The sequence below is a fragment of the Phyllobates terribilis genome, unplaced genomic scaffold (genome assembly GCF_046119375.1).
Source record: "Phyllobates terribilis strain yellow unplaced genomic scaffold, ASM4611937v1 Scaffold_1__5_contigs__length_1240528914, whole genome shotgun sequence".
NCBI lineage: Eukaryota > Metazoa > Chordata > Amphibia > Anura > Dendrobatidae > Phyllobates > Phyllobates terribilis.
Window position 1 is genome coordinate 533,660,596 of NW_027362761.1, and position 144,179 is coordinate 533,804,774.

General features: G+C 46.5%; 1 protein-coding gene across 1 annotated transcript; it reads left to right on the top strand.

Annotated features, from left to right (window-relative positions):
• The first annotated feature begins 50,249 nt into the window (after nt 1-50,249).
• On the top strand, nt 50,250-103,196 carry LOC141268486 (granzyme A-like). The gene is made up of 5 exons (XM_073680329.1): nt 50,250-50,465; nt 84,296-84,446; nt 86,707-86,851; nt 98,375-98,635; nt 102,925-103,196. Exons 1-5 carry the CDS (start codon nt 50,411-50,413, stop codon nt 103,087-103,089), a joined length of 777 nt encoding a protein of 258 aa, XP_073536430.1. The 5' UTR covers nt 50,250-50,410; the 3' UTR covers nt 103,090-103,196.
• Nucleotides 103,197-144,179: the final 40,983 nt, after the last annotated feature.

Genomic DNA, 144,179 nt, shown 5'->3' on the forward strand with positions numbered 1-144,179 from the left:
CTTACAAGAGCCATATGTGGCACCCCAGGGGTCTGGTCACCACAGTAATAGAGATATTACGTCGGAGAGCAAGTGGGAGGTTTCCTGGTCAGGATCCCTTAAACATGCAACATCCTCCTGCCCCAGTCCTGGGAGGGGAGAATTCTGCCCTTATAAACTGGATCTGGGGCGGGGTTGAGTGAGTCAGAGAACAGTCAGAGTCAGAGTGAGAGCAAGGGAAAGTAACAGCAAGGAGCTCTGTAGGAGCTAGGAGCTAAAGACCAGGGGCTGGAAGCTGAGCAGAGCTCGCCCTGGCAGAAGACAATAGGAACCGGACACAGGAGTCCGAAGCTGTGAGGACTTATATATCCAGCAGCAGAAACCAGCCGGCAGGGGATTTCAGGTCCTCTGGCCATAGAAGCCCGGAGGCTCAGTCACAAGCAAGGGACCAGCACCGCCGTCGTGGAGCGGAGGCTAACAGAAGGCCCCAAGTCACAAGCCATACGGGTGAGCACTACACGGTACACTCAGGGACGTGGGCTACTTCTACCCGCTTACAGCAAGGTAGCCAGGAAGAGTGCAGACAGACGGGGAGGCCTACAACTCCACCTGGCCAGGGGAACTCCTGCTTGCTCACAGACTGACCAGGCCTCTTATGCTAGCCAGTACTCCCGGGAGGGTCTACCTTATAATCATCAGTAAAGACCCTGAACTGCACTGCAAAGACTCTGAGTCGTTCCTGCTGCGCTCGTGCACCATCACCCCCATCATCCACACTCACTGCCCTGAGGCTATACTCCTCCCGAGGGGAGTTATCCCATTCTATGCTGCGCACACAACACCAGCCTCAGCGGTCTGCCTCGCAGCGGTGGTACTCCCTGACCGCAATCCACGGGTGGCGCAGTCGGACAATTAACCTCAAAACCTAAGAAAGACTGCCACTGGTTTGACCAGCCTGAGCCACGGGACCGGGTCACCGCCACGGAGACTACAGACGCCAGAGACCCGGCACCGGGTATCCCACACACGTGTACACACGGCCCAGGGGGCGCGTCACATGCAGTACAGCATATTACAAACATAAGTCCCATTATTGGGGAGTGGGTGTCCCATAGTATTTGCTTATGCCTTGCAAGCAAAAGCTGCCAAAAATTAGGACGGAGCAACTTGCAATGCCCCTTACAAGAGCCATGCAGTACAGCATATTACAAACATAAGTCCCATTATTGGGGAGTGGGTCTCCCATAGTATTTGCTTATGCTTTCCCAGCAAAAGCTGCCAAAAATTATGACGGAGCAACTTGCAATGCCCCTTACAAGAGCCATGCAGTACAGCATATTACAAACATAAGTCCCATTATTGGGGAGTGGGTCTCCCATAGTATTTGCTTATGCTTTCCCAGCAAAAGCTGCCAAAAATTAGGACGGAGCAACTTGCAATGCCCCTTACAAGAGCCATGCAGTACAGCATATTACAAACATAAGTCCCATTATTGGGGAGTGGGTGTCCCATGGTATTTGCTTATGCTTTCCCAGCAAAAGCTGCCAAAAATTAGGACGGAGGAACTTGCAATGCTGGCACCCTGGTGGTATAGTGGTGGTGGAGGCTGAGGATAAGGAGAAGAAGATTAAACAGCCGAAACGAGGAAGCGTATACCCATGTGTGGGTGTGAAGCGGTGCATGTGAATACACCTCACACAGTAGATTTGACTTTATGTTACTTTGCTGTCATTTGGTGGTGATGAGAAGTCTGGCCCAATCCAGCCCTTGTTCATTTTGATAAGGGTCAGCTTGTCAGCATTGTCAGTTGACAGGCGAGTGCGCTTATCAGTTATAATTCCCCCAGCGGCACTAAAAACACGCTCCGATAACACGCTAGCGGCAGGGCAGGCCAGGACCTCCAAGGCGTACAGAGCGAGTTCATTCCAAGTGTCCAGCTTGGATACCCAATAATTAAAAGGCACAGAGGAATCACGGAGGACGCTGGTACGATCGGCAAGGTACTCCCTCACCATCTTTTGAAACTTTCCACTCCTTGTGAGAGTACCCCGCACCTCAGGGCCTGTAAGCTGGGCGGGTGTCAGAAAACTGTCCCAGAACGTTGACAGTGTTCCCCTGCCTCTGCTGGATTGGAGTTGCATCTCTCTCGCCTGTACGCCTTGGTTGGGCAACGAACTGTGACCTCTGCCGCTAGCGTGTTCAGATGGGAATTTTTTTAAGAGTTCTACAGCAAGGGCCTTCTGGTATTGCCCCATTTTTGTAGACCTCTCCACTTCAGGAATAAGAGAGTGAAAGTTCTCCTTGTAGCGGGGGTCTACAAGTGTCACCAACCAGTAATGACTGTCACCCAACATTTTGACAACGCGAGGGTCACGGTTAAGGCAGCGTAACATAAAGTCAGCCATGCGTGCCAGACTGGTAACGGGCAAGATTTCCGTGTCCTCACCAAGATGACGACTGACCATGCTCTCCTCCTCCTCCTCCTCTTCCTCCTCCCCCCTGTCCTCAGGCCACCCACGCTGAACCGACGGTATGACACTTGTACAGGTACTACCGTCTACAACGCATGATAGCAGCTCCTGTTCTTCCTCCTCCTCCTCCTCTCCCTCATTGTCCCCCAATGCACGTGGGATGAGATGAGGCTGGGCTGTGTGCAATCGCCCGCTACGGCTTCTTGATCCATCTCATCATACTCTGGCTGCAATGCCTCCTCTTTAATTCTCTGCAGAGAGCGTTGCAAAAGACAGACAAGTGGGATGCTGACACTAATGATGGCGTCATCGCCACTCACCATCTTGGTGGCCTCCTCAAAGTTTGTCAGGATGGTACATATGTCAGATATCCAGGTCCACTCCTGAGGTCTTATGTGTGGAGTCTGACCTGAATATCGACGGCCTTGTTGCAGCTGGTACTCCACAACTGCTCTCTTCTGCTCACAAATCCTTTGCAACATGTGGAGGGTAGAGTTCCAACGTGTGGGGACATCACACACCAGTCGGTGTGCCGGAAGCTGCAAACGCTGCTGCAACACAGCAAGGGCGGCGGAAGCTGTAGCCGACTTGCGAAAATGAGCTGACAGGCGGTGTACTTTCACGAGCAGATCTGGCAACTCGGCGTACGATTTAAGAAACCGCTGAACCACGAGGTTAAGCACATGAGCCAGGCATGGTACGTGTGTGATCTCACCTCGCATCAGAGCCGCCACCAGGTTACGGCCATTGTCACACACGACCATGCCGGGATGTAGGTTCAGCGGTCTCAGCCACAGATCTGCCTGCTCTTTCACAGCTGTCCACAACTCACAAGCAGTGTGAGGTTTATCACCTAAGCTTATAAGTTTCAGCACAGCCTGTTGCCGCATGGCGGAGGCAGTACAGCAATGCTTCGAGCTTGTAACTGATGTGGTGATATCTGAGATGGAGGCTGAACATGAGGAGGAGGAGGAGGATGCGCAGGAGCTGTACACTGTGGGGGCAACTCTGACTGACATAGGGCCCGCAATCCTCGGTGTGGGGAGGATGTGTTCCGTCCCAAGGTCCGACTGGGTCCCGGCTTCCACTATGTTTACCCAGTGTGCCGTCAGAGAGATGTACTGTCCCTGGCCACAAGCACTTGTCCACGTGTCCGTTGTCAGGTGGACTCTCCCAGTAACTGCGTTGTTGAGGGCACGGCAGATGCTTTGGGACACGTGCTTGTGTAGTGCAGGGATGGCACACCGGGCAAAATAGTGTCGGCTGGGGACCGAGTACCGAGGGACGGCCACCGCCATAAGATTGCGGAAGGATTCCGTCTCCACCAGCCTAAGAGGCAGCATTTCCAATGCAAGCAGTCGTGAAATGTGCAAATTTAGGACTGTGGCCTGTGGGGCGTTAGCTGCGAATTTCCGCTTTCGTTCAAAGGTCTGGGATATGGACAATTGAACGCTGCGGTGGGACGTGGACATGGACGTTGATGCTGTTTCTTGAGAAACTGCCATAACAAGTGAAGACTGAGAGGAGGGGGCATCTTTACATGCAGTATGGACAGGGGATTGCCTTGCACACACAACAGGGGGTTCTATTGCACGCACAACAGTGGAAGAAGCAGTGGTGACACCCGCTGACACTGGTCGTGGACCCTGGGTTTCGCCCCACAAAGTCGGGTGCTTTGCTGCCATGTGCCTGATCATGCTGGTGGTGGTCAGGCTGGTAGTTTTGTCACCCCTGCTGATGCTGGCATGGCAGGTGGAACATATGGCCTTTTTGGGGTTATCAGCAGAGTCTTTAAAAAAATTCCAGACTCTTGAAGACCTACCGCTTGTACTGGCAACGTCCCTCGTGTTGGTGTTACAGGGAACGATTGCCTGCCTTCTGTCTGCGGCCACCACACTGCTTTTTCCTGCCTATTGGGGTACTCTGCCTCCCTCCCCCTGTGTGCTGCTGGCCTCACTCTGCATGTCCTCCTTCCACGTTGGGTCAGTTACTAGATCATCCACCACCTCCTCCTCTTCCACTTGCGCACCACGATCCTCCTCCTCACTTCCTGGCAATTGTGTCATCGTCCACCTCTTGTGACAGATTGCCAACGTCGACTTCCTGTGGCCGTGGCTGTTCAAATATTTGGGCATCGCAACATGGGTCTCCTCTTCCACCACTTCAAGCGTATCAGGCGAGGGGCCCAAATATGGAAATGGACCAGTGAACAGCTCTTCAGAGTGTCCAAGTGTGGGATCACTTGCTGTCTGACGACACTCGGCATGGTGGGAGGAAGGAGCATCAGGGTGAGGAGGAGTATGCGGTCGAGACTCACGGCTACTAAGAGTTGACCGTGTGGAAGACAGACCGGAGGTGGTGGTGCCCAGGTAACTGGAAGTATTGTCTGCTATCCAATTAATAACCTGTTCACACTGATCAGTTCTCAATACTGGTGTTGTTCTGTGCTTCCCTAGTAATTCGGTCAAGAAGTGGGAGCGAGAAGATGTGGCTGTTGGTTGTGGCACATTTTCACCTTGGCCACGGCCCCGTCCTCTGCACGAACCATCACCAGAACGTCCACTTCCACGTCCCTTGCCACGCGCCTTGCCCATTGTAAATTAAGTAAAATAGCTTACACTTGCACTATCAATGGAAAAAGGGTAATAAAGAGTAGATTAGAACCGTGGAAGAGGAAAACCACAGTTATTGTTTACTGGGGTATACCACACTTTTTTAAATAGAGATATTTGTGGCTGAACAGTGAGCGACACACTCAAACTGCTTTTTTTTTAGATACCAAAGGCCCAAAACTGGATAGTACAGCGATTTGACCCGTAGAACTGCGAAACCACACTGGGATGTCGGGCCTACACAAGACTATTTTCAACAGATATATTTTTGTGTCACAACAGTCAGGAGACACTACTGTTTTTCTTTACGGAAAAAACTACCAAAACCTGAATAATAGAGATTCTTTACCGTGGGATGGCAAAACCACAGTTATTGTTTACTGGGGTATACCACACTTTTTTAAATAGAGATATTTGCGGCTGAACAGTGAGCGACACACTCAAACTGCTTTTTTTTTTAGATACCAAAGGCCCAAAACTGGATAGTACAGCGATTTGACCCGTGGAACTGCGAAACCACACTGGGATGTCGGGCCTACACAAGACTATTTTCAACAGATATATTTTTGTGTCACAACAGTCAGGAGATACTACTGTTTTTCTTTACGGAAAAAACTACCAAAAGCTGAATAATAGAGATTTTTTTACCGTGGGATGGCAAAACCACAGTTATTGTTTACTGGGGTATACCACACTTTTTTAAATAGAGATATTTGCGGCTGAACAGTGAGCGACACACTCAAACTGTTTTTTTTAGATACAAATGGCCCAAAAGTGGATAATACAGAGGTTTGAACCGTGAAACTGCAAAGCCACACTTGTATTTCTCGGGCCTACACCAGACTATTTTCAACAAATATATTTGTGTCCGAACAATCAGGAGACACTATTTATTTTTTACGGCAAAAAATGCCAAAAGCAGGATAATAGAGATGTTTTACCGTGGAACAGCAAAACCACAGTTATAATTTACTGGTGTATACCAGACTTTTTTGAATATATATATATTTGCGGCTGAACAGTGAGCGACACACTCAAACTGTTTTTTTTAGATACAAATGGCCCATAGACCTGCAAAACCACACTTCTATTTCTCTGGCCTACACCAGACTATTTTCAACAGATATATTTATGTCTGAAAAATCAGAGGCACACTTTTTTTTTTGGGGGGGGGGGGGGCACCAAAAGGTTAATAAGATGGGTATTTGTACATTGTGAAGGAGGAAAAAAAAAGAGGATTTAGATTAACAAAAAGGATTTTTCCTGACCCCCGGGACCTGGAGCTAAGTCCAGCAATTTCAGCAACAGGAGCAGCACACAGGACTGTAATGCAGCGTTTGCTGGTATAACCACTGCGTCTCCTATACAGCCTGCCTGCCTGCCTGCCTGATATACCTGGGATGGATATTAGTCCTGAGAAGGACTGTTTGTTTGATCTGGCAGCCTTTACAGACCCTACACTAACTATTTTGCAGGATATATCTCTCCCTAAATCAGCAGCGCTGTCCCTACACTGTCTGATCCGGAGCGACTGTGTCCAAGATGGCGGCGCCCGGTTTTAAATACTCGAGGTGACGCTGTGCGGCCAGCCAATCACTGTAATGCCCACAAACAACATGGCTACGGCATTACAGTGACTGGCTGGCAATCCCTGCATGTTCATTGGCTCTGTAAAGAGCGCCAAACATGCAGGGCGGAGACCCGAGCTCCAGCCCGAGTAACCCGGAAATGCTCGGTGCTCGCCGAACATCCCGAGTAGCGTGATGCTCGGGCGAGTACCGAGCAGTGTCGAGCATGTTCGCTCAACACTACAGAGGATCCATGTGCGGAGCAACTGCACAGCGCCACCTAGGGGGAGTATATGTTGGATGGGGGAGGAAGGAGGTTAATGAGGCCTCAGGCCAGATCTGTCAGGCAATATAGCCACCGGCTTTAGGGAGAGGGGATAGAGATCACCACTCTCTCCTCTGTGCCTGCACAGCACCCCATCCCCCACCTCCTGTAATGTTACAGACAGCTCAGTAGTCGTGACGGGGAGGGTGAGCTGGGCTGACAGGGTGTACAAGCCGCGCTCCTACTGCTGATTTCCAAGGTCAGGAATCCCCCACTGCTGCCACTGGATAAATGCTGATGAAGAGAATAAGTATGTATATGTCATGTCCCAGTATAATGTGTGTAGGTATATGTATATATGGTCATGTGTATATAGGTAATGTATTTGTATAATGTGCTAACAGATTATGTCTCTGTATAATGTGTTTATGTGTAGGTCATGTGTCCGTACAATGTGTATATGTATAATGTGTAGGTCATGTGTCCGTACAATGTGTATATGTATAATGTGTAGGTCATGTGTCCATACAATGTGTATATGTATAATGTGTAGGTCATGTGTCCGTATAATGTGTATATGTATAATGTGTAGGTCATGTGTCCGTATAATGTGTATATGTATAATGTGTAGGTCATGTGTCCATACAATGTGTATATGTATAATGTGTAGGTCATGTGTCCGTATAATGTGTATATGTATAATGTGTAGGTCATGTGTCCGTACAATGCGTATATGTATAATGTATAGGTCATGTGTCCGTAAAATGTGTATATGTATAATGTGTAGGTCATGTGTCCGTACAATGTGTATATGTATAATGTGTAGGTCATGTGTCCGTATAATGTGTATATGTATAATGTGTAGGTCATGTGTCCGTACAATGCGTATATGTATAATGTATAGGTCATGTGTCCGTAAAATGTGTATATGTATAATGTGTAGGTCATGTGTCCGTACAATGTGTATATGTATAATGTGTAGGTCATGTGTCCGTATAATGTGTAGGTCATGTGTCCGTACAATGTGTATATGTATAATGTGTAGGTCATGTGTCCGTATAATGTGTATATGTATAATGTGTAGGTCATGTGTCCGTACAATGTGTATATGTATAATGTATAGGTCATGTGTCCGTATAATGTGTATATGTATAATGTGTAGGTCATGTGTCCGTACAATGTGTATATGTATAATGTGTAGGTCATGTGTCCGTACAATGTGTATATGTATAATGTGTAGGTCATGTGTCCATACAATGTGTATATGTATAATGTGTAGGTCATATGTCCGTACAATGTGTATATGTATAATGTGTAGGTCATATGTCCGTATAATGTGTATATGTATAATGTGTAGGTCATGTGTCCGTACAATGTGTATATGTATAATGTGTAGGTCATGTGTCCGTATAATGTGTATATGTATAATGTGTAGGTCATGTGTCCGTACAATGTGTATATGTATAATGTGTAGGTCATATGTCCGTATAATGTGTATATGTATAATGTGTAGGTAATGTGTCCGTACAATGTGTATATGTATAATGTGTAGGTCATGTGTCCGTATAATGTGTATATGTATAATGTGTAGGTCATGTGTCCGTATAATGTGTATATGTATAATGTGCAGGTCATGTGTCCGTACAATGTGTATATGTATAATGTGTAGGTCATATGTCCGTACAATGTGTATATGTATAATGTGTAGGTCATGTGTCCGTATAATGTGTATATGTATAATGTGTAGGTCATGTGTCCATACAATGTGTATATGTATAATGTGTAGGTCATATGTCCGTACAATGTGTATATGTATAATGTGTAGGTCATATGTCCGTATAATGTGTATATGTATAATGTGTAGGTCATGTGTCCGTACAATGTGTATATGTATAATGTGTAGGTCATATGTCCGTATAATGTGTATATGTATAATGTGTAGGTCATGTGTCCGTATAATGTGTATATGTATAATGTGTAGGTCATGTGTCCGTACAATGTGTATATGTATAATGTGTAGGTCATGTGTCTGTACAATGTGTATATGTATAATGTGTAGGTAATGTGTCCGTACAATGTGTATATGTATAATGTGTAGGTCATGTGTCCTTATGATGTGTATATGTATAATGTGTAGGTCATGTGTCCTTATGATGTGTATATGTATAATGTGTAGGTCATGTGTCCGTACAATGTGTATATGTATAATGTGTAGGTAATGTGTCCGTACAATGTGTATATGTATAATGTGTAGGTCATGTGTCCTTATGATGTGTATATGTATAATTTCTCTGCGGTATCTGTGCATCATGAATCATGGAATGTGCTTAAGGGGCGCACTGAGACTCTTTCGCCCGGGGCCCACAAAAAATTGGAGCCGGGCCTGCCTATATGCCTTCAATCTAAAACTATCCCTCCTCCAACAACTATACCTACATTGAATGCAAGTAACAGCAGTTTTACTAGAGTATGTAGCCCTAAAAAAAACTTTTCTTTTAATGGTGCAGCAGCGGTATACAAGTACTACAATAGCAATATTAACCCCTTTACCCCCGAAGGTTGTTTGCACAATAACGACCAGGCCAATTTTTACAATTCTAACCAGTGTCAATTTATGAGGTAATAACTCTGGAACTCTTCAACGGATCCCACTGATTCTGAGACTGTTTTTTCGATTATATTTGATAGAACTTGCGTTTATTTGTAAAAAAATCAGAAATTTGGAGAACATTTTGAAAATTTCACAATTTTAATTTTCATGCCCTTAAATCAGAGAGATACTGTACGTCACACAAAATAGTTAATTAATAACATTTTCCACATGTCTACTTTACATCAGTACAATTTTGGAACCAAATGTATTTTTTGTTAGGAAGGTATAAGGGTTAAAAATTGAGCAGCGATTTCTCATTTTTCCAACAAAATTTACAAAACCTTAGAACCACATCACATTTGAAGTGACTTTGAGGGGCCTTTATGACAGAAAATACCCAAAAAGTGACACCATTCTAAAAACTGCACCACTCAAGGTGCTCAAAACCACATTCAAGAAGTTTATTAACCCTTCAGGTGCTTCACAGGAATTTTTGGAATGTGGAAGAAAAAAATGAACATTTAACTTTTTTCACAAAAATGTTACTATAGATGCAATTTTTTTTTTATTTTCACTAAAGTAACAGGAGAAATTGGACGACAAAATTCGCAATTTCTCCTGAGCACGCCAGTACCCCATGCGTGGGGGAAAACCACTGTTTGGGTGCACGGCAGGGCTTGGAAGGGAAGGAGCACCATTTGAGTTTTTGAATGTAAAATTTGCTTGAATAATTAGCAGACACCATGTTGCGTTTGGAGAGTCACTGATGTGCCTAAACAGTGGAAACCCCCCACAAGTGACACCATTTTGAAAACTACACCCCTCAAAGATTTTATCAACGGGTATAGTGAGCATTTTGAACCCAGAGGTACGACACAGAATTTGATAACATTAGGTCATCATATTGAATACTGTATGTTGTCATTAGTCTTGAGCGCAACCCCACATGTTTTACGGTTGTTAGACACCCCAAAAAAAACATGCGGGGATTGTTCGTGTATGGCAGGCAATCCCCGCATGTGTTTTTTTGGCTGTATAACAGCCGCAAAACATGTGGGGTGGGAACTTAAGCATGTAACTTGAGCACCCGCGATACTGGGTGTACATCCGAGCACCCGATGCAAGCTAAAGTAGCGAGCACCCCCCGTTCAACCCTAGTCGCCATATCGTCATCGTTCTTTTTTCTTTACTTTTGAAAAAATCCCAACCCCAACAAAACCCTAACACAACCCTAACCCTAACACAATCCTAACCCAACCCTAATACAACCCTAATACAACTCTAACCCTAATCCTAACAGTAACCATAATCCTAAACCTAACACAACCCTAATCTTAACCCTAACCCAACCCTAATCCTAACCCTACCACAACCCTAACCCTAATCCGAGGGATCCATTCACTATAAGGAGGCAACAGAGTTACTCTGGATTACGTCTGGCCTCTGTTTAGCGATGTCCTTTTTTTCAGAGGTTCACAAAACTGTGGCTAACAGCACTTTTATGCACGCCTAATAAAAAGACAGATGACAGGCCAGACGGCATCCACGGTGCCTCCATCTGCCTCATTACAGGGAATCTTTCGCCGGGGGTTCCATCTGAATCATGTATTTCAGAGATTTACTCGGAAACCCCGGTGTAAGCGCTCAGAGCAGAGCGCAGGACTATTATGAGCCAAGCCATACTGCGATCTTTGGGAGGCAGAGTGAACAAATCAGCAGCAGGTGAAGAATTGGTTTTATTTATTTTTTACGCCGTTCCTCATGCAGTGTAAGTGATTAGATGACTTTATTCTTCGGGTCGGTGCGATTACAGCGAAACCAGATTTATATTGGGTTTTTATGTTTGGCTGCTGTCACACACTAAAACGCTTTTTTTTGCAAAGACTAGATTTTGTATCGCCATATTTTGAGAACTATACTTTTTCCATATTTCGGCTGACGGAGTCATGTGAGGGCTTGTTTTTTGACGAGTTGACATTTTTATTAGTACCATTTTTGGGCAAGTGACACTTTTTTGATCGCTTTCTATTCTTTTTTCTATTCTATTTCTATTTTTTGGAGGCAGAATAAACAAAAACCAACAATTCAGGAATTTTTTTTTTTTTTATGCCATTTCACGTGTGGTAAAATTGATAAGGCAGCTTTATTCTTCAAGTCAGTACGTTTACAGCGGTATCACATTTATATTTTTTTTATGTTTTAGCGCTGTTACTAGTGATGAGATAGCACTAAAATGCTCAGGTGCTCGAGGCTCAGGTCGAGCACATTGGAATACTCCGGTGCTTGACCTGAGCAACAAGCCCAATGTAAGCCTATGGGAAACTCGAGCATTTTTCAGGCGGCTCCCCCCGGTGGTCTGCAGAGGGCCTAAAAATTGCCCAAATCGAAGGGAACAGTGCACAAATGACATGGGAACAGCAAGGGGAAGACACCTGGAAGCAATTCTGACTCCCAGGTCACTGCTGTCAACAACGTTGTCAGAGGTATTACGTCACTTTTACGGACTCACAATAAAACATACAAAAACGAAATCTAATGGATTTTACTGGGAAAAATGTTAAGGAACATCCTTTCATGGGTAATGACTTGTATATAAGGCAAAATAGATAACCAAAACCAAAAACACTCCTCCACACCTTGGGCTATGTTCACACATAGCGTTTTTTATGCGTTTTTTCACTTTTGCATTGCTTTCAATAAGCAATGTCAATTTCGTGACAAATGCATTTACAAGGAAATGTAATTTTAACATTTTACAACCTTATCTGGCCATGTGGTGTGTGAAATATCATCAGACACATCGTGTTTCATTTATGAAGGAGGGACTCTGAAAGTCACAAAGCCTATTTTTATAGGGCCATCAGGCTGCCTTTACTATTCCTAAAGGGCCAGCAGTCGGCCCTCACTATTCTTAGAGAGTCATCAGCCGGCTATATTTTATTGCTCCCATTACTAAAGAGTGGGTCTCCTATACTGCTATTGCATATGCAGTGAGTGGCAGGGCTGCCCAAAAATTGGACGCACCCCAATACCACTTTGAAAATTTGGATGCACCCCAATACCCCTTTGAAGAGACTTAGAGGAGGGCCTCCTGAAAACAATGTTCCCATTATTAGGAAGTAGGTCTCCCATTGTGTTTGCCTATGCAGTGAATGCAAGGGTTGCCAAAAATTTGGAGGCACTCCAATGCCCCTTGGAAGAGACGTGGAGGTCAGAGGGCCTCCTGAAATCAATGTTTCCATTATTAGGAAGTGGGTCTCCCATTGTGTTTGCCTATGCAGTGAATGCAAGGGCTGCCAAAAATTGGGAGGCACTCCAATGCCCTTTGGAAGAGACGTGGAGGAGGGCCTCATAAAAAATGTTCCCATTAGAAAGAAGCAGGCCTCCTATACTTGTAATGCCCATGCACTAAGTGTATGGGCTGACAAACATTTACCCCTGGGGGGTATACATGAACATACTGTATAAAAAAATGTTTTTACGGGCATCATAAACACCCTTTAAAAAAATTATGTGGGTGTTGCATCATGGACGACGGTCACCCTGGTGATATGGTGGTGGAGGATGAGGAGAAGGAGGAGGACAAGAGCAAATAGCCAAAATCAGGAAGTGTATACCCATGTGTGGGTGTGAAAAGGTACATGGGAATACACCTCCCAAAAAATGACACTGGATTTGAGTTTATGTTACGCTGCTATCATTTGGTGGTATTGAGAAGTCTGGCCCAATCCAGCACTTGTTCATTTACATAAGAGTCAGCCTGTCAGCATTTTCAGTTGCCAGGCGGATGCGCTTATCAGTTATAATTCCACCAGTGGCACTAAAAACCTGCTCTGATAAAGGCATAGAGAGACAGTTCATTTCACGTATCCAGCTTGGATACCCAATAATTATAAGGCACAGAGGAATCACGGAAGAAGTTGGTACGGTCAGCAAGGTACTCCCTCAGCATCTTCCCAAACTTTGCACTCCTTGTGAGAGTACCCGGCGCCTCAGGGCTTGTGCATTGGGAGGGGCTGAGAAAACTCTCCCAGAACTTTGACAGTGTTCCCCTGCCTCTGCTGGATTGAAGTTATGTCTCTCTCGCCTGTACTCCTTGGTTGTCCAAGGAAGTGTGACCTCTGCCACCAGTGTTTTCAGATGGGAATTTTTTTAATAGTTACCCAACAAGGGCCTTCTGGTACAGCCCCATTTTTGTAGACCTGTCCGCCTAAGGAATAAGAGATATAAAGTTGTCCTTGTAGCGTGGGTCTAGAAGTGTCACCAACCAGTAATAACTGTCACCCAAAATTTTGAGAACGCGAGGGTCATGGGAAAGGCAGCATAACATAAACTCGGCCATGCGTGCCAGACTACTAACAGGCAAGACTGCTGTGTCCTCACCAAGAGGATGACTGACCATGCTCTCCTCCTCCTCCTCTCTGTCCTCTGGCCATCCACGCTGAACAGACGGTATGACAGCTGTGCAGGTAGTACCGTCTATAGCGCATGAAACTAGCTCCTGTTCTTCCTCCTCCTCCAATTCCTCATTGTCACCCAATCCACGTTGGGATGAGATGAGGCTGGGCTGTGTAATTACCCTGTATGGCTGTTTGCTCCATCTCATCGTGCACCGCCTGCAATGCATCCTCTTTGATTGTAAGCAGAGAGCATTTCAGTAGACAGATAAGCAGGATGGTGACGCTAATTCTGGCGTCATCACCACTCACCATCTTGGTGGAGTCATCAAAGTTTTGGAGGATGGTACATATGTCTGACATCCATGTCCACTCCTGAGGTCTTATGTGTGGAGTCTGAACTGAATACCGATGGCCTTGTTGATGCTTGTACTCAACAACTGCCCTCTTCAGCTCACAACTCCTTCCCAACATCTGCAGTGTAGAGTTCCAACGCGTTGGGACATCACACACCAGTCTGTGAGCCGGAAGCTGCAAACGCTGCTGAAACACGGCAAGGGCGGCGGAAGCTGTAGGTGACTTTCTAAAATGGGCACACAGGCGGCGTACTTTAACAAGCAGATTCGGCGACTCCAGGTAGGATTTGAGAAACCGCTGAACCACGAGGTTAACCCTAGAACGCATGACCATAAAAATCTACATTTTCACATACCTGGGGCCTTTGAGGCCCGTGTGCAAATAACATGGAATAACTCAAACAAAAATGACAAACAACTATATACCTGAGGAATACCTAGAGTTTCAAAATTCTAACTAAAGTAATCTTGCAGAAAATAGAAAACAATTAACAGGGTGGGCCTGCGAGGCCCCAGGTATGCGTTCTAGGGTTAAGAACATGGGCCAGGCATGGTACGTGTGTGAGCTCGCCTTACCTCAGAGCCGCCACCAGGTTCCGGCCATTGTCACACGCGACCATGCCTGGCTGTAGGTTCAGCGGTGTGAGACACAGATCTGCCTGCTCTTTCAGAGCTGTCCACAGCTCTTCTGCATTGGTTTGTCACCTAAGCATATTAGCTTCAGCACAGCCTGTTGCCGCTTGGCCGAGGCAGTGCTGCAGTGCTTCCAGCTTGTGACTGATGTGGTCATTTCGGAGATGGAGGCTGAAGAGGAGGAGGAGGCTGAGGAGGATGAGGTGCAGAAGCTGTAGACCATGGTGGCAACCCTGATTGACCTAGGGCCCGTAATCCTTGGCGTCGGGAGGATGTGTTCCGTCCCAAGGTCCGATTGGGTCCAGGCTTCCACTATATTAACCCAGTGTGCCGTCAGCGAGATGTACCATCCCTGCCCACAAGCACTTGTCCACATGTCCGTGGTTAGGTGGACTTTCCCGGTAACTGCATTGTTGAGGGCACGGCTAATGTTTTGGGACACGTGCTTGTGTAATGCGGGGACGGCACACCAGAAGAAATAGTGGCGGCTGGGTACCGAGTACCGAGGGACGGCCACCGCCATCAGGATGCGGAATGCTTCCGTCTCCACGTGCCTAAAAGACAACATTTCGAAAGCAAGCAGTTGTGAAATGTGAGAATTCAGTAGTGTGGCCTGTGGGGCGTTGGCTGCGCATTTGCACTTGCGTTCCAAGGACTGGTGTATGGACAACTGAACGCTGCGCTGGGACAAGGACGTGGATGTGCTTCCTGATGCTGCTACTTGAGAGTGTGCAATGACAGGTGCAGGGCAGGAGGCATCTTCGCATGTACCATGGACAGGGGATTGGCTTGCATGCACAACAGCGGAAGAAGCAATGTTGCCACCCACAGACACTGTTCCTGGACCCTGGGGTTCGGCCCACAAAGTTGGGTGCTTTGCAGCCATGTGCCTGATCATGCTGATTGTGGTCAGGCTGCTAGTTTTGCCACCCCTGCTGATGCTGGCTTGGCAGGTGGTGTAAATGGCCTTTTTGGGGTTATCGGCAGAGTCTTTAAAAAACAACCAGACTCGGGAAGACCTAACAGTTGTACTGGCAATTTCTTTTGCCTTGGTGTTACGGGGAATGGTTGCCTGCCTTCTGTCTGCTGCCACCACACTGCTTCTTCCTGCCTGTTGTCTGCCTCCCTTCCCCTGTGTGTTGATGTCCTCACTCTGCATGTCCTCCTGCCAGGTTGGGTCAGTTACTATATCATCCATCACCTCGTCTTCCACTTCCACACCCTGGTCCTCCTCCTGACTTTCTGGAAATTGTATCTCATCATCATCCACCTCTTGTGACACTTTCCCACCGTCGCCTTCGTGTGACCGTGGCTGCTCAAATATTTGGGCATCGCTTCATGCGATCTCCTCTTGCCTCACTTCAAGTGGACCGGGCGAGAGACCCGAATCTATAAATGGAAAAGTGAACAGCTCTTCAGAGTGTCCAAGTGTGGGATCATTTGTCTCTGGGCACTCAGCATGGTAGGAGGAAAGAGGATCGGGGTGAGGAATATGCGGTCCAGACTCACAGCTACTGAGACTTGACCGTGTGGAAGACAGGGTGGTGATGGTGGCTAAGTGACTGGAAGCATTATCTGCTATCCAACAACAACCTTTTGACACTGCTCTGGGTTCAATAGTGGTGTGCTGCGGTCCCCTAGGAATTGGGACTGGAAGGTTGGGCGAGAAGATGTGGGTGTTTGTTGTGGCACAATTTCAGCTTGCCCACTGCCTTGGCCTCGGCCTCTGCATGCACCATCACCATCATGTCCAGTTCCCCTTCCCTTGCCACGTGCCTTGCCCATTTTAAATGGAGGACAATATCTTACACGCTCACTACAAATGGCTGAATTTGGAGCGAACTTATATGTGATCCGTGTGATGGAGAAACCACAGTTTTAAATGCCTGGCCTGTAGGTAACTATTTTGAACAGCAATCTGGTGTCAATCGCTTCACTGACACACTGAAACAAATTTTTAATGGAGGTCAGAAATGGTAGTATTTTCTGAAAACGTATATGTGATCCGTGTGACGGAGAAAACACAGTTTTAAATACCTGGGCCTGTAGGTAACTATTTTGAACAGCAATCTGGTGTCAAAAACTACGCTGACACAGTGAAAAAAAATTTGAATGGAGGCCAAAAATGGCAGTATTTTCTGAAAATGTATATGTGATCCGTGTGACGGAGAAACCACAGTTTAAAATAGCTGGATTTTTAGCGCTGTAATATGAAAAGTGACTCGCCCTCCCTGAGCAGAGGGGTACTCGGGGCCGGGCCTTGCGGATGGTGTGGGGGGAAAGCAGTCGTTTCCTCGACCCGTTCCGTGCCCAGGGCTGTCACGTAAAAAAGAGTTGGGCTAATTGGGGATGAGTGGTTATTCGACTACGCAACCTGCGGTTCCTGGTGATGGCCACCAACGCTGCGACAGTGCTCTGAGGCCGGTGTTCTGGCAGCACAGTTGGTACTACTCCCCACAGGCGGAGTAGGCCTCAGGGCAGTGGGCAGGAGGACTATGTGGAAGTATGGTGGGTGCCGGGCCGTGCAGGACTAAACAAGCGGAGGCGGTGTATGAAGTCATCCGGGTCTTTACTCACTTTAGATGAACTTTCAGCCGCAAAGCTTCTCTCTGCTACACACGGCGTACTGTGGCCACTGGGTAGGGGGTTCAGCACTTTCCAGGTAGATCAGGAGCACCTGTCGAGACCCCGCTGGTGTGTTCCTCTCCTTAGTTTGTTCTCCCACTGAGTCTTCTCCTCACTGTGTGTTGTATGAATGTGGTGTAAGGCCGGGCCCCACTGGATAAATGCAGTTTGGAGAGATACGGGTGGCGACTCTTCTCCGTCCTTATCCCCCTTGGGATCCACTGAGCCTCCGGGCTTTTCTGACTGAGACTTGAAGTGACAAAGTCAGATATCGGGGGCCGGTCACCCCTCTTGCAGCAGGAATCCCTCTGGCTAAGAATACAGGTGGCGACTCCGCTCTGTCCATATCCCCCTGGGATCTTTTTGCCTGTGGAGCCTATCTCCTCTGCTCCACTCCAAGGCTTTCTTAGAACAGGACCCTGACCGGGCAGAGACACGGGTTAACTCTGACCCACTCCTCGTCTCAAGGCCAGAGTACGAGGACCGTGTATCTTCAGCCAGCTGCAGACTCTTGCTGGACCCTGACAGAAGACCACAATCAAAGACCTTGAACTTAAGATGGCCGTAGGTTATATAGATTCTATAAGTGCTTCCTGTAAGTGTGTCCTCCACCCTCACCCACTACTTGGTTCCCCCTATCTTTGGTTCCGCCCCATCTCCTCTATCCCGTGCCGGGGCAGCACCCTGGTGCTTTTAGGCCCCCTACAGGACAGGAGTGGTGTAGTGTTGAGTGGTGAAGTGGAGTCCTGTGAGATTCTTCATCCTTACCTGGAAGAGGAGATATCACACCTCTATCTGAAGTGCAGTACCCCTGTGGCGTCTGAACCCTCAGGGGTGCCACAAAAGGACCTGGCTGTATTCTGCAGTTCCAACAAGCAAATGGCGCAGAAAAACTGTGTTCTCTGGATTGCTTTTTAAGCAAATAATGAGGATCAAGATCCCCAAAAAATTATTCCTGGCCCCTGAGACCTGGGCCTTTGTCTAGAAATATCTAACAGCAGCAGAAGGCAGAACTGGAATGGAGCCTCTTGTGCTATATGCACTGCAGTCTGCTATAAACACTGCCTGCCTGCCTATATACACTGCCTGCCTGATATCTCTGCAGATGGATTAGTCCTCAGAAGGTGATGTTAAGATGGATATGTGTAATGTACTTGTTTTCTCCCTATACTACCTAATACACAACCAAATCTCTCCCTAGCTCAGCAGCACTGTGACGAGCAAGGCGGCGCCAGGTCTGATATAGACCTGATGACGCTGTGCGGCCAGCCAATCACTGTAATGCCACAACCAGCATGGCTGCGGCATTACAATGAGTGGCAGGCAATCCCTGCATGTTGATTGGTGCTCTAAAGAGGGAACCCGAGCATCCGCCCCGCATCTCGCAAGTACTCGGTGAGCTCCGAGCATCTCGAGTACCGAGATGCTCAGGCGAGTACCGAGTACTTGTGAGTATGCTCGCTCATCACTAGCTGTTACACAATAAAAACTATTTAATAGAAAAAATATTTTTTTTTACATCGCTTAATTCTGAGAGCTATAACATTTTTATATTTTTCAGCTGATGGAGCTGTATGGCAGCTTGTTTTTTGCGGGACAAGATGACGTTTTCAACAGTACCATTTTTATTCACATTCATCTTTTTTATTGCATTTTATTCCACTTTTTTTCGGCAGTATGATGATAAAGCACCCTTCTTTGCTTTGTTTTTTGTTTTTTTTACCGTTAACTAGTGGGAAAGTTTTATAGGTCAGGTCGTTCCGGACACGGCAATACCAAATATGTGTACTATTATTGTTTTTTTGCACAATAATATTTATTTATGGGTACAAAATATATACAGTACAGACCAAAAGTTTGGACACACCTTCTCATTTAAAGATTTTTCTGTATTTTCATGACTATGAAAATTGTACATTCACACTGAAGGCATCAAAAACTATGAATTAACACATGTGGAATTATATACTTAACAAAAAAGTGTGAAACAACTAAAAATATGTCTTATATTCTAGGTTCTTCAAAGTAGCCACCTTTTGCTTTGATGGCTGCTTTGCACACTCTTGGCATTCTCTTGATGAGCTTCAAGAGGTAGTCACCGGAAAGGGTTTTCACTTCACAGGTGTGCCCTGTCAGGTTTAATAAGTGGGATTTCTTGCCTTATAAATGGGGTTGGGACCATCAGTTGTGTTGTGCAGAAGTCTGGTGGATACACAGCTGATAGTCCTACTGAATAGACTGTTAGAATTTGTATTATGGCAAGAAAAAAGCAGATATGTAAAGAAAAACGAGTGGCCATCATTACTTTAAGAAATGAAGGTCAGTCAGTGTGAAAAATTGGGAAAACTTTGAAAGTGTCCCCAAGTGCAGTTGCAAAAACCATCAAGCACTACAAAGAAACTGGCTCACATGAGGACCGCCCCAGGAAAGGAAGACCAAGAGTTACCTCTGCTACTGAGGATAAGTTTATCCGAGTCACCAGCCTCAGAAATCGCAGGTTAACAGCAGCTCAGATTAGAGACCTGGTCAAAGCCACACAGAGTTCTAGCAGCAGACACATCTCTACAACAACTGTTAAGAGGAGACTTTGTGCAGCAGGCCTTCATGGTAAAATAGCTGCTAGGAAACCACTGCTAAGGACAAGCAACAAGCAGAAGAGGCTTGTTTGGGCTAAAGAACACAAGGAATGGACATTAGACCAGTGGAAATCTGTGCTTTGATCTGATGAGTCCAAATTTGAGATCTTTGGTTCCAATCACCGTGTCTTTGTGCGACGCAGAAAAGGTGAACGGATGGACTCTACATGCTTGGTTCCCACCGTGAAGCATGGAGGAGGAGGTGTGATGGTGTGGGGGTGCTTTGCTGGTGACACTGTTGGGGATTTATTCAAAATTGAAGGCATACTGAACCAGCATGGCTACCCCAGCATCTTGCAGCGGCATGCTGTTCCATCCGTTTTGCGTTTAGTTGGACCATCATTTATTTTTCAACAGGACAATGACCCCAAACACACCTCCAGGCTGTGTATGGGCTATTTGACCAAGAAGGAGAGTGATGAGGTGCTACGCCAGATGACCTGGCCTCCAGAGTCACCAGACCTGAACCTAATCGAGATGGTTTGGGGTGAGCTGGACCGCAGAGTGAAGGCAAAAAGGCCAACAAGTGCTAAGCATCTCTGGGAACTCCTTCAAGATTGTTGGAAGACCATTTCCGGTGACTACCTCTTGAAGCTCATCAAGAGAATGCCAAGAGTGTGCAAAGCAGTCATCAAAGTAAAAGGTGGCTACTTTGAAGAACCTAGAATATAAGACATATTTTCAGTTGTTTCACACTTTTTTGTTAAGTATATAATTCCACATGTGTTAATTCATAGTTTTAATGCCTTCAGTGTGAATGTACAATTTTCATAGTCATGAAAATACAGAAAAATCTTTAAATGAGAAGGTGTGTCCAAACTTTTGGTCTGTACTGTATATATATATTTTTTATATTTTTACAACTTTTTTTTTACTTCTTTTTCACTTTTTTACTTAGTCCCACTATGGGACTTTCAGTTTCTGCAGGCTGATCGCAGTTATAAGATAGATCACTGCTATACCTTATAAACTGTCAGCCCTGCAGACACAAGTTACTTTGATCATGCACTGCCATGTTGTAATAATACGTACCTAGTCCATAAGGCACAGGGCACAGGGACGTATTATTATGTACAATGTCAGAAAGGGGATAAACCCTGCCTAAAGGGGTGGATTAAGAGTAGCAAGGGCCCCGGGCAGTTTGGAAGGCGCGCCCCCCCCCCCCGCACACACACACACACACCTGATGTATCACATGTCACATGATCCCCTGTGATAGATCATGTGATAGTTCACGTGAAATTAGTTTGGCACAATATATTAATTATAATAATTTTTTTTAGGCTGTGTGCCCACTATGCGTTTTTTAAGCGTTTCCGCAGCGGCAATTCCGCTGCTGAAACGCTTAAAAACGCTTGGTAGAAGGTCTGCCATTTCCCCAATGATAAGCCGCATGTGCTGTGAACATGCTGCGGAAATTTCTGCTGCGGGTTATCATTGCGGAAAAATCCGCAGCACTACCAATTATTTTGCGGAAGCACGGCATTTTCGCCGCCATTGACTTGATTTGGAACCCATGGAATCCGCATCACTGCATCTGTACATGCGGGATCCATGCGTTTCAATGTGCGGTCGGTACCCGGGTCTGGAGAAGAGGAGACTGTAAACCTGTAGAACCTGTAAAAAAAGAATAAAATAAAAAATAAATATTATACTTACCTTCTGATGGCCCCTGGTGTCTTTATCCAATGCGTCCTGGCTTGCCGGCAGCTCGCGATGGTCTGAAAAGGACCTGCCGTGACGTCATATAGTCATGTGACGGGTCACGCGACCGCTGACGCCGGCAGGCCATCAGAAGGTAAGTATATATTTATTTTTTATTGTTTACCATTCTTTTACGGTCACACTATATAAATCCATGCTGGTAGCCCAGATTGCCCTCATTATAATCCGCCTGCCTGCCTATATGCCTCTAATCCAAAAATATTCCTCCTCCACCAGCTATCTCTATACTGAATGCAGGTAACAGCAGTTTTACTAGTGCATTTAGCCCTGAAAAGGACTTTTCTTTTAATGGTGCAGCAGTGGTAATCCCCGCATGTTTATTGGATGTCTAACAGGTACAAAACATGCGGGGTGGGGACTCACGCATGGTGCTCAAGCGCCCACAATACTTGATCGAGTAACGAGAAACCCATCTTAGGGCACAATCAGACAGCCATATAAATCGGACCGAGATCAGAAGGCAATGCTCAGACTGACCGCGGCTCTCCCTACCCGAGCATGACAGCTGCATAGAATATGTCATACTCAGGTCGGGAGAGCCGCCAGCCAGTATGGGTATTGCGGGCTGTGAAGACCCGGGGTCTTCTGTGGGCGTAACCAGGGCCGGCGTCAGCACCCGGCGTACCCGGGCAAGTGCCGGGGCCCTGGACCATCAGAGGGGCCCACTCGCTGTTGGGGCCCGGGCTGCTCCCCTGGCATCTGTGCAGCCAGGACCGCTGGCACTGCTTGATTGCCGGCACTTTACCAGACATGGCTGCGCGCAGTGCGCTGTGCGGCTGTGTCTGGTACTAATGACACGGCAGGGGCGACACTGCCCCTTTAATTTTGCTTTTGTGCCGCCCATGTCGCGTCATTGGTAGCAGACACAGCCTCACAGCGCATCGCTATGTCTGAAGTGCCGGCAATCAAACACCGCCGGAGGTCCTGAACAGATGCGGGGGGAGCAGCCCAGGCCTCAACGGCGAGTGGGCCCCCCTGATCATCCAGGGCCCCATGTCTCTGACACGCCGGCGGCCCTGCACAGATGAGGGGGAGCAGCCTGGGCCCTGACAGTGAGTGGGCCCCTGTGATGGTCCAGAGCCCCATGTCTGTGACACGCCGGCGGCCCTGCACTGATGAGGGGGAGCAGCCCGGGCCCTGACAGTGAGTGGGCCCCTCTCTGATGGTCCAGAGCCCTATGTCTGTGACACGCCGGCGGCCCTGCACAGATGAGGGGGAGCAGCCCGGGCCCTGACAGTGAGTGGGCCCCTCTGATTGTCCAGGGCCCTATGTCTGTGACACGCCGGTGGCCCTGCACAGCCACATGGCAGAGGAGCTCGACTGGAGACAGGACCGGTGGCAGGTGAGCGAGGCTTGTTGCCAGCTTTCCCAATCCCCATATTAAAAATATTTCTAATGTATGTGTGTATGATGTAAATGTCTGTGTATGTCAGTATGTATGACTGTGTATATATATTTATGTCCGTTTTATATATGTTTTTAAGAATTTGTTTTCAAATATGTATGTATGTCTGTATGTGTATATGTTTGTGTATGTGTGTGTCTACGTATTGTATGTGCGCATATCTGTGTACCATGTGCATGTGTGTATGTGTGTGTGCGTGCATATCTGCGTACTGTGTGTGCATATCTATCTCCGTACTGTGTGTGTGCGTGCATATTTGCGTACTGTGTGTGTGCATATCTATCTGCGTACTGTGTGTGTGCGTGCATACCTGCGTACTGTGTGTGTGCGTGCATACCTGCGTACTGTGTGTGTGCGTGCATACCTGCGTACTGTGTGTGTGCGTGCATATCTGTGTACTGTGTGTGTGCGTGCATGTCTGCATATATGAAGGAAGAGGGGACAGCTTGTGTTAAAGGGGCCCACTGAGACTCTTTCGCCCGGGGCCCATGAAAACCTGGAGCCGGCCCTGGGCGTAACACTACTCAGACAACACAGGATGCGGGTAAAACAGCGTGACAATATTTTATTGAACCACAAAGCGGACAATAAACAGGTAACACAGTCAAACCCTTCCTTCTCCGCCCACCTGGGATAGAACAGCTGCGACTTTGCAGACTTCCAGGGCTGACTACCTCGACATAAACTATTTGGAATAATTTCATAAATTTTAATTTGGAGGTGAATAGTTTCTCAGCTGATATGTTGTGTAGTATATTTCTTAGTGTTTGTGGCTTCATATCTTAATCTCAGATAACGGCAACTGTCACATGTAGCAATGTGTGACAGTTGTATAAGTATTTCCCTGGAACCACACTTTGCAGTATTTATATGGGGACAGAGATTGCAATTTTGCATTTGAAAAATAAAAGTGGCCAAAGTTTTGTTGCAAGTAAATACTAACCATATTAAGCAGGTGGAATATTCTGTACGTGTCATGATGACGCTTTTTTGCTACATTTTCCTTGCAGCTACTATTATGGTCTGCGATGGTAAGTAAATACATTTTTTATCAATTGTATATAATTACTGTATCAGTGTTCTAATATATAGTATACTGTGTAGAACACTTTTCATATACTTTACATTGGAAAGAAAGTATAAGCTTTGGCTCAAATAAATGTGCATTTATTTGAATGGCAGCTATTTCATTGCATTTCACACATCCAAAATTCCAAAACAGGTGGGAGACTGTGTAGAATGTAAAGAAAACAAGGATGTGATGATTTGGAAATTTTGCTATCGCTATATTTTATTCACAACAAAGCATAGAACACAGATCAGAAGTTGAAAGTTAGACATTTTTCCATTTTATTTGAAAAAAATAACTCAGTTAAACATTTTTGATATGTCATCAATTTTTAAATGCGCTACATAACTTTGTATAAAAAGAGCATGTTAGGGAGGCAGAGTCTCTAAGATGCAAAGATGGTCAGAGGTTTAAACAACTGCATGTAATAATTGTGGAACAATTCCAGAAAAATGTTCCTCAACGTAAAATTCAAGACTTTGACTATCTCACCATCTAAAGTACATAATCATCAAAAGATTTAAAGATTGTGAGGAAATCCATGTGCAAAAGAGACAAGGCCATCAGTAAATATTGGATGCTCGTGCTCTCCGCGCCATCAGGTGGCACTGTATTAAAACAGGCATGGTAAATCACCGCATTTCAGGAAAATCAGTCATGAAAATCACTGTATGGGCTCGAAAATACTTCCATAAATCATTGTCTGTGAACACAGGTCATCATGCAATCAACAGATGCAAGTTAAATCTATGTCATGCAGAGAGGAATCCAAATATCAACACAATACAGAAACGCTGCCATCTTTCCCGGGCCAATGCAGTCCAATAAAAAATATTTGGTGCACTATGAAATTAAAAATTCAGCAAAGATCCAGGACTGTGGAGCATCAAGAATCCTACATCAGACAACGTTACTCTCCCGCAATGCCAGCAACTGGTTTCCTCTCTTCCCTGCTGTAAAAAGAAGAGAGGATGCTACACAATGGTCGACATGGCCCTCTGTACTTTCTTGAGACAAGTCGCTTCCATCAATTTCTATATAAGTTAATTTAAGCTTAGAGGTAAGTACCTTTGCGTGGGTCACATTCACTGGAATCCAATATTTTTAGGAAAACCTAATGTGTAACTGTTGTTTTATATTTTTCATAGTACATGTGAAATTAAGTATATCGTATCAGAGAAATCTGCGCCTTTCTTTTTACAAATTGATCATCCACTCTCAAAATTCTCAAGTCAGTGAAAATTCTCTCCAGTGAATACAGACTTTCCCATTACAGAGATAGGAAATGACAGTTGGTGCTCTTAAAGTTCTATGGAGAACAGTAACTATCATTTTATGAGAACTTACAGCAGAATATTTGTGTCTGCATCCATCTCTTCCTTCCCACCTCCCTTCTCCATAGAATCTTAGGAGCACCAACTGTCATTTCCTTTCTCAGTAAAGGGAAAATCTTTTTTCACTGAATACAGATTTTACTCATGAATTGTGAGTAAAAGATCAATACAGGTTGCTTTCATACCCCAAAAACTAGTCAGAGTTAGCCATTATAGAATATATGGCAGTATGTAGCTGGTTGCTACTTGTCAAGGTTCTATAACAGTACAATAATTGCCCATCAGGAGAGTGAATGAACGAGGCTCAAGGTGTTATAATTACAGTACCGTAGGCCATGTGATTAACAGATGTTGGCAGAGAGCCGAAAACCTAAAAAATTCAATATTTGTACCCCAAGTGCCATCTTCCTGTAACTAGTAAAAGTCTGTCTTTATCCTGGACTTCAAGTATGAAGGTTGTGTCTTTGTTCTGTGCACCAAGTATAATAGTCCAGTGCCCTAAATGTCAATGTGCCACCATCCTTTACTCAAAGTGTCAGCGTGTCACCATCCTTTACCCCAAGTGTTAGTATGTGATTATATTGTAACTCAAGACTGTCAATGTGTATTTAACCTGTACCCCAAGACTGTAACGGTGTCATTATCTGCATCCCAAAACTGTCAGGGTGTCATTATCTGCACCTCAAGACGGTGAGTGTGTCATTATCTGTACCCCAAGACTGTCAGGATGTCATTATCTGCATCCCCAAACTGTCAGGGTGTCATTATCTGCACCTCAAGACGGTGAGTGTGTCATTATCTGTACCCCAAGACTGTCGGTTTGTCATTATCTGTACCCCAAGACTGTCAGGATGTCATTATCTGCATCCCCAAACTGTCAGGGTGTCATTATCTGTACCCCAAGACTGTCAGGATGTCATTATCTGCACCCCAAGACTGTCAGGGTGTCATTATCTGTAACACAGGACTGTCAGTGTGTCATTATCTGTACCCCAAGACTGTCAGGGTGTCATTATCTGCACCCTGAGACTGTCAGGATGTCATGATCTGCACCTCAAGACTGTCAGGATGTCATTATCTGCATCCCCAAACTGTCAGGGTGTCATTATCTGTACCCCAAGACTGTCAGGATGTCATTATCTGCACCCCAAGACTGTCAGGGTGTCATTATCTGTAACACAGGACTGTCAGTGTGTCATTATCTGTACCCCAAGACTGTCAGGGTGTCATTATCTGCACCCTGAGACTGTCAGGATGTCATGATCTGCACCTCAAGACTGTCAGGATGTCATTATCTGCACCCCGAGACTGTCAGCGTGTCATTATCTGTACCACAAGACTGTCAGGATGTCATTATCTGCACCCCAAGACTGTCAGGGTGCCATTATCTGCACCCCGAGACTGTCAGTGTGTCATTATCTATAACACAGGACTGTCAGTGTGTCATTTTCTGCACCCTGAGACTGTCAGGATGTCATGATCTGCACCTCAAGACTGTCAGGATGTCATTATCTGCACCCCTAGACTGTCAGCGTGTCATTATTAGTGATGAGCAAGCACTAAAATGCTCGGGTACTCGTTGCTCGGGTCAAGCAAATTGGAATACTCGGGTGCTCGGCCCGAGCAACGAGCCCAATGTAAGTCTATGGGAAACTCAAGCATTTTTCTGGCGGCTCCCCCCGGCGGTCTGCAGAGGGCCTAAAAATTGCCCAAATCGATGGGAACAGTGCTCAAATGACATGGGGACAGCATGGGGAAGACCCCTGGAAGCATTTATGACTCCCAGGTCACTTCTGTCAACAACGTTGTCAGAGGCATTACGCCACTTTTACGGACACACAATAAAACATACCAAAACGAAACCAAAATGGATTTTCCTGGGGAATATGTTAAGGAACATCCTTTCCATGACATGTACAATGTATATAAAGCAAAATAAATAACCAAACACAAAAATACTCCTCCACAACTTGGCCTATGTTCACTCGTAGCGTTTTTGATGCATTTTTGCACTTTTGCATTGCTTTCAACCAAGACAAATGCATTCACCAGGAAATTTCATTTTAACATTTTACAACCTTATCTGGTCATGTGGTGTGTGACACATCATCAGACACATGCATACAGTGCTGAAAAGACATGGGAACCGCATGGGGAAGACCTCTGGAAGCATCTCTGACTCCCAGGTCACTGCCTAAAAGTGTGCCCATCATAAGTGATCCTTGGCGCATGCGAAGATGCCTCCCGCCATGCACCTGTCGTTGCCAACTTGCAACAATCACCATCCACATCCTTGTCCCACTGCAGCGTTCAGTTGTCCCTACCCCATTCCTTGGAATGCAAGCGCAAGTATGCAGGCAGCCACCCACCCACCCACAGGCTTCAATACTATACTGCCAAATTTTTGACAGCTGCTTGCACTTGAAATGTGGCCTTTTAGGCTCGTGGAGGCGGAAGCTTTTCATAACCTCATGCAGGCGGCAGCCGAGAGTCCATACTTGGTCCCCAGCCGCCACTATATTTCCCGGTATCGCCTCCGTCTTCCACAAGCACAGGTCCCACAACATTACCCGTGCCCTCCCCAGTGCACTTACTGGGAAGGACCGCCTAACCACAAACAAGTGGACAGGTGAATGTGGCCAGGGACAGTACGGAGCCAGTCCACAGCTTTTTTTGCTGACAGTTGTATTTAGCTCAGTGAAAGGACTGGCATAGAGGGAAACCCTATCTACCCTGCATGTCATTTCTCACAGGAAGTCCTGTAATGCAGCTTGTTGCAGAAGCAATGGTAGCCCGTCCAACATCAACTTGCTCTTGTCGGTGGTGCTTTGACACACACACACATCTTTCTTTGCGCATTTAATTTCTTGAATACAGAGATGAACAATGGCCTGATCTGTAATGCGGTTTGAGAAATAACATGCATGAGCTTGGCCGATCCACATTAAAAAAGCAGCTATAGAGTGTCCAGGAACCTTCCCCCAAACTTTTCTTAGCCAGGGCTGCTTTTCGGCAGGGTTGGACGGGCCCACAAGAGAACCGGAGACTCCTCCGGCGGGCTTCTCCTTCAGGAGAGTTCATAGTGCCGAGGTGAGGCCATGATGATGATAGAGGCCACCATCTGCTTAGTTTTCTGTTATTTGGAATGCAAGTGCAAGTATGCAGCCACCCACCCACCCACAGGCTGCAACACTAAACTGCCAGATTTCTGGGCAGCTTTTTGCACTTGAAATATGGCCTTTTAAGCTCGTGGAGGCGGAAGATTTTCACAACCTCATGCCGGCGGCGGCGGGGTGTCCATACTCGGTCGCCAGCCGCCACTATATTTCCCGGTATCGCCTCCGCCTTTCACAAGCACGGGTCCCACACCATTACCCGTGCCCTCTCCAGTGCACTTACTGGGAAGGACCACAAACACGTGGACAGGTGAAAGTACGGAGCCAGTCCACAACTTTTTTTGATGACAGTTGTATTTAGCTTGGTGAAAGGACTGGCATAGAGGGAAACCCTATCTACCCTGCGTGTCATTTCTCACAGGAAGTCCTGTAAAGCTGCTTTCACTTGAAATGTTTCCCTTTTAGGCTCATGGAGGCGGAAGCTCTTCACAACCACATGCCTCATGCCTCATGTCCATACTCGGTCCCCAGCCGTCACTATTTCTACCGGTGTTGTCTCCGTCTTCTACAAGCGCGGGTCCCTAAACATTACTGCTGGTACTTTTCTGTGGGAATTTGCTTGCCTCCTACCAGCCTGGAATATTTCCAGCAAACTATGGCACGACGCCATGGTATTAGCACTGCCCCCAGTACCAGTAGCGAAGCCATCCCCAATTTCCTTCTCAGGAATTTTATTTGGTAGACTGAGTGGTTGCCCAAATACATTTTCTCACAAAGGAGCTGAAGATAGAGTGGCAGTAGTTGCAAGTTTCTTCAGCCTGTTAGATATTAGAGTGTGAACGGCAGCACATTGGATCAGTGGTTATCACTGAAGACTTGCAGCACTGGGATCCTTGGTTCAAATCCCAGCAAGGACAACATCTGTAAGGACTTTGTATGTTCTCCCCGTGTTTGCATGTGTTTCCTCCTCAGTAAAAAAGCAGACATAGAGTGTCTGGGAACCTTTCCACACACTTTTTTTTAGCCAGGACTGCTTCTTGGCAGGGTTGGATGGTCCCACCAGAGAATGCTATGGTGTGCCTTGGCTTTTACCTTAGGAGAGTTCATGATAGCGCTAACTTTGCAGCTGCTATGGGGCTCTTGAGCGGGGGAGAAAGGTTAGCCCTCAGAATCAAATCCTCTGGTGGGCACAATGGTTTTCAATCTGAAACAGCTTCTCAGTGGGAGTTGTATTTCACCACAGCCATATTCTTTAGCTCAGTGAAAGGACTGGCATAGAGGGAAACCATATCTACCCCGGCTTTCATTTCTCCATCACCAGGTTCCGCCCATTGTCACACACGACCATGCCTGGCTTTATGTTCAGCGGTGAGAGCCACAGATCAGGCTGCTGTGTTACAGCTTTCAACAACTCTGCAGCGCTGGGCGGTTTGTCAATTAAGCATTAAGCATGTTATCTTCAGCATAGCCTGTTGCCGCTTGGCCAAGGCAGTGCTGCAGTGCTGTCAGCTTGTGACTGATGTGGTCATTTCGGAGATGGAGGAGGAGGTGCATGAGCTGAACAATGTGATTACATTGTTGTTTAATTGGTGATGCTGTTTTTTATATTAAAGAAAGATCCTATTGTTTTGGGGGTTTTTATGTTTTTTTTAAGACAAATGCATTCACCGGGAAATGTCATTTTAACATTTTACAACCTTATCCGGCAATGTGGTGTGTGACACATCATCACACACATCCTGTTTTATTTATGATGGAGGGACTCTGAAAGTCATAAAGCCTATTTTTATAGGGACATCAGACAGCCCTTACTATTGTTAAAAGGCCAGCAGTCGGCCCTAGCTATTGTTAGAGAGCCATCAGCCGGTTATGCTTTGTTGTTCCGATTATTAACAAGTGGGTCTCCTATACTGTTATTGCGTATCCAGTGACTGCAAGGGCTGCTAAAAATTTGGACGCAACCCAATACCCCTTTGAATAGACATAGAGGAGGGTCTCAGTAAACAAAATGTTCCCATTATAAAGGAGCGGGTCTCCTATAGTGGTAATGCCCATGCTGTGACAAGGGCTGCCAAAATTTGGGAAAAACCCCTCTAAAAATTTAAAGACACATAGAGCAGGGCCACAGTAACAAGGTACGACATGTTCCCATTAGAAAGGAGAGGGTCTGCTATACAGTTATAGGGTATGCAGTGAGTCCAACGGCTGACAATTTTAGTAAAAACCCCACTAAGAATTTAAAGACACATGGAGCAGGGCCACAGTAACAAGGTACGACATGTTCCCATTAGAAAGGAGAGTGTCTGCTATACAGTTATAGGGTATGCAGTGAGTCCAACGGTTGACCAATTTTAGTAAAAACCCCACTAAGAATTTAAAGACACATGGAGCAGGGCCACAGTAACAAGGTACAACATGTTCCCATTAGAAAGGAGAGGGTCTGCTATACAGTTGTAGGGTATGCAGTGAGTCCAACTGCTGACAATTTTAGGAAAAACCCCACTAAGAATTTAAAGACACCTGGAGCAGGGCCACAGTAACAAGTACGACATGTTCCCATTAGAAAGGAGAGGGTCTGCTATACAGTTATAGGGTATGCAGTGAGTCCAAAGGCTGACCAATTTTAGTAAAAATACCACTAAAAATTTAAAGACACATGGAGCAGGGCCACAGTAACAAGGTACGACATGTTCCCATTAGAAAGGAGAGGGTCTGCTATACAGTTATAGGGTATGCAGTGAGTCCAATGGCTGACAATTTTAGGAAAAACCCCACTAAGAATTTAAAGACACATGGAGCAGGGCCACAGTAACAAGTACGAGATGTTCCCATTAGAAAGGAGAGAGTCTGCTATACAGTTATAGGGTATGCAGTGAGTCCAACGGCTGACAATTTTAGGAAAAACCCCACTAAGAATTTAAAGACGCACGGAGCAGGGCCACAGTAACAAGGTACGACATGCAGGGCCGTAACTACAACCGGGGAAGCCGGGGCACTGCCCCGGGGCCCCAACCACCCAAGGGGCCCCAAACTGATGGTAAAAAATTGTATTTTAATACTTTAATTTCTCATAAAATACCCAGCTCCTATATTCCTGCCAGACAATGTCACCCGGAGGACAGGAGAGACTATCATTTCAATAATTTCCAGGAGCTCTGCCAGCTGTCAATGAATGGAAACCTGCACTGGCCTGGAGAGTCTCATAGCACAAGATTTGTAACAATATGTTAGTCTGGAGATCACAGAGAGTTGGCAAGGCAGGCACAGTGCACACTGACTGTAACAAACTCTCAGCATCATTGAGAGAAGACAGTCTCAGCAGACACAAATATCTCTGTGACAAACTGTGTGAAGCCCTGCTATTTAATAAACATATACAGTTATTTGAAAATTGTGCAATATTTGGAATTATTCACCTTATTAATTTTCCAAACATATTCACTGAATATTTAACTTCTAAAACTAGCATCATAAACAACAAAATCTATTAAAGGTCTAGCGGAACGTGGTGAAGCCTGTGTGTTGTATACAACAATGCGTAGCAGGCTTCACCACGTTCCGCACAACCTCTAGTGATTGAAATGTTGAGGGGCCCCACTATGAAGTTTTGCCCCGGGGCCCCGAAGTTTATTGTTACGGCACTGTCGACATGTTCCCATTAGAAAGGAGAGGGTCTGCTATACAGTTATGGGGTATGCAGTGAGTCCAACGGCTGACAATTTTAGCAAAAACCCCACTAAGAATTTAAAGACACATGGAGCAGGGCCACGGTAACAAGGTATGACATGTTCCCATTAAAAAGGAGAGGATCTGCTATACAGTTATGGGGTATGCAGTGAGTCCAACGGCTGACAATTTTAGGAAAAACCCCACTAAGAATTTAAAGACACATGAAGCAGGGCCACAGTAACAAGGTACGACATGTTCCCATTAGAAAGGAGAGGGTCTGCTATACAGTTATAGGGTATGCAGTGAGTCCAAGGGCTGACCAATTTTAGTAAAAACACCACTAAGAATTTAAAGACACACGGAGCAGGGCCACAGTAACAAGTACGACATGTTCCCATTAGAAAGGAGAGGGTCTGCAGAAAGGAGAGGGTCTGCTATGCAGTTATAGGGTGTGCAGTGAGTCCAACGGCTGACAATTTTAGGAAAAACCCCACTAAGAATTTAAAGACACATGGAGCATAGTAACAAATACGACATGTTCCCATTAGAAAGGAAAGAGTCTGCTATACACTTATAGGGTATGCAGTTGTAACACGGGCACTTTAGATGCAGCGACACAGAAACACAGAGCAGCCAATACGGGGTTAATAAACAGGGGAAGTTTATAGTAACAGGGTAAATCTCCACGCAGGGAGAATCAGGGGAAAAACAAGGGAAAAGCAGGTAAAAGTCTTTCACTGACAGTTCACAGTTTAATTGGATGTAGCCGAGTCAAACCGGTTATAATCAACAGTTTTTTTTCACTTAGCTGACTCTCGCTCCTCACAAGGCAGATGCACGCTGATGCCGGTGTTGATTTTTCAGGCGTCCCCACCCAAACAATGCTCTGCCTTCTGGCGGCAGCGGGCGGTCTCCGGTTTTACCCGCTGAGTCCCTAGTCCATAACACGGCACCTCACGTGCCCGGCTCCACCCACCCTGCGTCTCTTCTCTAGTCGGCCTGACTCCTCCGGTCAACTGCACTCGGCTCTTGCTCCCAGTCCTGGAGCTGGGAGACTGGACCCTCTCACGCTGCTCTGCTGAGCCGGATCCAGCTCCGCTTTTCCGCGCAAAACGTACTTGTCTCTTCTTCCCTCTAGCCATACCAGGAGTCCCTCTGTCACCTGACCTCCCAGCTCTCTCTCTTGACACACCCCCTGCTTCCCTGTCACATGACTCCTCTGCTTGCAGTCTGTCTTCCCCCTGCAACAAGAGGTACGGCCCCGGCAGTTCCGGATCCCTTGCTCTGAAAGTACTTACACCCCGGTCTTCCCCCTTACACAGTGAGTCCAACAGCTGACAATTTTAGGAAAGACCCCACTAAGAATTTAAAGACACACAGAGCAGGGCCACAGTAACAAGGTACGACATGTTCCCATTAGAAAGGAGATAGTCTGCTATACAGTTATAGGGTATGCAGTGAGTCCAACGGCTGACCAATTTTAGGAAAAACCCCACTACGAATTTAAAGACACACAGAGCAGGGCCACAGTAACGACAAATTCCCAATAGAAAAGAGAGAGTCTCCGATAGTGTTGGCCTATGCAGTGAATGCAAGGGTTGCCAAAAATTTGGAGGCACTTCAATGCCCCTTGGAAGAGACATGGAGGAGGGCCTCATAAAAAAATGTTCCCATTAGAAAGGAGCGGGCCTCCCATACTTGTAATGCCCATGCACTAAGTTTATGGTCTGACAAACATTTACCCCTGGGGGGTATACATGAATATACTGTATAAAAAAAATTTTTTCCAGGCATCATAAACACCCTTTAAAAAAATTATGTGGGTGTTGCATCACGGACCATGGTCACCTTGGTGATATGGTGGTGGAGGATGAGGAGAAGGAGGAGGACAAGAGCAAATAGCCAAAATCAGGAAGCGTATACCCATGTGTGGGTGTGAAAAGGTGCATGGGAATACACCTCCCAAGAAAAGACACTGTATTTGAGTTTATGTTGTGCTGCTATCATACGGTGGTGTTGAGAAGTCTGGCACAATCCAGCCCTTGTTCATTTTTATAAAAGTCAGCCTGTCAGTATTTTCAGTTGACAGGCGGATGCGCTTATCAGTTATAATTCCACCAGCGACTCTAAAAACCAGCTCTGATAAAACGCTGGCGGCAGGGCAGGCCAGGACCTCAAAGGCATAGAGAGCCAGTTCATTCCACGTATCCAGCTTGTATACCCAATAATTATAAGGCACAGAGGAATCACGGAGGACGTTGGTACGGTCGGCAAGGTACTCCCTCAGCATCTTCCCAAACTTTGCACTCCTTGTGAGAGTACCCCGCACCTCAGGGCCTGTCCGATGGGAGGGTCTGAGAAAACTCTCCCAGAACTTTGACAGTGTTCCTCTGCCTCTGCTGGATTGAAGTTGTGTCTCTCTCGCCTGTACTCCTTGGTTGTCCAACGAAGTGTGCCCTCTGCCGCCAGCGTTTTCAGATAGGAATTTTTTTAACCGCCCACTGTAGATAAACGTCCGCGCTGCCTGGGCTCTGTGCAGCGCGGACGTTTAAAAACGGTGGGTGGTCTCGCAGTGCTCAGGACCCCCAGGGTCCTGCAAGCTCTGTGAGAGCGGTGCAGAGCGTTAGCTCTGACAGGGAACATCATCGGGACCTGATTAGATCAGGTCCCAGTGATGTTAACCCTTTGCTGTCTTCTATATGCCGCGATCTATAGTGATCGCGGCATACAGAAGACAGCAGGAGGAGAGGGGGTCGTCCACTTACCTCTCCAACGACCCCTTGATTGCTTTCAGGACCTGCCATTGCTATGGCAGCTGGAGGTCACATGACCGCCTCCAGCTCTGCCATATATGGTGTCCTTCCTGTCTGGCTTCAGCCTGTAGCTGATGCCAGACAGGAGACTGTGAAACAGTCAGTGAAGATCTCATATAATGTAATACATGTCTATTACATTACATGAGATCAGGGATCAGAAAAATAAAAATTAATGTCCCATACAGGGACTAAGTAAAAATGTAAAAAAAAGTAAAAAAAAATGTTTTGAAACTGTTAAAAAAAAATACAAAATAAATAAAAATAAATAAATAAAATATTAAACCGATAAATCCATATATTTATGCAAAAATAAAAAAAGTACACATATTTGGTATTGCCGCGTCCGAAACAACCCGAGCTATAAAACTGTCACACTAATTAACTCCTTATGTGTACACCGTAATAAAAATAAATAAAAAACGGAGCAAAAAACTATGCTTTTTCCTCATATCGCCAAACAAAAAGTGGAAAAAAATGCAATCAAAAAGCAAAATGGAAATAGAAATGGTACCGCTGAAAACGTCATCTTGTTCCGCAAAAATCAAGCCGCTATACAGCTCCATCAGCCAAAAAATAAAAAAGTTATACCTCTCAGAATAAAGCAATGCAAAAAAAATATTTTTTTCTATAAAATTGTTTTATTGTGTAAAAGCACCAAAACATAAAAAAATATACAGTAAGTGTAGTATCGCTGTAAACGTACTGACCCGAAGAATAACGCTGCCTGATCACTTTTACCACACGCAGAACGGCATAAAAAAAAACCTCAAAAAACAATTCCTGAATTGTTGGTTTTTGTTAATTTTACCTCCCAAAAAACGGAATAGAAAGCGATCAAAAAATGTCACGTACCCACAAATGGTACCAATAAAAATGTCAACTCGTCCCGCAAAAAACATGCCATCACATGACTCTGTCGGCCGAAATATGGAAAAATTATAGCTCTCAAAATATGGCGATGCAAAAACTAGATTTTGCAAAAAAAAAGCGTCTCTTAGTGTGTGACAGCTGTCAGTCATAAAAACCCGATATAAATCTGGTATCTCTGTAATCGCACCGACCCGAAGAATAAAGTAATCTAATCAGTTATATCACACTAGGAACGGCGTAAAAAATAAATAAAACCAATTCTTCACCTGCTACTGATTTGTTTATTATGCCTCCCAAAGATCGCAGTATGGCTCGGCACACATTTATCCTGCGCTCTGCGCTGAGCACTTACGCCAGAGTTTCCATGTAAATCTCTGAAATATGTGATTCAGCCGGAACCCATGACGGAAGATTCCCTGTAATGAGGCAGATATAGGCCACTGTGGATGCCGTCTGGCCTGTGATCCCACGGTGTCATTTGTTTTAGGCGTGCATAAAAGTGCGGTTGGCCACAGTTTTGTGCACTTCTGAAAAAAAGGACACCGCTAAACAGAGGCCAGACGGAGTCCAGAGTAACTCTGCTGCCTCATTACAGTGAATGGATCCTGCAGGGGTTTCATCTGAATTACATCACTTGGAAATTTAGATGGAAACCCCGATGTAAGTGCTCAGCCTCGAGCGCCGGATAAATGTTACGTAAAATGTTCCCAATAAAAGCTTCAACTCAGTCCTCAAAAAAAGCTAGTCCCCACTCAGGTCCGTCATCTGTTAAAAATATAAGGGACTTCCAAGTTACTGGTAGCAGAAAGGCTCTGGAAAAGCGAAATGGCCCTTGCCCCCCAAAAGAAATTCAGAAAATTTTGTGGTCCCAAATCCAAATGCCTATTCTACAATCATTTGTTCTCCAATTGTCAAATAGCACTCCGTCCCCCCCAGATCTCGCGATATGGCTGAGCGGTACGATACAGCCACATATGGGGTATTGCCACTTTTAGAAGAAATTGTGTGACACATTTCGGCACCATTTTTACCCATTGCCCTGTGTGAAAATGTAAAATCTGAGGGTAAAACATTTTTTTGTGGTAAAAATATAATTATGCTTTTTTCACTGCCCAATGGTATAAATTTAAAAATTAAAAAATACTCACTACTTCCCTAGATGAATTCCTTGAGAGGTGTAGTTTACAAAATGGGGTCACTTGTGGGGGTTTCTGCTGTTTCGGCATGTCAGCGACTCTTCAAATGTGACATGGTGTCTGCTGCCTATCCCAGCCAACATAGCGCTCCTTTCTCTTCCGAACCCTGCCGTACACCAAAGCAGTGGTTTTCCCCCACATATGGGGTATCGGCGTGTTCAGGAGAAATTGAACAACAAATTTCATGGTGCAATTTATCCTGTTACCCTTATGATAGTACAAAATTAGGGAAAGGAAAACATTTTTTGTGGGAAAAATGTGAAAATTTTATTTTTATGGCTCAATATTATAAACTTCTGTGAAGCAGCTGGGGGTGCAAGGTGCTCACCACATATCTAGATAAGTTCCCTAAGGGGTCTAGTTTCCAAAATGGTGTCACTTGTGGGGGGTTTCCACTGTTTAGGCACATCAGGGGCTCCCCAAATGCAACATGGCGTCAGCTAATTATTCAAACAAATTTTACATTCAAAAAGTCAAATGGCGCTCCTTCCCTTCCAAGCCCTGCCGTGCGCCAAAACAGTGGTTTGCCTCCACATATGGGGTATCGGCGTGTTCAGGAGAAATTGCACAACAAATTTCATGGTGCAATTTATCCTATTACCCTTATGATAATGCAAAATTAAGGGATGAAATACGTTTTTGCGGGAAAAATGTCAAAATTTTATTTTTACAGCTGATTATTATAAACTTCTGTGAAGCACCTTGGGGTTCAAGGTGCTCACCACACATCTAGATAAGTTCCCTAAGGGGTCTAGTTTCCAAAATGGTGTCACTTGTGGGGGGTTTCCACTGTTTAGGCACATCAGGGGCTCCCCAAATGCAACATGGCGTCCGCTAATTATTCAAACAAATTTTACATTCAAAAAGTCAAATGGCGCTCCTTCCCTTCCGAGCCCTGCCGTGCGCCCAAACAGTGGTTTGCCTCCACATATGGGGTATCGGCGTGTTCAGGAGAAATTGCACAACAAATTTCATGGTGCAATTTATCCTATTACCCTTATGATAATGCAAAATTAAGGGATGAAAAACGTTTTTGCGGGAAAAATGTGAAAATTTTATTTTTACAGCTGATTATTATAAACTTCTGTGAAGCACGTTGGGGTTCAAGGTGCTCACCACACATCTAGATAAGTTCCCTAAGGGGTTTAGTTTCCAAAATGGTGTCACTTGTGGGGGGTTTCCACTGTTTAGGAACATCAGGGGCTCTCCAAACGCAACATGGCGTCTGCTAATTATTCAGACAAATTTTACATTCAAAAAGTCAAATGGCACTCCTTCCCTTCCAAACCCTACTGTGCGCCCAAACAGTGGTTTTCCCCCACATATGGGGTATCAGCGTGTTCAGGAGAAATTGCACAACAAATTTCATGGTGCAATTTATCCTATTACCATTATGATAATGGAAAATTAAGGGATGAAAAACGTTTTTGTGGGAAAAATGTGAAAATTTTATTTTTACAGCTCAATATTATAAACTTCTGTGAAGCACCTTGGGGTTCAAGGTGCTCACCACACATCTAGATATGTTCCCTAAGGGGTCTAGTTTCCAAAATGGTGTCACTTGTGGGGGGTTTCCACTGTTTAGTCACATCAGGAGCTCTGCAAACGCAACATGGTGTCTGCTAATTATTCAGACAAATTTTACATTCAAAAAGTCTAATGGCGCTCCTTCCTTTCCGAGCCCTGCCGTGCGCCCAAACAGTGGTTTTCCCTCACATATGGGGTATCAGCACGCTCAAGAGAAATTGCACAAAAAATTTTGGGGTCCATTTTTTCCTGTTACCCCTGTGAAAATAAAAAAAATTGGGTCTAAAGTAACATTTTTGTGAAAAAAGTTAAATGTTAATTTTTTTCTTCCACATTCCAGAAATTCCTGTGAAGCACCTGAAGGGTTAATAAAGTTCTTCAATGTGGTTTTGAGCACCTTGAGGGGTGCAATTTTTAGAACGGTTTCACTTTTGGGTATTTTCTGTCATAAAGACCCCTCAAAGTGACTTCAAATATGATGTGGTCCCTAAAAAAATGTTTTTGTAAATTTTGTTGGAAAAATGAGAAATCGCTGGTCAACTTTTAACCCTTATAGCTCCCTAACAAAAAAAAATTTTGGTTCCAAAATTGTGCTGATGTAAAGTAGACATGTGGGAAATGTTATTTATTAAGTATTTTGTGTGACATATCTCTCTGATTTAAGGGCATGAAAATTCAAAGTTTGAAAATTGCAAAATTTTCAAAATTTTCGCCAAATTTCCGATTTTTTCACAAATAAACGCATGTGATATCAAAGAAATTTTACCACTATCATGAAGTACAATATGTCACGAAAAAACAATCTCAGAATCAGGGGGATCCGTTGAAGCGTTCCAGAGTAATTGCTTCATAAAGTGACAGTGGTCAGAATTGAAAAAATTGGCCCGGTCACGAAGGCAAAAACAGGCTCTGGTGCGAAGTGGTTAATAGTTCCGCAACAAGGCCCTTCTGTTACAGCCCCATTTTTGTAGACCTGTCCGCCTCAGGAATAAGAGATATAAAGTTCTCCTTGTAGCGTGGGTCTAGAAGTGTCACCAACCAGTAATAACTGTCACCCAAAATTTTGAGAACGCGAGGGTCATGGGAAAGGCAGCATAACATAAACTCGGCCATGCGTGCCAGACTACTAACAGGCAAGACTGCTGTGTCCTCACCAAGAGGATGACTGACCATGCTCTCCTCCTCCTCCTCTCTGTCCTCTGGCCATCCACGCTGAACAGACGGTATGACAGCTGTGCAGGTAGTACCGTCTATAGCGCATGAAACTAGCTCCTGTTCTTCCTCCTCCTCCAATTCCTCATTGTCACCCAATCCACGTTGGGATGAGATGAGGCTGGGCTGTGTAATTACCCTGTATGGCTGTTTGCTCCATCTCATCGTGCACCGCCTGCAATGCATCCTCTTTGATTGTAAGCAGAGAGCATTTCAGTAGACAGATAAGCAGGATGGTGACGCTAATTCTGGCGTCATCACCACTCACCATCTTGGTGGAGTCATCAAAGTTTTGGAGGATGGTACATATGTCTGACATCCATGTCCACTCCTGAGGTCTTATGTGTGGAGTCTGAACTGAATACCGATGGCCTTGTTGATGCTTGTACTCAACAACTGCCCTCTTCAGCTCACAACTCCTTCCCAACATCTGCAGTGTAGAGTTACAACGCGTTGGGACATCACACACCAGTCTGTGAGCCGGAAGCTGCAAACGCTGCTGAAACACGGCAAGGGCGGCGGAAGCTGTAGGTGACTTTCTAAAATGGGCACACAGGCGGCGTACTTTAACAAGCAGATTCGGCGACTCCAGGTAGGATTTGAGAAACCGCTGAACCACGAGGTTAACCCTAGAACGCATGACCATAAAAATCTACATTTTCACATACCTGGGGCCTTTGAGGCCCGTGTGCAAATAACATGGAATAACTCAAACAAAAATGACAAACAACTATATACCTGAGGAATACCTAGAGTTTCAAAATTCTAACTAAAGTAATCTTGCAGAAAATAGAAAACAATTAACAGGGTGGGCCTGCGAGGCCCCAGGTATGCGTTCTAGGGTTAAGAACATGGGCCAGGCATGGTACGTGTGTGAGCTCGCCTTACCTCAGAGCCGCCACCAGGTTCCGGCCATTGTCACACGCGACCATGCCTGGCTGTAGGTTCAGCGGTGTGAGACACAGATCTGCCTGCTCTTTCAGAGCTGTCCACAGCTCTTCTGCATTGGTTTGTCACCTAAGCATATTAGCTTCAGCACAGCCTGTTGCCGCTTGGCCGAGGCAGTGCTGCAGTGCTTCCAGCTTGTGACTGATGTGGTCATTTCGGAGATGGAGGCTGAAGAGGAGGAGGAGGCTGAGGAGGATGAGGTGCAGAAGCTGTAGACCATGGTGGCAACCCTGATTGACCTAGGGCCCGTAATCCTTGGCGTCGGGAGGATGTGTTCCGTCCCAAGGTCCGATTGGGTCCAGGCTTCCACTATATTAACCCAGTGTGCCGTCAGCGAGATGTACCATCCCTGCCCACAAGCACTTGTCCACATGTCCGTGGTTAGGTGGACTTTCCCGGTAACTGCATTGTTGAGGGCACGGCTAATGTTTTGGGACACGTGCTTGTGTAATGCGGGGACGGCACACCAGAAGAAATAGTGGCGGCTGGGTACCGAGTACCGAGGGACGGCCACCGCCATCAGGATGCGGAATGCTTCCGTCTCCACGTGCCTAAAAGACAACATTTCGAAAGCAAGCAGTTGTGAAATGTGAGAATTCAGTAGTGTGGCCTGTGGGGCGTTGGCTGCGCATTTGCACTTGCGTTCCAAGGACTGGTGTATGGACAACTGAACGCTGCGCTGGGACAAGGACGTGGATGTGCTTCCTGATGCTGCTACTTGAGAGTGTGCAATGACAGGTGCAGGGCAGGAGGCATCTTCGCATGTACCATGGACAGGGGATTGGCTTGCATGCACAACAGCGGAAGAAGCAATGTTGCCACCCACAGACACTGTTCCTGGACCCTGGGGTTCGGCCCACAAAGTTGGGTGCTTTGCAGCCATGTGCCTGATCATGCTGATTGTGGTCAGGCTGCTAGTTTTGCCACCCCTGCTGATGCTGGCTTGGCAGGTGGTGTAAATGGCCTTTTTGGGGTTATCGGCAGAGTCTTTAAAAAACAACCAGACTCGGGAAGACCTAACAGTTGTACTGGCAATTTCTTTTGCCTTGGTGTTACGGGGAATGGTTGCCTGCCTTCTGTCTGCTGCCACCACACTGCTTCTTCCTGCCTGTTGTCTGCCTCCCTTCCCCTGTGTGTTGATGTCCTCACTCTGCATGTCCTCCTGCCAGGTTGGGTCAGTTACTATATCATCCATCACCTCGTCTTCCACTTCCACACCCTGGTCCTCCTCCTGACTTTCTGGAAATTGTATCTCATCATCATCCACCTCTTGTGACACTTTCCCACCGTCGCCTTCGTGTGACCGTGGCTGCTCAAATATTTGGGCATCGCTTCATGCGATCTCCTCTTGCCTCACTTCAAGTGGACCGGGCGAGAGACCCGAATCTATAAATGGAAAAGTGAACAGCTCTTCAGAGTGTCCAAGTGTGGGATCATTTGTCTCTGGGCACTCAGCATGGTAGGAGGAAAGAGGATCGGGGTGAGGAATATGCGGTCCAGACTCACAGCTACTGAGACTTGACCGTGTGGAAGACAGGGTGGTGATGGTGGCTAAGTGACTGGAAGCATTATCTGCTATCCAACAACAACCTTTTGACACTGCTCTGGGTTCAATAGTGGTGTGCTGCGGTCCCCTAGGAATTGGGACTGGAAGGTTGGGCGAGAAGATGTGGGTGTTTGTTGTGGCACAATTTCAGCTTGCCCACTGCCTTGGCCTCGGCCTCTGCATGCACCATCACCATCATGTCCAGTTCCCCTTCCCTTGCCACGTGCCTTGCCCATTTTAAATGGAGGACAATATCTTACACGCTCACTACAAATGGCTGAATTTGGAGCGAACTTATATGTGATCCGTGTGATGGAGAAACCACAGTTTTAAATGCCTGGCCTGTAGGTAACTATTTTGAACAGCAATCTGGTGTCAATCGCTTCACTGACACACTGAAACAAATTTTTAATGGAGGTCAGAAATGGTAGTATTTTCTGAAAACGTATATGTGATCCGTGTGACGGAGAAAACACAGTTTTAAATACCTGGGCCTGTAGGTAACTATTTTGAACAGCAATCTGGTGTCAAAAACTACGCTGACACAGTGAAAAAAAATTTGAATGGAGGCCAAAAATGGCAGTATTTTCTGAAAATGTATATGTGATCCGTGTGACGGAGAAACCACAGTTTAAAATAGCTGGATTTTTAGCGCTGTAATATGAAAAGTGACTCGCCCTCCCTGAGCAGAGGGGTACTCGGGGCCGGGCCTTGCGGATGGTGTGGGGGGAAAGCAGTCGTTTCCTCGACCCGTTCCGTGCCCAGGGCTGTCACGTAAAAAAGAGTTGGGCTAATTTGGGATGAGTGGTTATTCGACTACGCAACCTGCGGTTCCTGGTGATGGCCACCAACGCTGCGACAGTGCTCTGAGGCCGGTGTTCTGGCAGCACAGTTGGTACTACTCCCCACAGGCGGAGTAGGCCTCAGGGCAGTGGGCAGGAGGACTATGTGGAAGTATGGTGGGTGCCGGGCCGTGCAGGACTAAACAAGCGGAGGCGGTGTATGAAGTCATCCGGGTCTTTACTCACTTTAGATGAACTTTCAGCCGCAAAGCTTCTCTCTGCTACACACGGCGTACTGTGGCCACTGGGTAGGGGGTTCAGCACTTTCCAGGTAGATCAGGAGCACCTGTCGAGACCCCGCTGGTGTGTTCCTCTCCTTAGTTTGTTCTCCCACTGAGTCTTCTCCTCACTGTGTGTTGTATGAATGTGGTGTAAGGCCGGGCCCCACTGGATAAATGCAGTTTGGAGAGATACGGGTGGCGACTCTTCTCCGTCCTTATCCCCCTTGGGATCCACTGAGCCTCCGGGCTTTTCTGACTGAGACTTGAAGTGACAAAGTCAGATATCGGGGGCCGGTCACCCCTCTTGCAGCAGGAATCCCTCTGGCTAAGAATACAGGTGGCGACTCCGCTCTGTCCATATCCCCCTGGGATCTTTTTGCCTGTGGAGCCTATCTCCTCTGCTCCACTCCAAGGCTTTCTTAGAACAGGACCCTGACCGGGCAGAGACACGGGTTAACTCTGACCCACTCCTCGTCTCAAGGCCAGAGTACGAGGACCGTGTATCTTCAGCCAGCTGCAGACTCTTGCTGGACCCTGACAGAAGACCACAATCAAAGACCTTGAACTTAAGATGGCCGTAGGTTATATAGATTCTATAAGTGCTTCCTGTAAGTGTGTCCTCCACCCTCACCCACTACTTGGTTCCCCCTATCTTTGGTTCCGCCCCATCTCCTCTATCCCGTGCCGGGGCAGCACCCTGGTGCTTTTAGGCCCCCTACAGGACAGGAGTGGTGTAGTGTTGAGTGGTGAAGTGGAGTCCTGTGAGATTCTTCATCCTTACCTGGAAGAGGAGATATCACACCTCTATCTGAAGTGCAGTACCCCTGTGGCGTCTGAACCCTCAGGGGTGCCACAAAAGGACCTGGCTGTATTCTGCAGTTCCAACAAGCAAATGGCGCAGAAAAACTGTGTTCTCTGGATTGCTTTTTAAGCAAATAATGAGGATCAAGATCCCCAAAAAATTATTCCTGGCCCCTGAGACCTGGGCCTTTGTCTAGAAATATCTAACAGCAGCAGAAGGCAGAACTGGAATGGAGCCTCTTGTGCTATATGCACTGCAGTCTGCTATAAACACTGCCTGCCTGCCTATATACACTGCCTGCCTGATATCTCTGCAGATGGATTAGTCCTCAGAAGGTGATGTTAAGATGGATATGTGTAATGTACTTGTTTTCTCCCTATACTACCTAATACACAACCAAATCTCTCCCTAGCTCAGCAGCACTGTGACGAGCAAGGCGGCGCCAGGTCTGATATAGACCTGATGACGCTGTGCGGCCAGCCAATCACTGTAATGCCACAACCAGCATGGCTGCGGCATTACAATGAGTGGCAGGCAATCCCTGCATGTTGATTGGTGCTCTAAAGAGGGAACCCGAGCATCCGCCCCGCATCTCGCAAGTACTCGGTGAGCTCCGAGCATCTCGAGTACCGAGATGCTCAGGCGAGTACCGAGTACTTGTGAGTATGCTCGCTCATCACTAGCTGTTACACAATAAAAACTATTTAATAGAAAAAATATTTTTTTTTACATCGCTTAATTCTGAGAGCTATAACATTTTTATATTTTTCAGCTGATGGAGCTGTATGGCAGCTTGTTTTTTGCGGGACAAGATGACGTTTTCAACAGTACCATTTTTATTCACATTCATCTTTTTTATTGCATTTTATTCCACTTTTTTTCGGCAGTATGATGATAAAGCACCCTTCTTTGCTTTGTTTTTTGTTTTTTTTACCGTTAACTAGTGGGAAAGTTTTATAGGTCAGGTCGTTCCGGACACGGCAATACCAAATATGTGTACTATTATTGTTTTTTTGCACAATAATATTTATTTATGGGTACAAAATATATACAGTACAGACCAAAAGTTTGGACACACCTTCTCATTTAAAGATTTTTCTGTATTTTCATGACTATGAAAATTGTACATTCACACTGAAGGCATCAAAAACTATGAATTAACACATGTGGAATTATATACTTAACAAAAAAGTGTGAAACAACTAAAAATATGTCTTATATTCTAGGTTCTTCAAAGTAGCCACCTTTTGCTTTGATGGCTGCTTTGCACACTCTTGGCATTCTCTTGATGAGCTTCAAGAGGTAGTCACCGGAAAGGGTTTTCACTTCACAGGTGTGCCCTGTCAGGTTTAATAAGTGGGATTTCTTGCCTTATAAATGGGGTTGGGACCATCAGTTGTGTTGTGCAGAAGTCTGGTGGATACACAGCTGATAGTCCTACTGAATAGACTGTTAGAATTTGTATTATGGCAAGAAAAAAGCAGATATGTAAAGAAAAACGAGTGGCCATCATTACTTTAAGAAATGAAGGTCAGTCAGTGTGAAAAATTGGGAAAACTTTGAAAGTGTCCCCAAGTGCAGTTGCAAAAACCATCAAGCACTACAAAGAAACTGGCTCACATGAGGACCGCCCCAGGAAAGGAAGACCAAGAGTTACCTCTGCTACTGAGGATAAGTTTATCCGAGTCACCAGCCTCAGAAATCGCAGGTTAACAGCAGCTCAGATTAGAGACCTGGTCAAAGCCACACAGAGTTCTAGCAGCAGACACATCTCTACAACAACTGTTAAGAGGAGACTTTGTGCAGCAGGCCTTCATGGTAAAATAGCTGCTAGGAAACCACTGCTAAGGACAAGCAACAAGCAGAAGAGGCTTGTTTGGGCTAAAGAACACAAGGAATGGACATTAGACCAGTGGAAATCTGTGCTTTGATCTGATGAGTCCAAATTTGAGATCTTTGGTTCCAATCACCGTGTCTTTGTGCGACGCAGAAAAGGTGAACGGATGGACTCTACATGCTTGGTTCCCACCGTGAAGCATGGAGGAGGAGGTGTGATGGTGTGGGGGTGCTTTGCTGGTGACACTGTTGGGGATTTATTCAAAATTGAAGGCATACTGAACCAGCATGGCTACCCCAGCATCTTGCAGCGGCATGCTGTTCCATCCGTTTTGCGTTTAGTTGGACCATCATTTATTTTTCAACAGGACAATGACCCCAAACACACCTCCAGGCTGTGTATGGGCTATTTGACCAAGAAGGAGAGTGATGAGGTGCTACGCCAGATGACCTGGCCTCCAGAGTCACCAGACCTGAACCTAATCGAGATGGTTTGGGGTGAGCTGGACCGCAGAGTGAAGGCAAAAAGGCCAACAAGTGCTAAGCATCTCTGGGAACTCCTTCAAGATTGTTGGAAGACCATTTCCGGTGACTACCTCTTGAAGCTCATCAAGAGAATGCCAAGAGTGTGCAAAGCAGTCATCAAAGTAAAAGGTGGCTACTTTGAAGAACCTAGAATATAAGACATATTTTCAGTTGTTTCACACTTTTATGTTAAGTATATAATTCCACATGTGTTAATCATAGTTTTAATGCCTTCAGTGTGAATGTACAATTTTCATAGTCATGAAAATACAGAAAAATCTTTAAATGAGAAGGTGTGTCCAAACTTTTGGTCTGTACTGTATATATATATTTTTTATATTTTTACAACTTTTTTTTTACTTCTTTTTCACTTTTTTACTTAGTCCCACTATGGGACTTTCAGTTTCTGCAGGCTGATCGCAGTTATAAGATAGATCACTGCTATACCTTATAAACTGTCAGCCCTGCAGACACAAGTTACTTTGATCATGCACTGCCATGTTGTAATAATACGTACCTAGTCCATAAGGCACAGGGCACAGGGACGTATTATTATGTACAATGTCAGAAAGGGGATAAACCCTGCCTAAAGGGGTGGATTAAGAGTAGCAAGGGCCCCGGGCAGTTTGGAAGGCGCGCCCCCCCCCCCCGCACACACACACACACACCTGATGTATCACATGTCACATGATCCCCTGTGATAGATCATGTGATAGTTCACGTGAAATTAGTTTGGCACAATATATTAATTATAATAATTTTTTTTAGGCTGTGTGCCCACTATGCGTTTTTTAAGCGTTTCCGCAGCGGCAATTCCGCTGCTGAAACGCTTAAAAACGCTTGGTAGAAGGTCTGCCATTTCCCCAATGATAAGCCGCATGTGCTGTGAACATGCTGCGGAAATTTCTGCTGCGGGTTATCATTGCGGAAAAATCCGCAGCACTACCAATTATTTTGCGGAAGCACGGCATTTTCGCCGCCATTGACTTGATTTGGAACCCATGGAATCCGCATCACTGCATCTGTACATGCGGGATCCATGCGTTTCAATGTGCGGTCGGTACCCGGGTCTGGAGAAGAGGAGACTGTAAACCTGTAGAACCTGTAAAAAAAGAATAAAATAAAAAATAAATATTATACTTACCTTCTGATGGCCCCTGGTGTCTTTATCCAATGCGTCCTGGCTTGCCGGCAGCTCGCGATGGTCTGAAAAGGACCTGCCGTGACGTCATATAGTCATGTGACGGGTCACGCGACCGCTGACGCCGGCAGGCCATCAGAAGGTAAGTATATATTTATTTTTTATTGTTTACCATTCTTTTACGGTCACACTATATAAATCCATGCTGGTAGCCCAGATTGCCCTCATTATAATCCGCCTGCCTGCCTATATGCCTCTAATCCAAAAATATTCCTCCTCCACCAGCTATCTCTATACTGAATGCAGGTAACAGCAGTTTTACTAGTGCATTTAGCCCTGAAAAGGACTTTTCTTTTAATGGTGCAGCAGTGGTAATCCCCGCATGTTTATTGGATGTCTAACAGGTACAAAACATGCGGGGTGGGGACTCACGCATGGTGCTCAAGCGCCCACAATACTTGATCGAGTAACGAGAAACCCATCTTAGGGCACAATCAGACAGCCATATAAATCGGACCGAGATCAGAAGGCAATGCTCAGACTGACCGCGGCTCTCCCTACCCGAGCATGACAGCTGCATAGAATATGTCATACTCAGGTCGGGAGAGCCGCCAGCCAGTATGGGTATTGCGGGCTGTGAAGACCCGGGGTCTTCTGTGGGCGTAACCAGGGCCGGCGTCAGCACCCGGCGTACCCGGGCAAGTGCCGGGGCCCTGGACCATCAGAGGGGCCCACTCGCTGTTGGGGCCCGGGCTGCTCCCCTGGCATCTGTGCAGCCAGGACCGCTGGCACTGCTTGATTGCCGGCACTTTACCAGACATGGCTGCGCGCAGTGCGCTGTGCGGCTGTGTCTGGTACTAATGACACGGCAGGGGCGACACTGCCCCTTTAATTTTGCTTTTGTGCCGCCCATGTCGCGTCATTGGTAGCAGACACAGCCTCACAGCGCATCGCTATGTCTGAAGTGCCGGCAATCAAACACCGCCGGAGGTCCTGAACAGATGCGGGGGGAGCAGCCCAGGCCTCAACGGCGAGTGGGCCCCCCTGATCATCCAGGGCCCCATGTCTCTGACACGCCGGCGGCCCTGCACAGATGAGGGGGAGCAGCCTGGGCCCTGACAGTGAGTGGGCCCCTGTGATGGTCCAGAGCCCCATGTCTGTGACACGCCGGCGGCCCTGCACTGATGAGGGGGAGCAGCCCGGGCCCTGACAGTGAGTGGGCCCCTCTCTGATGGTCCAGAGCCCTATGTCTGTGACATGCCGGCGGCCCTGCACAGATGAGGGGGAGCAGCCCGGGCCCTGACAGTGAGTGGGCCCCTCTGATTGTCCAGGGCCCTATGTCTGTGACACGCCGGTGGCCCTGCACAGCCACATGGCAGAGGAGCTCGACTGGAGACAGGACCGGTGGCAGGTGAGCGAGGCTTGTTGCCAGCTTTCCCAATCCCCATATTAAAAATATTTCTAATGTATGTGTGTATGATGTAAATGTCTGTGTATGTCAGTATGTATGACTGTGTATATATATTTATGTCCGTTTTATATATGTTTTTAAGAATTTGTTTTCAAATATGTATGTATGTCTGTATGTGTATATGTTTGTGTATGTGTGTCTACGTATTGTATGTGCGCATATCTGTGTACCATGTGCATGTGTGTATGTGTGTGTGCGTGCATATCTGCGTACTGTGTGTGCATATCTATCTCCGTACTGTGTGTGTGCGTGCATATTTGCGTACTGTGTGTGTGCATATCTATCTGCGTACTGTGTGTGTGCGTGCATACCTGCGTACTGTGTGTGTGCGTGCATACCTGCGTACTGTGTGTGTGCGTGCATACCTGCGTACTGTGTGTGTGCGTGCATACCTGCGTACTGTGTGTGTGCGTGCATATCTGTGTACTGTGTGTGTGCGTGCATGTCTGCATATATGAAGGAAGAGGGGACAGCTTGTGTTAAAGGGGCCCACTGAGACTCTTTCGCCCGGGGCCCATGAAAACCTGGAGCCGGCCCTGGGCGTAACACTACTCAGACAACACAGGATGCGGGTAAAACAGCGTGACAATATTTTATTGAACCACAAAGCGGACAATAAACAGGTAACACAGTCAAACCCTTCCTTCTCCGCCCACCTGGGATAGAACAGCTGCGACTTTGCAGACTTCCAGGGCTGACTACCTCGACATAAACTATTTGGAATAATTTCATAAATTTTAATTTGGAGGTGAATAGTTTCTCAGCTGATATGTTGTGTAGTATATTTCTTAGTGTTTGTGGCTTCATATCTTAATCTCAGATAACGGCAACTGTCACATGTAGCAATGTGTGACAGTTGTATAAGTATTTCCCTGGAACCACACTTTGCAGTATTTATATGGGGACAGAGATTGCAATTTTGCATTTGAAAAATAAAAGTGGCCAAAGTTTTGTTGCAAGTAAATACTAACCATATTAAGCAGGTGGAATATTCTGTACGTGTCATGATGACGCTTTTTTGCTACATTTTCCTTGCAGCTACTATTATGGTCTGCGATGGTAAGTAAATACATTTTTTATCAATTGTATATAATTACTGTATCAGTGTTCTAATATATAGTATACTGTGTAGAACACTTTTCATATACTTTACATTGGAAAGAAAGTATAAGCTTTGGCTCAAATAAATGTGCATTTATTTGAATGGCAGCTATTTCATTGCATTTCACACATCCAAAATTCCAAAACAGGTGGGAGACTGTGTAGAATGTAAAGAAAACAAGGATGTGATGATTTGGAAATTTTGCTATCGCTATATTTTATTCACAACAAAGCATAGAACACAGATCAGAAGTTGAAAGTTAGACATTTTTCCATTTTATTTGAAAAAAATAACTCAGTTAAACATTTTTGATATGTCATCAATTTTTAAATGCGCTACATAACTGTGTATAAAAAGAGCATGTTAGGGAGGCAGAGTCTCTAAGATGCAAAGATGGTCAGAGGTTTAAACAACTGCATGTAATAATTGTGGAACAATTCCAGAAAAATGTTCCTCAACGTAAAATTCAAGACTTTGACTATCTCACCATCTAAAGTACATAATCATCAAAAGATTTAAAGATTGTGAGGAAATCCATGTGCAAAAGAGACAAGGCCATCAGTAAATATTGGATGCTCGTGCTCTCCGCGCCATCAGGTGGCACTGTATTAAAACAGGCATGGTAAATCACCGCATTTCAGGAAAATCAGTCATGAAAATCACTGTATGGGCTCGAAAATACTTCCATAAATCATTGTCTGTGAACACAGGTCATCATGCAATCAACAGATGCAAGTTAAATCTATGTCATGCAGAGAGGAATCCAAATATCAACACAATACAGAAACGCTGCCATCTTTCCCGGGCCAATGCAGTCCAATAAAAAATATTTGGTGCACTATGAAATTAAAAATTCAGCAAAGATCCAGGACTGTGGAGCATCAAGAATCCTACATCAGACAACGTTACTCTCCCGCAATGCCAGCAACTGGTTTCCTCTCTTCCCTGCTGTAAAAAGAAGAGAGGATGCTACACAATGGTCGACATGGCCCTCTGTACTTTCTTGAGACAAGTCGCTTCCATCAATTTCTATATAAGTTAATTTAAGCTTAGAGGTAAGTACCTTTGCGTGGGTCACATTCACTGGAATTCAATATTTTTAGGAAAACCTAATGTGTAACTGTTGTTTTATATTTTTCATAGTACATGTGAAATTAAGTATATCGTATCAGAGAAATCTGCGCCTTTCTTTTTACAAATTGATCATCCACTCTCAAAATTCTCAAGTCAGTGAAAATTCTCTCCAGTGAATACAGACTTTCCCATTACAGAGATAGGAAATGACAGTTGGTGCTCTTAAAGTTCTATGGAGAACAGTAACTATCATTTTATGAGAACTTACAGCAGAATATTTGTGTCTGCATCCATCTCTTCCTTCCCACCTCCCTTCTCCATAGAATCTTAGGAGCACCAACTGTCATTTCCTTTCTCAGTAAAGGGAAAATCTTTTTTCACTGAATACAGATTTTACTCATGAATTGTGAGTAAAAGATCAATACAGGTTGCTTTCATACCCCAAAAACTAGTCAGAGTTAGCCATTATAGAATATATGGCAGTATGTAGCTGGTTGCTACTTGTCAAGGTTCTATAACAGTACAATAATTGCCCATCAGGAGAGTGAATGAACGAGGCTCAAGGTGTTATAATTACAGTACCGTAGGCCATGTGATTAACAGATGTTGGCAGAGAGCCGAAAACCTAAAAAATTCAATATTTGTACCCCAAGTGCCATCTTCCTGTAACTAGTAAAAGTCTGTCTTTATCCTGGACTTCAAGTATGAAGGTTGTGTCTTTGTTCTGTGCACCAAGTATAATAGTCCAGTGCCCTAAATGTCAATGTGCCACCATCCTTTACTCAAAGTGTCAGCGTGTCACCATCCTTTACCCCAAGTGTTAGTATGTGATTATATTGTAACTCAAGACTGTCAATGTGTATTTAACCTGTACCCCAAGACTGTAACGGTGTCATTATCTGCATCCCAAAACTGTCAGGGTGTCATTATCTGCACCTCAAGACGGTGAGTGTGTCATTATCTGTACCCCAAGACTGTCAGGATGTCATTATCTGCATCCCCAAACTGTCAGGGTGTCATTATCTGCACCTCAAGACGGTGAGTGTGTCATTATCTGTACCCCAAGACTGTCGGTTTGTCATTATCTGTACCCCAAGACTGTCAGGATGTCATTATCTGCATCCCCAAACTGTCAGGGTGTCATTATCTGTACCCCAAGACTGTCAGGATGTCATTATCTGCACCCCAAGACTGTCAGGGTGTCATTATCTGTAACACAGGACTGTCAGTGTGTCATTATCTGTACCCCAAGACTGTCAGGGTGTCATTATCTGCACCCTGAGACTGTCAGGATGTCATGATCTGCACCTCAAGACTGTCAGGATGTCATTATCTGCATCCCCAAACTGTCAGGGTGTCATTATCTGTACCCCAAGACTGTCAGGATGTCATTATCTGCACCCCAAGACTGTCAGGGTGTCATTATCTGTAACACAGGACTGTCAGTGTGTCATTATCTGTACCCCAAGACTGTCAGGGTGTCATTATCTGCACCCTGAGACTGTCAGGATGTCATGATCTGCACCTCAAGACTGTCAGGATGTCATTATCTGCACCCCGAGACTGTCAGCGTGTCATTATCTGTACCACAAGACTGTCAGGATGTCATTATCTGCACCCCAAGACTGTCAGGGTGCCATTATCTGCACCCCGAGACTGTCAGTGTGTCATTATCTATAACACAGGACTGTCAGTGTGTCATTTTCTGCACCCTGAGACTGTCAGGATGTCATGATCTGCACCTCAAGACTGTCAGGATGTCATTATCTGCACCCCTAGACTGTCAGCGTGTCATTATTAGTGATGAGCAAGCACTAAAATGCTCGGGTACTCGTTGCTCGGGTCAAGCAAATTGGAATACTCGGGTGCTCGGCCCGAGCAACGAGCCCAATGTAAGTCTATGGGAAACTCAAGCATTTTTCTGGCGGCTCCCCCCGGCGGTCTGCAGAGGGCCTAAAAATTGCCCAAATCGATGGGAACAGTGCTCAAATGACATGGGGACAGCATGGGGAAGACCCCTGGAAGCATTTATGACTCCCAGGTCACTTCTGTCAACAACGTTGTCAGAGGCATTACGCCACTTTTACGGACACACAATAAAACATACCAAAACGAAACCAAAATGGATTTTCCTGGGGAATATGTTAAGGAACATCCTTTCCATGACATGTACAATGTATATAAAGCAAAATAAATAACCAAACACAAAAATACTCCTCCACAACTTGTCCTATGTTCACTCGTAGCGTTTTTGATGCATTTTTGCACTTTTGCATTGCTTTCAACCAAGACAAATGCATTCACCAGGAAATTTCATTTTAACATTTTACAACCTTATCTGGTCATGTGGTGTGTGACACATCATCAGACACATGCATACAGTGCTGAAAAGACATGGGAACCGCATGGGGAAGACCTCTGGAAGCATCTCTGACTCCCAGGTCACTGCCTAAAAGTGTGCCCATCATAAGTGATCCTTGGCGCATGCGAAGATGCCTCCCGCCATGCACCTGTCGTTGCCAACTTGCAACAATCACCATCCACATCCTTGTCCCACTGCAGCGTTCAGTTGTCCCTACCCCATTCCTTGGAATGCAAGCGCAAGTATGCAGGCAGCCACCCACCCACCCACAGGCTTCAATACTATACTGCCAAATTTTTGACAGCTGCTTGCACTTGAAATGTGGCCTTTTAGGCTCGTGGAGGCGGAAGCTTTTCATAACCTCATGCAGGCGGCAGCCGAGAGTCCATACTTGGTCCCCAGCCGCCACTATATTTCCCGGTATCGCCTCCGTCTTCCACAAGCACAGGTCCCACAACATTACCCGTGCCCTCCCCAGTGCACTTACTGGGAAGGACCGCCTAACCACAAACAAGTGGACAGGTGAATGTGGCCAGGGACAGTACGGAGCCAGTCCACAGCTTTTTTTGCTGACAGTTGTATTTAGCTCAGTGAAAGGACTGGCATAGAGGGAAACCCTATCTACCCTGCATGTCATTTCTCACAGGAAGTCCTGTAATGCAGCTTGTTGCAGAAGCAATGGTAGCCCGTCCAACATCAACTTGCTCTTGTCGGTGGTGCTTTGACACACACACACATCTTTCTTTGCGCATTTAATTTCTTGAATACAGAGATGAACAATGGCCTGATCTGTAATGCGGTTTGAGAAATAACATGCATGAGCTTGGCCGATCCACATTAAAAAAGCAGCTATAGAGTGTCCAGGAACCTTCCCCCAAACTTTTCTTAGCCAGGGCTGCTTTTCGGCAGGGTTGGACGGGCCCACAAGAGAACCGGAGACTCCTCCGGCGGGCTTCTCCTTCAGGAGAGTTCATAGTGCCGAGGTGAGGCCATGATGATGATAGAGGCCACCATCTGCTTAGTTTTCTGTTACTTGGAATGCAAGTGCAAGTATGCAGCCACCCACCCACCCACAGGCTGCAACACTAAACTGCCAGATTTCTGGGCAGCTTTTTGCACTTGAAATATGGCCTTTTAAGCTCGTGGAGGCGGAAGATTTTCACAACCTCATGCCGGCGGCGGCGGGGTGTCCATACTCGGTCGCCAGCCGCCACTATATTTCCCGGTATCGCCTCCGCCTTTCACAAGCACGGGTCCCACACCATTACCCGTGCCCTCTCCAGTGCACTTACTGGGAAGGACCACAAACACGTGGACAGGTGAAAGTACGGAGCCAGTCCACAACTTTTTTTGATGACAGTTGTATTTAGCTTGGTGAAAGGACTGGCATAGAGGGAAACCCTATCTACCCTGCGTGTCATTTCTCACAGGAAGTCCTGTAAAGCTGCTTTCACTTGAAATGTTTCCCTTTTAGGCTCATGGAGGCGGAAGCTCTTCACAACCACATGCCTCATGCCTCATGTCCATACTCGGTCCCCAGCCGTCACTATTTCTACCGGTGTTGTCTCCGTCTTCTACAAGCGCGGGTCCCTAAACATTACTGCTGGTACTTTTCTGTGGGAATTTGCTTGCCTCCTACCAGCCTGGAATATTTCCAGCAAACTATGGCACGACGCCATGGTATTAGCACTGCCCCCAGTACCAGTAGCGAAGCCATCCCCAATTTCCTTCTCAGGAATTTTATTTGGTAGACTGAGTGGTTGCCCAAATACATTTTCTCACAAAGGAGCTGAAGATAGAGTGGCAGTAGTTGCAAGTTTCTTCAGCCTGTTAGATATTAGAGTGTGAACGGCAGCACATTGGATCAGTGGTTATCACTGAAGACTTGCAGCACTGGGATCCTTGGTTCAAATCCCAGCAAGGACAACATCTGTAAGGACTTTGTATGTTCTCCCCGTGTTTGCATGTGTTTCCTCCTCAGTAAAAAAGCAGACATAGAGTGTCTGGGAACCTTTCCACACACTTTTTTTTAGCCAGGACTGCTTCTTGGCAGGGTTGGATGGTCCCACCAGAGAATGCTATGGTGTGCCTTGGCTTTTACCTTAGGAGAGTTCATGATAGCGCTAACTTTGCAGCTGCTATGGGGCTCTTGAGCGGGGGAGAAAGGTTAGCCCTCAGAATCAAATCCTCTGGTGGGCACAATGGTTTTCAATCTGAAACAGCTTCTCAGTGGGAGTTGTATTTCACCACAGCCATATTCTTTAGCTCAGTGAAAGGACTGGCATAGAGGGAAACCATATCTACCCCGGCTTTCATTTCTCCATCACCAGGTTCCGCCCATTGTCACACACGACCATGCCTGGCTTTATGTTCAGCGGTGAGAGCCACAGATCAGGCTGCTGTGTTACAGCTTTCAACAACTCTGCAGCGCTGGGCGGTTTGTCAATTAAGCATTAAGCATGTTATCTTCAGCATAGCCTGTTGCCGCTTGGCCAAGGCAGTGCTGCAGTGCTGTCAGCTTGTGACTGATGTGGTCATTTCGGAGATGGAGGAGGAGGTGCATGAGCTGAACAATGTGATTACATTGTTGTTTAATTGGTGATGCTGTTTTTTATATTAAAGAAAGATCCTATTGTTTTGGGGGTTTTTATGTTTTTTTTAAGACAAATGCATTCACCGGGAAATGTCATTTTAACATTTTACAACCTTATCCGGCAATGTGGTGTGTGACACATCATCACACACATCCTGTTTTATTTATGATGGAGGGACTCTGAAAGTCATAAAGCCTATTTTTATAGGGACATCAGACAGCCCTTACTATTGTTAAAAGGCCAGCAGTCGGCCCTAGCTATTGTTAGAGAGCCATCAGCCGGTTATGCTTTGTTGTTCCGATTATTAACAAGTGGGTCTCCTATACTGTTATTGCGTATCCAGTGACTGCAAGGGCTGCTAAAAATTTGGACGCAACCCAATACCCCTTTGAATAGACATAGAGGAGGGTCTCAGTAAACAAAATGTTCCCATTATAAAGGAGCGGGTCTCCTATAGTGGTAATGCCCATGCTGTGACAAGGGCTGCCAAAATTTGGGAAAAACCCCTCTAAAAATTTAAAGACACATAGAGCAGGGCCACAGTAACAAGGTACGACATGTTCCCATTAGAAAGGCGAGGGTCTGCTATACAGTTATAGGGTATGCAGTGAGTCCAACGGCTGACAATTTTAGTAAAAACCCCACTAAGAATTTAAAGACACATGGAGCAGGGCCACAGTAACAAGGTACGACATGTTCCCATTAGAAAGGAGAGTGTCTGCTATACAGTTATAGGGTATGCAGTGAGTCCAACGGTTGACCAATTTTAGTAAAAACCCCACTAAGAATTTAAAGACACATGGAGCAGGGCCACAGTAACAAGGTACAACATGTTCCCATTAGAAAGGAGAGGGTCTGCTATACAGTTGTAGGGTATGCAGTGAGTCCAACTGCTGACAATTTTAGGAAAAACCCCACTAAGAATTTAAAGACACCTGGAGCAGGGCCACAGTAACAAGTACGACATGTTCCCATTAGAAAGGAGAGGGTCTGCTATACAGTTATAGGGTATGCAGTGAGTCCAAAGGCTGACCAATTTTAGTAAAAATACCACTAAAAATTTAAAGACACATGGAGCAGGGCCACAGTAACAAGGTACGACATGTTCCCATTAGAAAGGAGAGGGTCTGCTATACAGTTATAGGGTATGCAGTGAGTCCAATGGCTGACAATTTTAGGAAAAACCCCACTAAGAATTTAAAGACACATGGAGCAGGGCCACAGTAACAAGTACGAGATGTTCCCATTAGAAAGGAGAGAGTCTGCTATACAGTTATAGGGTATGCAGTGAGTCCAACGGCTGACAATTTTAGGAAAAACCCCACTAAGAATTTAAAGACGCACGGAGCAGGGCCACAGTAACAAGGTACGACATGCAGGGCCGTAACTACAACCGGGGAAGCCGGGGCACTGCCCCGGGGCCCCAACCACCCAAGGGGCCCCAAACTGATGGTAAAAAATTGTATTTTAATACTTTAATTTCTCATAAAATACCCAGCTCCTATATTCCTGCCAGACAATGTCACCCGGAGGACAGGAGAGACTATCATTTCAATAATTTCCAGGAGCTCTGCCAGCTGTCAATGAATGGAAACCTGCACTGGCCTGGAGAGTCTCATAGCACAAGATTTGTAACAATATGTTAGTCTGGAGATCACAGAGAGTTGGCAAGGCAGGCACAGTGCACACTGACTGTAACAAACTCTCAGCATCATTGAGAGAAGACAGTCTCAGCAGACACAAATATCTCTGTGACAAACTGTGAAGCCCTGCTATTTAATAAACATATACAGTTATTTGAAAATTGTGCAATATTTGGAATTATTCACCTTATTAATTTTCCAAACATATTCACTGAATATTTAACTTCTAAAACTAGCATCATAAACAACAAAATCTATTAAAGGTCTAGCGGAACGTGGTGAAGCCTGTGTGTTGTATACAACAATGCGTAGCAGGCTTCACCACGTTCCGCACAACCTCTAGTGATTGAAATGTTGAGGGGCCCCACTATGAAGTTTTGCCCCGGGGCCCCGAAGTTTATTGTTACGGCACTGTCGACATGTTCCCATTAGAAAGGAGAGGGTCTGCTATACAGTTATGGGGTATGCAGTGAGTCCAACGGCTGACAATTTTAGCAAAAACCCCACTAAGAATTTAAAGACACATGGAGCAGGGCCACGGTAACAAGGTATGACATGTTCCCATTAAAAAGGAGAGGATCTGCTATACAGTTATGGGGTATGCAGTGAGTCCAAGGGCTGACCAATTTTAGTAAAAACACCACTAAGAATTTAAAGACACACGGAGCAGGGCCACAGTAACAAGTACGACATGTTCCCATTAGAAAGGAGAGGGTCTGCAGAAAGGAGAGGGTCTGCTATGCAGTTATAGGGTGTGCAGTGAGTCCAACGGCTGACAATTTTAGGAAAAACCCCACTAAGAATTTAAAGACACATGGAGCATAGTAACAAATACGACATGTTCCCATTAGAAAGGAAAGAGTCTGCTATACACTTATAGGGTATGCAGTTGTAACACGGGCACTTTAGATGCAGCGACACAGAAACACAGAGCAGCCAATACGGGGTTAATAAACAGGGGAAGTTTATAGTAACAGGGTAAATCTCCACGCAGGGAGAATCAGGGGAAAAACAAGGGAAAAGCAGGTAAAAGTCTTTCACTGACAGTTCACAGTTTAATTGGATGTAGCCGAGTCAAACCGGTTATAATCAACAGTTTTTTTTCACTTAGCTGACTCTCGCTCCTCACAAGGCAGATGCACGCTGATGCCGGTGTTGATTTTTCAGGCGTCCCCACCCAAACAATGCTCTGCCTTCTGGCGGCAGCGGGCGGTCTCCGGTTTTACCCGCTGAGTCCCTAGTCCATAACACGGCACCTCACGTGCCCGGCTCCACCCACCCTGCGTCTCTTCTCTAGTCGGCCTGACTCCTCCGGTCAACTGCACTCGGCTCTTGCTCCCAGTCCTGGAGCTGGGAGACTGGACCCTCTCACGCTGCTCTGCTGAGCCGGATCCAGCTCCGCTTTTCCGCGCAAAACGTACTTGTCTCTTCTTCCCTCTAGCCATACCAGGAGTCCCTCTGTCACCTGACCTCCCAGCTCTCTCTCTTGACACACCCCCTGCTTCCCTGTCACATGACTCCTCTGCTTGCAGTCTGTCTTCCCCCTGCAACAAGAGGTACGGCCCCGGCAGTTCCGGATCCCTTGCTCTGAAAGTACTTACACCCCGGTCTTCCCCCTTACACAGTGAGTCCAACAGCTGACAATTTTAGGAAAGACCCCACTAAGAATTTAAAGACACACAGAGCAGGGCCACAGTAACAAGGTACGACATGTTCCCATTAGAAAGGAGATAGTCTGCTATACAGTTATAGGGTATGCAGTGAGTCCAACGGCTGACCAATTTTAGGAAAAACCCCACTACGAATTTAAAGACACTCAGAGCAGGGCCACAGTAACGACAAATTCCCAATAGAAAAGAGAGAGTCTCCGATAGTGTTGGCCTATGCAGTGAATGCAAGGGTTGCCAAAAATTTGGAGGCACTTCAATGCCCCTTGGAAGAGACATGGAGGAGGGCCTCATAAAAAAATGTTCCCATTAGAAAGGAGCGGGCCTCCCATACTTGTAATGCCCATGCACTAAGTTTATGGTCTGACAAACATTTACCCCTGGGGGGTATACATGAATATACTGTATAAAAAATTTTTTTTCCAGGCATCATAAACACCCTTTAAAAAAATTATGTGGGTGTTGCATCACGGACCATGGTCACCTTGGTGATATGGTGGTGGAGGATGAGGAGAAGGAGGAGGACAAGAGCAAATAGCCAAAATCAGGAAGCGTATACCCATGTGTGGGTGTGAAAAGGTGCATGGGAATACACCTCCCAAGAAAAGACACTGTATTTGAGTTTATGTTGTGCTGCTATCATACGGTGGTGTTGAGAAGTCTGGCACAATCCAGCCCTTGTTCATTTTTATAAAAGTCAGCCTGTCAGTATTTTCAGTTGACAGGCGGATGCGCTTATCAGTTATAATTCCACCAGCGACTCTAAAAACCAGCTCTGATAAAACGCTGGCGGCAGGGCAGGCCAGGACCTCAAAGGCATAGAGAGCCAGTTCATTCCACGTATCCAGCTTGTATACCCAATAATTATAAGGCACAGAGGAATCACGGAGGACGTTGGTACGGTCGGCAAGGTACTCCCTCAGCATCTTCCCAAACTTTGCACTCCTTGTGAGAGTACCCCGCACCTCAGGGCCTGTCCGATGGGAGGGTCTGAGAAAACTCTCCCAGAACTTTGACAGTGTTCCTCTGCCTCTGCTGGATTGAAGTTGTGTCTCTCTCGCCTGTACTCCTTGGTTGTCCAACGAAGTGTGCCCTCTGCCGCCAGCGTTTTCAGATAGGAATTTTTTTAACCGCCCACTGTAGATAAACGTCCGCGCTGCCTGGGCTCTGTGCAGCGCGGACGTTTAAAAACGGTGGGTGGTCTCGCAGTGCTCAGGACCCCCAGGGTCCTGCAAGCTCTGTGAGAGCGGTGCAGAGCGTTAGCTCTGACAGGGAACATCATCGGGACCTGATTAGATCAGGTCCCAGTGATGTTAACCCTTTGCTGTCTTCTATATGCCGCGATCTATAGTGATCGCGGCATACAGAAGACAGCAGGAGGAGAGGGGGTCGTCCACTTACCTCTCCAACGACCCCTTGATTGCTTTCAGGACCTGCCATTGCTATGGCAGCTGGAGGTCACATGACCGCCTCCAGCTCTGCCATATATGGTGTCCTTCCTGTCTGGCTTCAGCCTGTAGCTGATGCCAGACAGGAGACTGTGAAACAGTCAGTGAAGATCTCATATAATGTAATACATGTCTATTACATTACATGAGATCAGGGATCAGAAAAATAAAAATTAATGTCCCATACAGGGACTAAGTAAAAATGTAAAAAAAAGTAAAAAAAAATGTTTTGAAACTGTTAAAAAAAAATACAAAATAAATAAAAATAAATAAATAAAATATTAAACCGATAAATCCATATATTTATGCAAAAATAAAAAAAGTACACATATTTGGTATTGCCGCGTCCGAAACAACCCGAGCTATAAAACTGTCACACTAATTAACTCCTTATGTGTACACCGTAATAAAAATAAATAAAAAACGGAGCAAAAAACTATGCTTTTTCCTCATATCGCCAAACAAAAAGTGGAAAAAAATGCAATCAAAAAGCAAAATGGAAATAGAAATGGTACCGCTGAAAACGTCATCTTGTTCCGCAAAAATCAAGCCGCTATACAGCTCCATCAGCCAAAAAATAAAAAAGTTATACCTCTCAGAATAAAGCAATGCAAAAAAAATATTTTTTTCTATAAAATTGTTTTATTGTGTAAAAGCACCAAAACATAAAAAAATATACAGTAAGTGTAGTATCGCTGTAAACGTACTGACCCGAAGAATAACGCTGCCTGATCACTTTTACCACACGCAGAACGGCATAAAAAAAAACCTCAAAAAACAATTCCTGAATTGTTGGTTTTTGTTAATTTTACCTCCCAAAAAACGGAATAGAAAGCGATCAAAAAATGTCACGTACCCACAAATGGTACCAATAAAAATGTCAACTCGTCCCGCAAAAAACATGCCATCACATGACTCTGTCGGCCGAAATATGGAAAAATTATAGCTCTCAAAATATGGCGATGCAAAAACTAGATTTTGCAAAAAAAAAGCGTCTCTTAGTGTGTGACAGCTGTCAGTCATAAAAACCCGATATAAATCTGGTATCTCTGTAATCGCACCGACCCGAAGAATAAAGTAATCTAATCAGTTATATCACACTAGGAACGGCGTAAAAAATAAATAAAACCAATTCTTCACCTGCTACTGATTTGTTTATTATGCCTCCCAAAGATCGCAGTATGGCTCGGCACACATTTATCCTGCGCTCTGCGCTGAGCACTTACGCCAGAGTTTCCATGTAAATCTCTGAAATATGTGATTCAGCCGGAACCCATGACGGAAGATTCCCTGTAATGAGGCAGATATAGGCCACTGTGGATGCCGTCTGGCCTGTGATCCCACGGTGTCATTTGTTTTAGGCGTGCATAAAAGTGCGGTTGGCCACAGTTTTGTGCACTTCTGAAAAAAAGGACACCGCTAAACAGAGGCCAGACGGAGTCCAGAGTAACTCTGCTGCCTCATTACAGTGAATGGATCCTGCAGGGGTTTCATCTGAATTACATCACTTGGAAATTTAGATGGAAACCCCGATGTAAGTGCTCAGCCTCGAGCGCCGGATAAATGTTACGTAAAATGTTCCCAATAAAAGCTTCAACTCAGTCCTCAAAAAAAGCTAGTCCCCACTCAGGTCCGTCATCTGTTAAAAATATAAGGGACTTCCAAGTTACTGGTAGCAGAAAGGCTCTGGAAAAGCGAAATGGCCCTTGCCCCCCAAAAGAAATTCAGAAAATTTTGTGGTCCCAAATCCAAATGCCTATTCTACAATCATTTGTTCTCCAATTGTCAAATAGCACTCCGTCCCCCCCAGATCTCGCGATATGGCTGAGCGGTACGATACAGCCACATATGGGGTATTGCCACTTTTAGAAGAAATTGTGTGACACATTTCGGCACCATTTTTACCCATTGCCCTGTGTGAAAATGTAAAATCTGAGGGTAAAACATTTTTTTGTGGTAAAAATATAATTATGCTTTTTTCACTGCCCAATGGTATAAATTTAAAAATTAAAAAATACTCACTACTTCCCTAGATGAATTCCTTGAGAGGTGTAGTTTACAAAATGGGGTCACTTGTGGGGGTTTCTGCTGTTTCGGCATGTCAGCGACTCTTCAAATGTGACATGGTGTCTGCTGCCTATCCCAGCCAACATAGCGCTCCTTTCTCTTCCGAACCCTGCCGTACACCAAAGCAGTGGTTTTCCCCCACATATGGGGTTTCGGCGTGTTCAGGAGAAATTGAACAACAAATTTCATGGTGCAATTTATCCTGTTACCCTTATGATAGTACAAAATTAGGGAAAGGAAAACATTTTTTGTGGGAAAAATGTGAAAATTTTATTTTTATGGCTCAATATTATAAACTTCTGTGAAGCAGCTGGGGGTGCAAGGTGCTCACCACATATCTAGATAAGTTCCCTAAGGGGTCTAGTTTCCAAAATGGTGTCACTTGTGGGGGGTTTCCACTGTTTAGGCACATCAGGGGCTCCCCAAATGCAACATGGCGTCAGCTAATTATTCAAACAAATTTTACATTCAAAAAGTCAAATGGCGCTCCTTCCCTTCCAAGCCCTGCCGTGCGCCAAAACAGTGGTTTGCCTCCACATATGGGGTATCGGCGTGTTCAGGAGAAATTGCACAACAAATTTCATGGTGCAATTTATCCTATTACCCTTATGATAATGCAAAATTAAGGGATGAAATACGTTTTTGCGGGAAAAATGTCAAAATTTTATTTTTACAGCTGATTATTATAAACTTCTGTGAAGCACCTTGGGGTTCAAGGTGCTCACCACACATCTAGATAAGTTCCCTAAGGGGTCTAGTTTCCAAAATGGTGTCACTTGTGGGGGGTTTCCACTGTTTAGGCACATCAGGGGCTCCCCAAATGCAACATGGCGTCCGCTAATTATTCAAACAAATTTTACATTCAAAAAGTCAAATGGCGCTCCTTCCCTTCCGAGCCCTGCCGTGCGCCCAAACAGTGGTTTGCCTCCACATATGGGGTATCGGCGTGTTCAGGAGAAATTGCACAACAAATTTCATGGTGCAATTTATCCTATTACCCTTATGATAATGCAAAATTAAGGGATGAAAAACGTTTTTGCGGGAAAAATGTGAAAATTTTATTTTTACAGCTGATTATTATAAACTTCTGTGAAGCACGTTGGGGTTCAAGGTGCTCACCACACATCTAGATAAGTTCCCTAAGGGGTTTAGTTTCCAAAATGGTGTCACTTGTGGGGGGTTTCCACTGTTTAGGAACATCAGGGGCTCTCCAAACGCAACATGGCGTCTGCTAATTATTCAGACAAATTTTACATTCAAAAAGTCAAATGGCACTCCTTCCCTTCCAAACCCTACTGTGCGCCCAAACAGTGGTTTTCCCCCACATATGGGGTATCAGCGTGTTCAGGAGAAATTGCACAACAAATTTCATGGTGCAATTTATCCTATTACCATTATGATAATGGAAAATTAAGGGATGAAAAACGTTTTTGTGGGAAAAATGTGAAAATTTTATTTTTACAGCTCAATATTATAAACTTCTGTGAAGCACCTTGGGGTTCAAGGTGCTCACCACACATCTAGATATGTTCCCTAAGGGGTCTAGTTTCCAAAATGGTGTCACTTGTGGGGGGTTTCCACTGTTTAGTCACATCAGGAGCTCTGCAAACGCAACATGGTGTCTGCTAATTATTCAGACAAATTTTACATTCAAAAAGTCTAATGGCGCTCCTTCCTTTCCGAGCCCTGCCGTGCGCCCAAACAGTGGTTTTCCCTCACATATGGGGTATCAGCACGCTCAAGAGAAATTGCACAAAAAATTTTGGGGTCCATTTTTTCCTGTTACCCCTGTGAAAATAAAAAAAATTGGGTCTAAAGTAACATTTTTGTGAAAAAAGTTAAATGTTAATTTTTTTCTTCCACATTCCAGAAATTCCTGTGAAGCACCTGAAGGGTTAATAAAGTTCTTCAATGTGGTTTTGAGCACCTTGAGGGGTGCAATTTTTAGAACGGTTTCACTTTTGGGTATTTTCTGTCATAAAGACCCCTCAAAGTGACTTCAAATATGATGTGGTCCCTAAAAAAATGTTTTTGTAAATTTTGTTGGAAAAATGAGAAATCGCTGGTCAACTTTTAACCCTTATAGCTCCCTAACAAAAAAAAATTTTGGTTCCAAAATTGTGCTGATGTAAAGTAGACATGTGGGAAATGTTATTTATTAAGTATTTTGTGTGACATATCTCTCTGATTTAAGGGCATGAAAATTCAAAGTTTGAAAATTGCAAAATTTTCAAAATTTTCGCCAAATTTCCGATTTTTTCACAAATAAACGCATGTGATATCAAAGAAATTTTACCACTATCATGAAGTACAATATGTCACGAAAAAACAATCTCAGAATCAGGGGGATCCGTTGAAGCGTTCCAGAGTAATTGCTTCATAAAGTGACAGTGGTCAGAATTGAAAAAATTGGCCCGGTCACGAAGGCAAAAACAGGCTCTGGTGCGAAGTGGTTAATAGTTCCGCAACAAGGCCCTTCTGTTACAGCCCCATTTTTGTAGACCTGTCCGCATCAGGAATAAGAGATATAAAGTTCTCCTTGTAGCGTGGGTCTAGAAGTGTCACCAACCAGTAATGACTGTCACCCAAAATTTTGAGAACGCGAGGGTCATGGGAAAGGCAGCGCAACATAAACTCGGCCATGCGTGCCCAAGACTACTAACAGGCAAGACTTCCGTGTCCTCACCAAGAGGATGACTGAACATGCTCTCCTCCTCCTCTCTGTCCTCTGGCCATCCACGCTGAACAGACGGTATGACAGCTGTGCAGGTAGTACCGTCTATAGTGCATGAAACTAGCTCCTGTCCTTCCTGCTCCTCCTCCTTTTTCTCATTGTCATCCAGTCCACGTTGGGATGAGATGAGACTTGGCTGTGTGTAATCACCCTGTATGGTTCCTTACTCCATCTCATCGTGCTCCGCCTGCAATGCATCCTCTTTGCCTCTTTGATTGTGAGCAGAGAGCATTTCATAAGACAGAGAAGCGGGATGGTGATGCTAATTATGGCGTCATCACCTATCACCATCTTGGTGGAGTCCTCAAAGTTTTGGAGGATGATACATATGTCTGAAAGCCATGTCCACTCCTGAGGTCTTATGTGTGGAGTCTGAACTGAATACCGACAGCCTTGTTGATGCTGGTACTCAACAACTCACCTCTTCTGCTCACAAATCCTTCGCAACATCTGCAGTGTAGAGTTCCAACGCGTGGGGACATCACACACCAGTCTGTGAGCCGGAAGCTGCAAATGCTGCTGAAACACTGCAAGGACAGTGGAAGCTGTAGCTGACTTTCTAAAATGGGCACACAGGCGGCGTACTTTAGCAAGCAGATCCGGCAGCTCCGGGTAGGATTTGAAAAACCGCTGAGCCACGAGGTTAAGCACATGGGCCAGGCATGGTACGTGTGTGAGCTCGCCTCGCCTCAGAGCCGCCACCAGGTTCCGGCCATTGTCACACACAACCATGCCTGGCTGTAGGTTCAGTGGTGTGGGCCACAGATCTGCCTGCTCTTTAAGAGCTGTCCACAATTCTTCAGCATTGTGCAGTTTTTCACGTAAGCATATTAGCTTCAGCACAGCCTGTTGCCTCTTGGCCGAGGCAGTGCTTTCCAGCTTGTGAGTGATGTGGTCATTTCGGAGATGAAGGCTGAGGAGGATGAGGTGCAGGAGCTGAGACCATGGGGGTAACCATGATTGACCTAGGGCCCGCAATCTTTGGCGTTGGGAGGACGTGTTCCGTCCCAAGGTCCGACTTGGTCCCGGCTTCCACTATGTTAAGCCAGTGTGCCGTCAGCAAGATGTACCATCCCTGCCCACAAGCACTTGTCCACGTGTCCGTGGTTAGATGGGCTTTACCAGTAACTACGTTGTTGAGAGTGCGGCTAATGTTTTGGAACACGTGCTTGTGTAATGCGGGGACGGCACACTGGGAGAAATAGTGGCAGCTAGGGACGGAGTACCGCTATCAGGTTGCGTAATGCTTCTGTCTCCACGAGTCTAAAAGGCAACATTTCGAGCGCAAGCAGTCGTGAAATGTGAGAATTTAGTAGTGTGCCCTGTGGGGCGTTGGCTGCATATTTGCGCTTGCGTTCCAAGGACTGGGGTATGGACAACTGAACGCTGCACTGGGACAAGAACATGGACGTGCTTCCTGATGCTGCTACTTGAGAGTGTGCAATAACAGGTGCAGGGCAGGAGGCATCTTCGCTTGCACCATGGACAGGGGATTGGCTTGCATGCACAACAGCGGAAGAAGCAATGGTGCCACCCGCAGACACTTTGCCTGGACCCTGGGGTTCGGTCCACAAAGTCGGGTGCTTTGCTGCCATGTGCCTGATCATGCTGGTGGTGGTCAGGCTGCTAGTTTTGCCACCCCTGCTGATGATGGCCTGGCAGGTGTTGCAAATGGCCTTTTTGGGGTTATTGGCAGAGTCTTTAAAAAACAATCAGACTCGGGAAGACCTAACAGTTGTACTGGCAACTTCCTTCGTGTTGGTGTTACTGGGAACGGTTGCCTGCCTTCTGCCTGAGGCCACCACACTGCTTCTTCCTGCCTGTTGGGGTGCTCTGCCTCCCTCCCCCTGTGTGCCGCTGTCCTCGCACTGCATGTCCTCCTGCCAGGTTGGGTCAGTTACTATATCATCCACCACCTCGTCTTCCACTTCCGCACCCTGGTCCTCCTCCTGACTTTCTGGCAATTGTGTCTCATCATCGTCCACCTCTTGTGACACTTTCCCACTGTCGCCTTCATGTGACCGTGGCTGCTCAAATATTTGGGCATCTCTACACGCGATCTCCTCTTGCCCCGCTTCAAGTGGACCGGGCGAGAGGCCCGAATCTATAAATGGAAAAGTGAACAGCTCTTCAGAGTGTCCAAGTGTGGGATCAGTTGTCTCTGAGTACTCGGCATGGTGGGAGGAAGGAGGATCAGGGTGAGGAATATGCGGTCCAGACTCACGGCTACTGAGACTTGACCGTGTGGAAGACAGGGTGGTGATGGTGGCTAAGTGACTGGAAGCATTATCCGCTATCCAACCAACAACCTTTTGACACTGCTCTGGGTTCAATAGTGGTGTGCTGCGGTCCCCTAGAAATTGGGACAGGAAGGTCAGGCGAGAAGATGTGGATGTTTGTTGTGGCACAATTTCGGCTTGCCCACGGCCTTGTCCTCGGCCTCTGCATGCACTATTACCATTACGTCCAGTTCCCCGTCCCTTGCCATGTGCCTTGCCCATTTTAAATGGATGACAGTATCTTCCACGCTCACTACAAATGACTGAGTCTGGAGCGAATTTATATGTGATCTGTGTGACGGAGAAAACAGAGTTTTAAATACCTGGCCTGTAGGTAAGTACACTGTGTTCAGAATTATTAGGCAAGTTGTATTTTAGAGGATTATTTTTATTATTGATCAACAACTATGTTCTCAATCAACCCAAAAGACTCATAAATATCCAAGCTTAATATTTTTGGAAGTTGGAGTGTTTTTTTTTTTAGATTTGGCTATCTTAGGAGAATATCTGTTTGTGCAGGTAACTATTACTGTGCTGAATTATTAGGCAACTTAATGAAAAACAAATATAATCCCATCTCACTTGTTTATTTTCACCAGGTAAACCAATATCAGTGCACAAAATTTAGAAATAAACATTTCTGACATGCAAAAACAAAAAACAAAAAAATTAGTGATCGATATAGCCACCTTTCTTTATGATGACACTCAACAGCCTTCCATCCATAGATTCTGTCAGTTGCTTGATCTGTTTTCGAACAACATTGCGTGCAGCAGCCACCACAGCCTCCCAGACACTGTTTCGAGAGGTGTACTGTTTTCCCTCCCTGTAGATCTCACATTTTATGATGGACCACAGGTTCTCTATGGGGTTCAGATCAGGTGAACAAGGGGGCCATGTCATTATTTTTTCTTCTTTTAGACCTTTACTGGCCAGCCACGCTGTGGAGTAGTTGGATGCATGTGATGGAGCATTGTCCTGCATGAAAATCATGTTTTTCTTGAACGATACCGACTTCTTCCTGTACCACTGCTTGATGAAGTTGTGTTCCAGAAACTGGCAGTAGGTCTGGAAGTTGAGCTTCACTCCATCCTCATCCCGAAAAGGTCCCACAAGTTCATCTTTGATGATACCAGCCCATACCAGTACCTCACCTCCACCTTGCTGGCGTCTGAGTCGGAGTGGAGTTCTCTGCCCTTTACTGATCCAGCCTCTGGCCCATCCATCTGGCCCATCAAGAGTCACTCTCATTTCATCAGTCCATAAAACCTTTGAAAAATCAGTCTTAAGATATCTCTTGGCCCATTCTTGATGTTTTATCTTATGTTTCTTGTTCAAAGGTGGTCGTTTTTCAGCCTTCCTTACCTTGGCCATGTCCCTTCGTATCGCACACCTTGTGCTTTTTGATACTCCAGTAATGTTGCAGCTCTGAAATATGGCAAAACTGGTGGTGAATGGCATCTTGGCAGCTTCATACTTGTATTTCCTCAGTTCATGGGCAGCTATTTTGCGCCTTTTTTGGCCAACATGCTTCTTGCGACCCTGTTGGCTATTTGCCATGAAACGCTTGATTGTTCAGTGATCACGCTTCAAAAGTTTGGAAATTTCAAGACTGCTGCATCCCTCTGCAAGACATCTCACAATTTTGGACTTTTCAGAGCCCGTCAAATCTCTCTTCTGACCCATTTTGCCAAAGGAAAGGAAGTTGCCTAATAATTAAGCACACCTTATATAGGGTGTTGATGTCATTAGTCAACATCCCTCCTCATTACAGAGATGCACATCACCAGATTTACTTAATTGGTAGTTGGCTCTCAAGCCTATGCAGCTTGGAGTAGGACAACATGTATAAAAAGTATCATGTGATCAAAATACTCATTTGCCTTATAATTCGGAACACGGTGTAGTTTGACCAGCAAACTGCTGTGAATTGCTTCACTGACACACTGAAAGAAATTTTTAATGGAGGCCAGAAATGGCAGTATTTTCTGACAACGTATATGTGAGCCGTGTGACGGAGAAACCACAGTTTTAAATACCTGGCCTGTAGGTAACTATTTTGAACAGCAATCTGGTGTCAATTGCTTCACTGACACACTGAAAATTTTTTAATGGAGGCCAGAAATGGCAGTATTTTCTGAAAACGTATATGTGATCCGTGTGACAGAGAAAACACAGTTTTAAATAGATGAATTTTTAGCGCTGTAATATGGAAAGGACCTGGCTGTATTCTGCAGTGCCAACAAGCAAATGGCGCAGAAAAAACATGTTCTCTGGATTGCTTTTTAAGCAAATAATGAGGATTAAGATGCAAAAAGAATTATTCCTGGCCCCTGAGACCTGGGCCTATTTCCAGAAATATCTAACAGCAGCAGCCGACAGAACTGAAATGGAGCCTCTTGTTCTATATGCCCTGTAGTCTGCTATATACACTGCCTGCCTATATACACTGCCTGCCTGATATCTCTGCAGATGGATTAGTCCTCAGAAGGACTGTTTGTTAAGATGGATATGTGTAATGTACGGTTTTTCTCCCTGCACTACCTAATACACGATCAAATCTCTCCCTGACACAGCAGCACCTCTCCCTACACTGTCTGATCCAGAGTGACTGTGACGAGCATGGCGGCGCCAGGTCTGATATAGACCTGATGACGCTGTGCCGCCAGCCAATCACTGTAATGCCCACAACCAACATGGCTACGGCATTACAATGCATGGCAGGCAATCCCTGCATGTTCATTGGCTCTCTAAAGAGCGCCAAACATGCAGGGAGGGGACCCGAGTTCCCGCCCGAGCAACCCGGAAATACTTGCCGAGCTTGTCGAGCACCATGATACTCGGGCGAGTACCGGAGTAGTGGCGAGCACGTTCGCTCATCACTAGTCATTATCTGCACACCAAGACTGTCAGGATGTCATTATCTGCACCCCGAGACTGTCAGGATGTCATGATCTGCACCCCAAGACTGTCAGGATGTCATTATCTGCACTCCGAGACTGTCAGCGTGTCATTATCTGTAACCCAAGACTGTCAGGATGTCATAATCTGTAACCCAAGACTGTCAGGGTGTCATTATCTGTACCCCAAGACTGTCAGGGTGTCATTATCTGTAACCCAGGACTGTCACTGTGTCATTATCTGCACCCCGAGACTGTCAGGATGTCATTATCTGCTCCCCAAGACTGTCAGGGTATCATTATCTGCACCCCAACACTGTCAGGGTGTCATTATCTGCACCCCAAGACTGTCAGGGTGTCATTACCTGCAACTCAAGATTGTCAAGGTGTTATTATCTGCACCCCAAGACTGTCAGGGTATCATTATCTGTACCCCAAGACTGTCAGGATGTCATTATCTGCACCCCAAGACTGTCAGTGTGTCATTATCTGCACCCCGAGAATGTGAAGGTGTTATTATATGCACCCTAAGACTGTCAGAGTGTCATTATCTGAACCCCAAAACTGTCAGGGTGTCATTATCTGTACCCCAAGACTGTCAGGGTGTCATTATCTGTACTCTAAGACTGTAAGTGTGTCATTATCTGTACCCCAAGACTGTCAGAGTGTCATTATCTGTAACTGAGGACTGTCAGGGTGTCATTATCTGTACCCCAAGACTGTCAGAGTGTTATTATCTGTACCCCAAGACTGTCAGGATGTCATTATCTGTACTCTAAGACTATCAGTGTGTCATTATCTGTACCCCAAGACTGTCAGGGTGTCATTATCTGTAACCGAGGACTGTCAGTATGTCATTATCTGTACCCCAAGACTGTCAGGATATCATTATCTGTACCCTAAGACTGTCAGGGTGTCATTATCTGTACCCCAAGACTGTCAGGGTGTCATTGTTCTGTACTCTCAATAAGTATTATTACATGGTAACATTTAGATTTTGCATGGCACTCAGGACTTTAGGTTTTTTATTAGTCATCTTGCTGCACAAAAAAGGCTGCCGACTTCTGCACCACTAGGTCAAAACTATCCGATCAGACATTTCTCTGATGTTCTTTTGGGCCATTTAAACTGCTTGATGCTTTCTACCACAATAATAATAGTAATTCTTTTGCTTTGGAAGTACTTGTTGGAATTTAGGCCTGTAAAAGGTTAAGGCCTTGGGGTATAACACAGCACCCCACACCGGGAAGGCACAGTAAGGGTATGTGCCCACGATGCAGATTTGAAGCAGAAATTTCCTGAGCGTTTATTCCTCTCCCTGGCTGAAAAAATGCATGTGCATTTTACATGCGTTTTTTAAGCGTTTTTACATGCGTTTTTTCAAGCGGTTTTCCAAGCGATTTTGAGCATCACTCAAAATGCATTTGTAAAAGGGCTTGACAAGTTGGTCACACAATATAAATCCATGCAACTGGCATGGATTTATATTGTGTGACCAACTTATGAGGAGAGTTCTGCTTTCAAATGGTGCATCTACACTGAAAAAAAGAATTAAGAAGTAAAAAGAAAAAAAAAACCTTATACACACCTCTCCGGTGGCCTCCGTTCTCCTCCCGGCGGCGATCCTCTCTCCTCGGCGGCCCGCGATGTACTGGCAGGACCTGCGGTGACTTCATTTAATCAGCTGATGGTCACACGACCATCACCTGACCGCTGACGTCAGCTTATTAGATGATGTCACCGCAGGTCCTACCAGTACACCTGGGCCGCCAAGGAGAGAGGATCGCCGCCGGGAGGAGACCGGGGGCCGCCGGAGAGCTGAATATGGATAATTTTTTTCATTTTTTACTTTATAATTCTTTTTTTAACTTGCAGATAATATCCGCATGTATAAATCTATACATGCGGATTTTATGCGGTGCAATGCAAGTCAATGGGGCGATTTCGCCTCGAAATCACGCCCAAATTTGTTGTGCTGCGGATTTTTCTGCAATGATAATCCGCAGCGGAAATTTCCGCAGCATGTGCACAGCACATGTGGATTATCATTGGGGAACATGGCAGACATCTTAACAAGCGATTTTAATCCGTTTCCGCGGTGGAAATGCTGCCACGGAAACGCATTAAATCTGGATCGTGGGCACACAGCCTTCCACAGACGCACTCTGTTCTTGTGCAAATGAACTAAAATGTATTCTCCATGGGGCACAAATTTGTGGCTGGTGTAGATGACGCGCCCCCTGGGCCATGGGGTGCCCGGTGCCGGGCCGGTAGATGCCGGGGGATGTCACAGTGGCGGTGACCCGGTCCGTGACCCAAGGCGGTCAATAAAAAGGGGTTATTGATAGGGGATTTATGGTGATTGTATAAAGTTCGTGACGCCACCTGTGGTATGCAGCTAAGGGAGCCGCCGCTGCGGAGCAGGTCCTCTGGAGCTGATGTTACTGCAGCAGGGATGGTGTGGCTCTCCACAGGTAGAGCTTAGCTCCAGGGCAGTGTAGATGTTATGGGTTATGCTGGGCGTTGTAGTGCAGGGATTGATGGCGCAGCAATAATCAGTCTACAACTTAATGGTGGTTTCTTCTTAGCTTTACTGGTGGTGATTAGACAAGCCGGGTCTAGGGTACTGGCTAGAAGTGGAAGTCCGGGCAGCCTGGAAGCAAGCAAAGAATCCTCCTTGCCAGGTGAAGTTGGAGGCCTTCCCTTTCCACTAAACTCTTTGGCCCTGCTGCTTGTAGCTGTGCGGTGGTCCTCGTCCCTGAGTGCAATGTTTCTGTGCTCACCCGTATGGCAGGCAGCTCAGGCCTTGCTGGTGCGTCGCTCCCACGTGGGGGTGCTGGGCCCTCTGTGCTGCTGAGCCTCCGGGCTTCTGATGCGGCCAGGAGACCTGCAGTCTCCTGCCCTTCGGTTTGTGCTGCTGGGCCTTCAGTGCCCCCCACAGCCTCGGACTCTTGTGTCTGGTTCTTCTGTGTTAGCTCTTTCTGGGGTGAGCTACCGCGCAGCTCCAGTCCCCAGCTCCTCTCTCTTTGACGCCCTGACTTCAACTCCTCACACTAAGTCTAACTAACCCCGCCTCCAGATCCCGGTTGCCAAGGGGAGGAACTCACCTTGCTAGTCTGGAGACAGGAAAGTGTTGCATGCTTAGTAAAACCTGATTAGGGGACCCCTGCTTGCTTCCAGGCATGGCATCACCTCTTGTGAGGGAGGCAATGCCACTGTGGCAACCGGACCCCTGGGGTGCCACATTCCTACCTAGTTAACTTCAGTACTCCTGGACTGAGGATACCTTTTAAAATTAACAATTTACATTACAAACAGGTTACAAAGTCAAAAATTACAAAAACCCAACAAAAATTGAAAGCAGTCACTGCGGTGCTTAGTCCTTACGCCACAATCCTGGTAACTGTAATTTGGCTGGTGGGAACCGCATCAACCCACTTTGTGAATCATCCCTAGTCGTGGCTTCAGGGCACTCTTTCGTTGGACCTGGTCTTCGGCCACGCCTGCGGTTTATTTTCTAGGCCTATTAGTAACTATATTCAATATTGTTCTGACCACACCTAGTCCTGTGGCCCAATTGTCCATAAATTCAACAATTATACTTTTCCAAGATTATTTAACGGGTACAACTATATACAACATACATTTTAGTTCTCTTATACTTTAGTTCCTCCAGCGGGCAGGGAGCTGACCTTTTGTACTCCTGGTCGATCTACGTAGTACATTGGTGGTCACTGTCCTACCCTGGTCCCTAGTGTCTACCCCTGGTGTGGTGGGTTCAGTGTGAACTACACTACAGGTAGTCTGAGGTAACACCGGTAGGCTGGGTAATCTCCTACAAATTCTTTGACTCACCATGGGTACGACAGGTTCACTGCTAGCAGAGGGTCGATTCTCCTGGTCTGCTGATGATGAAGCATCTGTCTCTGGGGCCGACTAGCCTTCCAGTTGTTCTGGAACTTCTGCAGCTTCCGGTGAGGCCGCTTGGAGAAAGGTAAGGACCGGTACTACAATTGCACTGTTCACCTGCGTCCAAGACCGGGGAAATTCTCCGAGTACTGTTTAGACCACTCCTCCACTCCTTCTCTGGGCTGAGAGTTGTCTTGATCTTCTTCTGTGTGTTTCAACTGTTCAGGACAGATCTTCAAGTGGTCTCTTGAGACTGCCGCTGAAGTTTCCCCTCCATCTTTGCTGATGAGGCACACTTTGGTGTTGTCGTAATTCGAGGGTAGGACGGTGTATGGCTCAACCTCCCACTGGTCATCTAATTTATGGACTCGTCTCTTCCTCTTAAGTACCTGTTCTCCAGGTGATAAGGGAACGGCAGGTGCGTGCTGATCATAAGTTTTCTCTTGCTTCTGTCTCGCCTGGGACAAACTTCTCTCAACACATTCTTGCACCTTGCGGTATTGTTGCTGCCGCTCAGTATCCCAATCCGCATCTGGTGAAGTCGTCTCTGGTGTTAGGACTCCCATGTCCAAGTCAATGGGTAGCTTACCAGGTCTTGCTCTCATCAGGTAAGCGGGTGTACAGTTGGTGGAGTTCACCGGGATGTGGTTATACAGGTCCACCAAATCTGGTAACTTCTCTTGCCACAGGCTGCGCTCTTCAAGGGGCAACATCTTCAACAAGTCTATCACCACCTGGTTCATCTTTTCACACAACCCGTTGGTCTGGGGATGATACGGCATCGTCCTGATTTTCTTGCAGCTGTACAAGTTACAGAATTCCTGGAACACCTCTGCTTCAAAGGCTAGACCTTGGTCGGTAAGCACCCGTTCAGGGTAACCGTGCGGGCGACAAAAGTGTTGTTGGAACGCTTTGGCTGCCGTCTGAGCCATCTGGTCTTTCATTGGCACTACTACCAAGAACCGGGAATAGTGGTCTACTATGGTTAGAGCATAGACATAGCCTGACCTGCTTGGGGCTAGCTTTACGTGGTCCAAGGCTACCAGTTCTAGTGGCTGTTTGGTGATGATGGGCTGCAGGGGAGCCCTCTGGCTGTCACAGTCTTTTCGTCTCAGGTTGCATGGACCACATTCTCGACACCATCTCTCGATTGCTTTCCTCATGCCAGCCCAGTATAATCGCTCACATAGCAGGACTTCCAACTTCTTCCACCTGAAGTGTCCTGCTCCATCGTGGTACGCTTCTAAGACCATTGACGCATCCCGCCTCGGGACTACCACCTGCCAGACCAGTTCATGTGTCCGGGAGTTGATGCTTCTTCGACACAGCTTTCCTTCATAGATGAACAGCTTGCCCTTCTCCTTCCACAACTGTTGGGTCTCCTGTGAAGCACCTGGATCAGGGTGTGAGTCAGCTTGCGTCAGCAACTCCTTGCGTCAGCCGGGTCGCTATCCTGCGTCTCTGCCCATCCATGGTGAGGCAATGGGTTGAACGTCTCCTCTCTGTTGGCGGAGCACTTGTCCCTCACACAGTGGGAACACTGGGTCACCCCATGACGATGGAAAGCGGGTAACTCTATCTCCTCCAGCTCTTCCGGGTCTTCTCCCCCATCTGGCAAGTTAGGCATCCTGGACAGCGCATCAGCATTTGCATTTTTATGCCCCGCCCGATACTTGATGGTAAACTCGTAGTTAGACAGTCGGGCCATCCATCGTTGTTCTAGGGCACGAAGCTTCGCAGTCTCCAGGTGCGTCAGCGGGTTATTGTCCGTGAAGACTGTAAATTTGGAGGAGGCAAGATAGTGCTTGAAGCGCTCTGTTACAGCCCAGACTATGACGAGAAACTCCAACTTGAAGAAACTGTAGTTGTCAGGGTTCCTTTCCTTAGGACAGAGCATCCTGCTGGCGTAGGCAATCACTCTCTCTCTGCCTTGCTGTAGCTGGGACAGCACCGCTCCTAATTCCACGTTGCTGGCATCTGTATGAAGTATAAAGGGTTGGCCATAGTTGGGGTAGGCCAGGACTTCATCTCCGGTGAGAGCCATTTTCAGTCGGGTGAAGGATTCGTCTTCTGGTTTACCCCATTTGAACGGCGGTTTCGGGTTCTTAGCCTTCTTGGAATGCCCTACTAGGAGGTTCTGCATGGGTGCTGCTATCTTGGTGAAACCCTTGATAAATCTTCTGTAGTAGCCGACAAGCCCGAGGAACTGCCGCACTTCCTTAATAGTGGAGGGTCTTGGCCAGTCCTTGATCACGGTGACTTTTTCAGGGTCTGGCGCTACACCTTCGGCGCTTACCACATGACCTAGGTATTGCACCTTGGGCATCAACAGGTGGCATTTGGACTGCTTCACCTTCAGGCCAAAACCAGATAGGGCTTTGAACACCTCGGCCAGGTGCTCCAGGTGGTCTTCATATGTTTTCAAGTAAACAATTACATTGTCCAGGTACAGCAGGACAGTTTTGAAGTTCTTGAGTCCTAGGCAGCACTCCATTAACTGCTGGAAGGTTCCTGGGGCGTTGCAGTGCCCGAATGGCATGCAGTTGAACTCGCTGAGGCCCATTGGTGTTGTAAACGTGGTCTTTTCTTTGTCCGCCTCTGCCACAGGAACCTGCCAGTACCCACTTGTGAAATCCAAAGTGGAGAAATAATTAGCAGATCTTAGCGCAGCTAATGACTCCTCAATCCTGGGTAATGGGTAGGCGTCCTTATGTGTAATGCGGTTAATCTGCCTGTAATCAACACACATCCTCATTGTACCATCCTTCTTTCTAACGAGAACTAATGGAGCTGCCCAGGGGCTACAACTATCTCTGATCACTCCAGCCTCCTTCATCTCCCGTAGCATTCTTTTGGCACATTGATAGTGAGCTGGGGGTACAGGCCTGTACCTCTCTTTAATGGGCGGATGATCTCCCGTGGGGATATGATGTTGGACCCCTTTTACCTGCCCAAAATCTAGTGGGTGTTTGCTGAAGACCCGCTCATACTCTCGGACCACCCGGTATACTCCATGCTTTTGGTGCAACGGGGTGGAGTCAGTGCCCACTTGTAGCTTCTGACACCAATCCTCCACCTGTCCCTTGGAGGCATTATCCTCCGCCGGTTTGGATGGAGGCAAGGGTTCCACTGTCCTTATAGAATTGTTACTGACAGTGAACAGCTTAGCAAGGGTAGCATACCGGGGTAAATGGACCTCTTTCTCCCCACAATTCAGGATGCGTATCGGTACTCTCCCCTTGCGGACATCGACCACCCCCCTGGCTGTCAAGATGGTGGGCCTACTGTCAGAGTACACGGGTTCTACCAGGGCCTGATAATCTTGACCCCTGAGACCAATTGCTGCTCGACACCATATCAACATTTCACTCCTAGGGAGCATTGCAATGGGGAACGGATCACTCATCCTGACACTGCCAATTTCCCCTCCAGACAGCTCTACCTGTTGTCTTTTCATCAGGGCTCTGATCTCCTTCTGCAGAACTCGCTGCTGACTGGAACTGGCAGTCTCTGCGACCTGTTGCAACAAAACAATAATTTCTCCAAGACAATTTTCTATCACATTAGTGCCTAAGGTTATCATAGGGTGACTTTCTCGATGATCAATATCAACAATAATCATTCCTTGTGATGGCAATTCTACTTTGCCAACTTTTATGGTCACCTCTTTATACCCCACTTGAGGCAAGGGCTGACCATTGCTGGCATAGATACTAAGATGTTCATCTGGACGGCAGGTAATGTCTGAATCAGTCCAGTATTGCTTGTAAAGGATATATGGCATCGTGGTCACCTGGGACCCAGTGTCCAGCAACGCGTTCATTGGGATGCCATCAAGCACGACAGGTAGGACCGGTCGTCTTCCCACGTACTTGTCTCGCCAGCTTTGTGGGCCTGGTCGTCTTACTCCTGGGGGTTGGCCCTCTGCCCCAGGTGTTGCTTGTTTAAATTGCAGAATCTTGCGTAGTGTCCCGCCTTTTGACAGCGGCAGATGGGTTGTCCGTCCTGGTCGTAGCGATCGCTGTTCCTCCCTCTGATCGGTGGAATTCTTTTCTGTCGTCGCCACGGGACGTCATCTGGACTGGAAGCCAGCTGGAACTTTTCCTTGGGGGACACTTGAATGGCCTGCATGGTTTTGGTCAGCTCCTGGACCTGAAGGCGCAGGTCTGCTGACGGGTCATTGTCCAGAGTCTGCGCGTCAGCCTCCACAGGTTCTGGGGAAAAGGATGCCACCTCCTGGTGGTAGGTGATAGCTGGGCGCCGGTGGGATGCAGTGCCTCCTGGTGTTGATTCCCGCAGCACCCGGATGGCTCTGTCTTTAAATTGCGCAAAGTCCAGATCAGGGTTTTGTAGAGCCATAATGCGCAGCTGTGTCCTGTGAGCACTGGACAGGAGCCCCTCAATAAACTGCTCAGTTAGCAATCTGTCCTCATCATGCACACTGTCGGGGTCTACCTGTTTGATGACCCGCAGCGCCTCCTGCAAGTTTAGAGCATAGTCCCGTACACTGTCCTGCACCCTTTGTTTGCACCAGTAAAACTTCATTTTAACTTCTGCTGCGGTGCGGGTGTCAAAGGTATCCTTCAATCGGGCCAGTATTTCTTTTACAGTGCCTTTGTCTCTGCCCGGCCAGGACTTCACTTCTCTCTGGGCTGCACCGATTAGCTGGCCTATGAGGATGCTGACTTTTTGCTCCTCAGACAGGGGGTACACTTTAAACAAACTGCGCAGTCTCTCCTCAAAGTCCTGAGTACTGGGGCAACCACGCCGCCCCCGGTATGTATGGCATTGATAACGGCATTACAGTGGCAGCTGAACCCTCCTCCATATTGGGCATCTTCCTCCCCCCTAGTGAACCTCAGCCAGGTCCTGGGCGTCTCCTGACGTACCAGTATGCTGCTCTGCAGGCGGAAAGATCTCTTACCCGGCGGTTCCGAATCATGGCTTCTTTCTTCCCCCTCGGCGGTGAGCAATAATCAGTCCACAACTTAATGGCGGTTTCCTCTTAGCTTTACTGGTGGTGATTAGACAAGCCGGGACTAGGGTACTGGCTTGAAGTGGAAGTCCGGGCAGCCTGGAAGCAAGTAAAGAGTCCTCCTTGCCAGGTGAAGTTGGAGGCCTTCCCTTTCCACTAAACTCTTTGGCCCTGCTGCTTGTAGCTGTGCGGTGGCCCTCGTCCCTGAGTGCAACGTTTCTGTGCTCACCCGTATGGCAGGCAACTCGGGCCTTGCTGGTGCGTCACTCCCACGTGGGGGTGCTGGGCCCTCTGTGCTGCTGAGCCTCCGGGCATCTGATGCGACCAGGAGACCTGCAGTCTCCTGCCTTCCGGTTTCTGCTGCTGGGCCTTCAGTGCCCCCCACAGCCTCGGACTCCGGTGTCCGGTTCTTCGGTGTTAGCTCCTTCTGGGGTGAGCTGCCGCGCAGCTCCAGTCCCCAGCTCCTCTCTCTTTGACGTCCTGACTTCAACTCCTCACAATAACTCTAACTAACCCCGCCCCCAGATCCCAGTTGCCAAGGGGAGGAACTCACCTTGCTAGTCTGGAGCCAGGAAAGTGTTGCATGCTTAGTAAAACCTGATTAGGGGACCCCTGCTTGCTTCCAGGCATGGCATCACCTCTTGTGAGGGAGGCAATGCCACTGTGGCAACCGGACGCCTGGGGTGCCACATAGACAATTGGACTTGGCTTGGTAGTTACATACTTTGTACTTGTTGGTTACAATATATAATACACAGTTTGGAAGTTACAGTAAATCACGTAAAAAAAGCTGGTTAATCTCTTCTATCTATCTTTTGCTCTGCTAAAGCCTGTACTCACAGGACATACTAACTTCGTCGTCCACAGACGCTGCCCCCATGATCATCCCGCTCCACAATCCTGTCCCACAATCTATTGCTTGCCTGCTGTGACATACATGTGAGCCCCAGACATGCCAAAACATGGTTCTCTACACAAAGACTCTATCATGTGGGCAAACCTAAGCCTTACAGCACAGTTTCCATTCAGTCTGTCTCTCAGCCAAAAATGCCTTGACTTTCTCCCACCTTCAAAGGGAAGTCAGCACGGGGTTCATGCACCACTTGGGCATACACCCAATGACCCCAATCCTCAGAAGAGCCAAAACATCGTCATGTCAAATCTCTGATTGTATGCGCTCCTAGTACTTCTGTCCTTGCCGCTACGTGGTGCCGCACTAAAACTGTGGACGTCATTGGCCGGAGGCATCTTTTTTCCGTTAAACTTTAGGATAGCTGGAACTTGTTGTTCCTCCTCCAATTCACTTGTGTTTTGCTGCATAAACGCTAGTTATCAGAATTAGCTCTCTGCTGGGAGTCATGCTTGGGGCTCTTCCCTATTGAAGCCCATATTAATCTGTCTCTACTAGCTGCTCATTATTAGTCATATTTACCTTGGTTCATACTCTTATTCTCTGCTCTGATTCAACCTGTTTGATTCTCATTACTGTTCTTGGCATCTTCTTGACCACGTGTGTGATTTCTGATTTTGTCCAAGACTTTAACCTCCTGGATACGACCCAGATTGACAACCCTTCTCTATGGAAATACGGGCAATACTAGCAGGGTGTTTCTGATTGGCTCCAAATTTATTCTGCAGCAGGATGACCCCAAACATACACAAAACAAGGAATCCTGGAAGTGATGATATGACCCCACAGAGCTGTGATCTCAACATCATCAAATCTGTCTGGGATTACTTGAAGAGACAGAAGGATTTGCACACGCGACATATACTGAAGATCTGCAAGTAGTTCTTTAAGGCCACGGTCCCACTATCAGTATTTGGTCAGCATTTTTTCTCAGGAGTGGGAGCCAAAACCAAGAGTGGGTGATAAATGCAGAATTGGTGCACTTGTTTTGTGGTCTGTCTCCATGAATCCCAGCGTGTCTATCAGCCATATCCTCCTTCTTCTCTCACTTCCTCAAACTCAATGTGTACAAATCTGAACTTATCATCTTTCCTCCATCTCGCGTATCTTCCCCATCTGATCTATCTATCACAATAAATTATATCACACTTTCCCCTGTACAGGCAATTCACTGCCTCGGAGTAACCCTCGACTCTGCCCTGTCCTTCAAACCCCACATCCAAGCTCTCGCGACCTCCTGTCGCCTCCAGCTAAAAAATATTTTCAGAATCCGTCCTTTCCTCAACCCTCAATCTATTAAACTGCTTGTGCATGCTCTCATCATCTCCCGCGTCAACTACTGCAACATCCTCCTCTGTGGCCCTCCTGCTAACACTCTCGCACCTCTCCAGTCTGTCCTTAACTCTGCTGCCCGACTAGTTCATCTCTCACCTCGCTACTCCTCTGCTACTCCCCTTTGCAAACCTCTTCACTGGCTCCCTGTTACCCAGCATATCCAGTTCAAACTACTAACACTAACCTACAAAGACATCCATAACCGTTCTCCTCCATACATTTCTGAACTAACCTCCCGATATATTCCCTCATGTAATCTCCGGTCCTCCCAAGACCTCCTTGTCTTCTCTACACTTATTCGTTCCTCACCCAATCACCTTCAAGACTTCTCCAGAATATCCCCCATCCTCTGGAATTCTGTGCCTCAACATGTCCGACTATCCGCCACATTCGGGTACTTCAGAAGGAACCTGAAAACCCATCTCTTCAAGAAAGCTTACAGCCTGCCATGACCACGCTGCCACATCACCACCACCAGAGCTGCTGCAACCCCCCATCTACTGTCTCCTTCCCCATCATCCTGTAAAATGTAAGCCCGCAAGGGCAGGGTCCTCTTCCCCCTGTACCAATCTATCACTGTTAGTTCATTTACTGGAAGTGATATCTGTATTTGGTATGTAACCCCTTCTTATGTACAACAGAATGGAATCAATGGTGCTATATAAATAAATAAATAATAATAATAATTATACCTTTTCTCTCATTGTTCCTCACTTGGTTTTGGCTCCCACTCCTGAGAAAAACTACTGACCAAATGCTGATAGTGGGGCTATGGCCTAAGATGTTTGGAACAACATCCCTGTCAAACTCTTTCAAAAACTGTGTGCAAGTGTGCCAAGAAAAATTGATGAAGGCAAAGGGCGGTGACACCAAATATTGATGCGATTTAGATTTCTCTTTTGTTCATTAACTTTGCATTTTGTTAATTGTCATATAATGAATAAAATAAAATATTTATACTTTTATGTTTGGAAGCAATCTTTGCAGCATTTTTTAAACATCTGTCTAAAACATTTACACAGTACTGTATTTCATATGTAAGTGGCGTGTGTGTGAAATGCATCTAAAGTGTTATTGTCTATTTGACACGCATCTAATGTGTGAATGATGTGTGTGATTTGTATATAATGTGCGTTCAACATGTGTCTAACGCGTATGTTTAACGTAAATATATACAAAAATGAGTGCACTAATAAAATCTTCAGAGCTAAATAATCAGATACCAAGTGAATTTCAAATGACCTTTTGATTACATTAAAATCTATTGTTTGAAAGAAGCTGCCATCTAGTAGAGATGTTTGAACTGCCAAAAGAATCTTTGAAAAGTTTTTATTAGTGCACTCACTTTTGTATATATTTATTTCATCTATTTCTGAGCACACAGGCAGTTGTTGCTTTTTGTGAGAGTGGGTCTATTAATTTCAAGTGGTAGAGCTAATGTTTCATATACAGCTCGATGTGTGCAACATGTCTAACAACTTGTGTGATGTGTAATTTTAGGTGCATTTTATGCATTTTAACATGTATTTAATGAGTGTACAGCATGTATAATGCATGAGTGATGTGTGTAGATGGTTGAGGGGTGAAGCTGGTAAAGAATATCTTGTTAATGCTCATACTAGTTGCATAACTTAGAAATGTAAGTTTTAATCTATCGCACATGGCAATGGGAATGATTATTGGATGTTCCAATATAAAAAATGTCCTGGACTTTTTATGGAGTATGGAAGGGCCCTGGGTTTGTGTGCCAGGGCTGTGTCTTGTGACAGATGCTTCACAAATACGCCACCACAGCATCAACACATCCCATTCTAGTAGGGAGAATTCTGAGTAAAACTTTGTCAAAGGAAAACTATAAGCATTACCTATCTGATGATTATACTTTTTTAGGGGGCCGGATGAAAATAATAAATGGGGATGAAGTGTATCCACATTCCAGGCCATACATGGCCTTCATAGCTACTGCCCTGGAAAATATTACATTATGTGCTGGAAGTCTAATCAAACCCAACTGGGTGCTAACTGCCGCTCACTGTAGAACGTAAGTAGACCTTCTGTCTATCTACAGTATGTATCCATGTGTCGATTTATCTATCTCTTTAACATAATCTATGTATGTGAAGAATAATAAATCTGATATCTGCTTCATCTTCACAATTATGAAATCATATATTATCCCCCATCCATAAGGTGTTGAATCATTTTGATCATTGCAGCAATCTGTTCTGATATCTTGCACATGCGCCGTGTCTTCCTGTTCTGGAACCTGTGCCATACTCTCCCCACTTTAGGCAATGGTCTAACTGGCATACACAATAAATCAGTAATGTCGATGCCCACAGGAAGTAGAGTACTGCACATGTGTGGCGCCCCTGAGGGTTCGGTCGCCACAGAGGTACTGCATCTCACCCAGAGGTGAAGTATCTCACTCTCAGGTAAGGAAGGAGTACAGCCTGGGATCCTAACACCTGCATCCAACACTACACTACTCCAGACCAGCTGGAAGGGCAAGATGTGTCGCACATCCTGCTGAGCCCTGTCCCTGGCTGGAGTGGGGGAACCAAAGTAGGGGGAACCATGTAGTGGGTGTGGGTGGAGGAAGCAAATCAGGGGAGCACTTGTTAGGAGTAGTAAAAAGAGGGAAGCCATCTTGGGTGTGGAGAGAGAAAGGCCAGTCAGTCAGAGGAGGACAGTGAGAGGAGCAGGAGCTCTGCAGGAGCTCTGCTCAGGAGGAGGGCCTGAAGAGGGGCCCAGGACAGACTGAAGAGAGAGAGGAGCAGGAGAGGCTCCAGGAACGTGGAAGGGACCCCAGGGGTACGGGAAGTGCTGGAGGCCACCCGTATGCCCGAATCTGCCAGGCGGTGGAGGGGTCAGGTCGCACAGAGGGGACCGGTCCCTAAACTAGCAGAGTTCTTCAAGTCTCAACTAGGAAACCGGAGGCTGCAGTATTTCAGGTACTGCAGCCACAATCCACATCTGTCTCACCAAGAAGGTAGCCATAGAGGACCCAGGGGACAGAGAAGACGTCGCCCGACAAGGCCCGCGGTCACTGGATTGGGACACTAGGTGTGAGGTGCAGGGAGACGGCCAGAAGGAACACACAGAAGGGGGTCCTGCTTTGTACTCTGGAAGTACCTGACGGTTGGCTGAACCCCTCCCTGAGTAAGCACAGGACGACGTGGGAGGTTACCCTGGCCCTGGTAACTTGGAGTCTGAAAATCGTGAGTAAAACCCTGAAGACTGCACCCCACCGTATCTGTCAGTTATTGCTGCTGCGCCATCACTCCCTGCACTACACTGCACCACGAGTGCTACTTCATAACAACAACATCTACACTGCCCTGGAGCTAAGCTCTACCTGTGGAGAGCTAAACCAACTCTGCTGCATACACACCAGCTCCAGAGGACCTGCTTCGCAGCGGCGGCTCCATATAGCCGCATACCACAGGTGGCATCACGAACTGTATATAAAAACTATAAATCCCCTGTAAATATCCCCTTTTTACTGACCGCCCTGGGTCACGGACCGGGTCACCGCCACTGTGACATCTCCCTTAGCAACGACCGGCCCGGGACTGAGTACCCCACAGCCCAGGGGGCGCATCACATGCACTGGGCTGAGAGAAAAAAGTGCATGTGCACAATTTACTGTATACAGCAGGTGTAAATTCCTATTACTGCAACATTAGGTGGTTTCTTTCCTTTAAAAGCAGATGTCCTTTAAAGAAGCGCTCCCTTCAAAGTTTTTATCCTCCTAATACATTGCAATCATCATATTTTATAGCACTGTGTACTTAAAATTGCTCATTTTGCCTTTCTACCCAGTTAATTCTTCTCTTTTCCATTAGGTCTATGAAATCACGTGATTGAAAACTGACTAGCTGAATCTTTCTAAGCTCTATGTAGAAACAGGAAGTCTCTTTTCCGTACATGAGTCATAAATCACTGCAAAAGTCTCTGGCAGGTGGAGGAGGGAGAAGCTGGGTCAGAAGTTGAAGAGCAGAATGATTGTTGCAGAGAAAGAAACTTCCTGTTTCTGCATAGAAAAAAGAGAAGAATTATCTGTGTAGAAAGGCAAAATGAGCAATTGTAAGTACACAGTGCTATATAATATGATGGCTGCAATATATTAAGAGGATAAAAGCTTTGATAGGAGGAGTGCTTCTTTAAAGAGATTGTTAAACCCATTTAATGGAAAATAAAGATAAGTTCACATGGGGACTAGTTATTATAGTACTATAAAGGATGTAGGCGCTGTATAAATGGTGTAATGAAAAATCACTATCTGTTGTTTTTTCCAGGGAAGTAAATAAAACAAAGGTTTCTCTTGGAATTCATTCATTAAAAGCAAATGAAACAGAAAATCAGATGATAAAGGTCATTGCATCTTTCCATCCGAAACAGTACCAAAGATCAGCAAAGCGATTTGACATTAAGTTGCTTCAGGTGAGATGTTTCTTATTTAGTGAATGGTGACTATTATATTATTGAATTTAGTCAATGAGTCTTTTTTGTTTGGAGACCATTAGAGTTGCACAAGGTCTCTACTGTTCCTCCGACAACTATTTCACAGGTGGCAATCTTCTAGAATATTTCCATATGTACTGTTCCCTCTGGAAAATATAGACCAAGGTACAGAGGCTGTAAGGAAAACATATGGAGGTTGGCATCTGGGAGTTAGCTAGTCTGGATGTGCTCAAAACCTAAACAAAAAACAATGAGCAAATACCCTGCAGAAGGTAAATAAAAGAGCATAAAAGTCATCACACCGCGACAAGGTGTACCTCATTAGGATTATATTAGAATTATCACTATGTGCCAGCAAGCCTCAAAATAGACAGGTATCAAAGACTGACCGTCACATTCAAACATAAAAGCAGGTGTGAACAAGTGCAAGCTAAGAGAGTCACTTCCCTATGTAACTGACAAATTAAAGCTGCACTCTGTAACGCTATAGTATGCAAACATGGAATATATTAAATTTGAATTTTATTGCTGCTCTAGAAAATAAGTTAAAATGAAGATACATAGTGCATAAATTGGCCAATTCATGTGAGCCCAACAGCCAACAACAAGGCTAACTTCTTTGCTAGGAACCTAACCAATTACAGTAAGGAATCTATATAGTTATGGTAGCAACCAATATAATAATTCACAGAGCTCGTACCTCTTCAAAAACAATTCTAAAATATAACCTTTAATATCTGTATTAAAATATTGACAGCCATAAAATAACAAACCACAACATCAGTGCACAATAAGAGGAGGGGATAGTGCCTCACCCTATTTAGGCCCTATCTCACCTTACCTTGCGGCGGAGGTTGGCACCCTATTTTCCTGCGCAATGACGTCCCCGCTCAACGATGACTCTCCCTGGGATCCTTATAACACCCTATAATAACGGCCAATGGGGTAAGGGGATTCTTAGTGGAGAACACACAGTTCCTTGTGACAAAGAAAAAATGAAAAAAATACATTTTTAAAATTCTCTAGAAATCATGCCACATGATCCATTTCAAGATAATACTCAATACCCGATCAGTTTAAATATATGGCTCATGATCACAATTAATAAATTGTCCTGGACCAGGAATCCATTTAATACAGGTAAATATTACCCAGTAAATGTGACCACAATTGAATGCCCAAATAGATCAAAATAATTCATATGTATCTCATGACCACTGTTTGCATGTCATGAAACAAAATATATTAACAAACCCATACATATATGACTCAATGCCTGCACAACTGAGATTGCATGTCATGAAATGAAAATATATCGTGCATACAGTACAGACCAAAATTTGGACACACCTTCTCATTTAAAGATTTTTCTGTATTTTCATGACTATGAAAATTGTACATTCACACTGAAGGCATCAAAACTATGAATTAACACATGTGGAATTATATACTTAACAAAAAAGTGTGAAACAACTGAAAATATGTCTTATATTCTAGGTTCTTCAAAGTAGCCACCTTTTGCTTTGATGACTGCTTTGCACACTCTTGGCATTCTCTTGATGAGCTTCAAGAGGTAGTCACCGGAAATGGTCTTCCAACAATCTTGAAGGAGTTCCCAGAGATGCTTAGCACTTGTTGGCCCTTTTGCCTTCACTCTGCGGTCCAGCTCACCCCAAACCATCTCGATTGGGTTCAGGTCTGGTGACTGTGGAGGCCAGGTCATCTGGCGTAGCACCCCATCACTCTCCCTCTTGGTCAAATAGCCCTTACACAGCCTGGAGGTGTGTTTGGGGTCATTGTCCTGTTGAAAAATAAATGATGGTTCAACTAAACACAAACCGGATGGAATAGCATGCTGCTGCAAGATGCTGTGGTAGCCATGCTGGTTCAGTATGCCTTCAATTTTGAATAAATCCCCAACAGTGTCACCAGCAAAGCACCCCCACACCATCACACCTCCTCCTCCATGCTTCACGGTGGGAACCAGGCATGTAGAGTCCATCCGTTCACCTTTTCTGCGTCACACAAAGACACGGTGGTTGGAACCAAAGATCTCAAATTTGGACTCATCAGACCAAAGCACAGATTTCCACTGGTCTAATGTCCATTCCTTGTGTTCTTTAGCCCAAACAAGTCTCTTCTGCTGATGGTTTTTGCAACTGCACTTGGGGACACTTTCTAAGTTTTCCCAATTTTTCACACTGACTGACCTTCATTTCTTAAAGTAATGATGGCCACTCGTTTTTCTTTACTTAGCTGCTTTTTTCTTGCCATAATACAGATTCTAACAGTCTATTCAGTAGGACTATCAGCTGTGTATCCACCAGACTTCTGTACAACACAACTGATGGTCCCAACCCCATTTATAAGGCAAGAAATGACACTTATTATACCTGACAGGGCACACCTGTGAAGTGAAAACCATTTCCGGTGACTACCTCTTGAAGCTCAAGAGAATGCCAAGAGTGTGCAAAGCAGTCATCAAAGCAAAAGGTGGCTACTTTGAAGAACCTAGAATATAAGACATATTTTCAGTTGTTTCACACTTTTTTGTTAAGTATATAATTCCACATGTGTTAATTCATAGTTTTGATGCTTTCAGTGTGAATGTACAATTTTCATAGTCAAGAAAATATAGAAAAATCTTTAAATGAGAAGGTGCGTCCAAACTTTTGGTCTGTACTGTATATGACTCAATGCCTGTACAACTCAACGCCTTTTACCAAGGTTCATCAGGAGTATCTTATTTAGGCAAATCTTTCAAAGACATAATGTATAATGTCAAGGTTTACTTATCTCAGTCCTCTATATGTAAAAACACAGAGTCTCCACCATCTCTCTGTAGAGTATTTTGGGAGTCCGGGGAGAGTCCCCACTATGATAAATTTGCTTGTATTGGAGAGTCCATCTGTTCAAACTCCCTCTTTTATATGTAAATCCCCTTCTCATTTATCACTAAAGTGCATTCAGTGCGCCTGGTTGACTGGATATTGCATTAAGTAAACACCGGTGACATGCTCCTGCAGAATAATATGTGTTCCATAGCACAAGGAACATGTGCTCTCTGGCGTGCGTCTCAAATACCGTCTCAAGTCATGCATTCCACAGTGTGCGTTCCAAATGCCGGCACTGACAAAATCTTGTCACCCCTTCTAGCTGTGGGTGTTGCCACCTCAATCACTGAAAAGTTCAAAGAACTAAGATCACCTCGATGTTTCTCCCTAATGTGTCTCGAGATAGGTGTATCCCTAGCATGTTTGATATCACCTATATGATCCCCTATCCTTCTCCTCAACTCTCTTTTAGTTTTTCCTATGTAATTTAGCGGACATGTACACTGAAATAGATAAACTACCCCAGTGGTTTTACAGTTGGCAAAATGTTTATTTTTGTAGGTCAATCCTGTTACAACACTAACAAAATGGTCACCTGTTTTTATGTACTTGCAAACACTGCAAAATCCACATCTAAATGTGCCTATACTTCGGTTATCTAGCCACGTACCTCTTTTTGGGCGGACATAAGTACTATGTACCAATTGATCCTTAATGGATCTCCCCCTTCTAAAGGTAATGGCAGGTTTTTTCGGAAGAAAATCAGCAATTTCTTTGTCTGCTGTAAGGATATCCCAATGTTTATCCAATATCTCTCTTATCTTAGTGGAAAAGTCATCAAAGTTGCCTATCACTCTCAGGAGGGGATCATGTTTTTTGGGTCGTGGTCTTAATAAATCAGATCTTTTGGATCCTGCCGCATTTTTGAAGGCATTAGTAAGTACATGCGCAGGAAACCCCCTATTCAAAAATCTGTTTCTCAGATGTTTAGATTGAACATGGAATAAATCCTTTGAGGAGCAGTTTCTTCTTACTCTAAGGTATTGACCCTTAGGGATCCCTCTCCAGAGTGCAGCAGGTTGATGACTGTCCCACCGTAACATATTATTAGTCGCAGTCGGTTTACGAAATATTTTCATCTGGATACGACCCACACTATCTTTCTCAATATTTACATCCAAAAAATTGATAGATGTAGGGTGTATCTCAGATGTGAATCTTAAGCCAATGGATTTGTTATTTAATTCACAAATAAATTTGTTGAATGAGGATGAGTCTCCATCCCATAGTACCAGGACATCATCGATAAAGCAATCCCAGAACACTATGTGGGGGCTCCACCATGATGTTTCTTTATCACCAAAGACAGTTTTGTCCTCCCACCAGCCCAGGAACAGATTAGCATATGTGGGGGTGTGACGCCTCAACTCAGAAAGCCCGTGTTTTACCCTGGGTGTTGGGGGACTCGGTGTCGGGCCCTGTGTTGAAGAGATGGGATGCAGCCGTGGCCCGGGCCCGACCCGTGCTCAGGGCCGTCACATTAGAAAGAGATGGTGTGGGCTTGTCCGGGTTGAGTGGCTGATTAACGACTATGCCACCTGTGGTGCCTGGTGAAGGGTCACCAGCGCCGCTAGCAGTCCGCTGAGGCCCGTTGTCGTGGCGGCTAAAGTTCTCACTGCTCCCCACAGGCGGAGCAAGGTCTCAGGGCAGACAAACAGGATGAAGGGGGGTAGCAGTAGCGCGGGGAGTACGGGCACCGCGTCGCGTGGTATGGCGCGTAATGAACAGTCCGGAGGCCATAGGGGTGAACTTCCAAGGCTTTACTCACTCAGAGATATTAGCGGGAAGGCGACTCCCTGCTCCTCGTGGAGTCCTGCGGCCACCAGGGACGGGGGTCCGACTACCTCCGAGGAAGTCCAGTGTTCAGTAGCGACCCTACACCAGAGTGTTCCTGCACTACAGACTTCACCCTTTCCCGTCTGTGCGTGTGTGGATAGGCTGGGTCTCCCTCTGAGCTCCTCTCAGGTGTAGGGCTCGGGTGGCAATTCCTCTCCATCCGACGCCCGGCGAGATCCTCAGGGCCTAACCAGGCTTTCCCGTCCTGGACATAGAGTACGAGGTCGGGTGTCGGGGGCCGGTACCTCTCTTGCAGCCGGAATCCCTCTGAATAGATCAGGTAGGCGAGGACAGGTGGCGTACTCCGCTCCGTCTGCATCCTCCCCGGGACCCATTTGCTAGGGAGCCACACTCTAAAGCTCCCGAGCCTTCTTGATCCTGGTCCTTGGCCGGGTTGAGACATTCCTTGTCTGCAACCTCCCTCTCGTCCCAAAGATCGGGGTACAAGGACTGTGTCCCATGCCGGTGCAGGCCCACACAGGATCTGCGCTTCCGGAGGGAAGTCACATTACACACAGTATTTTGACAGCACAGTGACAGCCGACAGACTAGCAAAGGCTAGACCAAAGGACCAGCGAAGAACCGACTAACAAGGACCAAAAGACCAGACAAGCACTAGCCAAAAGGACCAAGATCAAAGATGGCATACTATTAAATATGAAATCTAAAGTGTCACTATCTAGTTGTTCCTCCACCCACACCCACTAACTGGTTCCTACTACTTTGTGTTCCCCAGTCTCCCTGTAACCAGGGGAGCAGCACCTAGTGAATAATAGCTCCCTCTGGTGGAAATGTGGTGTTGGATGCAAAAGGTTAGGTCACAACCATCGCACTGAGCTTACCTCAGAGGAGGAACACCACACTCCATTAAAGAAGTGCAGCATTCTTGTGGCGGTCGAACCCTCAGGGGTGCCACAGGGGCGCAAGCACTCCCCATTTCTGTTCCCCTGAGCTGGTGGAAGAATTTACTATCAAAAACAAAATAATTGTGTGTCAATAGAAAGCTCAATAGGCCTATAACAAATTGACTATGTCTGGTCAAATGGACCCCCCTTGATCTCAAAAAGTATTCAGTTGCTTGCAAACCTTTATCATGTGGAATACTACTGTACAGGGCCTCCACATCTATGGAGGCCAACTGTATATCATCCCCAACTGATGTATCTTCCAATTTTAGCAAGAGATCAGAGGTATCCTGTATGTATGATGGTAAAGATATTACAAAGTCTCTAAGTACTTTATCTATATAGATACCACAATTTTGTATAAACGATTCATTCCCTGACACTATGGGATGACCTTTTAGGGGCGAAAGACCCTTATGTACTTTTGGGAGCGAGTAGAAGGCAGGAACCATTGGGGTTTTTTGGAACATGAAGTCCTGTTCACTCTTAGAAATTAAACCTTCCTTCCGGGCCTCAGACAATAAGGCATGAAGTTCCATATTGAAAATGTCAGTGGGATCTTTGCGCAAAATACCATAGGTGGTTTCATCAGTTAAGATACTATAGCACATTTATATGCCCCATGATCCAAAACCACAAGGTTCCCGCCCTTATCGGATGCTTTAAAAATCAAATTATCATTCTCCGATAGGGCATCCAGCACCTTTCTCTCTCTAAGGGATAGATTACTTCCCTTATTCTTCCTTTTTAACCCTAGGTCCTGTAGGTCTCTGGTTACTAATTTTGTAAAAATGTCAATGCTCGAGTTGTCCGAACACGGAGGCATCCTTGCACTTCTTGGTTTTAAATCAGTGAATGACCCACTACCAATTGGTCTTGAGCCTTCCTCGAGGAGATCTGCTAATAGTCTAACATCCGCGAGTTGACTCTCGTCAATGCCAGGAGCCTCACATTTAGATTTATTATGCGTTTTAAAAAATCTCTTCCATTTAAGTTTTCTAGAGAATAAGTTAATATCTTTAACCCAATCAAATTCTATATATCTACTCGTGGGTACAAAGGACAAGCCTTTCTGTAAGACCGATATTTCTATCTCAGAGAAGGGATATTGTGACAGATTGATGATCTTATTTTTTACTTGGTCATCTATCTCATGTAGTAACGGGGATTGCCTGTCCGTTCCCTCAGATGGTATGGGAGTCCCGAGCCTCTACTCTCTAAAAAAGTAGTAGACGAGGAGGAGAAGGTACCAGAAGATGGACCAGGAGACGACATTGGGGCCTATGAGAGAAAACCAGTATTGCCAAAAGCTGGTATGAAACGTTTCTTTCTAGGTTTTCTCCATCTCCCTCGGTCTTCCTCTACCACCACTAAAACCACTATAGTCTAGGACCCTATGGAGACTTTCGGAATCACTGTCTGAGGCCTCTAGGTCAGACGATGAGACGTCTGTTCCACTGACCGTGGAATTAGGCTTTGTCTCCAAAAAATTGAAGACTTTGTTGTCTCTGAAATCTGAACTATCACGGTTAAATTGCTTTTGTTTTCTCTCTTTGATTTCAAATTGGAACCTTTCTATATTTGTCTGAAGGATCGACTCCCTTCTGGAGAATTCTGGGTCTTTTTATATTTTGATATATTCTCTATAGATTCAGCTAGCTTCTTACTCGTTTTCTCAAGGGTATTCTTTTCCTCAATTAACAGTAATTTCATAAATTTCACTGAGCTGTCTATCAGTTTCTCCTTCCACTTCTTAAGCAGTTCCAGGGTCCTAGCTCTTACAGCCGGTGATAAATTGATCCTCAACCCTCTAGGTATAATTCTATTTTTAATATAATTCTCGAGACACTGGGTTTCCCACCAGGATTTCACGTTATCTTTATAACCTTTTGTTAATTCCTGAAACAAATGTTTCAAATCAGATGTCTTATCTGGATTGTCCACAATATTACAATCATTGAATGCATCTCTAGCATCCAGTAGCCATGACTCCCTGTTAATAGGACCTGTTAGAAATCCTGCCATTTAGACAAGAATGAATAATAAGAATCACAGTAAGTAATCAATATAGTTACGGTACCAACCAATATAACAATTCACAGAGCTCGTACCTCTTCAAAACAAATTCTTAAATATAACTTTTAATAACTGTATTAAAATATTGACAACCATAAAATAACAAACCACAACATCAGTGCACAATAAGAGGAGGGGATAGTGCCTCCCTCTATTTAGGCCCTATCTCACCCTACCTTAATACAGATATTAAAGGTTATATTTTAGAATTTGTTTTGAAGAGGTACGAGCTCTGTGAATTGAACCTAACCAATTGGCCAATTCATGTGCACCTTTCATCCAATGGTTGTTTTAATCACAACAGGATCCTACCTACCCATATAAATGTAGGCTTTCAGCCCCGGAGAGGTATCATATTGGGTTAGGTACTCAGCAAAGAAGGTCGCCTTGTCGTTGGCTATTGGGCACACATGAATTGGCCCTAGTATCTTCATTTTAACTTATTTTTTAGAGCAGTAATGCAATTCCAATTTCATATGATGCATGTTTGCATACTATAGTGCTACAGAGCGCAGCTTTAATTTGTTAGTCAAAATAGACTGGGCCAGAGCTGAACCAAGACCTGACTGATCACACCTACCAGTGGACAGCTATGTAGACAAGATGCACAGCCCAAAGGACAAGTGGGAGCACACGCACATATGTACAAAGTACAAGGAACCAAAGCAAAACCGAAAAAATGGGCCAGCACACCTACGTATTAGCCAAAGTACAATGTGTAGGTGCATATTCACACTGTGGTCATTAACAGACAAAAGCTAGAATAAAAACAATATGTAAATACCTTTCAGTAAGTAAATAACTAGTAGTAATACATATGTGGTGGGCCACTAGGGAGGCGCCAGATGTCGCAGAAGGGCCACCTGGGGTGTGTAGCCTCACTGGCAGCAGATAATGATGTCACAGTAGCTGAAGTGGGTCGCTGGACCCCTCAACGCTTCCCTCGTGTCCACAACAATTTCAAAAGTGGGAGGTGGCACTTGTGGATGGTATAGGACCCCCCGGGGGCTCTCCTGTAGAGGTAGTGTCTGGGTACAGGTTTTGGAGTGCCCGTGATGTTTGTGCAATCTCAAGCAGCCAGACACATAGGTGAACTTGTAAACATAACAATTTTCCGAAGGAGGTAACAGGGTACAGTCTCTCTTACAGGCAAAGTTCACAATATATTGTGCATATGAAAGTAATGGTTTTCTCCTCATGAGACAAGCATTGTTATGGCCTCTCTGGGCGGCTGGAGCAGAGTTCTCTTCACTTGCTAGTAGAGGAAGCGCTATGCACATGTGGCACCCTACTACCACAGGTACCACAGGACCCAAAAGGGTGCATGGACGGACTTCTCCACAAGAGGCCCTCATTGCATAACAGACACCTCCACCCTTCCACCTCATACCACCAGAGGGAGCCTGTTAGTGATATATATACTGGAGGGTGGAGTTAGGCAGTCAGTGTGTGCTGGCACAGAGATCAGTGAAGATCATCAGCATGTGAGCTGCTGTGCTGAGGGCCAGCCAGGGCCTAAAGCACGTGCTGAAGCCTCAGGGCCTAGAGAGTGGCCGGAGGCAAGGAGAAGAGTGAGAGGAGTTATGTGGGCAGAGGAGCATCTTAGGCTCACCCCAGAACACAAGCCGGACACTGGGTCTGTGCCTACAGGGTCCTCTACGCCCAGTAGGAATAACCGGTATACCAGGAGGATTCTAAACCCCTGATCAACCTGAAGCTACAATTATCTAAAGAACTAGGAACCACGAAGGCCCCACCTCTCAGGGATAGTGGTAGCCAGAAGAAAGTTCTTACCACCAAGCATGCAGGTGAGGAGAGGGAAAGAGTACAGAAGCTAGGCCTAATTTCAGGTTAGTCAGAGTGGATTCAGTGAGAGAAAGGAGGGGAGCAGAATCTCTTTAGGAGCTCTGCTCCATGAAGGGGCCTAGTAAGAGAGGCCCAGGAGGGGAGCAGAGGAGAAAGGCTCCGGTAACATAAGGGATCCCAGGGGGCACGGTGAGTGCAGGACGGCACCCGTACGCCCGAATCTGCCAAGCGTCAGAGGGATCAGGCCGCAAGAAGTGAACCGGTCCCTGGACCAGCCGTGTTACTCCAGGTCTCGGCTGGAAAACCGGAGGCTACTGCACTTCCATGGTGCAGTTGCCACAGTCTCCCCCTAGTCACCGTGAAGGGCATCAAGTAGGTCCGGGTACTCCAGGTTGCCCAGAGGGACTTCAGAGCACCCTTGGGGAAGCGCAGGGCAGGAGGGAGAAAACCCAGCGCGGGAAGTCGGTCTAGAAAGGAACATACAAGAGCGGGGTTCCGTCAAGCGCTCCCGATATACTTGAGAAAGTGCTGAACCCCTTGGCTGGTAGACGCGGGAGGCTGACACCCGTACAGTGTACCTGAGGAACTTAAACAGAACTGTGAGTAACCAGAAACCACAGGTGGCGTCACAAACACTTCCTAAGAACTACAAATCCCATATAAATATTTCACCCCCTTTTTTGTTGACTGCCCTGGGCCACGGACCGGGCCGCCGCCACTGTGACTTATCCCTCCCCCCGGCATCTATAGACCCGGCACCGAGTACCCCACGGCCCTGGGGGCGCGTCACACAGTCCAGGAAATATTAAACTGATGGAGGGACCTTCAGATTGGCTCTCTGTGGAAACATACTAAAGTGTGGATGTACTCACAGTTTTTATCCCACTGTTCCCTCTTGCAGGGGGTAGGTTTAAACAATGTCGGTGGCTTGGCAGTCACATGGATCTGGTCCTGGCTAGAAGCGGTCAGGATAACCAGAGAGCAGGACAGTCCATGTACAGCGTTATCTCTCCTGACTAGAAGACACTTCACTCTTTTTGTGACGGAGATTATGTGAGGAAAAATGTCCCCTCAGCATAGACTGGCATTGAAAACTCTTCTCTGAGAGAATAATGTCTCTCCTCAATCTTCCTGAGGCAGCAGGAACCGCCGACAACTGGTTTGTACCAGCATTCTAGCCAGAGTGAGAGCCCTGAGCTGGGAGACTCCTCCATGGCCACTTGTGGTGAGGAGAATAATCATTACTTCATATACACACACTGGCCAGCAGATGGCAGGAAAGTAGAATTTACAATGCAAGGAAGTACAATTTACAATGCAATGCATTATATCCCCTAATTCAGTGCACAAAATGGAACAAATCTAGTACCACACTACAACTGTCTCATTTAGCAGTAGTAGAACGGGTATCGGGATGCCACACATATAAATCACATAGGCTGCTGAGTTGATACTATTTTGATCAAAAGAGCGTAAAAGCCTAGCGTGCCCACTCCTCTAAACTTTTCTAGGTTTTTGAAAGGGAAATGCTCCTTAGGTCCAGATAAAGTGTACGTTGAAGTAAGATGTGCAAAATTCGTTAAGGAGCATCTTTTTTGTGTGCTTCTCTGAGTAATGTACTCCAGTCCACTGGAGTTCATTTTTGTTGTAATTAGGCCACTTTTGTGGTGTAAATATTGATGAATTTGTGGTCCGCTCTTCCATGCCCACTTCTATCTGAGGTTTTCCAAAAGTTTGCAGAGCTGTCTCGGACTGGCATAAAACCATGAGTTGCACAAAAATTTTGCAACATTTCAAGCAGTTTTATACCAGAAAACCAGCAAAAGCTGCTTGATGAATAGGGGCCTTAGTGAAAAAGTCTTGTATGTTGTTACTATGAAAGCAATCAAAAGAGTGAATAGGAGAACATTTGTTATGTACAAATTACTGTAAATTTACTGGTGATTTTTTTCATTATTTAATTGATTTTCACTCTTTTTTTTCAGCTGTCTCGGGATGCAGAGCTCAGTCCAGCAGTGGATATTTTGCCGCTACCAGACAGTGATGAAGATGTTAAGGCAGACACAGTTTGCCAAGTAGCAGGATGGGGGGAGACTGAAAACAACAAGTTTTCAGACACTCTGAGAGAGGTCAATGTCACTATTTTTGATAGAGAGCAATGCAAGAAGATCTGGAGGCACAAATATGTCATTTCAGATAATATGATATGCACTTCTGTGGGAGCGGACAAAAAAGACACGTGCAAGGTAAGGTTCTGTTTTCTATAGAAAATTGTGTGACTTCCTGATGGGTACAGGGGCTGACCAAAGACCAAAACTCAGTAGTGTCTATTGTTTCACTGCTCCGATCTCTTATTTGGTAATAGACTATACTAGTGTCCTGTAAAATCTACTACAATTCTGATTGTAGTACTGTAGTACTCAACTAGTCTGGGTAATGCATAGTATCTACTACTGATTTTTCAGTACTTCAAAGACATTATCGGGTCATTGGGGCTAGTACTTCCATACTTCCATCAAGAGCGAAGGAAAAATACAACATAGGGGCCCAATGCAGCTGCTCATCTCCTGCTTGGCCCCAACAGAGCCACGCATCTACCTCCATCTTCCTATCTTAACAACAAAAATAAAAGGAGATTGTCCATCCTCCCATAGACCCGTTGTTTTTAATAGATTGGGGCATCTCTCCCTATAGAACCATTAGTCCCTATTGGATAGAATAATGACCATCTCTCTATAGAGCCGTTAGCCCCTAATAGACCAAACAACCATCACAGAGACCTAGGTTCTAGGCCAATGAGCTGAAACCCCTACAGAGCCCGTAACACCTTGGTATATTGGGCCCTGTGCCCCTACAAAACTCTTGGCACTTTTGTAGAATGAGTCCTCTACTCCCATAGAAGCCAGACCCCTGGTGGATTATTCTCTATTTAGACCAGTTGTCCCTTGGTAATATCCCTTCATATCCAGTGGATAGGCCAAAAATCCACAACAGGCATCATAGCTATACAAAATACTGTATATATATATACAGTTGAAACCAGAAGTTTACATACAATCCTAATTGACCTAAAACGGGAAAGGTTTATTCTGATTTCATGTCAGATATTGAGGAAAACATGCATACGTGTCTTTTTATATAGTGTATGTAAACCTCTGGTTTCAACTTTATAAATATATATACACTGCTCAAAGAAATAAAGGGAATGCTCAAATAACACATCCTAGATCTGAATGAATTAAATATTTGACTCGCCCAGGGGGATGGGGATAACTCGGTACCCGGGCCTTTAGTCTGGCCTTTAGGGATGTCGCGGTGGTCGGCTCCCGGGCCCGTACCCTGGAGTCGCTCCTTTAAAAGGGTTGGTGATTTGTGAAGTTTATAAAAGTTCGTGACGCCACCTGTGGTTTCTGGTGAGAATCACCAGCGCTGCGGCAGTCCACTGAGGCCGGTGATAAGGCAGCTGGATGGTATAGCTCCCCACAGGTGGAGCTAGGCCTCAGGGCAGCGTACAGACGGGGAAAGCAGGACAGAGAGACCCAGCCGGGTCAGAGCAAGAACAGGGACAGACACGATTGTCACTTCAGTACCTTTTACTGATGGAAATTCAGGCACGTCCCGGAGCACTGTAGGGTGAAGGGTGCATGTCAGGATCCTCCCCAATGAGTGGATTCTGGGCCTCCTGTTTCTTGCTTCTGCGTAGTAAGTTTCTGACCTGCCTGGAGCTAGGCCTAACTTTGTCTCTGTCCTGCGCTGGCTGACCTTGTGGTAGGGCCTTTTCTTGGAGTACACGCTCCTTAGCTGCGGGTCTATGTGTCTCCTGGCTCTATTATGTATCAGCACTTTAGCGATCCTGGGACTTGTAGTTCTCCAGGGATTCCGGTTGCACCTTACTGGGTCATAGAGATCCTGGTAACCTTCGGACCCGGTGTCCGGTAACTGCTTCGGGGTGAGCTAGTTAAGCTCCTCTGCCCCCTATGTACTAACTCTCCACTCGCCTTCGGCCTACTCGGGCCCTCACTAGGCTACTCACACTAACGGCAGCTTGCCGTGCTTCACCGATCTTATGGCGTCGGCACACCTAAAGCTCACTACTCCGAGCTACACTGAGTCTTGGTCTGGATAAGCTCCACTGCAGGATAGCAAATGCAGGAGCTGGAACAGGCTTTTGTCCTCTGAGGTAACTCCTCTCAGGCTGTACTGGACTCACTGCTAAACCAGACTGAACTAGACTCTGACTGACTGACTGCTTGGTCCCACCTTCACTATTTATCTATCCCTAACGAGCTCCCTCTGGTGGTCTGAGGTGGAAGGTGGAGATGTGTGAATGGTTATGGGGGCCTCTTGTGGAGGAATCCATCAATACACCCTTCTAGGGTCTGTGATACCAAGCGCAGCTAGGCGTCACATATTCTCATTGAATACTTTGTTCTGTACAAAGTTGAATGTGCTGACAACAAAATCACACATAAATCATCAATGGAAATCAAATGTATTAACCAATGGAGGCCTGGATTTGGAGTCAGCCCCAAAATTAAAGTGGAAAAACATACTACAGGCAGATCCAACTTTGATGTAATGTCCTTAAAACAAGTCAAAATGAGCCTCAGTATTGTGTGTGGCCTCCACGTGGCTGTATGACCTCCCTACAATGCCTAGGCATGCTCCTGATGAGGTTGTGGATGGTCTCCTGTGGGATCTCCTCCCAGACCTGGACTAAAGCATCCGCCAACTCCTGGACAGTCTGTGGTGCAACGTGACGTTGGTAGATGGAGCGAGACATGATGTCCCAGATGTGCTCAATCGGATTCAGGTATGGGGAACGGGCGGGCCAGTCCATAGCTTCAATGCCCTCATCTTGCAGGAACTGCTGACACACTCCAGCCACATGAGGTCTGGCATTGTCCTGCATTAGGAGGAACCCAGGGCCAGCCGCACCAGCATATGGTCTCACAAGGGGTCTGAGGATCTCATCTCGGTACCTAATGGCAGTCAGGCTACCTCTGGCGAGCACATGGAGGGCTGTGCGGCCCTCCAAAGAAATGCCACCCCACACCATTACTGACCCACTGCCAAACCGGTCATGCTGAAGAATGTTGCAGGCAGCAGATTGCTCTCCACGGCATCTCCAGACACAGGGCGCCAGTGGCAACTTTGCCAATCCTGGTGTTCTGTGGCAAATGCCAAACGTCCTGCACGGTGTTGGGCTGTGAGCACAACCCCCATCTGTGGACGTCGGGCCCTCATACCAGTAACTGACGATTAAGGGGCTGTGTCCTCGAAACGCGTCCAGTTGTTCCCCTCCTAGGGACATGTTGTGATTTTTATTTTTGGAGTAAAAGGATTTATCGCATGTGGCACCGGATTTTACCTTCTTTAAATATGATACTTACCTTCTGATGGCCCGTGGTGCGCTCGTCTTCACTTGCTAGCAGCTCACGGTGGACTGAAGGACCTGCGCTGACGTCATAGTCATGTGACGGCAGGTCCTTCAGTGTAGTGTACCGCGAGCTGCCGGCAAGGGAGGACGGAGCGAAGCAAGACTCCGGGGGCCATCGGAAGGTAAGTTTAGATTTATTTTTTTCTTTTTTAACCATTCTTTCGGTCACACTATATAAATCCATGCCGGTTGCATGGATTTATATAGTGTGACCAAGTTGTCAAGCACTTTCCAAGTGATGCTAGAATCACCTGGAAAGCGCTTGTCAACCCGCATGCGGAAATGCATGTGAAGAACGCTTCACATCCGCTTGTCCCTGGCAGGAAAAACGCATGTACAATCCGCATGTACAATCCACATGCGTTTTTTCTGCCATGAGATGCAGAAACGCTCAGGAAAATATCCGGAGCATTTCTGCATCGTGGGCACATAGCCTGACAGTTACAGGAATCGTTTGATTGCAGTGATTGCCTCAAAAGGTTGTTCAACAAAATATTGAGTTAAGAGTACCATCATTTCTGTCCAGGCCTATTTCATGAGTCTAATTTTTAAAACATTTCTGTGGAAGCAGGGATGAAAAGCAATGTCTGACTTTCATTTGTTAATTTTCATAGATTTTTAATTTATTATTGCTTTTGTCAGATTCAAGTTATTTCTGTGACCATTGTGGGTTTTTCTTTCATTAAACGAGGGGTACCAACAATTTTGACCACGTCCATATATATATTAAAAACTCATTTTTTATATTGTTTTATATATGCCATTAATTTCCTCTCCATGTATTACATACATGAAAGAATATATATAAGAGAGAGGCAACTTTAATAAGGACAGGAGGTCCAAAAGGAGATTTTGTAGTGAGAATAGAGGATGGGGGGTTGGATGCTTTGTGCAAAACGTATGTATTCTATATGAATTTGCCATATACAGAGCTACATAATGGGCCATTGATTTCTATTGGTGCCTCATTACAGCTCTGTAAGAGTTATAAGGCAATGCGCATGAGGCCTGACTGATAAAAATTTAATTTCAGACCAAAAATTGTAATTTTTCTTTGGTAAAATTATTTACTCATTTACTGTATGATTTTTTTAGGGTGATTCCGGAAGTCCCCTAATATGTGAAGGAGTTTTCAGAGGAATCAATTCTTTTGGGTACAGGCCATGTGGAACGCCGCACACTACAAACGTCTACACTCGTCTAAGTAACAGCATTCTCTCCTGGATCCATAGTATAATCAATGACGCTGATAGAAAGTGATTGCTGGTGTCCTAAAATATCCAGTTTGCTTAACGTTAGATGCGCAATCTCACCAACAAATCAGCATAAATAAAACAAAATGTTCAAAATAAAATGTTTTTTATCAAGCTGTTTTCATGTAGGATGAGTGCCACAAAAAGAGGCCCGACTCCATTGTTATGACCTTGTTTTTAGAATGGGATCTTTTACAGGGTCATGAAGGTGCTGTGGTCATGCGCTGATACAGTTTTGGACATTTGGTATAGAAAAGATGAGAAAGAGAATCTGTCACAGAAGTGAATCTGTCACAGAAGTTTGTCTTCAAACAGAGGCTGGACAGATATCTGTCTGAGATGGTTTAGTGAATCCTGCATTGAGCAGGGGGTTGGACCAGATGACCCAGGAGGTCCCTTCCAACTCTACCATTCTATGATTCTATAATTCTATGAAGGCCCACGAGAGTGGGGATCTGTAAGCACCTGTTAAAGGGAACTTGACTATATCATCATTTCTACCAGGTATGTTTTACTCTAACACTGCCACTATGTGGGACTATGTGGCTGCGTATCTCAGATTACTAGTCCGAGGCTGCTCCGTTTTGGCTTCTCGCCACCTTGATCCCCTTGACTGGCAGGTCTCTCCCTATTTATACACATAGAGACCTGCCAGTCTATTCTAGAGGAGCAAAGTGGGCAGGGCTGGCTCCAGGTTTTCATGGGCCCCAGGCGAAAGAGTCTCAGTGGCCCCTTTAACACATACATGATTCATGATGCACAGATACGGCAGTGAAATATAGGTATACAACACAGGGCCTAAGCTGTCCCCTCCTCCTTCATATATGCAGACATGCACGCACTCACACAGTAGGCAGACATGGACACACAGTAGGCAGACATGCACACAGTATGCAGACATGCACACAATACGAAGACATCCACACAGTACGCAGACATGCACGCACACACAGTACGCAGACATGCGCATGCACACGGTACGCAGATATGCACATGACTCGCCCAGGGGGGATATGGGGGAGACTCGGTACCCAGGCCTTGACCTTCTGTGGGATGTCACGGCAGTCGGCTCCCGGGCCCGTACCCTGGGGTCACTCTTTAAAAAAAGGGGTTTGTTAACAGTTTGTCTCGTGACGCCACCTGTGGTTTCTGGTAATAGGTGCCAGCGCTGCTGCAGACCTCTGGAGCAGATGTTAGGGCAGCTGGGTTGGTGCGGCTCTCCACAGGCAGAGCACAGCTTCAGGGCAGTGTAGGTGCAGATGGTTATGCTGGGCGTTGTAGTGCAGGAGCGGTAGAGTGATGGAAATAACTGACAGAAACAGTGGAGTGTAGTCATCCAAGTTTACTCAGTTCTTTAACCCTTTCGCAACCTTGGGTTTTGTCGTTTTTGCTTTTTCATTTTTTGCTCCCCTTGTTCCCAGAGCCATAGCGTTTTTATTTTTGGGACAATATGGCCGTGTGAGGGCTTATTTTTTGCGGGACAAGTTGTACTTTTCAGCGCCATTACTAGTTTTACCATATCGTGTACGGGAAAACGGGAAAAAAATTCCAAGTGCGGTAAAATTGCTTAAAAAGTGCAATACAATAGTTGTTTTTTATTTATTTTTTTTACCACGTTCACTGAATGCTAAAACTGACCTGCCATTCTTATTCTCCAGGTCATTACGAGTTCGTAGACACCAAACATGTATAGGTTATTTTATATTTAAGTGGTGAAAAAAAAATCCAAAATTTGGTAAAAAAAAAAAAAAAAATAGCTCTATTTTCCGAGACCTGTAGCGTCTCCATTTTTCGTGATCTGGGGCTGGGTGAGGGCTTATTTTTTGCGCGCCGGGCTGACGTTTTTATTGATAACATTTTGGGGTAGATCCGATGTTTTGATCGCCTGTTATTGCATTTTAATGCAATTTTCGGCGACCAAAAAACGTAATTCTGGCGTTAAGAATTTTTTTCTCGTTACACCGTTTACCGATCGGATTAATTCTTTTTTTATATTGATAGATGGGGCAATTCTTAACGCGGCAATACCAAATATGTCTATGTAGGGTTTTTTATATATATATTTTATTTTGAATGGGGCGAAAGGGGGGTGATTTAAACTTTTATATATTTTTTTTTTTTTTATATTTTTAAAAACTTTTTTTTTTCACTTACTGCATGCTTCAATAGTCTCCATAGGAAACTAGAAGCAGCAGTTGTCTCATCGGCTCTGCTACATACAGGGGACGAGCAGATCCCCTGCATGCAGCAGAAATGGTCCTGTGCTATGAGCGCCGACCACTAGGTGGCGCTCATAGCGACCAGATCATGACAACCACAGGCGTCTGCTGCAGACCCTGGGTTGTCATGCCCACCCATCGGTGACCCGCGATCACGTGACGGGGTCGCCGATGGGAGGGGGTTTATGACGCGCAACCCGGAAGAGCGCGTTAAATGCCGCTGTCGGAGATTGACCAGGTGTCCATCTCTCTTACTAGGCCCCACTTATGGAGCAGAGCTCCTGAAGAGACTCTGCTCCCCTCCTCTCCTCTCCTTACTACTCACTGACTGAACTCACTAAGTAAGATGGCTCCGCTTTATACCTACTATTCAAGTGCTCCCCTGGTCTGCGTCCTCCACCCACACCCACTGCTGGTTCCCCCTCAATCTTGGTTCCCCCCACTCCAGCCAGGGACAGGGCAGCAAAAGAAGTGCATAATGCCCTTCCAGCCGGCCTGGAGTAGTGTAGTGTTGAGTGCAGGTGTTAAGGTCCCGGGCAGTACTCCATACTTTCCTGAGAGAAGGAGATGCCACACCTCTGGGTGAGGTGCAGTACCTCTGTGGCGACTGAACCCTCAGGGGAGCCACATTCCCCCCTGGCAAAACACAGGACGTCTGCTGGCTGGAACAGAGCAAAACACGGTATATCACAGACTTGCAATTTTTAGAATGCATTCGCATAGAAGATTATAAACAAAACATTTCTTCCCTTTATGGGAGGCACTTTTCTTTGAACATTACTGGTTACATTTATCAAAAACATTATTAGACTTTTTAAATAACATTCTCCTTTACTTATAAAACATTCTTCTCAAAGTTACATTGAGTCCCATAACCAGGTGTCCATCTGAGCAGCATGAGGGACCCGTCCGAAAACCCTCAACGTAGACCCTGGGCGTGGCTGCAGGGCTTAGGTGATCCAGGTGTTGGACTACGTCTTCGGCCACGCCAAACGGGTTTTTGTTCTGAGGTCTTTGGTTGCAGATATAAAACCAATAGGGGGCACTTTAATAAGTGCAACTATTTACAACGGAAAGTTTTTTTGTTATTCACCGTCCATAACCTACACGTCTTTATACCCTCACGGGTAACTAAATGAGCACACAAATTTTCAGTTCACACACAAATTACTGGTTGTACCCTTACAACAAACGAGGGAGCTCCGTACACCCACTCGGGTGCTGGGGCCGGCGGTTCTGGGAGGGAGCCGAGCATCAGGTCCGCGGAGTCAGCGCCCGGGGGTGGAGGTTCCGGGCTTAGGAGTTGCTCCAGGGCGTACGCGGCCAGGGACGGAGGGTGCTGCAGGAGGCCCAGGAGCCCACACAAAGTCCCGATTGGGTACTCTGAGATCCCTCTGGGCAACTTGGAGTTCCCGGACCTACTTGGTGCCCGTCACGGCAGCTAGGGTGAGGTGGTGGCAACTGCACCATGGAAGTGCAGAAGCCTCCAGTTTTTCCAGCCGAGACCTGGAGTAACACGGCTGGTCCAGGGACAGGTTCCCTTCTTGCGGACTGATCCCTCTGACTCTTGGCAGATTCGGGCGTACGGGTGCCGTCCTGCACTCACCGTACCCCCTGGGATCCCTTCAGTTACCAGAGCCTTTCTCCTCTGCTCCCCTCCAAGTGACTCGCCCAGGGGGATATGGGGGAAACTCAGTACCCGGGCCTTTAACTTCTGTGGGATGTCATGAGAGTCGGCTCCCGGGCCCGTACCCTGGGGTCACTCTTTAAAAAGGGTGGTTTGTTAACAGTTTGTTTGTCTCGTGATGCCACCTGTGGTTCCCGGTAATGGGTACCGGCGCTGCAGCAGACCTCTGGAGCAGGTGTTAGGGCAGCTGGGTTGGTGCGGCCCTCCACAGGCAGAGCACAGCTCCTGGGCAGTGTAGGTGCAGATGGTGATGCTGGGCGTTGTAGTGCAGAAGCGGTAGCGTGATGGAAATAACTGACAGAAACAGTGGAGTGCAGTCATCTGAGTTTGCTCACAGTTCTTTAAGGTTCCTTAGGTACACTGTCCAGGTGTCAGCCTCCCGCGTGGCACTGCGTTTGCCAGGCAGGGGTTCTGCACTCCCTCAAGTATATCAGAAGCACTTAACGGGACCCCCTTTCTTTATGTTCCTTCCTTGACCGACTTCCTGCGCTGGGTCTTCTCCCTCCTGCCCTGCGCTCCCCACACAAAGTCCCAATCGGGTACTCTGAGATCCCTCTGGGCAACTTGGAGTTCCCGGACCTACTTGGTGCTCTTCACGGCGGCTAGGGTGAGGTTGTGGCAACTGCACCATGGAAGTGCAGAAGCCTCCGGTTTTTCCAGCCGAGACCTGGACTAACACGGCTGGTCCAGGGACCGGTTCCCTTCTTGCGGCCTGATCCCTCTGACTCTTGGCAGATTCGGGCGTACGGGTGCCGTCCTGCACTCACCGTACCCCCTGGGATCCCTTATGTAAAACGGAGCCTTTCTCCTCTGCTCCCCTCCTGGGCCTCTCTTACTAGGCCCCACTATGGAGCAGAGCTCCTGAAGAGACTCTGCTCCCCTCCTCTCCTTATTACACACTGACTGAACCTGCCACCCTAAGATGGCTCCCCTTTATATACACCCACTAAGCAAGTGCTCCCCTGGTCTGCGTCCTCCACCCACACCCACTACTGGTTCCCCCTCACTTTGGTTCCCGCCACTCCAGCCAGGGACAGGGCAGCAATTGAAGTGCATAATGCCCTTCCAGCCAGCCTGGAGTAGTGTAGTGTTGAGTGCAGGTGTTGGGGTCCCAGGCAGTACTCCATCCTTACCTGAGAGAAGGAGATGCTACACCTCTGGGTGAGGTGCAGTACCTCTGTAGCGACTGAACCCTCAGGGGCGCCACACTGGGCCTCTCTTACTAGGCCCCACTTATGGAGCAGAGCTCCTGAAGAGACTCTGCTCCCCTCCTCTCCTTAATACTCACTGACTGAACTCACTAACTAAGATGGCTCCCCTTTATATACCTACTATTCAAGTGCTCCCCTGGTCTGCGTCCTACACCCACACCCACTACTGGTTCCCCCTCACTCTTGGTTTTCCCCCACTCCAGCCAGGGACAGGGCAGCAAAAGAAGTGCATAATGCCCTTCCAGCCGGCCTGGAGTAGTGTAGTGTTGAGTGCAGGTGTTAAGGTCCCGGGCAGTACTCCATCCTTACCTGAGAGAAGGAGATGCCACACCTCTGGGTGAGGTGCAGTACCTCTGTGGCGACTGAACCCTCAGGGGCGCCACACACACACATAAACATCACATAATTCAGGCCCCCTGAGGAAGTTATTATGATGAAACGTTCGTAGGGGTCTGAGGGACGCTGCATTTTCTCGGTGCCTGCAACATAGCTGTTTTGTGGTACGTTTATCAACTTGTTATACCATGTTTTCCACTCTGCACTGTTAGGGTATGCTCTACTCACAGTGTGCACTGTAGCACCTTATGGAAACATAGTACTATTCTCACTACATATATACTTCTAATTAGGCACATATATGCAGTTACTGATCCCTCACAGTATGGAAGTACTTTTTATCTTCTCTCTAATTTATGTCTGTCTATTTTATTAATAAAAATTTAATGTTTGCTGAATTTATTTGGTCTCTGACTAATTTATCAGATCTTGGACCGAATTATGTGATGTTTATGCCTATGCTGGTTCAGCAACTATATATGCAATTATAGGACAACTTTTTTTCGCTCTTTGATTATAAACATACACACATGCATGCACATGGTACACAGATATGCGCACATACAATACGTACACACACACACATACACAAATACGTACACATACAGATATACATACATATTTGAAAACAAAATCTTAAAAACACATATAAAACCGACATAAATACAGTGCCTACAAGTAGTATTCAATCCCCTGCAGATTTAGCTGGTTTGATAAGATGCAAATAAGTTAGAGCCTTCAAACTGCAAACGAGAGTAGGTTTTATGAACAGAAGCATAAATCTTACAAACCAAAAAGTTATGTTGCTCAGTTGAATTTTATTAATTTTTAAACATAAAAGTGTGGGTCAATTATTATTCAACCCCTATGTTTAATATTTTGTGGAATAACCCTTGTTTGCAATTACAGCTAATAATCGTCTTTTATAAGACCTGATCAGGCCGGCACAGGTCTGTGGAGTTATCTTGGCCCACTCCTCCATGCAGATCTTCTCCAAGTTATCTAGGTTCTTTGGGTGTCTCATGTGGACTTTATTCTTGAGCTCCTTCCACAAGTTTTCAATTGGGTTAAGGTCAGGAGACTGACTAGGCCACTCCAACACCTTGACTTTTTCCCTCTTGAACCAGGCCTTGGTTTTCTTGGCTGTGTGCTTTGGGTCGTTGTCTTGTTGGAAGATGAAATTACGACCCATCTTAAGATCCTTGATGGAGGAGCGGAGGTTCTTGGCCAAAATCTCCAGGTAGGCCGTGCTATCCATCTTCCCATGGATGCGGACCAGATGGCCAGGCCCCTTGGCAGAGAAACAGCCCCACAGCATGATGCTGCCACCACCATGCTTGACTGTAGGGATGGTATTCTTGGGGTCGTATGCAGTGCCATCCAGTCTCCAAACGTCACGTGTGTGGTTGGCACCAAAGATCTCGATCTTGGTCTCATCAGACCATAGAACCTTGAACCAGTCTGTCTCAGAGTCCTCCAAGTGATCATGAGCAAACTGTAGACGAGCCTTGACATGACGCTTTGAAAGTAAAGGTACCTTACGGGCTCGTCTGGAACGGAGACCATTGCGGTGGAGTACGTTACTTATGGTATTGACTGAAACCAATGTCCCCACTGCCATGAGATCTTCCCGGAGCTCCTTCCTTGTTGTCCTTGGGTTAGCCTTGACTCTTCGGACAAGCCTGGCCTCGGCACGGGAGGACACTTTCAAAGGCTGTCCAGGCCGTGGAAGGCTAACAGTAGTTCCATAAGCCTTCCACTTACGGATGATGCTCCCAACAGTGGAGACAGGTAGGCCCAACTCCTTGGAAAGGGATTTGTACCCCTTGCCAGCTTTGTGACCCTCCACGATCTTGTCTCTGATGGCCTTGGAATGCTACTTTGTCTTTCCCATGTTGACCATGTCTGAGTGCTGTTCACAAGTTTGGGGAGGGTCTTAAATAGTCAGAAAAGGCTGGCAAAAGAGATCTTTAATCCACACATGTGAAGCTCATTATTCTTGGTGCCTGAACTACTTCTTAATACTTTAGGGGGACCAAACAGAATTATTGTGGTTTGAGGGGTTGAATAATAAATGACACTCTGAATTAACTTTTAACGTTTTAAAAAAAAAAAAAAAAAAAAAGCAAAAACAAAATTTGCTGCAGTGCATTTCCCACTTCCAGGCTGATCTACAGTACAAATGTCACAATGCCAAGTTAATTCCGCATGTGTCAACCAGCTAAATCTGCAGGGGGTTGAATACTACTTGTAGGCACTGTATATATACACTGTCATAAACACTGACATACACAGACATTTACATCATACACACACATTAGAAATATTTTTAATATGGGGATTGGGAAAGCTGGCAACAAGCCTCACTCACCTACCCCTTGTCCTGTCTCCAGTCCAGCTCCTCTGCCATGTGGCTGTGCAGGGCCGCCGGCATGTCCCAGACATGGGGCCCTGGACCATCAGAGGGGCCCACTCGCTGTTGGGACCCGGGCTGCTCCCTCTCATCTATGCAGGGCCGCCAGCGTGTCACAGACATGGAGCCCTGGACCATCAGGGGGGGCCCACTCACTGTCAGGGCCCGGGCTGCTTCCCCTCATCTGTGCTGGGCTGCCGGCATCTCACAGACATGGGGCCCTGGACAATCATAGGGGCCTACTCGCTGACGAGGCCCGGGCTGCTCCACCTCATCTGTGCAGGGCCGCTGGCGTGTCACAGACATGGGGCCCTGGATGATCAGGGGGGCCCACTAGCCGTTGGGGCCCGAGCCGCTCCCCCTGCATCTGTGCAGGACCTCCGGCGGTGTTTGATTGCTGACACTTCAGACATGGCGGTGCACAGTGCGCTGTGTAGCTGTGTCTGCTACCAATGACACGACAGGGGTGACACACAAGCAAAATTAAAGGCGCAGTGTTGCCCCTGCCGTGGTATTAGTACCAGACACAGCCGCACAGCGCACTGCGCGCGGCCATGTCTGGTGAAGTGCCAGCAATCAAGCAGTGCCGGCAGTCCTGGCTGCACAGATGCCAGGGAAGCAGCCCGGGTCCCAAAAGTGAGTGGGCCCCTCTGATGGTCCAGGACTCCGGCACTTGCCCGGGTACGCCGGGTGCTGACGCCGGCCCTGAAGGTGGGGATAAAGCCGCATAGCATGTTCCTCAGACAAATCATCTGAGACACATAGTACCCAGCCGGACTTTTAAAGTGTGTTTTCTCTGAAACCCCACCTCATTTCAGACCATCTTTTTCAAGCGAGAAAACACGCTGTTTTTCATAAGAAGTAAAGCCGGCTGTCAGAGAGTGCCAAGGGGGACGATTAAAGCCGACGCTCCCTATGCACACAGCGGTGACTGAAACAATGTTGGCACCACCCCTGTGACTGAAAGAGCGAGGATGATAGGAGTAAAGTTAACTTCCTCCTGCTAGCCGGGCTCTCATTGTGAGTGCTGCATAGTATCAGAGTGCTATTATCCTGTAGATTAACCCCATATCTGCAGGTTAATATCGTTGTTTTACATGATCGGTTCTCTGTCAATCATCTGATATATTGAGTGTGAAAGAGCTTGAGAGGGATTTGTTTTTAAGTGTGATTTGGCTTAACTGTGTCACTTATGATTCAGTGACTTTGGATTCAGGGAGTAACTTGTATTAATTCACTGTTTGTATTTACTTGTTTATATTCCTATGTTGTGTAATCCCCATTAGGAAAATTAGCTTCATCATTGACAATGCCATCCAGTGTATGTCTTGTCGCATGTATGTAATCCTTGATCAGCTGTTTCATAGTGCATTTTGTAATTATAGTGGAAATTAGGACAGAGGCAGAAGACGTTCTAGCCCATGTCCTACTGTGGCGCCCCTGAGGGTTCAGTCACCACAGAGGTACTGCACCTCACCCAGAGGTGTGGTGTCTCCTTCTCTCAGGTAAGGAGGGAGTGCTGCCCGGAACCCCAACACCCACATTCAACACTACACTAATCCAGGCCGGCTGGAAGGGCAAGATGCACTGTGTTTCCTGCTGAGCCCTGTCCCTGGCTGGAGTGGGGGGAACCAAAAGGTAGGGGGAACCAAGTAGTGGGAGTGGATGGAGGATGTAGAGTAGGGGAGCACCATTGTAGGAGGTATTTAAAGGGAAGCCATCTTAGGGTGGCAGGTCAGTCAGTGGAGAACAGTCAGTGAGTAGTAAGAGGAGCAGAGTCTCTTCAGGAGCTCTGGTCCACAAGTGGGGCCTAATGATAGAGGCCCAGGAGGGGAGCAGAGGAGAAAGGCTCCGTTTTACATAAGGGATCCCAGGGGGTACGGTGAGTGCAGGACGGCACCCGTAAGCCCCGAATCTGCCCGGTGTCAGAGGGATCAGGCCACAAGAAGGGGACCGGCCCCTGGACCAACCGTGTTACTCCAGGTTTCGGCTGGAAAAACCAGAGGCTTTTGCACTTCCATGGTGCAGTTGCCACAGGCTTACCCTAGTCACCGTGAAGGTCAAGTAGGTCCGGGAACTCCAGGTTGTCCAGAGGGACTTCAGAGCACCCGATCGGGACTGTGTGTGGGGGAGCGCAGGGCAGGAGGGAGAAGACCCAGCGTGAGAAGTCGGTCTAGTAAGGAACATAAAGAAAGCGGGGTTCCGTCAAGCACTCCTGATATATCTAAGAAAGTGCTGAACCCCTGGTCTGGTAGACGCTGTGCGACGCGGAGGCAGACACTCGTGCAGTGTACCTGAGAACCTTGAACAAGAACTGTGAGTAAAACTCGGATGACTGCACTCCGTTGCCTCCGTCAGTTATTTCAGCTGCGCCATCCCGACTGCACCACAAGCCCCAGCATCACCACCCACCATCAAACTCTACACTGCCCTGAGGCCTGCTCCACCTGTGGGGAGCTGTTCCATCCTAGCTGCCTATCAACTGCCTCAGAGGTCTGCAGCAGCGCTGGTACAAATTACCAGAAACCACAGGTGGCGTCACGATCAAACTACAAATCCCATATAAACTATTCCCTTTTTGTTGTTGACCGCCCTGGGCCACGGACCGGGCCAGCCACTGTGACATATTCCCCCGCAGCATCCATAGCCCGGACACCGAGTACCCCACAGGCCTCGGGGCGCGTCACTACCACCACCAGACATTGATGTTTATCTGTCCAGGTTGCCTCCTCCTCCTCCACTTCCTTTACTGCCTCCTCATCCAGTCACAGTAAGACCTTCACATCCAACTTCACCACAGCTAGGGGAAAATGACAGCAGGCTGTTCTGAAACTCATCTGTTTGGGGGACAAATGTCACGCCATGCAGGAGCTGTGGACGGGAATCAAACAGCAGACAGATGAATGGTTGGTGCCAGTGAACCTCAAGCCCGGCCTGGTAGTGTGTGATAATGGGTGAAATCTCGTAGCAGCTCTAGCACTAGCCGGTTTGATGAACATTCCTTGCCTGGTGCATGTGGTGAATTTGGTGGTTAAAAGCTTCCTTAAAAATTACCCACATACGTCAGAGTTCCTGCTAAAAGTGCGGGCAGTGTGTGAGAGCTTTTGGCGTTCTCACCCTGCTGCTGCTCGCCTGTCTGCGCTGCAGCATCACTTGTGCCTTCACGCTCACTGCCTCATATGCGGCGTACAAACAGGGTGGAACTCCACCTTGCTTATGCTGGAGAGCAGCAGCAGGCAATAGTGGAGTTTTAGCTGCAGCACGCACCGCTGAGTCGCTCTGTGGAATATTTCACCACCAATGAGTGGGCCTCGATATGGGACGTGTGTGCCGTGTTGCAATGCTTCGAATACTCCACCTATATGGCCATCATCAGTGTTACTACACCACTTACAGTGAAGGAAATAAGTATTTGATCCCTTGCTATTTTTGTAAGTTTGCCCACTGACAAAGACATGAACCATCTATAATTTTAAGGGTAGATTAATTTTAACATTGAGATAGAATATCCCAAAAAAATCAAGAAAATCACATTGTATAAAATATATAAATTGAATTGCATTTTGCAGTGAAAAATAAGTATTTGATTCCTCAACACTTAATACTTGGTGGCAAAACCCTTGATGGCAAGCACAGCAGTCAGACGTTTTTTGTAGTTGATGATGAGGGTTGCGCACATGTCAGGAGGAATTTTGGTCCACTCCTCTTTACAGATCATCTCTAAATCATTAAGATTTTGAGGCTGTCGCTTGGCAACTCGGAGCTTCAACTCCCTCCATAAGTTTTCTATGGGATTAAGGTCTGGAGACTGGCTAGGCCACTCCATGACCTTAATGTGCTTCTTTTTGAGCCACTCTTTTGTTGCCTTGGCTGTATGTTTTGGGTCATTGTCTTGCTGGAATACCCAGCCACGACCCATTTTTAATGTCCTGGCGGAGGGAAGGAGGTTGTCACTCAGGATTTTACGGTACATGGCTCCATCCTTTCTCCCCTTGATGCGGTGAAGTAGTCCTGTGCCCTTAGCAAAGAAACACCCCCAAAACATAATGTTTCCACCTCCATGCTTGACAGTGGGGATGGTGTTCATTGGTCATAGGCAGCATTTCTCTTCCTCCAAACACGGCAAGTTGAGTTAATGCCAAAGAGCTAATTTTTTGTCTCATCTGACCACAGCACCTTGTTACAATAACTCACAGAATCATCCAGGTGATCATTGGCAAACTTCAGACGAGCCTGCCCATGTGCTTTCTTGAGCAGGGGGACCTTGAGGGCACTGCAGGAGTTTAAACCTTTAAGGCGTAATGTGCTACCAATGGTTTTCTTGGTGACTGTAGTCCCAGCTGCCTTGAGATCATTAACAAGTTCCTCCTGTGTAGTTTTAGGCTGATCTTTCACCTTCCTTATGATCAAGGATACCCCACGAGGTGAGATTTTGCATGGTGCCCCAGATCGATGTCGATTGACAGTCATTCTGTATTTCTTGCATTTGCTTACTATTGCACCAACAGTTGTCTCCTTCTCACCCAGCGTCTTACTTATGGTTTTGTAGCCCATTCCAGCTTTGTGCAGGTCTATGATCTTGACCCTGACATCCTTAGAAAGCTCTTTGGTCTAGCCCATGTTTTAGAGGTTAGAGTCTGACCGATTAACCCCTTAACCCCCGAGGGTGGTTTGCACGTTATTGACCAGGCCAATTTTTACAATTCTGACCACTGTCATTTTATGAGGTAATTACTCTGGAACGCTTCAACGGATCCCCCTGATTCTGAGACTGTTTTTTCGTGACATATTGTACTTTATGATTGTGGTAAAATTTCTTTAATATCACTTGCGTTTATTTGTGAAAAAAAAGGAAATTTGTCAAAAATGTTGAAAATTTTGCAATTTTCAAACTTTGAATTTTTATGCCCTTAAATCAGAGAGATATGTCACACAAAATAGTTAATAAGTAACATTTTCCACATGTCTACTTTACATCAGCACAATTTTGGAACCAAATTTTTTTTTTGTTAGGGAGCTATAAGGGTTAAAAGTTGACCAGCGATTTCTCATTTTTCCAACAAAATTTACAAAACCATTTTTTTAGGGACCACATCACATTTGAAGTCACTTTGAGAGGTCTTTATGACAGAAAATACCCCAAATTGACACCATTCTAAAAACTGCACCCCTCAAGGTGCTCAAAACCACATTAAAGAACTTTATTAACCCTTCAGGTGCTTCACAGGAATTTTTGGAATGTGGAAGAAAAAAATGAACATTTAACTTTTTTCACAAAAATGTTAATTTAGACCCAATTTTTTTTATTTTCACAAGGGTAAGAAGAAAAAATGGACCAAAAAATTTGTTGTGCAATTTCCCCTGGGCACGCAGATACACCATATGAGGGGAAAAAACACTGTTTGGGCGCACGGCAGGGCTCGGAAGGGAAGGAGCACCATTTGACTTTTTGATTGTAAAATTTGCTTGAATAATTAGCGGACGCCATGTTGCGTTTGGAGAGCCCCTGATGTGCCTAAACATTGGAGCTCCCCAACAAGTGACCCAATTTTGGAGACTAGACCCCCCAAGGCACCTATCTAGATGCATAGTGAGCACTTGGAACCCCAAAGTGCTTCACAAATTGATTTGTAAAAATGAAAAAGTGAAAAAAAAAACACTTTTTCATTTTTATGAATCAATTTGTGAAGCACCTGGGGGTTCCAAGTGCTCATTATGCATCTAGATAGGTGCCTTGGGGGGTCTTGTTTCCAAAATGGGGTCACTTGTGGGGAAGCTCCAATGTTTGGGCACACAGTAACTCTCCAAATGTATCATGGTGTCCACTAACAAATTGAACGGCTCAAATTGTTAGCGGACACCATGTTGCGTTTGGAGAGCCCCTGTATGCCCAAACATTGGAGCTACCCCACAAGTGACCCCATTTTGGAAACTAGATCCCCCAAGGCACCTATCTAGATGCATAGTGAGCACTTGGAACCCCCAGGTGCTTCACAAATTGATTCGTAAAAATGAAAAAGTGAAAAAAAAAACACTTTTTCATTTTTACGAATCAATTTGTGAAGCACCTGGGGGTTCCAAGTGCTCATTATGCATCTAGATAGGTGCCTTTGAGGGTCTAGTTTCCAAAATGGGGTCACTTGTTGGGAAGCTCCAATGTTTGGGCACACAGGAACTCTCCAAATGCAACATGGTGTCCGCTAACAAATTGAATGGAAAATCGGCTCAAATTGTTAGCAGACACCATGTTGCGTTTGGAGAGCCCCTGTGTGCCCAAACATTGGAGCTCCCGCACAAATGACCCCATTTTGGAAACTAGACCCCCCAAGGCACCTATCTAGATGCACAGTGAGCACTTGGAACCCCCAGGTGCTTCACAAATTGATTCGTAAAAATGAAAAAGTGTTTTTTTTCACTTTTTCATTTTTACGAATCAATTTGTGAAGCACCTAGGGGTTCCAAGTGCTCACTATTCATCTTTATAGGTGCCTTGGGGGGTCTAGTTTCCAAAATGGGGGTCACTTGTGGGGGAGCTCCAATGTTTGGGCACACAGGGACTCTCCAAATGCAACATGGTGTCCGCTAACAAATTGAATGGAAAATCGGCTGAAATTGTTAGCGGACACCATGTTGCGTTTGGAGAGCCCCTGTGTGCCCAAACATTGGAGCTCCCCCACAAGTGACCCCATTTTGGAAACTAGACCCCCCAAGGCACCTATCTAGATGCATAGTGAGCACTTGGAACCCCCAGGTGCTTCACAAATTGATTCGTAAAAATGAAAAAGTGTTTTTTTTTTCACTTTTTCATTTTTACGAATCAATTTGTGAAGCACCTGGGGGTTCCAAGTGCTCACTATTCATCTAGATAGGTGCCTTGGGGGGTCTAGTTTCCAAAATGGGGTCACTTGTGGGGGAGCTCCAATGTTTTGGCACACAGGGCTCTCCAAACGCAACATGGTGTCCGCTAACAATTTGAGCCGATTTTCCATTCAATTTGTTAGTGGACACCATGTTGCATTTGGAGAGTCCCTGTGTGCCCAAACATTGGAGCTCCCCCACAAGTGACCCCCATTTTGGAAACTAGACCCCCCAAGGCACCTATAAAGATGCATAGTGAGCACTTGGAACCCCTAGGTGCTTCACAAATTGATTCGTAAAAATGAAAAAGTGAAAAAAAAAACACTTTTTCATTTTTACGAATCAATTTGTGAAGCACCTGGGGGTTCCAAGTGCTCACTATGCATCCAGATAGGTGCCTTTGGGGGTGTAGTTTCCAAAATGGGGTCACTTGTTGGGAAGCTCCAATGTTTGGGCACACAGGAACTCTCCAAATGCAACATGGTGTCCGCTAACAAATTGAACGACTCAAATTGTTAGCGGACACCATGTTGCGTTTCGAGAGCCCCTGTGTGCCCAAACATTGGAGCTACCCCACAAGTGACCCCATTTTGGAAACTAGATCCCCCAAGGCACCTATCTAGATGCATAATGAGCACTTGGAACCCCCAGGTGCTTCACAAATTGATTCATAAAAATGAAAAAGTGAAAAAAAAAACACTTTTTCATTTTAACGAATCAATTTGTGAAGCACCTGGGGGTTCCAAGTGCTCACTATGCATCTAGAAAGGTGCCTTGGGGTGTCTAGTTTCTAAAATAGGGTCACTTGTGGGGGAGCTCCAATGTTTGGGCACACAGGGACTTTCCAAATGCAACATGGTGTCCGCTAACAAATTGAATGGAAAATCGGCTCAAATTGTTAGCAGACACCATGTTGCGTTTGGAGAGCCCCTGTGTGCCCAAACATTGGAGCTCCCCCACAAATGACCCCATTTTGGAAACTAGACCCCCCAAGGCACCTATCTAGATGCATAGTGAGCACTTGGAATCCCCAGGTGCTTCACAAATTGATTAGTAAAAATGAAAAAGTGTTGTTTTTTTTCACCTTTTCATTTTTACGAATCAATTTGTGAAGCACCTAGGGGTTCCAAGTGCTCACTATTCATCTTTATAGGTGCCTTGGGGGTTCTAGTTTCCAAAATGGGGGTCACTTGTGGGGGAGCTCCAATGTTTGGGCACACAGGGACTCTCCAAATGCAACATGGTGTCCGCTAACAAATTGAATGGAAAATCGGCTCAAATTGTTAGCGGACACCATGTTGCGTTTGGAGAGCCCCTGTGTGCCAAAACATTGGAGCTCCCCCACAAGTGACCCCATTTTGGAAACTAGACCCCCCAAGGCACCTATCTAGATGAATAGTGAGCACTTGGAACCCCCAGGTGCTTCACAAATTGATTCGTAAAAATGAAAAAGTGAAAAAAAAAACACTTTTTCATTTTTACGAATCAATTTGTGAAGCACCTGGGGGTTCCAAGTGCTCACTATGCATCTAGATAGGTGCCTTCGGGGGTCTAGTTTCCAAAATGGGGTCACTTGTGGGGGAGCTCCAATGTTTGGGCACACAGGGACTCTCCAAATGCAACATGGTGTCCGCTAAAAAATTGAATGGAAAATCGGCTCAAATTGTTAGCAGACACCATGTTGCGTTTGGAGAGCCCATGTGTGCCCAAACATAGGAGCTCCCCCACAAATGACCCCATTTTGGAAACTAGACCCCCCAAGGCACCTATCTAGATGCATAGTGAGCACTTGGAACCCCCAGGTGCTTCACAAATTGATTAGTAAAAATGAAAAAGTGTTGTTTTTTTTCACTTTTTCATTTTTACGAATCAATTTGTGAAGCACCTAGGGGTTCCAAGTGCTCACTATTCATCTTTATAGGTGCCTTGGGGGGTCTAGTTTCCAAAATGGGGGTCACTTGTGGGGGAGCTCCAATGTTTGGGCACACAGGGACTCTCCAAATGCAACATGGTGTCCGCTAAAAAATTGAATGGAAAATCGGCTCAAATTGTTAGCAGACACCATGTTGCGTTTGGAGAGCCCATGTGTGCCCAAACATAGGAGCTCCCCCACAAATGACCCCATTTTGGAAACTAGACCCCCCAAGGCACCTATCTAGATGCATAGTGAGCACTTGGAACCCCCAGGTGCTTCACAAATTGATTAGTAAAAATGAAAAAGTGTTGTTTTTTTTCACTTTTTCATTTTTACGAATCAATTTGTGAAGCACCTAGGGGTTCCAAGTGCTCACTATTCATCTTTATAGGTGCCTTGGGGGGTCTAGTTTCCAAAATGGGGGTCACTTGTGGGGGAGCTCCAATGTTTGGGCACACAGGGACTCTCCAAATGCAACATGGTGTCCGCTAACAAATTGAATGGAAAATCGGCTCAAATTGTTAGCGGACACCATGTTGCGTTTGGAGTGCCCCTGTGTGCCAAAACATTGGAGCTCCCCCACAAGTGACCCCATTTTGGAAACTAGACCCCCCAAGGCACCTATCTAGATGAATAGTGAGCACTTGGAACCCCCAGGTGCTTCACAAATTGATTCGTAAAAATGAAAAAGTGAAAAAAAAAACACTTTTTCATTTTTACGAATCAATTTGTGAAGCACCTTGGGGTTCCAAGTGCTCACTATGCATCTAGATAGGTGCCTTGGGGGGGTCTAGTTTCCAAAATGGGGTCACTTGTGGGGGAGCTCCAATGTTTGGGCACACAGGGACTCTCCAAATGCAACATGGTGTCCGCTAAAAAATTGAATGGAAAATCGGCTCAAATTGTTAGCAGACACCATGTTGCGTTTGGAGAGCCCATGTGTGCCCAAACATAGGAGCTCCCCCACAAATGACCCCATTTTGGAAACTAGACCCCCCAAGGCACCTATCTAGATGCATAGTGAGCACTTGGAACCCCCAGGTGCTTCACAAATTGATTAGTAAAAATGAAAAAGTGTTGTTTTTTTTCACTTTTTCATTTTTACGAATCAATTTGTGAAGCACCTAGGGGTTCCAAGTGCTCACTATGCATCTTTATAGGTGCCTTGGGGGGTCTAGTTTCCAAAATGGGGGTCACTTGTGGGGGAGCTCCAATGTTTGGGCACACAGGGACTCTCCAAATGCAACATGGTGTCCGCTAACAAATTGAATGGAAAATCGGCTCAAATTGTTAGCGGACACCATGTTGCGTTTGGAGAGCCCCTGTGTGCCAAAACATTGGAGCTCCCCCACAAGTGACCCCATTTTGGAAACTAGACCCCCCAAGGCACTTATCTAGATGAATAGTGAGCACTTGGAACCCCCAGGTGCTTCACAAATTGATTCGAAAAAGTGAAGAAAAAAAAACTTTTTCATTTTTACGAATCAATTTGTGAAGCACCTGGGGGTTCCAAGTGCTCACTATGCATCTAGATAGGTGCCTTGGGGGGTCTAGTTTCCAAAATGGGGTCACTTGTGGGGGAGCTCCAATGTTTGGGCACACAGGGACTCTCCAAGTGCAACATGGTGTCCGCTAACAAATTGAATGGAAAATCGGCTTAAATTGTTAGCGGACACCATGTTGCGTTTGGAGAGCCCCTGTGTGCCCAAACATTGGAGCTCCCCCACAAGTGACCCCATTTTGGAAACTAGACCCCCCAAGGCACCTATCTAGATGCATAGTGAGCACTTGGAACCCCAAGGTGCTTCACAAATTGATTTGTAAAAATGAAAAAGTGAAAAAAAAAACACTTTTTCATTTTTACGAATCAATTTGTGAAGCACCTGGGGGTTCCAAGTGCTCATTATGCATCTAGATAGGTGCCTTGGGGGGTCTAGTTTCCAAAATGTGGTCACTTGTAGGGAAGCTCCAATGTTTGGGCACACAGGGACACTCCAAATGCAACATGGTGTCCGCTAACAATTTGAGCCGATTTTCCATTCAATTTGTTAGCGGACACCATGTCACGTTTGGAGAGCCCCTGATGTGCCTAAACAGTGGAGCTCCCCCACAAGTGACCCCATTTTGGAAACTATACCCCTCAAGGATTTTATTAAGGTGTATAGTGAACATTTTGAACCCAGAGGTACGACACAGAATTTGATAACATTTGGTCATCATATTGAATAAGTTGTCATTAGTCTTGAGCGCAAGTGCTCGCTACTTGAGTTTGCATCGGGTACTCAGGTATGCACCATGTACTGCGTGTGCTCGAGTGACATGCTCGAGTCCCTGCCCTGCATGTTTCACGGTTATTAGACACCCAAAAAAAAACATGCGGGGATCGCTCATGCATGGCAGGCAATCCCCGCAAAGTTTTTTTTGCCGCGAAGCATATGGGGCGGAGACTCGAGCATGTCACTCAAATACCCCCGATACTCAATGCATACCCAAGCACCCGATGCAAACTCAAGTAGCGAGCACTTGCGCTCAACACTAGTCGCCATATCGTCATCTTTTTTTCTTACTTTTGAAAAAAATCACAACCCCATCACAACCCTAACCCTAGCCCTAAACCTAGCCCAACCCTAACCCGAGAGTTTATTTTTTACACCATTCCTCGTGCGGTATAAGTGATTAGACGACTTTATTCTTCGGGTCGGTGCGATTACAGTGATACCAGAATCATATGGGGTTTTTATGACTGACAGCTGTCACACACTAAAAGACGCATTTTTTGTAAAATCTAGTTTTTGCATCGCCATATTTTGAGAGCTATAATTTTTCCAGATTTTGGCAGACAGTCATTTGATGGCTTGTTTTTTGCGGGATGAGTTGACGTTGTTATTGGTGCCATTTTCAGGCATGTGACATTTTTTGATCGCTTTCTATTCCGATTTTTGGGAGGCAGAATAAACAAAAACCAACAATTCAGGAATTGTTTTTTTGGGGGTTTTTTATTCTGTTCCGCGTGTGGTAAAATTGATAAGGCAGCTTTATTCTTCGGGTCAGTACGTTTACAGCGGTACCACATTTATATCGTTTTTCTATGTTTTGCACTTTTACATAATAAAAGCAATTTTATAGAAAAAAATATTTTTTAGCATAGCTTTATTCTGAGAGCTATAACTTTTTTATTTTTCGGCTGATGGAGCTGTATGGCAGCTTGTTTTTTGCAGGACGAGATGACGTTTTCAGCGGTACCATTTTTATTTATATTCGTCTTTTTGATCGCGTGTTATTCCATTTTTTGTTTGGCGGTATGATGATAAAGCATTGGTTTTTGCTTCGTTTTTTATTTTTATTTTTTACCGTGTTCACTGAAGGGGTTAACTAGTGGGACAGTTTTATAGGTCATGTTTTTCCGGACTCGGCGATACCAAATATGTGTACTTTTATTGTTGTTTTTTTTCTTTTTATAATAATATTTATTGATGGGTACATTATATTTTTATTTTTGGTGGATTATTTTTTTTATTTTTTTTTTATATTTTTACAATTTTTTTTCATTTTTTTTTTCACTTTCTGACAGTTTTTACACTTTTTTACTCTGTCCCACTCTGGGACTTTCACTTTTTTTATTCTGATCGCCTGCATGGCACAGGAATGCAGCACCATCCCTGTGCCATGCAGACTGTCAGCGCTGGACAGGGAGAAGATAGTTTTGAGATGCAGTGCGCATGTCCAAACTATCTTCCTGTTGTCTGGTGACCCGGATGTTGTCATGACGACATCGGGTCGTCATGGCAACATCCTGGAAGCCACGGCAGACAGCGCTGGATCCCGGAAGAGGAGGTGAGTATTTGTGATCACCTCCCCTTGCCACAGCAATGCTGCGATCGAATTCGATCGCAGCATTGCGGGGGTTAATGTACTGGGAGCGGTGCAGGACCGCTCCCTGCACATAGTACCGGGTGTCAGCTGTGACAATCAGCTGACACCCGGCGGCGATCGCGCCCGTACAGCCTGTGTGCGCGCGCGATCGCGATGACGTACTAATACGGGTCTGGCTCTTAAGTCCCAGGGCACAGACGCGTATTAGTACGTCTAATGTTGTTAAGGGGTTAATTGAGTCTGTGGACAGGAGTCTTTTATACAGGTGACTATGTAAGACAGCTGTCTTTAATGCAGGTAACAAGTTGATAAGGAGCGATTAACTGTTCTGTAGGAGCCAGAACTCATAATGGTTTGTAGGGGATCAAATACTTATTTCTCACTGCAAAATGCAAATAAATTTATCTAATTTATACAATGTGATTTTCTTGACTTTTTTGGGGATATTCTATCTCTCAATGTTAAAATTAACCTACCCTTAAAATTATAGACTGTTCATGTCTTTGTCAGTGGACAAACTTACAAAAACAGCAAGGCATCAAATAATTATTTCCTTCACTGTATATACCTGCTGGAAAAAAACAATTCAGGCCATGATGGATGAGGTGCTGGAAAAGGAGGAAGTGGAGGAAGATGAGCAGGAGGAGCAGGGCCAATTCACGTCGTTATCAGGCCTGTCATCCACACATGGCTCAGAGGGTGGGTTACTGTCCCAACAGTGGCCAGGTACCCAACTGTCCAGCCAGGGGATAATTTGGGGTGGATGAGGGGGAACATCCATGTTCACAGCAAGGTGGCACTCAAATCAGCTCATGGGCATTACTGCAGAATGTATGGGACTCTGATGCAGAGGACGCAGACGATACACCTCTCACCAAGGACAGCTTGACTTTGCCTCTGAGCAGCCTGGCACACATGACTCAATACATGCTGCTGTGCCTGCGCAATGACCGCCGAGTTGCCCATATTTTTAGCACTGCTGATTATTGGGTGGCCACCTTGCTGGAACCCCACTACAAGGACAATTTACTATCATTACTTCTGTCACTGGAGGGGGATTACAAAATGCGTGAATAGAAGTGCACGCTGATAGAGAAACTACTGACGGCTTTCCCACCTGACAGCAATGGCTCTGTGGAAGAATAAGGCAGAGGAGTAAGTCGCTAATACAGCTGGCACACCGCCACCACCTCGGAAGACAGGGTTAGCATGGCCGAAATGTGGCAAAACTTTCTCAGCACACCACAACATCCAGCACCACCATCTGTTGCGGTCCATATTAGCAGGACACAGCATTACAACAACATGGTGGAAGAGTACATGTCCACACGTTTCCATATACTATCTGATGGGTCTGCCCCATTTAACTTCTGGTTCTACAAATTGGATACATGGCCTGAGCTTGCCCTTTATGCCTTGGAGGTCCTGGCCTGCCCTGGGGAAAGTGTACTGTCGGAACATGTGTTAGCACGGCAGGGGGTGTGATCACAGACAGGCACATCTGCCTTTCCACAGCCAACGGGAAGTTAACATTCATTAAAATGTGGTGTGGATCCTACAGGACTTGTCCATACCTTTGGCTGACTAGACAACTATACCAGCTACACACAGCCAATTTTCATTTAGGTGCCTCCCCAAATAAAATTAAAAAAAAAAATGTGTTGGCTACCTCCTCCCCTGCCTCTTCCACCTACACCCCACGTCTACCTCCACCTTCTCCTCCAGTTGGCCTTCCGTCCCCTGGTTCTAGCTTGTTATTTTTTGTTTGGTTAATTCTATGTTCTTTTAAGTCAGTTTCCTAAAAAAAACAACACTAACAGTGTTGGATTACTCCTCCCTTGCCTCTTCCACCTACACCAACATGTCCATTTCCTCCTCCACTTGGACCTACGCCTCCTTGTTCTAGATTACTATTTTTAGTTTTGTTAATTCTAGGTTGTTTTAAGTCAGTTCCATAAAAAAAACTAAAAAAGAATAAGAAAAAAAACAGTGTTGGATTACTCCTCCCTTGCCTCTTTCAAATAATAAAAAAACACTAAAAAATACAAAAAAACAACAAAAACAGTGTTGAATTACTCCTCCCTTGCCTTTGTAACTTACACCACCATGTAAGTCAGTTCCATAAAAAAAACTAAAAAAGAATAAGAAAAAAAACAGTGTTGGATTACTCCTCCCTTGCCTCTTTCAAATAATAAAAAAACACTAAAAAATACAAAAAAACAACAAAAACAGTGTTGAATTACTCCTCCCTTGCCTTTGTAACTTACACCACCATGTCCAGCTCCTCCTCCACTTGGACCTACACCTCCTGGCTCTAGATTGCTATTTTTAGTTTTATTAATTCTAGGTTGTTTTAAATAAGTTCCATAAAAAAAAAACACTAAAAAAACAACAAGTGTTGAATTACTCCTCCCTTGCCTCTTTCACCTACACTGCCATGTCCACCTCCTCCTCCACTTGGACTTCTTCCTCCTGATTCAAGATTATTATTTTTTATTTCTGCTCTGCTTAGCATAGAGACAAGACATAGCTGTAGTGAGGGACAGTATTAGGTTTTGTGTGTGCGCAGTTTTCCAAAAAGACTCTTTATGTCTAATCTGCACCCATGTCTGTGATAGTACTTTGCGTACCCAAAAGTTTTTCTAATCTGCAACCATGTCTGTGGGAGTCATGTGCGTCAAAGCAAACTTTTCTACTCTAATGCACCTATGTCTGTGATAATACTATGAGTAAAAATAAATTTTCTACTCTTATGCACCAATGTCTGTGATAGTACTGTGCGTAAAAACACATTTTTCTACTCTTATGCACCTATGTCTGATAGTACTTGACAATTCAAGTAGGGATTTCTGGTCATTCCCAATCTTACCCCCCTTTATATTAATCTCCCTTTAAAGAAACACACAACTGCATTTGACATGGATTAAATGGCCACAGCAGCCTTTTATTAAAATTACACACAATCTGGGGCACCACAACAATGGCGCCGCAGAACATCATAAACAATATATAACCATAACCATGTAAACATTACATATATATATAATAATAACAACAAATAAGTCTGATCCAGAAGCACCCCCAACGTATATCCCCGGCCGCAAAACACCAGCTCAAAGATGAGGTATTATTATCCTGTAATTAATACCCCTATCACTTGCAGGACATACGCCTGCAAGTTACCTAGTCCTGAGTCAGAAGCCACTATACTCCAATAGTGACTTCCTACCAAAATGGACATTTTCAATACCAGCTTCTGAACCAGACCTATCCCCAGCCGCTGTGAAACTAATTCTACACTTTTTTTTTTAATTAAGGGCAGGTGGGTGGGCAGCTGCGATCCAGGAAGCAAGAGGAGGTAACTGACCCCTGCACTTCCTAATATTTCCTCCTGCTCCTGCACCAACCTCCTCCCCTCCAATGAGAACCCCCACATAGCACTCCTAATCCTTAGCTCAAAACTTTTAACCCCTTCACTCCCCCCTCCTGTCTTGTCATGTGGCCTGTACGCCCTATGGGGCTCCCTGGCCTCTCTTGATAATTCAAGAAGGGATTTCTGGTTGTGCCCAATCTTACCCCCCTTTATATTAAACTCCCTTTAAAGAAACATACGACTGCATGCGCCATGGGTTAAATGGCCACAGCAGCCTTTTACTAAAATTACACACAATCTGGGGCACCACAACAATGGCGACGCAGAACATCATAAACAATACATAACCATATAAACATTACATATATATGTGGCGCCCCGAGGGTTCGGTTGCCACAGGAGTATTGCACCTCAACCAGAGGTGTGATATTCCACTCCCAGGTAAGGATGGAGTGTGGACCAGGGGTCAGTTAGCTGCATACACACATACACACTCACCCCATTTCTGGGGGACAGCTCGACGGTGCTCCCATATAATTGCAGGCACAACTGACTATGTCCCTGGCTGGAGTGAGGAGGGGGGAGAGAACCCAGTGATGTAGGAGCAGAGAGGACGGTTTCTGGAGCATAGGAAGGAGCTCATTGGGTGCAGGTCACCTGAGCTCAGACACAGAGAAGCAGATAAAAGGTGGGAGCCATCTTAGTCAGTGAGAAGTTCAGTGGAGAAAGGAGAGAGAGCTGACAGGGAGCTGTGGCTCAGCCTGAGCTCAGCTCCACGAGGCAGGCCTGGAGAGAAGGCCGGGGCCAGAGAGGAGATGAGGAGAAGGAAGGAAAGAGGAGAGACAGAGGAGTAGAAAGGCTCCAGAAACAAGAAGGCAGAAGGGACCCTAAGAGAGCAGAACGGAGAGCAACCATTGCAAGCCCGCGTTATATCGGGTGAAGGGTCAGGCCGCGGAAGGGTACCGGATTCCCAAGTTGGTGGAGGTAAATCATCCCTCAGCCAAGAACCGGAGGTCGTGATCATTTATTGGTGCGACCCCTTGCTACACCCGCTAGGAAGGCACCACATAGGGTCAGGAAAACTGGCGCCAAGTTTTACCAGAGAAGGCCCGAGGCAGCCGGACAGAAGCGTGGTCACTGGTGGGGCACTAGAGGCCAGAGAAACGATAGAAGGGGCCCTTTGCCACACTCCTGAGTTGCCTGGGGGTTGAACGAGCCCCTCACCTGGTGGACCCTGCACGGCTTGGGCAGTCATTGCTGACAGAGGTGACTTGGATATCAACTGTGAGTAAAAGGCCTGAACTGCACCATTGGACTCTGTGTGATTTATGCTGCGCCTGAACCATCACCCCCAGCATCCACCTACATTGCCCTGAGGCTACACTCTTCCCATGGGGAGTTATCCTATCCCTGTGCTGCACACCAACACCAGCCTCAGCGGTCTGCCTTGCAGCGGCGGTCATCCACGGGTGGCGTAGTCGGACAATCCAAAACACTGATAAATAGACTGCCACCATTTGGTTTGACCACCCTGAGCCACGGGATCGGGTTGCCACTACTACCCCAATCAGCACCGTACACTAGAAGGCCCGGTTCCGGGTACCCCACGGCCAAGGGGGCGAGTCATATACACTGCTCAAAAAAATAAAGGGAACACTTAAACAATAGAATATAGCTCCAAGTGAATCAAACTTCTGTGAAATCAAACTGTCCACTTAGGAAGCAACACTGATTGACAATCAATTTCACATGCTGTTGTGCAAATGAAATAGACAATAGATGGAAATTATTGGCAGTTATCAAGATACACTCAATAAAGGAGTGGCTCTGCAGGTGGGGACCACAGACCACATCTCAGTACCAATGCTTTCTGGCTAATGTTTTGGTCACTTTTGAATGTTGGTTGTGCTTTCACACTCGTGGTAGCATGAGACGGACTCTACAACCCACAGAAGTTGCTCAGGTAGTGCAGCTCATCCAGGATGGCACATCAATGCAAGCTGTGGCAAGGTTTGCTGTGTCTGTCAGCGTAGTGTCCAGAGGCTGGAGGCGCTACCAGGAGACAGGCCAGTACACCAGGAGATGTGAAGGGGGCTATAGGAGGGCAACAACCCAGCAGCAGGACCGCTACCTCCGCCTTTGTGCAAAGAGGAACAGGAGGAGCACTGCCAGAGCCCTGCAAAATGACCTCCAGCAGGCCACAAATGTGCATGTGTCTGCACAAACGGTTAGAAACCGACTCCATGAGGGTGGCATGAGGGCCCGGTGTCCACAGATGGGGGTTGTGCTCACAGCCCAACATCGTGCAGGACGCTTGGCATTTTCCACAGAACACCAGGATTGGCAAAGTCGCCACTGGCGTCCTGTGCTCTTCACAGATGAAAGCAGGTTTACACTGAGCACATGTGACCGACGTGACAGAGTCTGGAGACTCAGTGGAGAGCGATCTGCCGCCAGCAACATTCTTCAGCATGACCGGTTTGGCTGTGGGTCAGTAATGGTGTGGGGTGGTATTTCTTTGGAGGGCCGCACAGCCCTCCATGTGCTCGCCAGAGGTAGCCTGACTGCCATTAGGTACCGAGATGAGATCCTCAGACCCCTTGTGAGACCATATGCTGGTGCGGTTGGCCCTGGGTTCCTCTTAATGCAGGACAATGTCAGACCTCATGTGGCTGGAGTGTGTCAGCAGTTCCTGCAAAATGAAGGCATTGAAGCTATGGACTGACCTGCCCATTCCCCATACCTGAATCCGATTGAGCACATCTGGGACATCATGTCTCGCTCCATCCACCAACGTCACGTTGCACCACAGACTGTCCAGGAGTTGGCGGATGCTTTAGTCCAGGTCTGGGAGGAGATCCCACAGGAGACCATCCGCAACCTCATCAGGAGAATGCCCAGGCGTTGTAGGGAGGTTATACAGCCACGTGGAGGCCACACACAATACTGAGCCTCATTTTGACTTGTTTTAAGGACATTACATCAAAGTTGGATCAGCCTGTAGTGTGTTTTTCCACTTTAATTTGGGGAGTGACTCCAAATCCAGGCCTCCATTGGTTAATAAATTTGATTTCCATTGATGATTTTTGTGTGATTTTGTTGTCAGCACATTCAACTTTGTACAGAACAAAGTATTCAATGGGAATACTTCATTCATTCAGTTCTAGGATGTGTTATTTGAGTGTTCCCTTTATTTTTTTGAGCAGTGTTTAATAATAACAACAGATAAGTCTGATCCAGAAGCACCCCCAACGTATATCCCCGGCCGCAACACACCAGCCCAGGGATGAGGTATTAATATCCCGTAATTAACACCCCTATCACTTGCAGGATCTGTGCCCGCAAGTTAACTAGCCCTGTGTCAGAAGCCACTATACTCCAATAATGACTTCACACCAAAACGGACATTTCCAATACCAGCTTCTGAACCAGAACTATCCCCCGCCATAGCCCCAGACACGTGACAACTTAAGTGGCCCGCCACACATCCAAAGCTTGCTCGATACCCTCAAGGCCAAAGACCATAAATCCATATCATTGAGATTCACACCATCCAATCTCAAGTGCTCACAGGAAGGCACCTCCAAATCCTTAAGCCTTACCACCACACCGCCATTCCTTGCCACGAAACGAGTCACAGTTTTGTTGACCTTAATCCTGGTTTTCTTAATGCGATCTAGTGATTTTGCGTATTTCCAATTCAGCCGAGCAGCAATGTCCGACCAAACAATAACGATTCTTGGATACGCTGCCCACAACCGTAATATGTTAAATTTAATGTCTCTGATTAATTCACGTGACGATGTGACACCAAGGTCATTTCCTCCTACATGCAACACGAGTACATTTGGCCGTTGATCTACTCTACAATAATATGGCACTTCCAGCAAAACTCTCCGAAGGTCATACCACGGATACCCAGCCACTTGATCAGCGCCGTGGAGCGTACCTGCCCGAGCTGCCAAAGATCCGTGCGAATGTTGCGCCTCTGCGGGTCCAGTTGCCACAGAGGTACTGCATCTCACCCCGAGGTGTGGTACCCCACTCTCAGGTAAGGAGTACTACCCGGGACCCACACACCCACATCCAATGCACTCCACTTCAGTAGGGAAGGGCGAGATTGCTCCTAAGGGAGAGCACAGTCCCTGGTCCCTAGCTGGAGGGTGGAACTAGGTAGAGGAGGTGGGTGGAGGAAGAAGATCAGTGGAGCACAGACAGAAAGAGTATAAAAAGAAGGAGAAACATCTAGAAGGAGTTCAGTCCAGACAGTTCAGAGTTCAGAGTCAAGTTGGGAGCAGGAACTCAGGAGAAGCTCTGCTCAGAGGAGTGGAGAGAAGAGTCGGGCCTAGTGAGAGAGGTCCAGGAGGAGAGGAGCAGTGAGGAGGGCTCCAGAAGAAGACAGAGGGGATCCCAGGGGCACGGCGAGTGCAGAAGCCACCCTTGCGCCCGAATTCACGCTGACGTGGAGGGATCAGGCCGCAGAAGGGGACCGGCCCCAAAACTAGTGGAGAACAACCAGTCTCAGCTAGCCAACCGGATGCTGCAACATTTTCAAGGTGTTTCAGCCAAAACCCACAATTACATCGCTGAAAAGGTGGCCACATAGGGTCCAGGGGACTGCACATCGCCCGATAAGGCCCCAGACCACTGGCTTGGGACACTGATTGTGAGGCGCAGGGCAGGAGGGAGAGAGCCAGTGCAGTGAGACGACCGGGAAAGGTACATTGAAAGGGGTTCCGTTTAAGTGCTCCTGATATACCGGAGAGATTGCTGGATCCCTACCCCGGAGGACACAGGAAGACGTGGGCGGTTACACACCGGTAACTGTAACCTGGAGTCTTGAACAACTGTGAGTAAAACCTGAAGACTGCACCCCACTGTGTCCTTGAATAATTGTTGCGCCATCACCAGCCCTGCACTACACTGCACCAACAACATCTACCTCATAAAATCTCTATATCCTGCCCTGGAACTAAGCTCTGCCTGTGAAGAGCTGAACCAACTCTGCTGCTTCACCATCAGCTCCAGTGGATCTGCACCGCAGCGGCGGCCCCATATAGCCGCATACCACAGGTGGCGTCACGAACATTATCTCTAAAAACTTTATTCCCCTTTTCTTTAATCTTTAATTGACCGCCCTGGGTCACGGGCCGGGGTCACTGCTACCGTGACATCCCCAGCACCAACCGGCCTGGCAACCGAGTACCCCACGGCCCAGGGGGCACATCATGAACGTAGGCCCATAACACACCCCAGAACATGTATGTGTAGCACCCTGAGGACTCGGCTGCTACAGGGGTATTGCACCTCACTCCAGAGGTGTGGTATTCCACTCCCGGGTAAGGATGGAGTGTGGGACTGAGCTCAGACAGCTGCATGCACTACACTCATCCCATTTCCGGGGAACAGAACTACGGTACTCCCACCAGTTAGATGTGCAGGTACGACAGCGTCTGTCCCTGGCTGGAGTGGGAGGGGGGGAGGAACATCCCAGTAGTGTAGGGGCAGATAGGGGAGGGACTCTGGGAATAGAGGTAGGAGCCCATTGGGTGCTAGTCACCTGGGCTCACACATAGAGGGAGTATATATGGTGGGCACCATCTTAGGACAGGGTCAGTCAGTCTGAGGAGGAGCAGAGCAGAGGAGCTCAGCCAGGAGGGCTGACAGGGAGCTGTGGCTCCGGCTGGGCCCAGCTCCCGGGCCAGGCCTGTAGTGGAGAGAAGGAGGAAGAAAGGCCCAGAGACACAAGACAAGAGGGAACCCTGAGATCCCAGAAGTAAACCAAAAGGGTGAAGGGTTGGCAGAAACGGGTACCGGAACCCTAACTGGCAGAGGCTAATGATCCTTAGCCAGGAACCGGAGGTCGTGGTTAAGTTTTGCCACGACCCTCACCACATCCACCAGGAAGGCACACCACGAATAGGGTCAGGAAAGCCAGAGAAGGTTTTACCACCAAGAGGCCCGAGGGAGCCGGACAAAGGTGGATCCCTGGTGGGAACGGCCAGCAGAGAGAGAGAAGGGAGCTCAGGACCACGCTCTGGACTGCCTGGGAGTTGGCCGAGTCCCACACCTGGTGGACGCAGCATGGCTCGGGTGGTCACTCAAGGCCGGAGTGACCGGAGCAACACCTGTGAGTAAAAACCCTGAAACTGCATCACCTGTCTCTGAGCTTCCTTGCTGCACCATCACAACCACCAACTTCCACATCTGCTGCCCTGAGGCCATACCCCTCCCGTTGGGGGTTATACCATCCTTGCTGCACAATCCTACCACCGGCCTCAGCGGTCTGCTCTGCAGCGGCGGCCTCCTAGCCGCAATCAACGGGTGGCGTAGTCGACACTTAAACAACATCTACAAAGACTGCCGCACACTTAGTTTGACCACCCTGGGCACGGACCGGGTCACCGTCACAAGGACTACTACCCCTATCTAGATCCGGCTCCGGGTATCCCTTGAACATGGCCCAGGGGGCGCGTCAACTTTGGCGTAGTCGGCAGGATTACGTGCCCGCAATCACCGGGTACTGCGTGCCTGAAGAAAAGTTCATATTTACCGTAAGAAGAAGTCTCCCGCCGGTTCCGGAGGGTCCCCGCCATCGGACGCCATCTCGGGTCGTTTCCCGCCGTTTGCCCGCCATCTGCAGCCTTTTCCCGCCATCCACGGAGTTTCCCGCCATAAAGAGACAATTCCCGCCATCTGAGACGATTTCCCGCCCTGGCAGAGCGGACGCCATTATGGGCGTGCCAGAGGGTGGCAAGAGGCCACCTCCCATCGTGGGCCAGGTCCAGGAATGGCGCCAAAAGCGGAAACCGCCCCCACCAGCAGAGACTGCAATGGTAGAAATGTCCATCAGCGTGAGAGGGCTGCCCCTGGAACTGACAATCACCAAGTTGCCCCAGGACCGCCCTCAGGATGGGCGGATCAAGAACAAAAGAGAGAGGATGGGTGCAGCCTGGAGGAGTCTGGAGAGAACGCACCCGGAGATGGAGGGAGAGTCAGGCAGCACCGACCCGATGGTCAGGAGCCTGCTGCAGGCCGCCACCCCAGAAGGCCTGGTGGAGATCCTGGCACAGCTCCCCAAAGATCGGGAGCATGCACAGACCGCGCTGGAGGGCTTGGCTCGGAAGATGGCCCGAGTGCAGCAAGAAGTACTGGCCGAGTGGAGCAGAGAAATGGCCCTGCAGGCTGGAACCCGCCAGCATAGGACGCCACCCGCAACGAAGAGCATGCCTGCCTCTGAGGATGGTGCAGGAGGGACGAAGGCCGGAGACGACGCCGTGGAAGGAGCTGAAGAGATGGAAGCAGGTAAAGGGGACGTCACCACCCCAAGCCTAGAAGCCGTAAGCCTGCCCCAGCTCCCCGTCGCAGAGCCCGAAGTCCCACTGATCGTTCCCGTTGCTGCACCGTCACCGCTCCAAACTAGGCCTCAAGCGGCAGGAGCCGCGGCCACGCCCCCTGTGACGTCACACGCCTTGACCCTGAGCGCGACCAAGCAGGAAACGCCACCGGCCTGGTCGCAAGGCCGAGTACCCCCGGGCGCCGCCGTCTCCGCAGTGCCCTTCACCTTTAGGGTGCCACCGGCCTGGTCGCAAGGCCTGGTGCATCCGGGCGCCGCTACCACCACCGCGCCCTCAACCTCCACTGTGCTACCCTTGGGTGAAGACCTGTTCACGCAACATACTTGCCCGGATGGGCAGCCCTTTGAGTGGCCACCGGAGTACCTCAATCCCCGACTCCGGAAGGAAAGACCCCTATGTGAGCCCCTGATCCCGGCTCCGGCGCCCGCCAAGATCACCCCACTCCCGTTGGAGGAGGCGCAGTTCGAATGGGACCCCACCGGCGAAAACCTCATGGGGTTCACCCAAGAGACCCGGGCGGCCGCAGCCCAGCGTGCGGAGTGCTGCCGTCAGCAGCTGGAGGTCTTTCAGAGGGAACGGCGAGAGAGGCGGATCCGCGAGGAGCGGCTGCAGGTCCAGAGCGCGGAGTAGAAAAGCCGGACCCGGCGAGACCACCGAGCGGCCCACGGTCCCCGCGCCACCGGGACTGTCATCAAGTTCCAACTGGAGCACGGTTGGGGCTTTATAGGGGATCACAGAACCCCCGGCGACGTCTTTGTCACCCGCAGGGATGTCGAGTCTCATCTGCCGGAGGGACACCGTGGTCGTGACCTTTACCTGGGTGACGAGGTCACCTTCACCCGGCATCAGTGTGCCAAAGGACCGTACGCCCTTCATGTGCACCGGTTGACGGAGGAAGAGCTGCGGTACGAGGAAGAACAAGAGGACCCGGACGGGTCTGAAAATTACCATCAGGAAGGAGCAGGAGGGCATCGTTACCACTGAACGGTAAAGAGAACTGTATAAAGTTACCCGTCGGGGTATGAGAACTGTTACAAGAACTGTTATGTGCATTGCTGCTAAGTGAAGTGTGGTCCCCGTTGGGACTAGTGTGAGCTGTTACCTGTGTGCCCCTTTTCCCCACAGGCTGAGGACTGTGAGCAGCCATCCCTTTTCCCCACAGGCTGAGGACTGTGAGCAGCCATTCCTTATCCCCACTGACCGAGGACTGAGAGCGGTCGTTCTTTCCCTCTACCTGGCCGAGGACTGAGAGCGGCCATAACCTGTACATAGTTGCGCTTCCCAAGGCGCCCCCTACCGGTTTTATAGGAAAACTGCTGTTTTCTTCTAGTGACTGTGGCCCTTTACCTGGTCACAATTTGCACAGTGGCCAGAAGCTTAAGAACATTTTATATGAAAAGTTTTATATCAAAAGTTATATTGCTAAAATAATATATGAGAAGTTACCTGTCATATTATATGTGTTTATAATGTTTTATATGTTAGTGTATGTTTTAAAAAGTTTGTATGTTTTGGTATGTTTTTATTCTTTTACAGCCCGAGGACGTGCTGTGATTTACCAGGGGGGAATGTAGCACCCTGAGGACTCGGCTGCTACAGGGGTATTGCACCTCACTCCAGAGGTGTGGTATTCCACTCCCGGGTAAGGATGGAGTGTGGGACTGAGCTCAGACAGCTGCATGCACTACACTCATCCCATTTCCGGGGGACAGAACTACGGTACTCCCACCAGTTAGATGTGCAGGTACGACAGCGTCTGTCCCTGGCTGGAGTGGGAGGGGGGGAGGAACATCCCAGTAGTGTAGGGGCAGATAGGGGAGGGACTCTGGGCATAGAGGTAGGAGCCCATTGGGTGCTAGTCACCTGGGCTCACACATAGAGGGAGTATATATGGTGGGCACCATCTTAGGACAGGGTCAGTCAGTCTGAGGAGGAGCAGAGCAGAGGAGCTCAGCCAGGAGGGCTGACAGGGAGCTGTGGCTCCGGCTGGGCCCAGCTCCAGGGCCAGGCCTGTAGTGGAGAGAAGGAGGAAGAAAGGCCCAGAGACACAAGACAAGAGGGAACCCTGAGATCCCAGAAGTAAACCAAAAGGGTGAAGGGTTGGCAGAAACGGGTACCGGAACCCTAACTGGCAGAGGCTAATGATCCTTAGCCAGGAACCGGAGGTCGTGGTTAAGTTTTGCCACGACCCTCACCACATCCACCAGGAAGGCACACCACGAATAGGGTCAGGAAAGCCAGAGAAGGTTTTACCACCAAGAGGCCCGAGGGAGCCGGACAAAGGTGGATCCCTGGTGGGAACGGCCAGCAGAGAGAGAGAGAGAAGGGAGCTCAGGACCACGCTCTGGACTGCCTGGGAGTTGGCCGAGTCCCACACCTGGTGGACGCAGCACGGCTCGGGTGGTCACTCAAGGCCGGAGTGACCGGAGCAACACCTGTGAGTAAAAACCCTGAAACTGCATCACCTGTCTCTGAGCTTCCTTGCTGCACCATCACAACCACCAACTTCCACATCTGCTGCCCTGAGGCCATACCCCTCCCGTTGGGGGTTATACCATCCTTGCTGCACAATCCTACCACCGGCCTCAGCGGTCTGCTCTGCAGCGGCGGCCTCCTAGCCGCAATCAACGGGTGGCGTAGTCGACACTTAAACAACATCTACAAAGACTGCCGCACACTTAGTTTGACCACCCTGGGCACGGACCGGGTCACCGCCACAAGGACTACTACCCCTATCTAGATCCGGCTCCGGGTATCCCTTGAACATGGCCCAGGGGGCGCGTCATATGAATGACCGAGGATCCAAATCAAACATGTACCTATAACAAGACAAAACGATCGCCTCATTAATAAACATAATATCACCATACAAATGGACAGCTACAGCCCAACTCAACCTTATACAACCACAAGGAGAGGGCGGACATATGACCGAAAATGTGCTGATTCCCAACGACCTATATGCCGAACCACATCATCACCGAGGCCCCATCGAGAAGTCTCTGTTGCCGCCCCAATGCGGAACGAATGAGACCCATATTCCTCCGGCCTTTCCCCCATCAACAATAAACAGTGATTAAAAACTTCCACAAATTGGTACAGAGACAGCACAAAGCCATCCATATGCCTTAAGAACACACCCGGCATTCCACCACGAACTCCCATAAAATTATTTACTACAATCGGGCAGGCTACATGACCAGGAATCGCATACAATACCACCAACCTACCTATGCCATACTGATCCGTCTTAGAATGCCTCACTACACATTCCACCCTGTCATCCAACACACGAACGTCATCCAAATTTAACCCCCCTTCAACCACACGTGAAGGACTGACTAGCTCGCTAATGCGAAATGCATTAAAAAAGGCTAACACAAAAGTCGCCAAAAATAACACTATCTCATAATGAAAATAACAAAACGAATTCACACCAACGAACAACGTGTTCAACTGCACAAAAGAGACTGGCCTCCTTCTATCCCGACTAACCGCGCCTTTTCGAAAACCTGATAGCCTGAATCACAAAAAATTCCTTTGTGACATCCTTCACACCCTGTAACTTAAACAAAAATGCCAAAGCCGCTAATCTCTGTGACACTGCGGACACCGATCTCCCAGAAACAAAGTCATGCCCTAAAAAGGATAGCACTAAACACAACCTACTCTTATCAGAAGAATCCGCTGCCGTACATGCCCTCAAAGATTCCCATTCTCGACATACTTTTTTATACCGATTCCATGTAGCCTCCGTCACCAAGTTCCAGATTAACTCGAAAACTACACCTTCACTAGGTTCCACAGCACATTGGGATATTCCGCTCCCACTTCGTCTGCCCATGGAACCAGCTGACGAAACCTGTTGAACTGAAAACTAGACAGCGCGTCAGCCACTTCATTAGATACCCCTGGAACATGCCTCGCAACTGTAATGACCGGAACGCCGGTCGAATGTGTATGAGGGATACGGCGCTGCTATGAATGACTCAGACCTCGTATAGTGGCAAATACAGTAACTTTCTTTATACTGGTCACACAAATGACAGGGTTAAACGATTCTACAAAATATGGGCCACAACAGCCACTAACACAAATTACAAGTTATGCAGCCCGAGAGAACCCAAGTGCCAATCTCGTGGGAATGAGCCAAACTACCCCTGGGCTATGCCGCTCCCACCCTTATTCAGTACAGGGCCTACCCAGGATGTTACCGCGGACGTGGCACGTGGCCCTCCCAGGAATATAACCTTACACCCCCCTCCCACACTAATACAATGGGATCTGGATACCCTTGTTTTCCCCTTAGAGAACACATATATATATTTAGCCAACGCGTTACCTATACAACTACAAACATAGAAAGCTGGAGCCAAACATCCCACAAAGTGAAAAAGACATTATCACAGATGAAAAAATATCCATTTTTATTAATACATAACATTAAAAATCTTCATCAGGAATAGAAAAAAGGTATATGTATATATATCTATAGATAGTACATCTAGGAAAAAGTTTCACGGTGATGACACAAGAAAAAACGCATGACAGTTACAGAAAAATCACAATGATGAGCAGCAAGTCATAAAATAATTACCACTACTAGGAAAACATACTCCTTCAAAGTGATTACAGAGAAGGTCATGTCTATTATAGGCTCTGTTCCAGAATTTCAGATAAAGTGAACTTAGTATGTTTCTATTAAAGAAAGTGGCAAGTGCATATATCTATGTGTATAACAATCGGCTATAATAATGACGAGCCGAACATGGAGCAGAAATAGCAGGACCTAAACTGTAGTGTAAACATGCTTACCCTCAGAGTGATAAATCTGTCCAAACTGTCACGTAGCCCCGATGCGCAGCGCATTTCGCGTATCTTGCTTCCTCAAGGGACTTAGATATCAATTGTGTAGTGTGTCAGTATATAACCCCTCCTAATTAGGACTAGATGTAACCCGCAGTGGCATCACGTGCTGTGAAGAAGTGTGGGTGGAGTAACATAAAACAAATAGCAAGCTGACTTCCTGGTATAGCCACTGTGGGGCAGAGCCATGTCCAATCGGCGCATGTGGGCGGGAGAGTAAGTGCTATACACGTCACCGAAGGCGGATCTCAGAGCACAGTGCGTTCCAGGAAGAAATGCTTCCTGTGACGTTACGTGGAAAGCACGGCTCCGTGCAGATGCCCAGGGCGAAGGAAAACACGAACAAAATCACCCACACATGCGCTCACCACGGGTCTGCTAATGGATAAGTATGGTGTTCTAATCCTCAATTCTCAAAGAGGAACCATTAATTAAACGGTCAATGCTGCAAATAACCCAATCAATACAGTATATGACTCGCCCCCTGGGCCGTGGGGTACTCGGAACCGGGCCTTTAGGGCAATGCTGGGATTAGTAGTGGCAACCCGATCCCGTGGCTCAGGGTGGTCAGACCAGTGGCAGTCTTCTATATGTTTTGCAATGTCCGACTACGCCACCCGTGGATTGCGGTCAGAGTGAACCGCCGCTGCAGAGCAGACCGCTGAGATTGGTGTTGTGGGTGCAGCAGGGAATAGTACAACTCCCCACAGGAGGAGTGTAGCCTCAGGGCAGTGAGCGTAGATGGTGGGGGTTGTGGTGCAGGGCGTCCCAGTACCGTTAGTGCTGGCGCGGTAAGAAACACAGAGACAACGTGTTGCAGTCCAGGGTCTTTTACTCACAGTTGTTATCCGAGTCACTTCTGCAGGGAATGACTGCCCAAGCCGTGCTGCGTCCACCAGGTGAGGAGCTCGGTCAACCCCCAGGCAATTCAGGAGTATGGCACAGGACCCCCTTCTGTCCTTTCTCCGGCCTCTCGTGCCCCACCAGTGACCATACTTCTGTCCAGCTGCCTCGGGCCTTCTCTTGGTGAAACCTATCGCCGGTTTCCCTGACCCTATGTGGTGCCTTCCTAGTGGGTGTAGCAGGGGGTTGCACCAATAGATGATCACGGCCTCCGGTCTTTGGCTGAGGGATAATTTACCTCCACCAACTTGGGAATCCGGTACCCTTATTCTGCCCGACCCTTCACCCGTTATCTCGTGGGTTCTTAGGGTCCCTTCTGCCTTCTTGTTTCTGGAGCCTTTCTACTCCTCTTTCTGTCCTCTTTCCTTCCTTCTCCTTCTTCTCTCTTCCCTCAGGCTCCGGCCTCTGTGCTAGGCCTGCCCAGGGAGCAGAGCCCATGCAGCAGCTCTGCTCCCTGCCTTCTCTTCTCACAGAACACTGAACTCCCTCCTAAGATGGCCCCCACCTTTTTATCTGCTTCACTGTGTCTGAGCCCAGGTGACTAGCAACCAATGAGCTCCTTCCTATGCTCCAGAAACCAACCCCTATCTGCTCCTACACCACTGGGTTTTCCTCCCCCCTCCCCACTCCAGCCAGGGACATAGTCAGATGTGCCTGCATATATATTTAAATGGGAGCACCGTAGAGCTGTCCCCCGGAAATGGGGTGTGTGTGGTGTATGCAGCTAACTGAGCCCTGGTCCATACTCCATCCTTACCTGGGAGTGGAATATCACACCTCTGGTTGAGGTGCAATACCCCTGTAGCAACCGAACCCTCGGGGCGCTACACAATATGAAAGTGCATTATTATTATTGTCCATAGAAGTTCATCCTTTATAAAGGAAATAAATTTCAGATGTGTGGTCCTTTCTGAGATTGTCAACTATGGACACTGGTCACACGCAGCACACGGAAGAAGAGGAATAGGACATCCATAGGACCCAGTGTTACATAAATGTTCATCAAGGAGAGGACAGACTACTAGGGGTAAAACAAAGGAAAAAACACACAGTTAATACAAAATAAATAAAAACAATAAAATAAAATCCAGAGAATTTCTTTGATTTTTATCCCCTCATTTATACCATGGGAATGTTCAGAGGATTAAAGTGCCAAAAATATATGTACACACACAAGTCTCATAAGAACGGAGAAAAGCTCAACTTTTCGTTTAAGCCATTGGGGGACATTGTTCCCAATTTCACAATCCATCTACATTCCAGACGCGCCAGGGCTCGTTTTTGGTTACCGCCACGGGCGCCCAATTGTAGGCGGTCAATTGGGCCTACAATGTTATGTATTAATATAAATAGATATTTTTTCATCTGTGATAATGTCTTTTTCACATTGTGGGATTTTTTTGGCTCCAGCTTTCTATGTTTGTATTTGTAAGGTCCTAATAGGAGTTTTCCTCTAATTAACCCCTTGTATGGCGCCAGTAAATCTATTAATAGGCGTTACCTATACAGTATACAGTTTCTCTTCTTACAAGAGCAAAGAGAAATCTCTCAGACTTAATACATATACAAACAGTTAACAAACTAAACCTTTTATTAGACCCCGATCTCTGGCCACAGGGTTTGATCAGCTTCTCCTTCTCACCAAGCTCTCGAGCACATCCATGTGTAAGCAAGAATTAGAATCAATCTCAGTCTCAAAGTGTAGTTCACAACAGGGCTCCTTTGTAGTATCCACGCACACAGTCTTAGTATACCAGATCCTTCACAATCTCTGGATCAAGCCTGATCAGTCCATCAGCAGTGATATACACCAGGCAGTTCTCAGCGCTACTGGAATCACTAACTAGCTTCCCCTAACTGACTACACAGTTGGTGACCGGTCACATATCTCAGTTACTCACAAGGCACAGCTTCTTCTTGGACACATAGTCTGACTGCAGTCTGTACAAGCTCCCAAACGTCCCCTAGGAATCAGACATGTCTCGGAGGACTTCCTAGTTCTGTGTTTCCCGGGCTTTTTTACAGATCCCCGGGATTTTTCTTTACTTGTTTCTTACTGACCCCTAATGGCCAGACTAAGTCATTGCAGCAGAAATTTATACTGTCAGTAATATGAACTCATTACTAAAAAGACATGTCAACATTAGTGTTGAGCATTCCGATACTGAAATATCGGGTATTGACCGATATTCGCGGTATCGGAGTTCCGATACTGAGTTCCGATACTTTTAGAATATCGAATACCGGAATCGGAAGTTCCCATAATGCCTGCGCTCTGCAGTGTCTCTGAAGGATGACAAGCTGGATGGCAGCGCTCAGCTTACCGTACTTGTCATTTAGTGTTAAAGGATTTATTAAAAAAAAATAATAGTGTTTTCATGCACCGTCTCTTTAAAAAAGCCAGCCGGCAATTCAGCAGCGGCATACACCAGTACCCGACAAATTACAACAGAAAGAATAGAGCATCACACATAGATTAGATAGATAGAAACATGTCAGTCACATATATAAGAAGTACAGTGATAGTGTTGCTTACTGTACTTGTCATTTAGTGTAAAGGATTTATTAAAAAAAATAATAGTGTTTTCATGCACGGTCTCTTTAAAAAAGATGGCCGGCAATTCAGCAGCGGTACCCGACAATTTAGAATAGAAAGAATAGAGCATCACACATAGATTAGATAAATAGAAACATGTCAGTCACATATATAAGAAGTACAGTGATAGTGTTGATTACTGTACTTATCATTTAGTGTTAAAATAAAGGATTTATTAAAAAAAAAATTGGCGTGGGGTTCCCCGTAATTATAGGCTCTAGCGGAGGTTAAGCAGACAGCTGCGACAGATGTTTGAAGCCTGGGAAGGGGGTAATACCCACGGAGGTTCCCAGGCTACTAATATCAGCCCCCAGCTGAATACCTAGCCTTTACTAGCTATTAAAATGGGGGACTTCCCCAAAAAAATGACGTGGGGTCCCCCCTATTTTAATAGCTAGCAAAGGCTAGGCAGACAGCTGGGGGCTGATATTAATAGCCCAGGAAGGGTGCCATAAATATTGACCCCCTCCCAGGCTAGAAACACCAACCGTCAGCCGCCCCAGAAATGGCGCATCCATCATAGGATGCGCCAATTCTGGCACTTAGCCTCGCTCTTCCCACTGCCCTGTAGCGGTGGCAGTGGGGTAATAGGGCTGGGGTTGATGTCAGCTTATAATGCCAGCTGACATCAAGCCTAGGTTAGTAATGGAGAGGCGTCTATAAGACACCCCCATTACTAACCCCATAGTCAAAGTAAAAAAAAAAAAACACAAACACCCAGAATAAAGTCCTTTAATTGAAATAAACACACAATTTTTTAATGTTCTAAATTAAACCATACTTACCATCACGCCCATTCCAGCTGAAGCCAATGTCTTCTGCAATAAAAGTAAAATAATAAAGCAACATCATCCTTACCTTTCCATGGTTCCCATGACAGCTTCAGCTCTGCTACATTGACATGACAGGCTGGATCGCAACAGAACGCTGCCATCCAGCTTGCCATGCCGCAGAGACTGAGAAGCGCAGGCATGCTTGCGCTCCTCAGTGTCTCGCTGTGACGGCATCCAGATGAGCCGAGTTCATGTCCAATAAACTCAGCTCACTTCATGCACGTCACCGTCAGCGTGGGAAAATTCTCCTGCTCAAGCGCTGAGCGCAGGAGAATTTTCCCACGCTGTCAGTGACGTGCATGAGGTGAGCTGAGTTCATTGGACATGAGCTCACCTCATGCACGTCACTGACAGTGTGGGAAAATTCTCCTGCTCAAGCACTGAGCGCAGGAGAATTTTCCCACGCTGTCAGTGACGTGCATGAGGTGAGCTGAGTTCATTGGACATGAGCTCACCTCATGCACGTCACTGACAGCGTGGGAAAATTCTCCTGCGCTCAGCGCTTGAGCAGGAGAATTTTCCCACACTGTCAGTGACGTGCATTAGGTGAGCTGAGTTCATTGGATATGAAATCGGCTCATCTGGATGCCGTCACAGCCAGACACTGAGGAGCGCAAGCATGCCTGCGCTTCTCAGTGTCTGCGGTATGGCAAGCT

Excerpts from the sequence above, each read along its gene's own strand:
- LOC141268486 (XM_073680329.1), top strand. The coding sequence starts at position 50,411 with ATGATGACGCTTTTTTGCTACATTTTCCTTGCAGCTACTATTATGGTC. Across the intron at positions 84,447-86,706 it reads ACTGCCGCTCACTGTAGAAC|GGAAGTAAATAAAACAAAGG; the intron begins GTAAGTAGACCT and ends TGTTTTTTCCAG. Across the intron at positions 86,852-98,374 it reads TTGACATTAAGTTGCTTCAG|CTGTCTCGGGATGCAGAGCT; the intron begins GTGAGATGTTTC and ends CTTTTTTTTCAG.